At 43.9% G+C, this 144179-nt stretch overlaps 2 protein-coding genes, 1 long non-coding RNA gene and 1 other non-coding gene across 4 annotated transcripts; 1 reads left to right on the top strand and 3 right to left on the bottom strand.

Annotated features, from left to right (window-relative positions):
- Positions 1–38131: 38131 nt before the first annotated feature.
- TRNAA-CGC (transfer RNA alanine (anticodon CGC)) lies at positions 38132–38204 on the bottom strand. Its single transcript has one exon. It is a non-coding gene; the product is annotated as a tRNA-Ala (tRNA).
- Positions 38205–72312: 34108 nt separating this feature from the next.
- On the bottom strand, positions 72313–109811 carry EIF4E3 (eukaryotic translation initiation factor 4E family member 3). The gene is made up of 7 exons (XM_064496316.1): positions 109600–109811; positions 95680–95752; positions 86893–86987; positions 85300–85360; positions 82679–82745; positions 78706–78861; positions 72313–74339 (listed from the first exon to the last, which is right to left on the bottom strand). The coding sequence occupies exons 1-7, from the start codon at positions 109788–109790 to the stop codon at positions 74293–74295; spliced, it is 690 nt and encodes a 229-aa protein (XP_064352386.1). The 5' UTR covers positions 109791–109811; the 3' UTR covers positions 72313–74292.
- A 3097-nt stretch (positions 109812–112908) lies between these two features.
- On the bottom strand, positions 112909–135343 carry LOC135323339 (uncharacterized). Its single transcript, XR_010384801.1, has 3 exons — positions 135242–135343; positions 117773–117905; positions 112909–113048 (listed from the first exon to the last, which is right to left on the bottom strand). It is a non-coding gene; the product is annotated as an uncharacterized LOC135323339 (long non-coding RNA).
- A 149-nt stretch (positions 135344–135492) lies between these two features.
- Positions 135493–139510, top strand: GPR27 (G protein-coupled receptor 27). Its single transcript, XM_064496315.1, has one exon. The coding sequence runs from the start codon at positions 135794–135796 to the stop codon at positions 136925–136927; it is 1134 nt and encodes a 377-aa protein (XP_064352385.1). The 5' UTR covers positions 135493–135793; the 3' UTR covers positions 136928–139510.
- Positions 139511–144179: the final 4669 nt, after the last annotated feature.

The following is a 144179-nucleotide window of genomic DNA, read 5'->3' as shown; positions in this document are numbered from 1 at the left end:
GGCAGATATCCTTCCAGATCTTTCTCCAGCAGGTGTGTCCTTGTGTCTGCTATAGACAGAAAGCCTAGGATGGGTGGCCTACCCTGCTACTTAGTAGCTTTGGGACTTTGGGCAAAGTAGTCCGTGCCTCTGTTTCATCATCTGTAAAATGGGAATAATAATGTTTGCCTTGTGCGCTGTAACAATTAAGTGACATGAGGAACATAAGCTCATGGCCTAGCGTCTAACACATAGCAACTATTCAAATTAATTATACCCATATTATTATTATTATAACTTAGATTATTACAATTTAGAATATTGCTGTTATCACTGAAAATTATATTGTGAACATTTACCTTTATATTATTTTAAATTCTATTACAAAAACATAATTAAAACTTGGAGCTATTCATCTGTTATTCAAAACTGTGCCCAGGCTGGTAAATGGACAAAGTTGTAGCCTGATATGAAGGCAGAGATGTCAAAGCCACTGGTAGGAATTAAGAAAATGGAATGCCCTGGAGCTCAGTGACAAAACCAACAGAATTAGCATCCCTGACAATGGGTTCAGGCCCAAAAATATTAATATCAAAAAAACTCCAAAACTATACCCCCTACAGAAAACAGTATGGAAGTTCCTCAAAAAATTAAGAGTAGACCTACTATAAGGCCGAGGAACTTCACTTCTGGGTATACATCCAAAGGAAATGAAATCACTGTCTCCAAGAGATAGCTGCACCCCATATTCATTGCAGCATTATGCACAGTGGTCAAGACATGGAACAACCTAAGTGTCCATCGACAGATGAATGAGTAAAGAAAATATGGTGTATGTATAAATATATATACACACACATACATACATCATATATATGTATACACACATAGACACAAGCACACAATGGAATATTATTCAACCATAAAAAATGAAAGAAATCCTTCAATTAGTGACAATATGTATGAATCCTGAGAGTATTAAGCTAAGTGAACTAAGTCAAACAAAGAAAGGCAAATATTGTATGATTTCATTTATATGTGGGACTTAAAGAAACCAAACTCATAGAAACAGAGAACAGATTGGTGGGTTTCAAGGGTGGGGGAAATGGGTGGAAGTGGTCAAAGGGCACAAACTTCCAGTTATTCCAGATAAATAAGTTTCAGGGAGGGAGTGTTCAGCAGGGTGACTACAGTTAACAGTACTGTATTTATTGCATATTTGAAAGTAGCGAAGACAGTAGATTTTAAAAGTTTCAACACCCCCCCACACACACAAATGGTTACTATGTGAAGTGATAAATGTGTTAGCTAACCTTATTGTGGTAATTATTTTACAATATATACACATATAACATCACTACATTGTATACCTTAAATTGACACAATGTTAATTATGTCTCAATAAAGCTAGAAAAAATATAGACACACACACACAAAATCTATAGGTAAACTTGGGTGGAGTCCAGTGGTTCGTAACTGGGACAATTTTGCTTCCAAGGGATATCTGGCAATGTCTAGAGACATCTGTCACAATCTGGAAGGGCGGGGTTCCTGGCATCTGCTGGATAGAGGTCAGGGATGCTGCTGAACGTTGTCCTACAAGGCACAGGACAGCCCCTGTAACAAGTAAGTATCTGGCCATTTAAATGTCAGCAATGGTGAAGTTGAGAAATCCTGACTAGTCCTAACTGGCTTTGTAATCACAAACAAGTCACTGTCCTTAATAATGACGGTGACGGTGATGACATCTCACATTTATTGAGCACTGCTACCAACAGTGCTGGGTGCTTCACGTTGACTATTTTGGATTAACCTTCCCCACAGTCCTATGAGGTCACCTGTATGATCATCCACACTTCCCTGGCAAAGCAATAGGCCCACAAGGATTAAGAACTTTGCCCAAATCACACAGCTAACAGGTGATATGGCCCACATCATTTCATCCTGGAGCCTTTGTCCTAAACTCCAAAACTCTTCTGCCTTGCTCAGAAATTCCCCATGTCTCCAAGTGATGATAAAAATACATTATGATCTACTGATAGAGATTCTATCTTGTACGCCAACTCCATGAGTATTTTAGCAGAAGCGTGGGGTACCATGTTGAAAGGCTATGTGGCCGTGGATGACCCAACAGAAAGAGAGCCACAATCGATTATTAATGCCTGCTCTAGGCATGGGAGGGAAGAGTAGTGGTATGCATGTAACATGTTTGACATCTTTGGAATAGATGATCTTATATTAGATCTTTCCAAGAGCCAATCACCTATGTTCCTATGTTTTCTACCCCTCCCCTGCCATGAACAGCCTCAATTCTTGGCCAAGAGCCATTTGCAGAGTTGTGCACATCAAAGAGAATTAAGGACTAAGCAGCCTATTGCAAGGGCTTTATTGAATACACAGTTTTCCCTGGTTGCAGGGAAACTGCTGAAAACTCCCAGGTCCTAACCTACATAAGACAGAAAACATCAAAGTTCATGAACATCACGGCACACCTCCACCCAGAGTCAAAGCCAAGAACAAACAACTTTGGGGGTTGGACTGATTTCACAAAATAATCTGAGTGACTGAAGTAAAAAAACAGCAATGCCTACAAACTTTAGGGAGGCCAAATCATAATCTACTACATTTTTTAAAAATTATGCAATGTTAGCAAGCTGAGATCATTGAGGGGAAAGAAAGAAAGAAGAGGAATCACACAAACTTCACTAAACAAAGTCACATACCAACAAACGTCTAAACCACTGTAACCAAGATGAGGAACTGAAGCTCGTTTCTCGTTACAAAGATCTGAAGGATGGGGTGGGAAATAAACAAAAATTCAAGAGGAAAATCATTAATAAGATACTCTGAACTGTTTTCCCACAAGTAATTTAAAAAAAAGAAAAAGAAAGAAAGGAAAGACTCTGTTAAAAAAAGCCAATGGCCTGCATTCCTGTCCAAATAAAACCTCTTTGCAAGCAGTCAACCAAAAAACTGAAATTCCATTGTCATAACATTATGTCTGTGGGGTACCACTTCAGAATATCTTATTTTTTTTAAAAGAGTGGGATAATTAATTTAGGACTCTGTAATGAAGAGGAAAAGAAAAATAACAAAATAAAACCCACTCAAAAAGAAACTACAAGAAAACCTGGATCTCAATCCCTGTAGTGTATCGTTTCAAAGGCTTCCTGTTTACTAAAAACAGCAACATACAAGCACACACCACCCACATCAAGTTTTCCAGGAAGTTAGATATTTAAATAAAACAACATTTGGACTCCTTTAGTCAAAGGAATGTAATTTCTTCCTAAACTACCTCTATCACTGATGGATGAACTGGTGTAGTTTTTATTACAGGAGTGGAAAACTCCTGCTAAGGGATCACATTTCTAGCTGCCTGAGAGATTCCAAGACATATGGAGATAAAACAATACATAACACATCATTTCTTTCTCATGAAATAAGCGATTTTTTTTTAATCTGCTCGTCTTACAAGCAAAATAATCCATCTCTGTAACACAAAAGCAAATAAGTATTGAAAACTCTACTTAAATAAGATGGATTTTGCTAACGTTGAGCTTAAGGCAACCCAGCCAGAAATGACAACATGTACTGAGTTATTTACATTTGTGACATCTTAGCTGTGTCTACAAGGCACCAAAACGCTGTAATGAAAAGGACAAGTCAGTAATTGCTCCGATATTATGTCTAGTCACCAACAGCTGGAATTTCCTCAATCTTGGCTCTCTCGTGAAGCATTTTTAGAAAATTGCTAAGAGGGCTTTTCCCACACTTTCCTCTGTCGGCTCACACTCCCCTGGCTTTCACGAGCTCCTTGCTGCATTCAATGTAGGTCCCCACATAGCCGCACGTGGTGACTTACTTGTGTTGGGCCATTCTTGGCCTTACATGTGGACAGCTAATAGTATAACTGGATAGAGCCAAATTCCTATCTCTGGGAATGCTCTTAATCACAAGATATTTTTTTTTTTCCTGTTCAAAGACTATGACTCTGCTGTGATAATTCTAAGAATTGAGGAAGGAAAATCACCTGTATATCCATACCCCGCTTTCTTTTCCCTCGAAATACTCCTCCCACCTTCTTAACCTAGAAGAACGGCTTCACTTGTCAGTCAAGGCTGCTCTTCCATCAAGGCCCATGTCTTTAACAGCCAGGAGGCAGAGTGCGAGTCCTCCAAACACCCTTCCAACTCTCCCCAAGCCTTTTTCAATAATTCAGCCTTGTTTGGAGTCTCCACCCACAGGGAAGCCACATCTCCCCATCCTCCAAGCGTCCAAGGCCCAGGCAGTGACAGGACAACTTGGTTAGGACAGGCTATATCCACAGTCACACTGCCCTGGGATCTGATACTGGGTCAGCCAATGATGACTTGCATGACCTCAGGTAGGTTACTTCCCCTGTCCAAACTTCAGTCTCCACATCTGCAGAATGGGTACAACAAGAGTGTATTAGTCTGCTTGGGCTGATGCCACACACTGGGTGGCTTAAACAAAACACATTTATTGAAGCCGAAAGTCCAAGATCAAAGTGCCAGCAGGGTGGGTTTCCAGTAAGACTCTCTTCCTGACTTCTGATGGCTGCCTTCTCACTGTGTCCTTGTATGGTCTCTCCTCTGCTGGTGGGGAGAGGGGGATCTCTGGTTTCTCTTCCTCTTCTTATAAGGACACCAGCCCTACCAGATCAGGGCCCCACCCTTATGATCTCATTTAACCTAAATTACCTTTGAAAAAGGTCATATCTCCAAATACAGTCACACTGGGGGTTAGGACTACAGTACAGGAAGTTTAGGGGGACGCAACCTGGTCTACAACTAACAGTAGTCCCTCCTTCTAGAGTTATTTAAGGAATACGCTAGTTCAGATCCTCTGAGAAGATGGTAAGATGATAACAGATGCCAGGATGATACCAGAGACTAACTGGGGAAGTCACCTGTGAGGGAAACTGGGGAGCTGAGGGAGGCCAAACGAATGGTCAAACCAAATGCTATGGGGGCAAAAGGGAAAAAAGGGACCTTGAGTAGGGAAAGTCTTAGATTACGGTACAGTTCTCAGGGAGTTTCAGCGAGGTCCGTGAAGAGCCCTGGAGCCCAAATCACTTATGTCTCCCAGTGGACAGAACGTGGGACAGTTATTCAATCGTGCTTCCTGAGGTTGGGGACCTGAGAGAAGCTTCTTCATGGCCACCACCAGGCTTGAATTCAGTAATGCACAGGAAGCTCCTATGCCCATCTCAGAGTCAAAGCTCCATAAAATAGGAGTGGTGAAGATGCTGACGAAGACGAGGAAGATGACAATGATGGCATTACTGTTCCCATTTTACTGAGGTTCTTGGAATCTGACTCACAGTTTGCATCCATTCATGTTCTACCATCGTGCTCTGAAGCTTCAAAATCCTTACGGGTGAGCAGACCTAGAAGATCCTTGTTCTCCTGTACTCAACTGATCTTCTCTTCTAAACACTGGGCAATAATCTGAATGTTATCATCACCTAGAGAATAAAGGTAAACCTTGTGATCAACCCAGCTTACTGTCTGGAGAAATACGCCAGGCCACTGATGTAGGAAGGGGGAACTGAGGCAGAGCCTGGCAGGTTCCCTGAGCTGAGGGCGCAGAGGTGGAAGTCCAGGAAGCCAAAGGGAGTTAAGGTACCAGAGGGGAGAGCTACATAGAGAGGGTACTCTAGATAAGGATTACTCAACTGAGAGCTGATCTTACAGGCATATGAAGAAATTACCCAAAGCCTGGGGGCGGGGGTTGGGGGACACTCAAAAGGATTAGAAGGAACAATTCCTAAAGCTCATATCCTACTGAAAATAATGGGTGATTCACGACAGCCAGAGCGGAAAACCTCATAATTCACAAGGCATCAAGGGGAATATTCAGAAGAGTCTTTCCTCCAGAATGGAGACTACGTAGCCCTAACTAAGTGCAGATCAGGTCCCACCCAACAAAGCTTGAAAGCAAGACTCAAAGAGGATAAACTGTTTCCAAGCAAGTTAAGCTTGTCCCAGAACAAAGCACAAGAATGTTTGCAGGAATACAAAAATATCCAGCACCCAACAAGGTAAAATTCAAAATATCTGCCATCCTAGCACAAATGACCAGGTACATAAAGAAGCCGGACAACAGAACCCACGAGGAAGAGACAAACTGATCCAAATCCACCCAGAACGGACACTCATGGTGGAATCATCAGGCAAAGACATTAAAAGTTATTGTAACGGGGTCCCAAGGGAAATTAGAAAATGTTTTGAATTGAAGAAAAATAAAATACAACACATCAAAATGTGTAGGATACAGCGAAGGCAGTGCTTAGATGGAAATTTAGAGCATTAAATGTTTTTTGGAAAGAAAAACCTCAAATCAGTAATTTAAGCAAGTAAGAGCACATAATCCCAAATCAAGCAGAAGACATAGCTAGTAAATGCAATAATTAATAAATTTAAAACAAAAATAATAGAGAAAAAGTCAATGAAACAAAAAGCAGGAAAAAGATGAGTAAAATTGACAAACCGCTAGACAGACTGATGAAATAAAAATCAGAAAGAACACACAACTTATGAACATCAAGAATGGAAGAGAAGACATCACTACAAACCTCACAGACACCGAAATGATAATAAGGAATACTACAAACAATTCTACACACACACACATTAAAAAACTTAGACGTAATGGACCATTTTCTTAAAAGTAACAAACTATCAAACTTCACCCAAGAAGGTAGAAATAAGCTGAATAATCTTATTTATTTTCAGAAATCGAATTCATGGTGAAAAATCTCCACTGGAAAAGAAAAAAAAAAGAAAAAGAAAAACAAGCAAACAGACAAAATCTCTTCCAGTAGGATAATTTCTCTGACAAATTCTACCAAATATTTAAAGATGAAATGAAACCAGTTCTAAACAATCTTTTCCAAGAAACAGAAGAGTATCTTTTCCAAAAAAAAATTTCCCAACTCATTATAGGAAGCCATGATTATTCTAAGACCAAAACCAAAAATAGAGCAGTACGTATAAGAAAATTACAGATCAGTATCTCTCAGGAACATAGCTGCAAAATCCTCAACAAAATATTCACCAATCAAATCCAGCCATGTAAAAAAAAATTCCACATCACAACCCCAGAATACAAGCCTATTTAAGATTCAAAAAACAAATCAATATAATTAATCATATCAAAGGTCTAGAGAACAAACACATGATTATATAAATTGATGCAAAAACATTTGATAAAACTCAGCAGTTATTCATGATAAAAACAACAACAAACAAGTAATGGAAGGGGAACTTCATTAACCTGATAAAGGATATCATACTTAACGCTGACAATGTTCTCCCCCTAAGACTGGGAACAAGGCAAGGATGCTTTACCACTGCTGTTCAACATAATGCTAGAAATTCTAAATAGTGCAATAAAGCAAGAAGTAGAAATCAAAGACATCCAAGGTCAGAAAGGAAAAAATGAAAATGTGCCTATTCACAGGTGATATGACCATAGAAAATCCCAAGAAATCAACAAGACAACAAAAACCCTCTTAGAATAAGTAAGTTAGGTATGATCAGAGGATTCAAGGTCAATATACAAAAATCAACTGTACTTCTATAAACTAGTAATGAACAATTAGAATCCATATTTTTTTAATATCCTATTTTACAATCACTCGAAAAATACTTAGTTATAAATCTAGTATAACATGGAGAGGATATAGATGGTGTTAACCACACAATTCTGATCAAAAAAAAAAAAAATCACAGAAAATCTAAGTAAATGAAGAGCTGTACCATGGTCATGAAATGAAATACTAAATGTCGTCCAGATGTCAATTCTCAACAAACTGATCTATAAATATAATGCAATTCCAGTCAAAATCCCAGCAGGATTTTTTTCTAGATAGGTGATTATACAGAAAGGCAAAAGACTGAACTAGCAAAAGCAGTTTTGAAAAACAAAGTTAGAAGGCTCGGACTACCAATTTGAAGGCTTATTACAATACCGCAGCATTTGAGACAGTGTTGTATTGGCAGAGGGACAGACACAAGGATCAACAGACAAGAATATAATCCAGAAATAGACATTGCCAATTCATTTTTTTCCAATTCATTTTTGACAAAGTTGTGTACAAAGGCAATTCAGTGGAGAAAAGACAGTCTTTTCAACAACTGATGTTGGAACAAATATATGTATATACGTAGGGAAAAAAAAACCCCTCAACTTAAACCTTACACTTTACACAAAAATTAATTTTAAATGGATCATAAATCTCAATGTAAAATTATAAAACTTTTAGAGAAACACAGAGGAGAAAATCTTTGTGGCCTTGTGTAGAGTTCTTAGCTATGATACCAAAAGCCCAAGCCATATTGGAAAAATTGATAAACTTGTACTTGGTCAAAACTGAAAACTTTCGCTATGCAGAATACAAGAAGAGTCAAGTTACTTGCTGGGAGAAAATATCTGTAAATCATACATCCAGTGAAAGACTTGTATGCAAAATACATAAACAAACCTGAAAAATCAATAGAAGGAAAACAAATTTTAAATGTTAAAATCCAGTCTTAATATGGGCAAAAGTTTTGAACAGACACTTCATAAAGATGTCTGGATGGCAAAAATAAGAACCTGAAAAGATGGTCAATATCACTGGCAATTAGAGAAATGCAAATGAAAACCACAATGAGCTGTCACTACACACCTGTCAGAATGGGGAAAAAACAGTCAGTACCAACTGCTGGCAAGGATGTGGAGCAACTGGAACTCTCATTCATGGTGGGAATGCAAAATGGTAGGGCCAATATGGAAGACAGTTTAGCAGGTTTTTTTTTTTATAAATTTAAAGATACACTTACTCAAATGTCCCAGTGATCTCATTCCTATTTATTTAAGCTAGGTAAATGAAAACCTATGTTTGCATAAAGCCTGTACAAAAATGTTTATAACTTGACATCACTAAACTGTACACTTAGTGAAATTTTATTTTATTAAAAATGGTGAAATTTTATTTTATGTATATTTTATCTCAATTAAAAAAAAAATGAAAAAAACTCTACGCTTTCTGAGAGGAAAAAATCAGTGTTTATAACAGCTCTATTCACAATTGCCCCAAACTGGGAAGCAATCTAAATGTCCTTTAACAGTGAATGGATAAACTACCTGTGGTACATCCGTACCACAGAGTACAGCTCAGCAGTGAAAACAAAACCACTGACATACATAATTGGGATGAACCTTAGAGGCGTTATGCTGAGTGAAAGAAGCCAATCTCAAGAGGTCACATAATATACCATTTTTTTTATGTGACACTTCAGAAAAAAGCAAAATCAGAGGGAAGGTGAACAGATCATTAGTTGCCAGGGGTTAGGAATGGGGTGGGGGAGGTCTGACTACAAAGGAGGAACATAAGAGAGGGTTTTGGGGCGATGGAACTTGTTCCTGAGTGTGGTGGTGGCTACATGAATCTATACATGTGTTAAAACTCATAGAATGGTGTACCCCCTCAGAAGTCAAACTTCTGTTTAGGAATATAAAAATGAAAATTATAAAAAATAGAAATAAACCAAACCCACCATCTTCTTAGCAATAACCACCCCCACCATCAAAAGTAAAGAAAACCAAAAGACAACCCCTTCCTCCCTCCCTCCATTCTGTAATGATTAACACGACCCCTGCTGACAGCCAGCTTTGAGTCCTTGGCCTTTCCTACCATAAGGGCATCAAGTTGTGTTGATTTTAAAATCAGAAATGTCCTTTGAACTGGTTCTCTCTTGGCTAAACCTACCATGACTTCACCAGTGCTATGTGTTCAGAGTTGTGGTCTGGATTATTTTTGTAGCTTCCTAAATGGGTTCTCTGCTCCCAGTTTCAGTTCATCCTCTGAATTGTCACCAGATCTGTGCACGTCCATCTTTTACTTTAAAATATTATTAAAATATCCTTCAAGGATTCGCCATCATCTCTAAGATAAAGTCCAAAGCCTGCCCCCATTTCGCTCCTACAGTGATCTCTCACACCTCCTCTGGTTGGCCCTGCCCTTCCTCTCTTCCCTGCCTTGGTTCATGCTGCTCTCTCCTCTTAGCTTTCCTTTTTCACTGGAAAACATCCTTTTCAATCCCTAAAGCCTGGTTCAAATGTCAGCTTCTTTGATGCTCCCAGCCAGATTTTTTCCACTGCCCCCAGTCCCTCCCCAGAGCCCCTTGGCTCCTTTTCTGGTTTTCTGGGGGGCGAATCTCAGCATCTTATGGGGCTATTACGTTCCAGCCCATTTCCCCACGAAATGGTCAGCTGTTGGAGAACAGGAATGGGGTCTTGCCTATTTCCAGTGCCAAACGTTGTGCCTGGCACTGAGGTGTGCCGAAACTATACCTGCCGAAACGAAATTAGAATAACTGGTATCAGCTTAATAAAACGTCAGTTCAACTTCCCCTTTTCACACCACGGCCCTGGTGTGCTATAGAAGCAGCTTCAGTCATGAGTGTATTTTTTACCAGTTTGTTAAGAATCCTTATTGGGTGTTTACTCTGTGCAAAGCCCTGGTAGGCTGGTGGTGGTGGGGTGGTTAATATATGAGTTTACGGGAAAAGGATGGACAAGATACACTGAAGGAAGTTAATAATATTCAGGCAAGATTAATGCCCCTAGATCTTGACTCCTTTTAATATTTATTCTAATACCATTTTTCCTCTTTAATAGAATATGAGAGTCATTCAGATTTCAATAATTCAGAATATATTCCTGACTTGAATATGGGTTTAGTGCTCTAACCACATTTGGTGTCCTTCTGGAATAATTTCTTGCTTTCTGCTTTGGGCCTTCATTAGTTGTCCTTTTTTTTCTTTTTAATCAGTTCTTCTTCTCACCCACAATTTTTCTTCACCATATTATTATATTTGCCTTCTTTAAAAATATCTCTGGATTTCAAGTATCAGAGATACATTCCGTAAACCTGGAAAGACTTTGTTTGTAAGTCATTCAAGCTTTGGAAAAAATCATAAAAGGGAAGTGTTTATCCCTGAGAACCTAAATGAAAGAGCCAACCTATGTTCCCCACACCCATTGTCAGGTGTTTGGACAACATATCAGGACAAGGATCCGGTGACATTTTAAAAATATATGGAGATCAAATTGCCTGAATTTTTTTTTTTTTTATTTATAGGGCCAGTAGTAAACTATAGCTTTTAAGAAAGATACTGTGATCTCGGGCTCCATTAAAAAAAATGTATCATATGAACAGTAACCAAAGCTTTTGTGATTGTGCACATCCAACACTAAAATATTTTGAGCCTGCCCAGATGTGTGTATTTTTACTTATTTATAAATTGTATATGTATATATATATGTGAACTACTGTACTAATATACTCCTGTGTATATGTACAACTCTGCTGATTTGAGTATTACAAACTGTACATGAAAATGAATATTTTCAAAAATGAGATTAAATATGAAAAAGAGAAGTTCTAATATTCTCTTTCTGCACCCCAGTGGATTGTACCATTTGGCCCAGGGGGTACGCACACCACTGTGGAGACCATGCACACAGAGAATGGATCCTTTAGCCCATTTCTGGAAGGCTAGGCTGAGTTTTTTTAGGAGGGAAGCAGACAAATTAGAACAAGTTATGAAGAGAGTGACTATGGCAGACACAAATGGGAGGGGTGCCCAGCTGACAACTCCCCAGTGGCCACATCTCCACCACTCCTTTCTTCCTAACCTCCAGCCTGTGACCCAGGCTGGGCTCATCATCTTCCTTCAGGCTTCACTGGCCACAGGGATGAGTTCAAGGATGCATGTGGTTCTGGCTGAGCCAATCAACAGAAGTCCCCTACTGTTGCCTTCTGGCAGGAAAATGGAATCTTCATTCCTCCTGGATAAAAACTCTAGGGCTGTAAGTTTAGAGCTTCTGGCAAACATACTCCATATTCCATGGAGAATGCCCATCCACAGTAGTTAAAAAATCAGGGAAATATGCTTTTATCGTTGCTTGGTTATAGGTACCCATGAATCCCTACTTTTATTTAAAACTGGTATGAATTAGGTTTCTGTTGCTTTTAACTAAAAAAAAAAAGTTAATAAAAGTCAGTGAAAAGGATATTGAGGAATTAAAATCATTCATTCATTCTAAAAATATTTGTTGGCCTCTTATTATGTGTCACTTACCGTTCTAGCTGCCAGAAATAGAGCAGTGAGTCATTAAAAAAAAAAAAATCTCTGCACTAACGAAGCCAATATTGTGGTAGGAAACCCAGAGAATGAAGAAGACAAAGAAAAAAAATCTATATTATGATACAAAGTAATAAGGGGAACAGAATGTATTTGGCTGAGGTGCCCAAGGAAAGCCTCATTGACGTAAGCCATGAAAATACCTGGGGAAGAATGTTCTAGGCAGAGAGAACAGCAAGTACAAAGGCCCTGAGGCAGGTCTGCTATGTTACAGGTACAGCCAAGAAGCGAGGATGGCTGGAGCACCAGTGGGGAGAGGGAAGGGGGCAGGGGCAACATAGGGGTACAGAATTAAGGGGTAAAAACTATTAGGTATAAAATAAGCTACAAGAATATGCTGTACAACACAGGGAATATAGCCAATATTTTATAATACCTATAAATAGAGTAAAACCCTTAAAAATTGTGAATAACAATACTGTACACCCATAACTTACATAATAGTATTGTACAGCAACTATACTTCAATTTAAAAATTTTTTAAATAAATTATTTTAAAATAAAAATAGTAAAAACAAATAAATAAAGTAAAAATAAAATAAAAAATTAAAATTAAAATAAATGAAAGAGGGCAGTCGAGGTAAGAGGGTGCTAATGGCCAGATCACATAGTGTGTCGTGGGCCACTGGAAGCCTTCAGCTTTACTCTGAGTGAGAGGGAAGCTTCTGCAGGGTTTGGAGCAAATAAAGGACGTGGTCTAACAACGATCACAAATGCATTATATGAGGAATCTGGACAGAGCTGGGAGTGTCTAGCTTCGAATGCTCTCAGGAGAAGCTAACAGTGCTTCCGACGTCTGAAAAGGCTGTTTGTGCAGAGCCAATCCCTCACTCTGAAGAGAAACATCTGGACCAGTAACACAAGAATGGAAGCTACAAAGCGTCCGATTTCAGCTCACTTGTTACTCACTGACAGCTGCTCTGTCACAGGCACCCCCTGTCCCCACAATTCATTCACCCTGAAATCCATAGGTGATGGGGCTCTAGCATCAAATGAAGATAGAGCAACACGTAAAGGTTTTGCCTCTCTGGTGTCTCTTGAGGCAACCGCTGTCCCAAACAATTCACATTAGCCTTACAAGGAACCCCAAATATAGACCAGCTAGGGCTGTTTCTGCCCAATTTTCAAGCCAGTCTTAAAGGTGCCCGCCCTGTGAGTATAACCCCATTGAACTGACATGACCACTTCATGCAAGTGAGAGCCTGCCTGAGATGAGAGATTCGTCTTCTGCATTCAGCTTAAACTTCTCCAGTCTCCCAAAGGAGCCACATGTCCACTGAATATGCTTCTGCCTACTGAATATTCAACACGACCCACATATGGTCCTTGAACTCATGGAATGTGAGAGCAGGCAGGGACCTCTATATTTATCTCATGGGAGTGCAATATTCACTCCCCGACAACTGCCAGCTCTGATGGATTGGTGCTGACTGCCCAGAGGTCTCTGATGAAAAACTGATGGGATTTTCAAGGAAACCTGGCACATGAGCAGGTCATAGGAGCTGAGTGGCACAAGTACCCTGAAACGTCCTGCTGGATCTAACCCAGCCTTCCCCACCCCTCAACACTACAGATCAGAAAACCAAAGCTTTTACTATCTCCACTGGTCAACTATGGCTCCAGGTTTTGGCTCAAGTCATACTTAGGACCAACTTTAGGAACAAATGGCTACCAGTATGGTTTCACATATTTGAAAGGCTCCAACACCCTGGCCAAAGGGTCCGTAACTTCTGTCCAATCCCCAAATTTCACAACTACACACCCAATAAATTTCAACTTTCTCCTTTGAATTAAAATGTTAATATCCTTGGAGAGAGGCAACAGGAAATGATTTAAGTCTTGTCTCTCTTAGTATGAATGAAATTATTAGATACCTTCCAGTAAAAAATCTTTCTTTAATGGTGTCATTTAAATTTAGAGAAAGATCATTAAAAAAACAGTTACACCCAAGGTGGGTGGATGAGGATTAAGCACTAAGGACACTGAGCTATTAAAGTAAGAAGGGAGCATGAGGAAGAGGTTGGCTGGAGGCAATGCAAAGCCACACTCTACACTTCTGCCTAGGCCAGTCCTGTTCACATCATTTCAGTGTCAAATGGCTAAGTGATCTGCATCGTCTAATGGAAGCCATGCTAGATGCAAATTATCTTTCACTTGGCAATAATGAATGAGCTATTGTATTTTTAAGAAATTAAGCATAAATTACAGCCAGATTTTAATCAGTCTGCTTTTACTTTCCAAGTATGGAAACATTTCCAAGTTATGAATACACTTTCTCACCATCAATCAGCACCTTCCTTTATTTTTTTTTCCCATTGTGGTGGTGGCTAAAAATGCAGGTGTCCAGAGAAATCAAGCAGATGAGAGCAATGAGAAAATAGGGCTAGCCTAAAGATAAGATAAGGACAATAAACACTCTGCATCAGGGAAGCAATAGGGAAGGGTGAGGACTGTGGCATGCTGGATAGATCATGACTACTTCAACGGAGCAGCTGGCCAACCCCTTCCCATCATGGGGACTGAGGGCCTCAACACCAGGACTTCCACTTTCTCAACAGAGTCAGAAACGTCTAGCTTGTTGCATGTACCGTCCTGATCTTTAAATACTGACATTTAACTTTTTAAAAAGCTGAACGTTGTACAAGCTGATCATGGACACCTTTAGCCAAGTTTGGCTTAATGGCGACCACTTTGCTATCTCTGCTTTAAGGCAGGGGTTGACAAAGGATAACTGTCAGGCCAAACCCAGCCCTGTCCCTTCTTGTAAATAAAGTTTTATTGGAACATAACCACTCTCATTCATTTATGAATTCTTCTGCTGCTTTCAAGCTAGTAACAGCAGACTTGAGTATAGTGTGCTTGAGATCGTATGGCACACGAAGCCTAATGTATTTGCTATCTGGTCCTTTATGGAAATAAAGTTTGCTGATCCTTTGCTTTAGGGTCTTGATTGATACTCTCCCAGGAGTTCTGATATCTCCCAACAGATCAGCTGGCTACCTTTATTAAATGAATGAAGAAAGAAGGGCCTGAAACAACTTTCACTGGCCTGTTTGTACCACATACAAACCACAAAATCGATTGTTTTGCCATCACTCAACAAACCATGAAATAGCAGAATAGTGACTTCTGAGGAGACTCAGAGCATGTGAGGCACAAACACCTACGTTAGACTCCCACCTCTGCCACCACTAGCTGTGAGCCTTTAGGCTGAGTACTTGACTGTGATGAGTGGCTGTTACATCATCTATAAAATGGTAATATTGTTAAGTGAATAATGACACCTACCCTGCAGGTTTTATGTTAAGACTTGAAAGTAGTGTCTGTCAAGGATCTGGCACTTAATAGAAGCTCTGTAATGATGCAGCCAGTAGTCCTCATGGTGGTAATAGTAACAGTACCATAAAGGTTCTAAACTTTGTTGCCCAGTACGTTTTCTTTCTCTTACATTTTCTTTGATAAGACACGTGACTCTGGGACTCTTGATGTTTCAAAGGGAGGTTCAGGAGAAAATAGAAAAACCCCCTCTTTAAGACTCAGTTACTTATTACAGGGGCTGGGGAGTGAGTCTCTTCAATGTAAGTGCTCAGGAAATGGGCAGAGTGAGTGTTTACTAAATGTTGGCTGATTTGTTTTGATGAATGAGTGTATGGTTGAAAGGATAAAAAATAATATAGAGTTAGAAAAAAATCTGAAGTTGGAGTATACTTTTCCTTTGCACTGAACCACTTCAGAAATTGTCACCAAGTAGAATTAAATTGACAAATCCTAAATGTGAGACCATCTGCAAGAAGACTGATTTTCTTCAAAAGTCAACGCAACGAAATAAGGCTGTGGGGTGGGATTCAGTGGTGCATGTTCTGGATTAAAAACGACAAGGCAGACATAATGACCTAATGCAATGCAAGTTCTTAACTGGATTCTGGTTTGAACACATCAGCTTCAAAAAGCTTTTAAGAACATCTGAAAAATTTAAATATGGACTGGATATGAGATAATATGAGAATTAGTATTAATTGTATTAGCTTTGATAATAACACTGTGGTTTTATCATTTTTACGGATATGTAATGAAATATTTGGGGTTAAGGAGTGACAATGACTGTAAATTATTTTTCAACACTTTAACCAAAAACTTTAAAAAGGAACAAATAAGCAAAGAGAAAGAAAAGTACAAATGTGGGAAAAAGTTAACAACTGTTAAGCCTAGGTAATGCGTATACTAGTCTCTCTACATTTCTGAGGTTTGCAATTTTGTAATTTTACATGATGTAATGTTAAAAAAAATCAATAAAGAAATCTCTTTCCTGAGTTCTTATGACACTGGATTATTTTTATTATACTTGGAAATTCTGTTGAAGGTTAGGCTGCCCTTCATCTCTCAAGAGCAGTGAAGTCATCTTTTCTTAAAAAAAACTCTAGGCATTTTAGGAATAAATGAGCAAAAATAAATGTAGTATTGCCAAAAGATTGGTTTCAGTGTATTAGTTTGTTCCTGCTGCTGTAACAAATTCCACAAAGTTGGTGGCTTAAAACAATATGAACTTATTAATTTATAGTTCTGCAGGTGAGAGGTCTAACACAGCTTTTCCTGTGCTAAAATCACCATGTCAACCTCTGAAGGCTCAAGAGGGAACCCCTTTCTTTGCTTCCAGAGGCTACCTGCATTCCTTGGCTTGTGACCGTCTTCCTCCATCTTCAAAGCCAGCAACCTCAAATCTCTTTGACTTTTTTCTCTGTCATCACATCTCCCTCTCATCTCATCTAGGAAAGATTCTCTGCTCTTTAGGACCCGTGTGATTAGATTGGGTCCATAGGGATAGTCCCAGATAACTTCCCAACCTTAAGGTCCAGAGCCTTAATCAAATCTGCAAAGTCCTTTCCGTAGGGTGGCGTAATATACTGACAGGTTTCTGGATTAGGGTGCGGACACATTTGGGAAGGGGCTTCCTTCTTCCTATCACAAACACTATGAAAAAGAGTCATACATGATATCGTGAGTAGCATTATGTATCTATTAAAAATAACTGTAGCAGCAGCAGCTCTCATTCCTTGAGTATCTACAATACGCCAAGCACAGGCTAGGGGTTTTATATGCATTTCCCCATAATCCTAACACCACCACGAGGCTCATTAGAACCTGCAGATGAGGAAACTGCAGTACCGGGAGCTTGAATCCAGGCCAACCTGATACTAAAGGTCACCTTCAATACCTCCCAACTATTCTCCTGTCTCTGATGTCATAAGCACCTTCCTCTATCTCTTAACATACCCAGCACTTTAATTGATGTTGTTTGCCAACCGACTGGCCAAATTTCAGTTATCCATCTACTTCATCTCTTTTGTGTCTTTTTTTTTTTTCTCATCCCTTTTTAAAAGAAAAATTTCCACTTCCTATTAGATTTCTCCTGGAGAAAGTCCTCCCTACCAGTCTGGGACAAGTCATTTACTTAGGCAAACTGGTCAGGACAGATGTCACTTACAAAACATTTGACTTGGAAATTAGGTGGTTGTTGGACAAGACACCTTCAAAATTGGGGTTTTATCAGAAAATGCTGGTTAAGAACACTCTTAGAAAGAAATCCATTGATAAAGAGCCAGTGCTTCCTGGGATGAGCTGACTGGGCTTGTTGCCTTCGTGGTTTGTCAGGGAGGTGAGCAGAGACGCCTTGGCTGGTTAATTGTTTCAGGTAAATGCACAAGTTAGAATCACCACTCACTCATCCAGAACCACCTCAGCATCTCGGGGACCTGACGTTTCTGGCCAAACTCCCTCCTTCTCTCCTTCATCAGAGTAAAGTGAAGTTACATAACGGTACCTTTCCATGCAGAGACTGCACGTTACCCTAAGAACCATAAAACTAATTCTCACACGTGTGTCCTGATTTCAAAATGCTTTATAGCAACTCTATTCCTTCTAGAGTTCTTCACATTTTTACAGTTATTTTATTTAACAAGCTCTCCACAGAGAGCTTGATTTAGCATACACACTCCTCGTTAGAAAATTTTTTTCTTGAATAGTCACGAGACTGAAATTCCAAGGCGCCTCTGTTTGTCCATCAGGGAAAAATCTCTTTATGTAATCTGCCCAGAGTGCATGTAAACCTAAGTCGTGATATCACCTCCTCTTTTTACAGACGCAGTCCTCCTAAGATCCCAGCCTGGGAGATGGGTCACTGGCAGACCGAGACTCTGTACCGTCGATTAGTTCTCTCCCTCCTTCCTTTTCCAGCAACACACGGACTTTGTCAAACCAAACTCAAGATAAGTCATGCATGAACAGTTCATCATCTGGGGAAATGGGGAAAACCTCAATAAAATAAATAGCTTGGTAACTCGAACACCATCACTTCACATGTACAACATGTTCATCTCATAAACGCCGCAGCCCTCCGGTTGGCCAGTTGGCTCTGAACGATCACAAAGGCATCTCTAACTCCCAGAGGCTGATAAGCACCTCTTCATTTTTTCCTTCGCTTTATGAAGTAGGAATAGTATAAACACAAGATGGGAGTACTTAGCGCTTCTTTTAGCATCATCATTCTGGAGCTGAGAGGGCTGCCCAAGGCCTTCACACGTAGCCGCCTCTTTGGTCTCCAACTCAGCTCTTCTCAAGACATTTTTAGGGCCTCCTCCAGAGGCTCAGGCCCAAACAGATGTCCCTCTCGCCCCCACTTCAAACTGGTGTGGCATGAAGAAACACAAGAGCGAAGAAGGGAGAAAAAAAAAAAGCTTTGGTAACCATGTGTCACAGTATAGAAAGTGGATCATATACTAAGGGAAAGTCAAAAATGCAAAGCCAGAAAATATGTAGCTAGTTCATGAGCATCGTGAAAAACAGCTTCGAGCAGCTTCTCGGCTGAACCAAGTATGTGTGAACCGGAGAGGACTGGATTGACGGTTACCTGACACACCGGCTGGGGTTCTGACTGTGGAGGACACACGTGAACACCCAAAGGGCAAGGTGGCTCAACCCCAACAGTACTGATGTTTTAGTGGGTCATGCTTTGTTGTGGGGGCTGTAGGCAGCATGCCTGGCCTCTACCCCTGCGACACCCAGAGCACTGCATTTGTGGTGACCAAGAGAGGCATCCACGGCTGTCAAGGGCCCCCTGGGGGCAAAGTCACTCCCAGGTTCTCACCTGGATCACCTGGTGAGTTCGGACTTGAGGTATGAAGTGGGATTACAGACTGTCCCGATCTAATGATGGTTCTACTTAACGATTGTTGACCTCATGATCGTGCACAAGTGATAGGCAATTCAGTAGAAACTTTTGAATTTTGGTCTTTTTCCTGGGCTAGCAGTACTCTCTTAAGATCTGGGCAGCCGCAGATCCCGAGGGTAAATGACTGATAAACTTAAAATCAGTCTGTGCCCAAACAACCATTCTGTTTTTCACTTTTCATCTGGTACCCAATACGTTACATGATATTCAACACTTTATTACAAAATAGGCTTTGTGTTAGATGATTCTTCCCAACTCCAGGCTAGTGTAAGTGTTCCGAACATGTTTAAGGTACGCTACGCTAAGCTGCGATACTCGGTAGGCGAGGCGTATTAAGTGCATTTTCGTCTGTGATGGGTTTATTGGGCACATAACCTCACCAAAAGTTGACCAAGATCTGTATCCTGGATGCTCAAGTGATGATTCCTTTAGTTCCATCTGACAGGCTTCTTGGGATCCTCTGGGTGGGTTTGCTACATTTTAGCCATTCAAATCTCAGGGTACTGACACGCAGAGAATACCATGAAGAATTATCTAGCCCACAGACAACAGTTTTATAAATCAGGAAACTGAGGTCCAACACAGAGGGACTGTCTAACTGAAGTACTTGCTTTAATGGCAATTTTTTAAAAACTCCCCAGATGCCTCTATAAATAGCCAGGTGGGCTGGGGATTGAGTACAGAGAGATCCAGCCTCTGGAGAGCTGCTGGTGGTTCCTGAGCCTGGGTAGATGACTTCTAGACTACCGTCAGGAAGAACTGCTCACCAGGATGTCTGTGACCAAGAAGGGCCACCCCCTTTCCTTTATAGTCCTGTCTCTCAAAGATACCTTGCTTGAGTCAAGCAAAGAGCCCCCATCTTTCCCTCATTAGTGCCCCCATGAGAAGAAAACCTGGCTACCCCTGACAGGAGCAGACTGGTTGAAATACAGGATTTATTCACAAGTTGGGCAGATGTGAGTTCGCAGCAACTCTATTTGCCTGAGAACGACATTCTGCATGGAAAACTGGGCATGCAAATTTCACCCTGATTTGGCAACTGTGGGTCTAACACTAGAGAAATGAATACATCAACCACTTCCTTGGGCTCAGCTCCTAAACCCTGAGGGAAACCAGATCTCCTACTTCCTGCGATCTGCCTTCCACCTCCCCAGCCCTCAGACCCACATGCCCTCCTTCAGAGGACTCCTCTTAGCAACCACTGGTACCACTGTGCGCCCAGCCACCCGGGTACAGCAAGCAGCGCATAAGCGACCCGGGAGGATGCTTCTAATCCTTGAGCCTCAGAGCACTGACGCCATCACCATACACTCCCCAGGGTCCCACTTCTGCAGGGCTGCTCGGAGCCGTCGTAGTGGACATGCACTGTTTTTGTCGGACAAACCGACGCTCCCCCTCCTTCTGGTAACAACATCCTGGCTTTTTGCTTTTTTCCCCCTGAGGAATGGCTCCTCCTCACTCTTGGTCCTCAAAGTCCAGGAGGGACTGGCTCCTTCCCTAACCCGAGATGTGGGATTAGAACTCAGGGTTGGCTCCGCAGAGCCCTGGGACTCTCTGGCCTCAGAGATTGGTTCAGAGAGGCAGATGAGGCTGTCTGGGCCAAGAGGCTGGAATCCAGGAGGGCTGGGATTTTTGATGAAGGAGATTGACTCCTGTAACCAATGTTGCTCAGAGCACAGGGCTTGGGCTGGGCTGAGGGAGCCACCTAAGAAGCCTGCAGAGGAGGGAGAGAAACCACGAGGTAGAGAGAGAATGACCCACAGTCTGGCTTGAGCCTCCAGTCTTAAGCCACCAACCTTATTCTGGACTCTCGACTTACTGTAACCAGTTCATCTCTCTGTTTAAACCAATGTGGAGTAAGCCCCTGTCCCCAGCAACTCAAGTGGTCCCGGCAAGCGCAGGACACATGGGGCTCCTCTGATAATCAACCACCTGCAGTTCACCAAATTGACCACAGATTTCCAAACATCCTTTCCTTTGGGTTCCTAAAAAAGATGGCTAAAGATTTCCATAGCTTCTGGTCACCTACTAAAGCCCAACTTCCTTAGCCTGACATTTCCAGCTTGTTGTAACCTGGTATGAGTCACCTTAGCCAATCTCTCCCCAGTCCCTCCCTTCTGCTATCGCACTCTTGCCCACCCTCCTCAGAATCCCCCCCACCAGTCCCCACGGGGCCTTGTCCATTCTTTCTCTGTCCTAGGGTCTCACCAGTCTTTCAGTCTCCACTCAAATGTCACCCCTTCCATCAAGCCCTCTGTGATGCCACTAGCTCAGGGCCATGGCTCCCTTACCTGAGCTCCTGTGGCTTGTTGCCTGGCGCATCTCTCTGCACACACACAGTCTGGTGCACAGCAGGTGTTCAAGAATGTGCTATTACTACAATCACAGTCACGCATGACTTGGCTTTCTATGCCCAGCCCTTTGGTCCAGTTGCTAAACTTTCAGTCTCTCCAGGGCCCATGGCCCATTCACCCTTATTTCCCTGTAGCACTGAGAAGACATTGCTGAATGGGTAGGATCACGTATGGATAGTATGCTATTGTTTTGTTAAAAAGAAGGTCAGTTTGTACACTGCCAAGAGGGAAAGCATGAGATGGAGGCATAGAATTGGTTATAAGGAACCACTGTGCCTGCATCTGAGATGAAGTGGGAAGTTGGGGTAAAGTGGGGTGTAAACAAAGTGCAGAGGTCAGGATTCAGGCTTTGACAACAACTCAGTTTGGGTTTAGATCCTGGCTTTGCCGCTGCTGTGGGATTTGGGGCCAGTTTCTCAGCCTCCAGAATCTGTTTCCTCGTTGGTAAATTGGGATTTTTCGAACACAGCTCACGGGGTGCCCAGGAGGTGCAAATATTCCAGCACATGCGAAGCATTTCGCTCACGATGTGACAGGTAGCATGTGTTAGGGAAGCAGGAGCCAGAGGAAAATGTCTGAGACCTCACATCCTGTGCAGGGTGATTCCCGCTTACCCTCCCCACCTCATGGGTCCTCCTAGCCTGGAGGATTTATTACCAGCTGCTTATTTGTTTTTCATCTCTTCCTACGCCTGGAAATGTCAGTCCTTTGTCTCAGGTAAGTTACAGTGCTCCCTTGTTTCTCTCTGAAAATTAATATTTAACTTTTTTTTTCTCTCATTCTTTTACTTTCTTTACCCGATGATGCTCCCCCTAAGCGTGCTGTCCTAGGACATCCAACTCTCTCCTCTTCTTATTCTCCACTTGCCAATCTTGGTTATTTAGAAATGGTACCCAACTCTGCCGGAGATAGTTCAATGGGACAGCTGTGAGCATCCTTCTCTGGGGTCTGGTGCTGAGGTGGAAATCCCAGAATATTTCCGTCCTTCCTCCTCTTGCTGTTAGCCAGTCAACAATCACTTACTGAGTGCCTTCTAAGCACCAGGGGTTGTGCTGGGCATGGGGATAGATGGTGAACCAGACAGACACGTGTTTCTGTCCTGACCCTCATCCAGTCTGCCAGGCTCCTTTTCTATAAATGGAAGGGCAGACGAAGACTGGACCTTCCCCAGTGCTCTTCTTCCTCTGCCATCTCCTTCTTTATTAAAATTGCAACACAGAGAAGCAAAACAACAACGCTTCCTTTAAGAAGGAGCCTCATAATTACCCACCCCAGTCATGGGGAGGTGAATATGTTCACTGCTTTTTAATTATATTGGCCTTATTGTTTCAAAAGAAAATAAAAAACAGTCTCAACAGGGAGGCTGTGCAGAGCAGAGGAAGCCAAACATAACTTATGCACCTTATTAAAAACAATTAGGGATTGTCTGATGAAGCAGCTCCAGCTCCAGATGGCCAGCCTCCACATAACCATGGTTCAGATTTCTTCTCACCTTCCCCCAGCCTCTTCCCAAGCTCTGCATCATCAGTTTTCTTAAAATACAAGGATGGGATTGTAAGGGATGCTGTTCCCACGTTCACTCCTTTTCTCTTCTCGGTGGCAATCAAGTCGTTTCTGCACAAACGCTCACCGGCTCTGGGCTCCTCCTTTGTCCCCGACTGAGTCCCAGCTCTCAGGCTGTTGGGAGGGCAGCTGAGAGACACTACCGTCTCTTTAGACCTCTTCTACATCATGGTGGCTGTGCTCTGCACAGTAGGACTGCCAGCAGCATTGCTGGTCTCCACCCACAAGGTGCCAGTAATATCACAGCTGCCTCAGTTGTGATCATCCAAAATGCCTCCAGACTTGGCCAAAGGTGCTCAAAACTGACTCCAGGTGAGAACCACTGGTCCCTAGCATGTGTCCCACAGATTGGCAGCATCAGCATCACCCCAGAGCTTGTTAGAAATACAGAATCCAGGCCCCATCTCTGACCTACAGAATCCGAACCTGTATTTTAACAAGATCCTCATTCACACACACACACACACACACACAAATTTGACGGACTCAGTCCATCTCCATCAGAGGCTCTCCTCTCCTCTCCAACACATAGGAATCCCTGCCCCTTTGGTTAAAAACACAGATTATTGGCTCCTACCAAAACTGCTACGTCAACTCTCCAGGAGAATGGGCTGGGAATGGATATCTGAAAGTGATTCTTAAGATCAAGAAGGTTGAGGAAACTCTACAGTGTTTCTACAGAGGGACAACATTTAGCAGTTACTCTCTAGAACTGCCTGGGGAAAGAGTGTCTTGGCCCCAGAACTTGTTCTCTGGATATTCAACAAGTCCTCACTGAGCACTGGCTAAGGGACAAGTAGGTGTAAGAGACATGTTTCCTTCCCAGCATAGAGTTTACAGCCCAACAGTGAACTAATGGTACAGAAGCAGAGACTAGATGGCACTGTTTCAATTCCTGGATCCCACCTTGTCAGAACCCTTTGACTTCCTAGTCCCAGGAGCACATAAAGTCTGTCTCTGCTTAAGCCAATTTAAGTTTGATTTCTAATCATTTGTCTCTGAGACAGTTTCAACTAATAAACTATCCTCTAAAGTCACAAGACTAATTTTCCTTCCCATTACCATGCTTAACGAAGCAATCTTCTAATTCTAATATGGATTTTCATGAAGCTCTGTCCATAGGGAGATAATACAGAGCTCACTGAGCATGACAGTGGGATACTCTTTGTAGCTATGGCTAGCATTATAAATGAACTGTATTCAAGATTTATACATCAGTCTCTTGTGAGTTTGGTTCCTGTGAGTCAGTGTTCAGGATTTAACCCATCTGGGTCTACTTAGCAAAATGAATATTCCAACTAGTCCCTGGAATGTAGTAATGCCACGCCCAAACCCCACTGTTTTCTGGAACGACTTCCTTAAATAGCAAAAGTGGTTAAACCCAGCTGGGTTACAGATCTCCCTCCAATACACGCAATAGAAAGCTGGAGCTTTCACTTCCTTCTCTTACTTATACCTTCGTTTACTTACAACATTCTCATTTCTTTTTGTTCCTTTTCCTCCATCTTCTATCACCTATGAAACATCTATAATTATGCTCCTTTTTCACGGTTCCTTTCCACAAGCGCATGTTTCTTTGTAAGATTTTGCTTCAGGTTTCTCCCACTGGTTCCACGTGCTCACACAAAACGGTGCTTGGAGCTCCTTTATCTGCTGCACCACTGCATTTCTCTCTACATACAACTTGCTAAATACATTTCTTTTCGAAATTCTCTGTTTTCCCAATTTAACTGCTGCCATTAACACCCAAGGTCTGGACAACACCCTTACCTACGTGTTTATTCCTGAATCTATACATTCAGAGACCTGCCCGCTTCACTCCACCACTGCATTACATGGAACGACAGGAGTGGCACTCACATTCCCTGCCAGGTGGAATTTAAGTAGGTTCAAACTATTGGGAGGGCAAACACAATGATATAAAGAGCCTTTACCCAACAATCACCCGTCCAGTGATGCATTCCTAAAAGAGTAGGAAGATAAGTAGGCAAAGCTGTCCGGTCAGAGATGTTTGCAGTGTTGATAATGCTGGCAAATTATAAACAACCTCACGGTTCAATGATAGAGGATCACTTTTCAAAAAAAGTGTAGTCTAGTAAATATCTATGATAATGCACATTTCTATACAGTGTAATTGGCCAGTAAGTTCTGGTCCACCACCCGGCTGTCAAACACAGGTGAGGTGAAGTTCTTGCCTTGTGGGTGGGGTGGGGTTGGGGGAGAGGAGGTCAGATGGCAAGATGTCAAACAATCCTGTTTGGGGAGGGAGGGAGATGGGTGGTGGGTCCTCACATCATCAGAGCTCTTCTGGCTTAATCTTCCCAGAGGGGCTAATGAGATGGATGCCAGCAAACTGGAAGATTTTTGGAACTGCCATCACTGGAAGTCCTGGCAAGACACAGGACCAAGATTCATCCCCACTGTTATTTAAGCTCTAGCGACCAATCTCCATCTAAAGGTACCAAACAGGAAATGGGACTGGCGAGGAGTCGGGTCTTCCTGGTGGATCCTGAGAAGTCCCGTCCCACACACTGATGTGAACTTGGCTAAGTCCTTTAATTTCACTGTGGCCCCGTTTCCTCCTCTGTAAAGTGGGAGTGATAACAGTACTCACTTCATGGGGTTAAGTTACATAAAATACACTGAGGCATGCAACTGGCCTGTGGTTAGCATCTCTAAACATTTGCTATTATTATTATTGGTTCTAAAAGTTATCTAACAGCTTTTCTTTCCTTCTTCTTACTATACAATGTTGGGATTCCTAAGCGAACAGCTGCACGGTGTTACTATCTTTCTACACATTCACACATAGCAATCTTAATGATACACCACAATGAATAATTTGTCGTTATTTAATTCTCTGTACTGTGAGCCATGGGCTGCATCAAACCCAACTCAAATAGTGATTTTGCTCTTCAAATTTCGGCAGCAAATTCATTCATAAATTAAAAAAAAAAAAAGGCTTCTTGTTTTGTATGAATCAATTCACAAGATAAATATTTAAATAAAATGTGGCTTCAATTGTGCTCTCTGATGGTAATTGCTGGCTCACACTCTGTTTCTACATCAATGTGTTTTCTTTTATTTTTTCCCCCACACTGACTAATGAACAGAGCTGTCAAAAGCCCATTGCTCATGATCTAGCGAGCAACACATTAGCAGCTTCACATAAATATAAAAACCACATTCACTGCAGCGAGGGAAATTCACATGTAACATACAAAAACTACAAGCACTCAGTTGCTAAGAACAGATAAAGAATCCTGGGTGATAAGTGTACTTAGCTAAGTAATTGATGCTCTCTTAACATAAGAATCAGCCCTGCAACACCCCAGCTGTCAGTAAAAAAATATTAACGCAAAGAACAAAACCGTTCGCGCATAGAACACACTCTACTTGGCAGAGCCCACAAAAATCTGTCCCTGAGGTTACGGGCGCAAAAAAAGCATATTTATGTAATTTGGGGACATTTATAATCTCTACATAGTACAAAATCATATACTCTTGACTTTACACTCCATTCAAAGTGGGGGTGAATCCAGGATTTTTTACCTTGAAGACTCAAGATCCTTTTAAATGTCATTTCATTCATCTCCTTCACATCTCCGTGGACTGTTCTGTTCCAATTTTATAGTTTATTCACTCCATGAAAACAAATCGAGCCATTACCATGTGCCTGCCCCACTGCTGGGGAAGGTGGGTTCCAGGAAGAAAGCTTCCAGGCTGTGACAGTCATCAAAAGAACCAGAAACGAGAGGTCACCATCTCCCAAACCGCTGAGCTCGCTAGAAGCACTGTAAACTCGCAAACCGCAATTCTCTAAGATAAATATTTAAATAAAATGTGTTTTCAATTGCACTCTTTGATGATAATTACTGGCTCACCCTCTGTAATTGTATCAATGTGTTTTTATCTCCATGTCTCATGCTGATTAATGAACTGAAGATTCAGAAGATACAAAATTGTGAACCTTAGTGATAAAAGAGAAGATACAACCGTTCAAAGTCACTGATTCTCTGTATCTCTCCACTTGCTGAAACTTTCTCTCTCAACGCTTCAGCCGTGTGCAGGGGGAGATGAGAGGTAGAAGTTGCAAGGCGTCTCAAATAACACTCATGACACTGGCATGAAAAGGCTGGGGTTCGAAGCTAATGCCCCCTGTGTGGTGGGTCTCCCTGTAACTATCTGAAGTCCCTAACTGGATTCCTCTGAAAAGGAAACAGCCAAGCCTTATAACCTGTTCTGTCTAATCCACTCACACCGTGACCCCCACCACATCAATGGCACACTTGCTAGGGCTTGGAAAAAGAAAAAAATGCTGCAGAGCCCAGGAAAGAAGTTAGATGTGGGATCTCTTGATTTTTTTTTTTTTTCTCTGATCCCTCTTCTTATGTGGTAGGTTAGAATATCACACACAAATACTCACTTCCTACCCTGACAGTCTCCATGGATAGAGTGCAGACCTCTTGACTTTGGGTTTGGACATGCAACTTGCTTTGGCCAATGGGATGTTAACAGGTACAAAGTGACCAAAGGCTCAAAAGCCTTTGGGAGACTGGGCATGTTCTCTTGTGCTTTTGACACTGCCTGGGCTACCAGTCCAAGGACCTAGGAGGAGGAGAGGACCCACCCAGCCACTCCAGCCTCTGCCATCCAACCCCAAGCCATTCTGCGCACATGCGAGCTAAAGAGATGCCTTTCTTTAAATGCCACCAAAATATTGTTACTACTTGTCATTTGGCAACAGCTTGCGACATGACTTATCTCTGACCCTACCCACCCTGCATTCCCCGGCTCCTGCCTAGTAGGAAGACACACTCCTTCTAGTCTTCAAGGCCTTTAAACTTTGAAACACAACATAAAATATTTGTTTACTGACTGAAGAGAAACCTCAGAATATGAATTCTTGATTTCACACAGGATTTCATTCATCATTTCCCACCTCCGCTTGCAGCTCCCACATCAGCCTCCTTCACTCTCTCCTACATCCTGAATCACTTCTCCTCAGCCTCAGGCTGGTTCTTGCCCCTGCCCTCCAGGCCTCATCCTTCTTCCTACCCACTCCATAAATATCAATAAAATGCTAGAAAAGCAGAAAGGAAAAAACAGTGTGGCAAGGTCATAAAAGATACATGAAAAGATGACTTCAGGTCAAATAAAATGGTCGGTGACGGCCAATACTGCCACATGTGGCTCTGTCCACAAGGGCCACCACATCCAACCCCCTGGCTTTAGCGTGCCCACATCTGGCAACGAGTGCCAAACGCGCTGTGAAGCCACACCTCCGCCCTAAGCTCTGCACCCATATTTGCAGCTGCCCATTGGGTGTCTTCGCCTGGATATCCTGCAGGTGATGCCTGCTCACCTTCCCCAAGCCTCATTCGTTATCTGCCATTCAGACTTCCCCCTTCTGGGGGCCCTGTTTCCATGATAGGCACATATCGTAGATGCTGGTGGCATCAAGCTCCTATTTCCTTAGGCCTCACCCGGTGTGGTGCACTCTGCCGGCTTCCCGTGGCCCACGGGCTCCCCTTGGGGGCCGAAGCCCCCCTCTACTCCATGGGCCAGAAGTGCCAGAGAATTAACTCCCTCAACCAAAGGCCGTGCCCATCTAGGGATCACACCGCGCTGGGGCCTGGTTTCCACTCTGACTCCCACAGCGGAAGCCACAGTTACTACAACGCCCTTGATAACCGGCTGACTTCCCCAGCCTGCCTCACTTTCCACTGCCTTGCAGTCCCTCCTGGGATCACCTCCCAGCAAACTGCTCATACAGGAATCCTCACAGCAGGGCCTGCTTATGGGAGAAGCTAAACTGAGAAAAAAATGACTACCGATGCTAAACTAGAAATCAACTCCTCTTTTACACCCATGTCCAACTGATCCTGCCCCAGCAAACACACACAATACTACTCTATTCATTCATTCAAAAGCATTACCAAGAACCTGATATACCAGGTGTGAGGATGCAGCTGTGAACAGGACAGGAAGCGCCCAGCCTTCTAGAGCACAAGCTCTAATGGGGAAGAGAGACAAAAAGGGAGACAAACACATCAACAATATCACTGCCTGCAGAGATGAGCTACATGAAAGACATCAAACAGGATGGTCAGGTAGAGAAATTGAGAAAGGCCATTTTTGGGAAGGTGGGCAGGGAAGGAGGTGACACTGGAGCTGGAATCTGAGAGTAAGTCAAATACATGCAGATGTGGGGCTGAAGGAAGGGTAGGACAGGCAGAGGGAAAAGCACAGGGAGCGGGATGAGAGCTCGCACGTCCAAGGACAGGGAGGGAGGTCAGAGCAGGTGAAGGACACGGGACAGTGACAGCCGTACAAGATAAAGGGGGAGAGGTGGGTGAGGGCCGGACCATTGAAGGCCTTCTGTGTGATGATCAGGGGTTTGGATTTAATTCTCAGAACCACTGAAAGGATTTAAGAGCAGGTGTGACATGGTAGGTTTGTGTTTTTAAAAATTCACTCTGACTGCTGTGTGAGGATTATGACGGAACCTGCCAGCGTGGAAGCCTAGCTGTTCTTATAATCTGACCGTCTTGCACTCAGTGTTCATTCTGAGCCCCAGCATTGGTTGTCCGTAATTTTTAAGAGTCTCCAACTCTCCCCTTGAAGGTGTGCAAGCTGCAGGCAAACCCACCAGTTATGACCTGTGCCCTTGCGAGCTCCTGAGGTAATCCAGAGACAGAGAAGCAAGCTGTAATCATGACACTGAGCACTGATGGCAGAGGGTGCTACTGGGGCAGTGGGGAGATTCAGGACTCAACCTTCAGGGGGTCAGGGAGGACTCTCCAGGGGAAGAAATGGGTAGGCTGAGGCCTGAGTAGGGGAGTAGGGATTAGTCAGATACAAGAGTTGATGTGCAAAGGCCAAGGAGGAAGAGAGCATGGTGTGTCTGGGGAACTAAAAGACTGGATCTGGCCGAGGCGTGGAGGATAAGGACGGAGGTGGGGAGATGAGGTTAAAGTGGTTAATCAATGCTTAGTGAATAAATGAGTGAATGGATGAATGGGTGATAAGAAATCCAAGCCAAAAGGAAGAAAATCCTAATTTAACGTTTCTAGTCCTTCAATATCGCCATTCAAGAAGTAACACCATCGCGCAGATGACAACTTGACAAATGAGCTCAACTCAACTTAGGAAACATTTATTGAGGACTTACTCCATGCCAAACATGTGTTAATTAAGCATTCGCACCAGACCTGTAGATCTGGCTCTCAGCCTGGAGAAATTCACAAAGGCAAGTGACGTGCATGACCATCCGAGGCTGTGCTTTGACACTTAAATGACTATTAGAAAAAAAAGAAAAAAAAAAGAGGCCTAAATGAAGTAATGTGGATTAGGCACAGGGATCTGCTTTCTAAATACAGTCTAAGTTTCTCTTAAATAAATATACACTTCTTATACTCATGTATTTTAAAGATCTGGAGTACGGGCCTAAACTTCAGCTTTGGTCAACAGAAAGAGGGAGATCCTACACCCTGCAAGGCGTTTTCACTTTCCGTGGCAGACTGTCTTCATTCTCTGTAGCCTTGATGTCTGGCGCTTTTATACACTGCACCTTCACTGTCCACCGTGGTAGCCATGGGCTGTATGTGGTTATGGACACTGTGATACATGACTAGTCTGAACTGAGATGTATGTGCTTGTAAGTGTAAAATGCAAATACGATTTCAAAGGTGTGGTATAAAAAAGAACACAACATATCCTATTAATGTTTATATTGATCATATGCTGAAGTAATAATGTGCTGAGTATAATGGGTTAAATATCTAACCAAAATTAATTTCACTTGTTATTTTTTACTTTTTAAAATGTGGCTATTAGGAAATTTTAAGTCCCATAGATGGCTCATCATATTTGTGGCTCCTATTAGTCCTAGTAGTTACATTGTTATATATACAGCATACATATGTACATACAGTATATAGTATATGTTTTGTATGTATTGTTATTTTGTGTATAACTTACACAAGTTAAGTTATAATAATTTTGAAAAGGCAAATTTGTCCCAATGCAACTGATATATTGGGAAGTGATTTGAGTATAACACAAATCATGTGCCTACTCATGTCTGCAAGAAAACCTAGGTGAATCCAGAAAATTGCGCCCAGCTGAACTGGGTTGTGTGGAAACACACAAAATGCTCACATGCAGACAAACATCCACCAGCTACTTCAGTTTACCCTGTGGATTACGCACCACACGCACCCACATCTGGTGCTACAACTTCCCACCCGATTTCAGACAACCCTCCTTCCACCACTTACCACAACTCCCAAGCAGCCACTCACTGCTTGTCAATACCACTTCCTCAAGCAAACGCCAGGTCTTTCCCAAGGTGAATGCAATATACGGTACAGTATTTACATAATCTTAATCAGTTAATACATGTACAACTCGGCTGATTTTACTAGGTTCCTTTTTTTTTTAATTGTGTCACTGACAAAGTTTGTAGTGCTATGCCCCTCACCCCACTTTCTCCGTAAGTCCTGCAGTTTTTATTGCGAGATTTCATGTCTCTCAGTATTTTTCAGTAACGCCTACGGCTGTATTTCTATCGGACGGTGCTGTGCTGCAGAGCCTCGGTTCCCAAACCATCTCAGTCCTACTCTTCAGCCACCTGCTTCTCAGGATGCTGGGTCTTTCTTTAAAACAATCTTTTAAAAAAATGAAGCAATATGATTCTAAGGTACTACAGGGCCAAATGCCGCATAACCCATATGAACACGATTAATGATTACTTTGATTTAATAACACAACTGCTAACGTCGCTGGAAACATGAAAACAACCATTGTGCTTTTATGAACAGTGCTGTGAGAGTGAAATAAATAAATCTTGCTGCCTTGAGGAGAACGTTTGTGTGATGGATGAGGTGGACACTGTGACTAAGTCCCAGCGGCCACTAACACCGTGATGTCACTGGAAAAGTGCTGGTGACCGGGATTCCCGCTTCTCAGAGTTGGCGCTTCATTTTCTTCTTAAACCAGGCTTTACCCTGGAGCTGTCAGGATGGACCCTGGGGGCTTGATTGGAAAACCAGCGTAGAATATGGACTCACTTAAACATAGACACTTCCTTAAAAGCTTTTGGTTCGATGTGAATGTAAGTCATTTTGATTACTCAATTTCTATATTTATTAGGAATGATAAACCAAAGTACTTGAAAATAATTTCAGTGGTGATGAACTGTGGCGCTCGATCGATGGGGGACACGGCAGTCAATTACCCTCTCACTTTATTTTGGTCCTCGGCAATCAGTTGGGATCAATACTCTCAATCTCCATTGATAGCCGAGGGCAAATCACAAATAATTTTTTTAAGTGGGCTGTCACAGTGTGCGCAGGCAGGCCCAACAGGTCCTGGGCTGTCCCCTGCACTTCCACGTGGGCGACTGGGGTCGGGTACGCGCTGTGGCATTCCCAGCCCTGCAGGAGCAGATGCTAAAGGCCAGGTTCTGCCTGAGCGGACACTGAACGTCACAGTTTCGTCTCATCATCCCATCACAGCCCCCTCTGTCTTCCTCAAAACATAGCTGCCTGAAACAAGCTCAGGTCTGAAACTTGGTGAAATCAATTACTTGAGCAAAAAGAATTAACCTGGAAGGTAAATCATGCCAAACTCAACAAGGATAAAGAGGAGAAGAACAATAACCCAGGAAGGACACCCATACAATCTCAATGTGCTTTTGTAAAAAGTCGGCAGTGGGAGGGGAGCCCCTCCCGAAGGTACAGACTCTGGAGAAAGGTTGACTTAACTCAGCCCCACATGTCCAATTTGGGGAGGCAGAAAGAAAACCCCGGAACTGGAAGTGAGAGGCTCCCAGTCTGGCCATCCAGAAGCTGGGTGACCTAGGATAAAACTTGGTACCCCCCTTCACCACCAGAGAGGTGGTCCCAGTGCATGAAATGAACAGGTTGGATTAGGCTAATGGTTTCCAAACTGTGTTCCTTGGGGTACTCTGCACTTCAGGGAAGGAAAGCGTTGAGGAGCAGGCCAAGAGGCTCCTCACCCTTCGCTCTGATTATTTATTTTCTGTTTTGTGCATTTGGCTCTCTGTCAGATTTTGTTTGAAGGAGCAGCCTCATTAGTGTGTAAGAGTCTGAACACTGGAGCCAGCCTGCCTGGGTGTGTCTCCAAGCTTCCACTTTCTAGCTGAGTGACAGAACCTCTCTGGACGTCAGTTTCCACAAGTAAGATATGAACAGTACCTATGCTCACAGACTGGTCATGAAGCCTAAATACACTAATATTTGTAGCATGCTCAGAACATTGCTTTGCATGCGGCAGACTATTATATGGTTGAAGTCAATAAAGTTTTATGCTACATTTAAAACATCTTTAAAACTATGTCTCCAAACTAGGGGTCTCCAGATTTTTTTGACCAAACATCCTTATCAGAAAAGAAATTCTGAATGGGCAACCCCCATGTGTGTACACTTGTACACATACAGGTATTATTGTTCTAATGTATTTTGTTTTAAGGTATGCAAACAATTCTGAAATGGATATAAAGCAGGAATGTAAATAGGGAGTGAAGTTAGACCTGTTGTCTTGGTTCTCGGATGTCCTGAGCTCTGGGTGCTCAGCACCCAAAGCATGTCTCAGACCTCCAGTGAAAGCGGTCTGGTGAGCCCTGGTTGAACCTAAGTAGAAGGTCTTGCAAAATCATGGCAAAGGGACCCTTGTCGGTCTCCATTTTCATTCAGGATGTGATGCTCTGAGTGTTCTCAAGCATGAAGTGAGCGCCTACTGTGTGCCCTTGAGACACAAAAGAAAAACATGAGATGAGGTCTACGGTCCTAAACACCACTCAAACATGTGAGAAATTTAGATTAAAACCCTGGCCACAAGCCTCCCACTTAAGGATCCGTGACAGAGGGGCCATGCTGGCGAGCAAATGGCACCAGGGAAAGAGAGACTCTCGTGAAGACAGGAATGATCTTCTTTTACATTAACACTCTAAGACTCAGAATAAAAGCTCACACTTCCCCCCTGCCCTGCCTCCTACTATGGAAAATCCAGGCCAGGAATCCAGGTCTTCATGGCCTGTATCCAAGGGTATTTCCTACAAGATCATGATCAATTGTAGTTACAGAGTCACCAAATGGGCCATGGGATTCCCACATTTGGACTTTCTTGTCAGAGGCATGATCGCCAACCAACCCCATAGCCAGCTTGGGGTGCATAAACTGTCTAGACTTCATTAGAGATCAGAAAAGCCCTCCAAGAAGGTGGCTGCAGCCCCATTGGAGGGAAGAGAGAATCAAGCAATTATGAGAAACATCACATAGACATGGAACACTTCATTTCTGTCACAATGAATTTCTAAGCCACTCTCCTCTACAGATATTCTTAAGAGCTAATGTTTCAGGAAGTAGCCTCCAGAGCCGAGCATTTTTATGTTATTGTCGTAGAAATGTTCTGGGCTGTCTGCTCAGCTCACCACAACCCTATCTGCCCACTTCCTACACAGAGTGACAGCCGGCAGCCATGTAGATTCTACAGCAAAGCTTCTCAAAGCTCATCGTGCAAACCAATGATCTGGGGATCTTGCAAACATGGAGATTCAGTAGGTCTGAGGTGCCCCAAGAGTCCACATTTCAAATGTGGTGTTTGTACTGAGACCACTAATGATAGCAGTGCTGCTGATCTAGGGACCATACTTTGAGTGAGAGGTTGTATGTAACTCTAACCCCTGGCCATAGCTGATTGGGCGAGGCTCAACCAACCAGCTTCCCTCCCAGACATTTAGCCTTGGGATAAAGAGATTCTCTTTCTTCTGGGGTGATCTCTCAAAAGTGGGGCGATCTGAAAACTCAGAAGCTGTGGGACAGCCATTTTCTGCTATGCGGACTGGGAAAAGGGAAGGACCAGGAGGCACAGAAAAACTGAGCAAGTATGCAAGATGAGAGACACAGACGGGTCTGCCTGGGCCCTTTTAACTCCTAGGTCTAGATCCTACCTCTAGGATTTCCCTGACTTGGGCTCCAGAAGACACCCTTTCATCATTATAGTCACTTTCTTTTTCACTTAAGCTTGTTGTAACTTGCCTTCTGTGGTCAGCAACCAAAGAATCCTACTATACAGTATTATAGATTGTCAACAGTTACGAAGGGCCAGCTCTGGCAATTTTAATCTCAGACTTTAGCAAGAACACATAGGAGGCGCTTGTTAGACAATTGATGATTGAATAAATGAACATAATGCCCCAGGCATGGTGTTCTCCACAACTTCCCTGTGCCCAGATTTGGAGAAACCCTTTTACTTCCTGTCTCGCTGTCAAACCTAGAAATCCAATTGTGAATGCAGCTCACTGACTGTCAGTTTTTCTGTTTATGCCGCCTATTCCCTCTGCACTCTGATTTCATTCTTCATATCTGGCAAGAGAAAAAGGGACTCAGGGAAGGTGTATTTCCCCTTTAAATACCATGAAAGTTATGAATATATCTTTCCCAAACTGCCAAAATAATTGTTTCATTTACAGAACTGAAATTCTCTAGGGAGCGTCCCAGTGATGTTCTAAATTGCTAACATCAGATATGCAGAAAACAAATATGGAGCGATCCATATGCTCCCGATCCTGAATTTAGCATCTCAGCTCAACAAAAACTTGCATTTCAATCACTTTCAGTCAGTTCTGGGTTATGAGTATGTGCAGGGTTAGGGCTGGAACGAAGCCACTGGCCTGGAACCCTCTGCAGAGAAGGGCTCTGTCTGCAGCCTGAGGCTCCTGCACCACTTACCATTTAGAGAGTTCACTTTAAATTAACACTTACAGGCTGCAGATCCCCAGTCAAAGGGGAAACCTGAGAAGGCACTGGCTATGTGATTGCAGAAGGAGAAGTTGCCAAATTTCTCCCTCTTCTTTTTTATTACTGCTCAGGAAGTCCTGTTGCCTGGGGGGCTGGGGCATTGTCAGGCATTCCCCACTTCTCATTATGAAGTTATGAAAACAGCACGTGACACGGCATAGTGGATCAGGAGCCTGACGTGATACTAACGATGACGACGATGATGATGACGCCAGTGATGGTGGAAGCTACTAACATTTATAGAGCAAGTTTTACGTCCCCGGCACTACTCTCAGAACCTTACATATGTTAACTCATTTAATCTCTAAGGTAACCCTGTGAGGTGGGTATCATTATCATCCCTACTTTACAGATAAGGAAACCAAGGCTCTGAAAACTGGAGCAATACACTCATTAGGTGTAGGGGAGCAGCTGTTGCTTTTTCCTGCCGACAGCCATTCTCGCTCTTCTGCTCACAGGGCCTCAGTTTTCCTTTGGAGAACCACTCTTCCCTTTGGCACATTGTCTTTGAGGTGGGAAAAAGGTCCTATCTTAAACTCGAGGGCCGAAAGGTCCTGTCTAATCAGTCATTCTTGGACTGTGAACTACACAAGGGCAGGCACTGGTCTCTCCCATCTCAGATCCTAGCACAGGGCACAATTCAGATGTTTAACAAATAGTTCAAGGACAAATAAACGAGTATAGCATGCGGTGTGTAATGTACCAATGTGATGTATTCTACCACAGCTGTGTGGTTAGGTAGGTCCTGACTGGTCAAGCCTGGGTTGTGTGTTTACTCTAGACCAACCATTCTCTCCTGGGAAAGGGGATAGAATGATACCTGGATAGAAGCTTTCTGGAGCCGATCCATCAAGACCATGGTGTCTTAGTAGGGTTGCCATCTCTATCCTGGACCCGATCTTGTCCTTCCAGGCCCAGATATTCAGCTTTTCTTTCAGTTCTGAGATCCCCCAGCCCACAAATAAATTCCTTTTTTGCTTAACAGCACCAGAGTTGGTTTATCTTGCCCACCAAATCATCCTGCATTCTACCAGGCATGTTTGTAGCATTCATGATATGGCTAGTCCCAGAAATTTTCATTACAGGGACACAAAGCAGTGCTGAAAGCTTAGGACCTAAAGTTGTACACAGCCATAACCATGGAGCATCCATTTATTCCACAAACAACATTCACTGAATGTCTTTATGAGCCTGGACCTATAATAGGTCTTTCCCCAGATTTTTCAAGTCACAAAACACAGCAATCCCAAGGATCATACCCACTTTGCAGATGAGAACACCAAGGCTCAAGGAGGTTAAGCAACTTGCCCAAGAACATAAATACAGTGAATGGCATAGCAAGGACTGAAAATTGTGTCTTTTTGAGGCCAAAACAATTACTCTCACCATTGTATACCACAGTCCAATGGATTGAGGGCCTGGCTCACTGGCAGGGCTGAGAAATCCAGTTGCTAGAACTTGGGCGAAAGAAAATAGGAAAGCTGAATGGAGGCTGAGTTCCATGTGGGTTAAACTAGTTCAAGGCATGGGGACAATCACCAAGCTTCCATGTTCCAAGTCCCTCAGATCTCCTGCCATTGTGGTCTGACATGCACATGCAACCTCTTCTGTCCTAAGGACAGCCCTCTCACATTCTACACTCCATATTCACTATCAACTTAAACCCTCTACAGCTTTTTAAGACCAGCTGAAATGACTGAACTCAAAGAGCAATGCGTGACATCCCATAGTCAAATGTAACCTTTTTTCTTCTCTTGATCTAGTGAACAGCAGATGTTTTGCCCTCACACATGCATCTCACCTTCTTTTGCTTTCTGTTTGATAAGCCCCTCCTGGTGCTCGGTCCATGTGGCTGAGTGGGGTTGACCTTAATTTCTCCTTTTTTTAAAAAAAATTTTTATAGGTTTGTTTTTTTTGGTGGGGGGAGGTAATTAGGTTTATTTATTTATTTCTACTTTTTGAGGGAGGTACTGGGGATTGAACCCAGGACTTCATGCATGCGAGGCACACGCTCTACCACTGAGCTATACCCTCCCCCTACTCCTCTCTTCTTAGGTGCAAATGAGCATGTGATTCAAGCAAATGTCTTCCGTCCCCCTGGATACAATATCTGATGTAAGAATAGCCATCCAAGGCTCTCATCTGACTCAGTCCTGGGGTCTTTGCTGGACTCATGATCTGAAGAAGCCTTCCTCCCCGTGGGATTACCAGCTATAAGGAAGACAGACGCCTACAGCTGCCTGAGAATAAAGCCAACACCAGAGGAGACAGAGCTGCCAAGAAACAGAGAACAGAATGAAAACTCACTGTATCATTCAAGCACCCGAATGCAGCCATACCTGAAGTCTATGCCTTGGACTTTGTAGTTACATAGTAAGACAGAAGCTCCCCTTTGTTGGATCTCTGACTCTTCTAATCAGAAGAGCCTAGAGTAATACCATTGATTTAGCCACGTGTTTTGGAATTATATTTATCTGCCCCAATTGCTTCTATGTTCTCCCAAATCTTAATCAAGTTGCCTAAGATTTACAAATTTTTTAAATTTTACTTTTTTAAAACTTCATTCCCTAAAGGTCCTTTGCCTGAAGTTAAATGTTTTAACATAAGAAAGAGGAAAAACAACTCATTTCCAACTGGGAATTTATTAGCTAACTCAATGCTCTGTAAAAGCCCAACTAATGTACTAAGGATGATAATTAGGAAAAAAAAGACAGTTATGTGCCTTGCATATTATATAATATTTACTGAAAACCCACTAAGTTCCAGGCTACTGGGGATAAGGCAGTACACAAAATCAGAAAAAAAAAAAAAAAACCAATTCCTGTCCTCAGGGAACTTCTATCCTCGTGGAAAGGGAAAAGACTATAAACAACACACATAAATATTCAAAGCAGGGCAAAGTGAGAGAAAATAGTGTAGGAGGTGATGCTATTTTAGAAAGATGGCCAGGAAGCTCCCTGAGGAGGTGACATTTGAGCTGTGACATTTGAGCTGGGGAAGAGTACTGCAGGCAGAGGGAACAGCTAGTTAGAGATCCTGAGGCAGGGATGTGCTTGGCATGTTCCAGGAACACCAAGGGGCCAGCATGGCTGGAACAAAGTAAATGAGGGGAACAGTGACAGGAGATGAGTTCAGCAAGGTAGCCAGAGGCTAGCTCATCTGGGGCTTTCTGGGGTCAGAAAGACTCCAAGTTTGCTTGTGTGGTGATGGGAAAGCACTGCTGTGTGTGGGCAGAAGAATAGGATGATTGAACGTATATGTGAAAAGACTCACTCTAGTTAACCAAGGAGAATGAGCTAAAAAAAAGGCAAGGAGCAGAGAGACTGGTTAACAGGGTATTGTGGTCCAGGCAAAAGGTGATGTGGACAAAGCAGTCGAGGTGGAAGTGATGAGAAGTGGTTGGATTCCAGATGTATTTTGAAGGTAGAGCCACCTACCTGGTTTTAAGGATAGAGCTAATGTTGCATGTGAGAAAAAGAAAATCAATGGTGATGACCGCAAGTTTTGAACATGAGCTTACAGGTAGGTGTGAGGTGTCATTTACTGAGATAAGGCGGGTGGCAGGAGGTACGGGTTTGGGGAGTGGAAACTGAGTTGAGTTTTAGATGCATGCTTTTTAAAATTCTGGTAAAATACACCAACATAAAATTTACCATTTCAATCCTTTTAAAGTGTACAATTCAGTGGCATGAAGCACATTCACAAGGTTGTAACCATCACCACTATCCATTTCCCAAACTTTGCCGTCATTCCAAACACAGACTCTGTACCCATTCACCACAAGCGCACCATTTCCCCTCCCCCCGAAGCCCTGGTCATCTCTGTTCTACCTTCTGTCTCTAGTGGACGTGTGGCTGTAAGATGCCTACTGGACATCCCTGTGACAACACTGGAAGGCAGTAACACACTGATTCTGGGGAGGAAGGGAGAAATGAGAGCTAGAGACATAAATTTGGGAGTCATTAGCATATGGAATAGTCGGTACACGATTCTCATTTATTGAGCTGAATGTTTGACTTAGTTTCTCTCACCTCTGTGCAGCCCAGAAAATAAATATGGTGCCAGACAGAGTGCCTGGCATAAAGTAACCATTCAATAAATATTTGTTCACTTGAGCAAGTAAACTCTTTGCGCTCCAGTGTGTGGGCACAGAGATTCTTTGAACAAGAAATTCTAAAAGTACAAGCCTTTAAAATCAATACCTCTATTTCTTAAAGAAAAAAAAAAAAGAAGTCTGAACAAATTTTAAAACACACTAACACTTCTATTGCAGTTTTCAGAAATAACCTTTGATTTGTGATCACTTTGACTATGATTACGCCAGAAACCAATACCGCTTGGCACCACGCTGTTACGTAAACGGAACGGGAGTGACATGACAGCAAGGACCCATGAGCTTGAAAAGCGATGAGTTTCTGCCTAAAACCAGGTGTCTGAAGTGTGTTTCTGAATCTCCAACCTCTATTCACATCATCCTGGTGATGTCTGAAACTGTGATTGTGCAAAGTGATAAAAATGATGGCTACCAAGATGGGATTCAGAGGGCATTTTATCTTCAGCTGGCAAAAGTTTTCTACACAGAATACTGTTCAAAGCCAGGTCTTGATGATCTCAGTCACATGCAGGTATTTAAGAGGTCCCGATCTGAAGTGTGCAGCAACCTGGGGCATATCAACGTGTATACTGATACACTTGTGGTGTGGAAGATGCTGGAGTTTATTTTTGTGTAATAACATTGGAACCATCTTCTCTAGCCACGCAGCCCTCAGTGCAGGAATTCAGGGATATAAACGTGGTATGGGAAGACGTCAAAAGCCTCAGCTGTTTATTACATTCTCTTGACACTTGCTTCCATCACCTGTGTAATTAACCACGGGCTAGTCATCCACTAGTTCCATGGCTGCAGCCCTGAAGCTGGACTGAAATGGCATCTTTAGCAGAAGCTGAGGCTGTGGAACTCCAAGTAGAGCAGCACCAGATGGGCACGCGTTCACATACCCCAGTGTCTGCTTCGCTGGGAAGTGAAAACACATCGGTGTTTTCTCTCACTCACCATACCTTCTCAATTCACAGCAGTTGTGCTGGGGGACACTCAAGTATCTGAATATTGGCATTAATAATTTTTCAAGAAACCAGATAGTGTCTGGAGGGCATGTGAGAATTTCCAATTACTTGAGTTGGAATTTGAACTTCGAAAACTCGGATCCATCTGCCCACTTTGAAAAAAGATAACCTATTCAGTTTAAAAGGCTAGTTGTCCAACTCCAATTTTATAGGGAACGATTCATGTACCTCGTCCCCCAAATTTCAGCATTCCTTATGAGTTCAGAGAAGAAAGGAAACAGTATTTCTCCACATTCTCTCTTATAAAGTAGACTAAAATACTCAGGATGGAATCCACAAAGACACATTCTTAACCTGGTGCTATGTCAAGTCACTACCCTCTGCCAGATATAAATTTCCTTGGGGCACGTGGGCCTTTATCTGTCCTCCGTGATGATAGAAGAAAAGTATTTTCATTGTTATTGTATCATAAAGAGACTTAAGGACAAAATAAATGCTTGAATTCTTATGTCTGAGTGTTGACAAAATAAAAAGGAACTTGCATTTCTAGTGAGAGCCAATGAAAAAAACTAGCATGTCCCTGACAGTGCACCAATGCATTTTCTAATGGATTCTACTGCAAAACTGAGAGCCAGAAATCTTTTCCAATAGAATATGTTCACTCGCCTTAGGGTTTTTGAATGAACCATATATTTGTTGCAAAACTCTATTTCAGTAATGTGTCCCATTTTTAACTATTTTTAAGTTATCATAGCCCTGTTAGAAGCTGCTGTTGATCACTATTAGCAAAAAAATTCAACTTTGACTCTTCCTGCTGCCATGGCTCTGTGTATGTCATAATCTATGACTAATGTGCTGACTCTCAGCTAGGTTATTTTTATTTAGCCACATTTCACAGCTATTTAGCAGTTGCTCAAAAAATAATTAGTGCCCCCCCAAAAGGGCATTACATATATTCAGAGGTCACGAACTCCTCTTCCATTTTATCATTGGGAGTATGTTTAAGACATAACACATGGAAGGAAGTCCAAATGGAGATGGTAAAAAAATTTACATTGTGAGGCACTACCCAGGAATGAGTCCAGCTACACAGTAACTGCCCCTGAGCCTCTGGACAGCCAAACAAGACTTCAGCCAAGATAAGGAAGAGCATATTTCCTTCCAGAGGAATGAGACGGTTTCAAAAAGGAGCCCAGTTTATCAAATTTATGCTTTGCACAAATGGGGCTCATGGTCAATAAGACTGAAGATCAGGTAGGTTAGGGTTATGGACAGTCTTAACAGCTTGGTAATGAGAATCAACTTCATTTCAAGGAGCCATTGGACAACCAGCTGAACGATATGCTGTTGTTGGGTTTTAGGAACTGTAATCTCCAATTTCACAGGATAGGCTGGAGGGGTAAGAGCCTGAGGGTGGAGATAGTAATAATAGGGGTAAGGAAGGCACTGTCAGTGGGGATGAAAAGAGAAGCATGAAGGAGGTGGACCCTGGCTGGCCCCAGGGACTGCTGGATGAGACATGTGCTGGGTCACAGGTGACTGGTTTCAATTCACTGACAGCAAAATGGAGATAAGGAAGAGGATCTGGAGTTGATTAGAGAGGAATGTGTGTAGTGTGAGGTTCTATTGTGGAGAGGCTGAGTTTGAGTGGTCTGTGGAATATCCAACTGGAAGCTCGGGGCTTGCCTCTGAAGAGAGAAGCCACAGCGAAAAGTCTAGACTGTGGAATGGCCTGATGTAGGGAATGTCCATGCTCTGGGGAAAGAACCAAGTAACTGGAGAGTTGGGACAAAGAAAGCTAAAGCCAGAATCTGGCAGGAAAAAATGAATGTGGTGAGTGACAAGATGGGGAAAACAGGAGGAAGCTTGAGGCATGTAGTGACAAAAGGAGGAGGGAGTTTCCAAAGTTGCAAATGATGCAAGTTACTTCAAGAAAACACAGAAAAAGCCCATAGGATTTGATGATTAGGCACTCGGCTTATTTCTGTTGGGTCAGATTGAAAGTGAGGACTCTGCACAGCAAAGGAAATCATCAACAAAATGAAAAGACAACCTACCAAATAGAGACAATATATGCAAATCCCTTATCTGTTAAGGGGCTATTATCCAAAAATATAAAGAACTCATACAACTCAATAGCACAAAAAAAAAATCAATTTAAAAACAGGCAGAAGATCTAAGCAGACATTTTTCCAAAGAAAGAAATACATATGGCCAATGAGTTCATGAAACAATGCTCATATTATTAATCATCAGGGAAATGCAAATAAAACTATAATGAGATATCACCTCACACCTGTTAGAATGGTTATTATTGAAAATACAAGAAATAACAAGTGTTTTTGAGAATGTGGAGAAAAGGGAATCCTTGTGCACTGTTGGTGGGAATGTAAATTGGTGTAGCCACTATGGAAAACAGTATGGGGGTTCCTCCAAAAATTAAAAATTGAACTACCAAATGATCCAGCAGTTCCACTCCTGGGTATTTATCTAAAGAAAACAAAAACTTTAATTTGAAAAGGTACATGCACCCCCATGTTTATTGCAGTAATATTTACAATACCCAAGAGATGGAAACAGCCTAAGTGTCCGCTGATAGATGAAGGAATAAACAAGATGTGGTGTATATACAATGGAATATTACTCAGCCATAAAAATAAAATGAAAATCTTGCCATTTGCAGCAACATGGATGGACTTTAAGGGCATTATGTTAAGTGAAATAAGTCAGACAGAAAAAGACAAATACGATATGATCTTACTTACATCTGGAATTAGAAAAAGGAAAAAAAAAAAACCCCAAAAAGAAGCTCATAGGGAGAACAGACCAGCGAATGCCAGCAGCAAGGGACTGGGATTCGGAAAAATGTGTGAAGGGGGTTGAAAGGTACAAATTTCCACTTGTAAAACAAGTAAGTCATGGGGTATAATGTCCAGCATGGTGACTATAGTTATTAACACTGTATTTCATATTTGAAAGTTAAGAGAGTAAATCTTAAACTTATTACAAGAAAGTAATTTTTGTAACTGTGTATGCTGATGGATGTTAACTAGACTTACAGTGATCATTTCACAGTGTTTACAGATATTGAATCAGTGTGCTTGTGTGCACCTGAAACTAACATAATGTTACATGTCCATTACACTCAAGTTTTTAAAACAGTGAATGAGGAGAAGAAGGGACGATATGCAGAGGCATAATCTGTGTGGCTCTTGGAGAGACAGGCAAGCAGGAAAGAAGATTGGGGAGCAGGAGGGCATCCTAGGACTCAGGCCTTCAACAGCTAATTAGTGGAATAACAGGAATAATGCAAGGTCTAGGCAAAGGGGGGGTGTGATTTTATTATATTCCGTGCATAGTTTAAACATACGGCTATGGATGTCAAGGCTGAGTAGGGAGGCTATCAAAGCCAGAGTAAAAATGACAGCAACCACTAGAAGGCAGGGAGAAAACACCTAGGGGTGGGTGAGGAAGATAAAGTGTATGTGTGTGAGTGTATGTATGTATCATGTATGTAGGTATATACATATATGAGTTTTTCATGTTCTTTACTTTCCTTTTGATATATAGATGGTTTTGAGTGCTATTGAAAACGTCACAAGTAATATGTCTTCCACGGAATGTTTAAAAAATTGAATTAGTTCCTAATATTTAAAAATTGAGACTGTTTCATATAAATTCTTTTTCTGATCTATCTTGACAAAGGGCATGACCCAGGATACCCTCCCACTTCGCAGCAGATGTCAAGAGCTGCCTGGTTGTGGGCGCCTCCTTTAGATGCTGCAGGGCTCTCCTGTGCCCTGGTCCTCACCATTCCCTGCTGTCTGCCCCAACTCACTCCATTTATATTGTCCCTCTTGTCTCCTTAAACACATGAGTTTGCAGCCTCTTGGCTGGAGGTTCTAATTAGTGAGTAAGAAGTAAACAGTAGAAAGCAATGGATATGTAAGAAGTGATGATTGGAGGCAATTTCAGAGCCAAGTCTCCAACACTGACTTTTTTTTATATATATAATTTATATGTTTTGTATGTACCTTCTACATTGTATTTCTTCCAGAATATAAACACACATATACAATATAAATATCGATTCTTATTCCCTTATTCACAACTTGGAAATTCAAAGTTTTATTTATTTATTTTTTAATGAACTCAGTATTGGCAAGATCTGACCTGACAAGGGATCTTTATAGAGTTTCCTTATACCGTTAATGTGAACATTCACACATTCTACCACAGAAATATTAGTGTATCAGTTATAGGGTACATGATCTATGGTCCATGAACCATAGGACTTTATAAAACCCCCGAAGTCTATATTCTGGCACCAAAGGTTTCAGGTAAGGGATTGGGATCCTTAAATATCAACTTTCACACACCTGTGAACTAAGATACAATTTTGTCCATTTGAGGGAAAAATGTACCCTGTTGGGTAAAAAAGGAGGGGGGGTGTCAAAGTAACATGAAGACAGTGAGCAAGAGCTGGGAGGGGGACTTCCACGTCCTCAAGTAAGCAGGTAATCAGAGGAACATAACAGGCATGAGGTTTCCACCATGATGCTTGCCAACAGAAAGCAGAAGACACCAGTCTATGTGAAGCCAGTCATTTCTCTTTGCTCAGACAAACCTCCACTGAATGTTCTCCACACTCTGAAACACAGACATCTTGACACCACAGCGATTTTGCAAAGGGGAGGTGAGAAACTGCAATCGTTCTCGAGTCTACTTGCTGGAGTGAGGCTGGTCATTACTCCATTTCTGTTCCACAGACTCTCCAGTGTGTAGCTTACTTGCTGGAGAGACCAGCCAAGTCTGCCTTCCCCAAAATGGAAGCTTAACACACCCGAGAGAAAACCCACCGGTTTTCACATCAGCTAGAAGTCAGGCTCTGTGGGGCTCTTTCTCGACTACATCCCCCTGCGACGCATTTCTGATTGGTCTTTGATTAGTATTGTCGTCAGTTGCCTGATGTTCCCCCTGTTTTGTCTTCTAGGGTGATCAGAAAAAATATCATTAAGAAAAGGAGCCTCATGTTCCACATAAACCCAGGCTCCCCAGTGACCTCCTCTTAGCCAAGTGCAGTCCACTGTTTGCAGGGATGCTAAGCACTTCCGAAAACCATCTCGTGGTTCCAGCAGCAGCCGTACCTCTCCCCTGAGTGTAACGCATTGAACACGGCCTGGATACCTGCTTGCTAAGCAGAGAAGAGCGTGTACCTGGTTTCATGCCAAGCCAAAGAGAGTAACACTTGGTATCACAAAAGCCTAAGACCTCCAAGAAACTGTGATTAAAAAAAGAAGAAAAAAAAAAAAAAGGCTTTTCTATGAAGCCAGAGAACACACTGGTGAGATGGCTGTTTTCAACTGCACCTGAAGCTATGGAACCCCGACAAAGAAATCTGAACGCAATTTTCCACCCCTCTTTCCTCTTTAATCTCTAAGGGATTGCCACCAAACCAGGGCCTCTTTGGCAGAGGTAGCACTGACTGAGCCCTTCTCAAACAGAACGTGGCAAAAAAAAAAAAACCAAAAACCCCAACACTGCCTGCTGCATCAATATCCCAGAATACTTCTATTCTCTGATGCCCATCTGTAAAAGGCAATGCTTGCTTTGTTTAAAAAAAAAAAAAAAAAAAAAAAAACCTAAGGGAATAAATGCGCTGGCATCAACATTCAGACTCCACAGCCAGGCCCTGTGGGGTTGGCCACTTTACCAGGATTGTCTTCATCGCCCTCCCGGAGTGACAGGGAAGTCAGAAGAACGGAAAAACAGTTCAACAAGGTTTCATTCTGACCTTAGTCATTCTATTCCTGGGACAGAACCAAGGAGGGAAAACACCTCACTATTTTTCGTATTTGCGGTGTCCACCTGATATCTCTTTCTTTCCTATTATTTTGGGATTCTCTGCTCTCAGGTTATAGTGGGATTCATTCTCTCTGAAAACGTAAAAGGGCTCATCTGCACTGAATTCCTGGAGAGCGTCTCCCTGATTAAAACCCAACATGAATGTAACCTGCTTTTAGCACATTTCCTCATTAATGCATCTCTTTGGGAATAATGCCCGTCTGCTCACCTGCAAATCTGCACTCTGTTTTTAATCCTTTCAGTCCTTATACCATATAACTGACTCTCCCCATAATTTATGTTACAGTGCCATCTGATGGTGGTTTATGACCACCATTTACGGACGGAAAGACTCTGGGCTGCCTCTTCAGCGTTTTCAAAAAACATAATGGGGTTAAAAAAAATCATCCTTAATTAATCACACCAGGTAAAGGTGTCAAAACTGGAGTCTGTAAATAAGAAAGCTGCTTCGATGCGGTCTGCTAACGGTCACATGCTGGAGTATCTGAGCAGCCAAACAAACCTTAGAGACAACTGAGGAATTTTTTTGAAAGGCATTTATGTTCTCCTCCGCAACTACTACTACATAATACGGCATTTCAGAAGCACGTTCTCCGTGAAGGCCATGACATCGGGGAAGGGCATGAGAGGGAGAGGTTGGTGTAAGGAAGGGAACTGCAGCCCCGAGTTTTCAGCTCTGCCTCCTCACGGTGCCTTATTTCTTCCTCCTCATCTTTAAACAAAACAAAACAAAAAACAAAGAAACAAACAAAAAAACCCCATAGGTGTCTCTGGGCCCCATATCAGCAAGACACAAGGAAACCCAACCCCATTTTTAAGCCTGATCATTTGCAAATGTATTTCGGACCCCAGGCTTTAAGTTGAGCAGAAGATTCCTTGCAGAAGCCTCCCCCGGAAGTCCGCCTGCCAACTTTCTGGAGACTTTAAGACTGGTTTTCTCTCCTCTCTAGGTTTCCTTCCACCCACCAAGTTAACGAATGTTGCGAATGGGCCCGAACTGAATGCCTTCCTCAGAACTTGCCAGTTCTGTGGCTGCACTGCCAGTCACTCTCAGGAAGGCCCAAGGGAAAAGATGGTTTCAATTCCAGGTTGGTTTGGGGAGGGGGGGTGATGGGTAAATGAAATGAGCTCATGGGATGGGGATGGTAGGGGGTCTCGGGTGACAGCAAGGGTTTTAGTGAACTAATGCCCTGTCTTCTTTAATGACAAAGGGTCTAAGAGTAACAGAGCCATCCACTCCCAACTCCCACATTCAAGAATTCTCTGTTCACATCCCATCTCCCTCCCTGACTGCCTCATTTATTTTCTCATCACTCCTATAGGATCAAGAGGAAGAGTCTGAGCGGCTGGTGCAAGGCAGTTTTCCATCTCTGGATGCTCCTTCTCTCTCCATAAAGAAGGGACGGAACACACGGTGATTCATGATGAAGGAAGAAAAATTAATATGCATTTAGCCAGATACAAAATGAGAACTTTGGAACAAAGGCAATTTTTTTAAAAAGGCATTCAAATGTCAAATATGTCTCGGGTTATTCCTGGCCTGTCACAATTGAACTGCCTTCCTTTTTAACTGCTCCATCTTCAGTAATTGTAGGGATCACAATTTTAAATTAAACATCTCCAGTAAATCACGGTGGGTTTGGTTTGCTGGGTTTCTGCTTCCCTTCTCTCTCACCCCCTCCCCTTCTCCTCCCCCGCCCCTCCCACACCTCTGTTTTGCTTAGAAACTTACCTTTGCTGCCCCCTCTCCCCTCACCTGCTAGGGTGCTAGTCTTGCTTCCGTCCCTGCACTTGAACTTCAACTTCATCCCCAAGTCAGCAGGGACATGCCTGGTGCTCACATTTTCCCCATCTTTTGTTGAGTGTGTGTTTGTGCCTCTGTTATTGTCCCCACCCCCCGCCCCCTTTAATCAGAAGAACATGATCAGAGACTCCAACACATTGAGCTCAGAGTCTGAACTGACTGTACCCATTAGGAATTCTTAAAGTGCAGATCACTCTACAAAATGACTCTTTGCAGATGCAGAAGTGACATTATGGGTTGCCTCACCCCCACCCCACCTCCCAACATGTATGGTTTGTCATTGCTGTTCCAATTGAAATTTCTCAGTTTACCAGTCGAAAGAGAGGATTTTTCTAATATCCCTCCTGCAAACTCCATCTGGGATCCCCCAAACAAGCTGTGTTCTTCTGCCTCTTTCCCAGGCATGAATTATAAAATGTCTGCGACAGGAGCAGGGACCAGGTCAGGCCTTCTTGATCCTGAACCACGAGTCTGAATGCCTGCAAGCCCACGGGACAAGTGAACAGGGAAGACGAAATAAATACCTTCCTACCAGTGACTCCCCGCCTCCCCCCATCCAGCCTGCTGGATCTTGTGCAAATTACCTTGGGGAAGCCCAAGCCACAGTCCTCAAAAAATCAGAAGCGAGGAGCACCTACTACCATCACAATTATCCTACGATGTTCAAGCATCTCAGGCTATTATTACCCTTCCAAGCTTTCGGCCTGGTGTCTCATGTGAACAGAGAGCCAGATGGGAGTTTTGGGGGCTAAAATGGATACACCAATTATTTATAGATTCGGACTAAAAATCATGTGAACTGCCTTCTGTGGAGTTCCATCTTCCGAGAACAGACTTGAAATAGACCTAGTTGTGGAACGTCTCAGAATCCTTCAGAATAATCCTAAACATGAGAGGCAGGGGTGGGGATAAGCCTGAAGAACTGATAAAGAAGAACGTAGGTTTAGAGCTATCTTTTGGAAAACTCTAGAAGGAGATCCTGTGGTTCAACTTGATATCCTGTTGGTTTTAGTAGAATGGCCCCTAGCCATTTTTGCCCTCTTGGAAAAACCTTTAAAATTTGACTTGACTGCATGCATAGCTGGGTTTCACCAGCTTCAGAAGTAGAAGGAAATTGTTCCTAGCACCTACGCACGATAGGCGCTCAGTCAACATTTACTGAAAGGATCAAAGAAGACGAACAGACTTTCCTTTATTAATACCGACTATATGACTATGCATTATTTGAGGAAGTTTCCTTAAGTTCTCCATTATATTTTTTTTTAACTTTGACATGTATTTAAGCAATTTTTTTTTCCTTTTGAGGGGAGGGAGGTGAAAGGGCAGTATTTCCTGAAGGATTCCTTTGTGCCAGGTACCATACTCACTGAGCTTGACTTGTGTTGCTCTATTTCAACTTCACAATGACCAACAATCATTCTGCATCTTACGATGGAGGACTCACCCGGCTGAGGTTAGTCAGCTTGTCTGGGTCGCCCAGCCAGCTACTCCAGAGCCCAAGCCCTAACTGCTCCCAAACACGGCCTGTTCTGCTGTGATTCAGAACTGAGAAATGTTGCCTTCTGTTATTACTCATAAATCTAAAAATCATGATGGAGGAAATTTTTGGAGAATTGCTGAGGGCATTAAGATTTTTTTCGAGATGCTTCCATTTTCATAGCCAAAAAACCATTTAAGGGAATCAGCAAAAAGCTTTTGCTTTTGTTTATTTTTGTAAATTTCTCTTAATAAATAGTCCCCTGGAAGACAGGAACAGGCGTCTTATGTTTAGCTCTAAACTCTCTCTCCAGGCTCTCCTCTCAGAGGATTCCTTTGGTCCACATGCTAGCTAAAAAGCTTGAAATGAAAAGGAACTTTAGAAAGGCACTTATCTCTGATGTTATCAACACCTGAGTTACGGTACTAATCTAAAATAAGCTATCTGTACTGATTTAATTTTTATCGATATCCATTTAAACATACGTAGCATCACTAAACATCTGGGGAATTAACTCTGATTGCCATTTACTCTTTTACTTGGGAAAAGGTCCTCATTCATCAAAAATGGAAGATTCTGCCACTCTATCTAACTCGCTTGGAACCAAAACAAACTTTCACATTCTCCAGTGAGCTGTAACTCTCAGGGAAGAAGCACTCAGACACTTTCTCCCCTGAAAAGGGAACAGTGGTATGCGAGGCCACCTCTCCCCTACCCCTGGCGTATAGGTGTTAACTGGGCCATGAACAAGGATCTTGAGAAATGATCCAATTGTGGGCCCTCTTCTCCGTGTGGCTTGAATAATGTCAGCTGGAAAAAATATATTTCCTACAAATTACAAGAAAGCAAAAAAAAAAAAAAAAATTACAAGAAAGCATTCAGTGAGTTCTCAATACTTACTTTGTGTGGGGGACATTTCCAAGTCAATCACCTAAAATTAAAGAAACCCCGGGTTTTACGATGCTTGGAAAGTTGCAAATGTGGAAATCTCTCTTTCCCCTTGGTTTTAAATCCCCTTGTTCCACAATTAATTTTCCAACTGTCATAGCACGGAATGTTGTGGGATTGAGCGTGTGTGTGTGTGTGTGTGTGTGTGTGTGTGTGTGTGTGTGTGTTCTCTGGGTATTCTTTGTACTTCAACTGAACACCACCTTAGATCATCCTCGACAAGAGAGTAAAGGTTATCATTAGCATGTTGAATAATGGATGGCGTCCATTGTATTTTCTTGTTTAGGACAATAAATCATCCTGAAAACTTTTATTATGTTCTGTATAAGATGGAAGCACATGAGCACTTGTTACGTTTTCCTCTCCTGAGTCGGGTTGGCAGGGCGCCTCGGGCTGGAAAGAACAGCCAGGGGTTGCCAAGCAAGGGCTGGCTTGGTTCTGTGCCCATTCCTCCAGGGGAGGTAAACATCCTGCCCTGGAATACTTCCCCAACCTGTAGCTGGAAAACTCCCATGCACAGCGGTGCAGCTGGGAGACCTGGAAACCGTGAATCACAGCACCCACCAGGCCCTGCCGAGGAACGGAGAGGTCAAAGGTTGAAGCTGCATCCACCCACTGCAGCCCCCAATACAAGGACAGCCCTGGATTCAGTGGAGAGCTGGGCGGGAAACAAGTGTTGACAAAGGGCAAAGAAGACAAAGGTTTACTGAGAACCCACCAAGCACATGCCCGAGGCGGGAGCAGGCACGTCCACATGCACGGTCCCATGCCATATTGAGAAGGGGGTGCTCAGAGGGTCAGGCCTCAGGCACCAGAGTTAGACGCCCCTGAGCCACCACTCACAGACTGCATAGTCTTGGGCAATGTCCTTAATCCAAGTCTCAGTACTCTCATTGGCCAGGTGAGGACGGACCAGTTAGATACCGAAATCCTTCCATACCAGATGGTCAGGAGCAGTGCCTTGAGTCCCCAGAGCCCACACTTCCCCACTGTCCTGGCTGACCCAGGGAACCTCCCTATCCATTGTGGGCCACCAGGCAAACCACACGCAGAAATGTGGGCACAGCAGGGCCTCTAGGACATGCCCAGCAGTCAAGGCTTGCTCCCACTGATGGGTATCCGTGCCAGTGTTACACAGCTTTACAGGGCTGTCCGAGGGACAGAGGTGGCGTCTACAGAGCCTATCACATATTAAGCCACACGCAACTGGTCACGATGGTGATACCTACTATAAAGATGCGGAAAGCTAGGCTAAACAAGGTTAAATGACATCCTGGAAACCATGGAACCAGGATATGAGTCTAGGTGACTTGAACTCCCAATTCCATGTCTGTCAGCCATGATGTATCAATGGAAGAATGCTAAAAGCCCAGGTAATGACGGCACAAAAGAGCTTCCCTCCCAGAGCGGGCGATGGCTCCAGCTAGATTTCAAACATCCACACTCATTTACAGTGTCATCCTTGAGGATCTGTTAAAAGGCAAGCCTGAATCCGGTTTTAAGGACAAGGTTTTAATTATGTTATCAGACCCATTACATGGAAATTGCTTTTCTCCAGCCTGAATGGAACAGACCGGTCTCAGTCATGGAATGGAGCTGACATGATGCCCCTCTTAGGTTTGGGTGCTCTGAGTGAGTACTGGGTTGTACCTCTGTGGTCCCCTGTGCTCTTGAGGGTGGAGGAAGAAAATGCATAAAACTAAGTTTATATTGTCAATAAAATTATTTCCTTAAAAATTCTTATCAAGATAGAATATTGTCAGGATATATTAAAAACGACAATGGCTCACTTACTGGAAATGTGATTCTCATGTAAGTCTTCGCAGCATAGATCCTCTACCCTGCTCTCTAACATACAGTCTCCCGATTCCACATCCTGCTTTCCTATCAGCTATTATCACTTGAGTATGAAATAGTCATGGCAGGCGGAATGGGGCAGGAGGGTGCTTCTATGGGAGTAGAAGGTAAGGCAGTTAAGTTTTGTTAAGAGAAAGGAGAAGAGATAGGAACAGTACTTGGGGGGAGGCTGGAGTGGAGATTATTCCAGAAGTAACCCGAGACTTTTCTACTCAACATGTGGTTCATGGGTCAACAGCACTGACGTCACCTGGGAGCCCATCAGGACGCAGAAGCTGAGGTCCAGCTCTGGTTTACAGGTCAGAATCACTATTCTGATCAGATGCCCAGATAATTTGTATGTACACTGCTATTTGAAAAGCCCCGCTCTAGGTTGGGAGGGGGTCCACCCTCTCCTCACACTTGGTGGGCAGGAGTGGGTGGGGGGTGGCGTGGAGCAGCAAATGAAGTTGTTAGAGATGGGAAGGGACCCCAGTGTTTGCCTAAGAGGTTATCCTGCCTGAGGCAACTGGCAGGAAAAAACCTCTGTGCTGGGGTGATGTGCCGGCCCCGGCTGCGGGTGCACCCAGCATGGTGGCCATCTGTGTGTAAAAAAAAAAAAGAAACACTGTGCAGGAGTGTGGAGCTGTGCACAGGCTAAGCACGGCCAGGTGTTTAAGTGGGAAAGCCAGTCTCGAAGATCAAAGGCAAGTCGATTGTAAAAGAGAACATCTTGCCCACCAAACCGAGGCCCGCCGAATGGGAGAGGGCGACATCTGAATAGACCAGATGTTAGCAGCCAAGGGCCCCAGAGAGCGTAGAATAGACTCGCGTACACAGCTCTGTGGCATCAAAACCTCATTATCTGCCCGGCCAACTGCTAAACACAAACACAGGTTCTAGAAGCAGATGTGAAGAAGTCCTCGGAAGCCCCCAGCTGTCCCTGTGGTAAAGGGGCAGGAATTAATTAGAGGACAGACGCTGAAGCCCAAAAAACTAAGTTCTCTTTTGCGGATGAGAAGGGAGTGTAGTTTTCGGAAAAAGCTGTGTGAGCACTTTGTACCCACCAGTCTCTGGGGTCGGGAAAAGCGCTGTCTCCTGCAGGCCTGGGATGGACGGGCAGGTTATTTTTGTCCCAAAGACTGTCTGGTTCTGGCTCGGAAGCTCCCACCCCCTTGTGCCCGGACTTCAGATCAGGTACCAGGACCCTGTCCCTCCACTAGCAAGCCAGCGGCATCTCAGGGACGTGGGCATCTCAACAGCTTGTGAACTTCCTACAAGTACAAGCTGGTCTCCTCTTAATTGCCCCCATGGAGATTTTCATAAATACGTTTAAAGAGAGTAATTATTATTGTTATTTTACTTTCTTCTTCTAGATGGCAACTTTCCTTCAAGCAGCTCAAGGAACTATTCTGAAATTATCCAATTAATCTTTGCAAAATTCCTGAGAGGAAGCAGGGTGGCGGTTTCTCTCCACTGTGGAGGAGGGGGGCACATAGGGAGGTCGAAGGGCCCAGGGTATACCAGGGGATGGCACAGGAATGGAAACGGGGCTCCCAAACCCCATTCTCCTAGACAGTGCTCTCAAGTCCAGCATCGTCAAAGACATCACTGCCCAGGCCAGGGCCCTCAGCACGAAGTTTATATCCCGGTCCTGGTGCCACCCCTCAGTAAGACACCTGGAAGCGTCCTCGTGCAAGTGACAACTTCCCTGGGCCTCAGCTGCCCCGTTTGTTCTAGTGCCTCAACGACACACCGCAGCGAGATGCTGTGTAGGGAGGACCGCTCGGTGCTCAGGGCAGGGCTCTACACAGCCGCTGGCCCCCTCTTTCTGTCCTAAGGAGCACAGCGTGTGGAGTCTGTCCCCCAATGGGCTCTTCATCGTTTTATGCACTGCAGTGCAAACGGCTTCTTTTGGCATGAAATGGAGCAGAGGCTCCGAGATCGGACTTTGGAGATGGACAGCCTGGTTCAGATCTTGACTCCAATTCTTCGTAAGTCTTAGGACTTGGGCACTGAACCTCTGTTTTATCATCTATAAAATGGGGATGGTGACGAGTCCAGGAGATAGTGCAGAGATGTCTGGCATTACTGTGTGCTCAGTAAAGGTTACATGGAGAGAGGCGTTAGGAGGAGCCTGCCGTCCTGACTGCCTGGGTTTGAATCCTGCCTCACCACCTCTCACTAAGTGACCTGAGGCAGGCGAGTCACCTCACCTCACTGGATAAGGAAGATTTAACCAAGGTTAAACCTTGGTGAGGTTTAACCAAGTTCATCCATGTAATTTATAACAGATTCGGGCACAGAGCTTGATAAATGTTATGAATCCTATTATGATTATCACTTATCTTCTTGTTTCTATTTTATTTGGGGAGCTGTGAAGACTGGCCTCTACCCCAAGGAAAGAGATTCCTCCACAGTGGAGAGCCAGGTGGAGGGGCAAAGAGCTCAGGATTAGACCACTTTACCTCAGGAATGGGAGGAAGGGTCTCTGAGCTGGACAGCGCCCCTGTCTGGAATCAGAGGGGCCGCAGGCTGCCAGTCACTGGCTAAGTGACACTAAGCAAGTCCTTGCATCTCTCTCTCAACTCATCTGCAAAATAATGGTAAGATGCTAGCCACCTTGATTTGTTAGAAAGGTGCCTGGAGCTCACGTCCACCAAAGCCCTTTGTTCACTCTTACATGCCGCATATATTTCAATGGTTATGAATTCAGAAACACACACTTATACTTGAAAAGCACACACAGGTCTGAATTTTCACTTGGACGAGGGGAAACGAAACACTTTTCTCTGTGTGCTTTTATTTTTCATTCCTTCGAATGATAAAAAAGAATTTTGTCTTTAAAGCTCCTGTCTCAGGTAGAAGAATGAAGACATTTTAATTTCCGGCAGTGCCAGCGCCTTGGATTCGGGCTACCCCCTCCAGCTGCTCTCAAGCCAAACCAAACCAACAATGTGTCCACCCACCCGGGAGACTCAGAGTAACTCTGGGTTTGTCTGTGCCGAGTTTCCTGTGGGTACTTCAAAGCCTGGAGACTTTGCAGATGTCTTGCTGGTGATTTCCCTTTAGCAAACACATGGGAAATACTCCAGTAAGAGAGAGACCAGCTCCACGAGAGGAAATTTGGCGGCAGAAAGAGAGGGAGGACAGCTTGCAAGCCGAACTGATGAGCACGGTTGCCTACAATCATTTCTCAGACAAGCGTCTTCTGCAGCTACGTTGCAAACACGTATCTGTGGCGGGGGTCTAATCCCTCAGCTCACCTCCAGCAGGCACAGGAGGGATGCCTTTCCCGCCTGTGAGCAGTCAAAACCCAACCTGACCAGAAAGAAACACGTTCAACGCCTCACCATTGGCAAGACCCTCCCTGCAAGCCGCCACCCCCATGGGAAGATGAGAACAGTAGCCTCTTCCACTTGGAAAGGGGGAGGGGGCGGCCGGCAGAGGGCGGGGCCCACGCCCCTTGTGCGATTTCCGAATTTGTGTTCGTCTGACATTTTTTATTCTCCTTCCAAAGCAAATTTCCCCTAACATAGAGTCAGGGCCATTTTTTACTTGGAGCAGCCCTAAAGCTTTAACCCAGAAAGTAAATCTTTACTTTCAGGAAAGTTCTTTTGTGGATTAAAATCTGCTTCTGGAATCAAGCAGCAGATCACCCTTTCCAAATAAGACCTGATTACAAAGGAGCACAGCCTGTAAACCTGGACACGGAGTGTTAAGCGTCTGCTCCCAGGCTACTGGCCGGGCCCCGGGCTTTGTTCCAACGTGGGGGTGCCGTGGGGGTGGAAGTGCCCACTCCGCCCAGCACTGTCCCTGGGCATCTGTAGGGTGCTGTGCAAGGCACATGGTCTAGATCTGGAGGGAAGACTGAAGCTACAGGTCAGAGTGAAGCCCCCTCATTTACCATCTCTTTCACCTGCCGGCCCAGTGTTCTCCCCTGGTTGTTCTATACACCAACACCTGTGATGAGCCAGGCATGGTGGCCTCCTGAGTGCCCATCATGCTCCCTGTCCTCATCGAGTCTAGTGAGTGGGATAGGCAGGCAATCTCCACAGAGCAGCTGTGAGCTCTGGGGAGAGGGGCTGCGGTGGCGGGGGGTAGGGGGGGGTTGTGCTCTAAGGCGAACACAGAGGAGGGGGCGGGGAGAGTGCCTCCAGGGCACGTGGGGAGGTCACTCACCCCCTGCGAGGCACTGCAGGGGTGGGGAGAGACAATGGGAGTGGATCCAGGAAGGGCTGGAGACTGAGCTCCCTGTGGGCTAATCAAGGACTCAGGATTTTATCCACATGGCAACTGGGAGCCACCACTTCACCCAGCCCCAGCCCCAGCCCCCTGGCTTCTTAGCTTGTGCTGTTGGCTAAAATTTACTGAGCCTGACAACATACCCGTTGCTGCGGTGAAGCCCTGGCAGTTCCGTCATCCAGTGTTCATACCCGCCTCCCGCCCCGTCTGGGGAACCACTGCCATGATTTCACTCCTGCTTTAGGGATGGGTGTGGGACTTCAGCCTGGCCTGCTACCGCATGGCTATGTCCTGTCCACAGTAACTGACTCAGGAATGAGGAGAACGAGTTAGAGTCAATGGTACACAAGCTTGAGATTTACTGGAACTCCCGAGAGGGAAAGAAAGGAGCCCAGTCTGTCTTTTTGGACGTAAAACTGGGAGGATGTAGGTTTAGAACTGGAGAATGAAGACAACAGAAAAGTAAGAATTAAAGCATGCGTTCTCCTGGATCAAAGTCTGCCTGAAGCCATTGCTCCACAACTTTTCAATTATGTCATTCATAATTTTTTTTCCCTTAAGACAGTCTCAGGTGGCTTTTCTGTCACTTGCAGTGAAGTAGCCTTCATGCAATGGTGCTTATGGTGACCCTCTCTCATTGTACTGCTAAGGTTTTTAAGCTGCTGAAATTCATGTGGTGTTTTGCTTAATTCTTATACTAAAAGAAGTTTTTCCCCCTCTGAAAATTTCAAGCATGAAATAAAAAGAATTCAAAACACAAAGGCAGAACAGGGAAGTGTTATTTAAACAACTGCAAAATTATAGTTGTACAGGGAAAAGGGAACTGATGTGGAGTGAGGGGGAGTGAGGTACACATCCTGCTCTGAGGTCACTAGCTCTGTGACCTTGGGCAAGGGACCCTTCCTCTCTAAACTTCAGTACCCTCAACTATGACATAAGGGAGTGTCACTAGAGGCGACCCTGACTCAGGTCAGTGACTGCTTTGGAGGCTGCTCTTGAATCATCAAGAGCACCAGCACAGGTTTAGGAAGCCCAGTTGTATCCAAATGTAAATGGCAGTTTATCTTCCTTCTAAGAAAATATTCGTCTCTGGCAGGTGCAGCTGAGAAAGGTGCATCACTGCGCTTGTACTCAGAGAAGTGGACCATGTAACTGACAACCCCCAGAGGACCTAACTTGTACCAGATCTTGGAAATGGCAAATGGCAGCCCTGGGAGACAGTTTCCAGCCTGGCTTGAGTCCTACTGGACTCAGGAGACAACACCTCATCACCTAGCTGGCTGAGAGAGAGGACTTACCCGAGCTACCTGTCCACCACCGTGAACTCTCTAGAGCAAACCCTTACGAGTCTCCAAGGCACAGCTGGTCTTGGTTGTCTCTTAATGACTCCAGCCAGTGAACCGGGAGGAGGCCGGCAGGGATCTCAAGGAAACCACACTGGTTAGCTCATAAAGCTTGACACTGGCGGGTTACACATGGGTAGTGACTTTGAATGACTGGGTGCTTTATTTACGTATCCTGCTAAAAATTAACCTTAGAATTTCTACAGCTTTTAAAAATAGACACTCTTCACCTATTACGAAATTCATACAATGAAGAAAGTATCTCTAAGAACTGGAGATACGAAGTCAGTCACTATAATCAACTTCAAACACAAACTGCATTCAAAACCTGTGTTCTGTCCCAGGTAAACACATTTTGTCCTCCAACAGTTCAATCTAGGAATTAATCAGGTGTTTCTGTCTGTAGCGTGAGATTTAAAATTTTGTTTTGTGAAAAATAAAATATACAAATGGATATGTGGAATGGCTACAGAGATGTGTTAGAACAAGGGTATGTTGTAACCAGGACTCTCTGAGGCCTTTTCACAGGCAGGAATCATCTCGCCTCAGACAACACCAAGGCGCACACTCATATTCAGTCCTGGTGAAGTCCTTACATGATTTTGACCTTTGCCGTCGCATTTGAATGACATTCTAGGGCTGCCCTATCTGGGGGCTCCCCGTGGGCAAAGAGACATCATAAACCGTTTAAAAGAACAAAAAAAGGAGAAGACCAACCTAACTTGCATTTTTATACTCTTGGAATTTGACACCTTCTCCAACTCTAGCCAAACATCCAGTAGATACAACGAACAGTGCACAACTCTTGTCACGGTGACTATGATTCAGCCACATTAACACATGAAGCATAAGCCCCTCCTGAAGACAAGATGATACAACACGGACAAGAAAAAGAATTAGATATAAACCCACAAACCTCCACTGAAGTTTCTTCAGGGCCAACCATTTCTGCCCCTTGATGGGAAGAGAATGCACACTTGTCGATCAAGGTGAGTGATGACTTCATTACTAAGGGGGAGCATTTTCTAAACTCTTGAAAAGTCCGAGGGGGCTCTTGTGGGTTTTTCCTGCCTTCAAGCACCACCGCCAGGAGCAGACTTAAGAGAGTCCTACAGGTGTGGGGCCCACACAAATGAAGCGTAATGGCTATGTTTCCTTTAAAGACTTTCTTAAACACGGGGAGGAGACAGGTGTTATTAATAAATTACTTTTTAGTACCACCTGGGGTAAGGCAGGTGCTTCTCCACAAGGCTCACGGCATTTCTTTGGTCCCTCCTTTTTCCTATTCAGAGTTCCTTACTTCCCTCACATCTCCTCTGCCACTCACCCCTCACCCCAACCCTAGCCCTACACAGCCCAATTTTCTTGCTTATCTTCAGATATCCACAAACACTGTTATTTCCCACTAATCATTTAGGAATAAAAAAATGATTTCGAGGGGGAGGGGACAGCCTGCTATTATTATGATTGTTCTCATTTGATAAAATGAGCGTGTATTAACTTTAATCCTAAAAAATGTTTTTTCATAAAATTAAAAGGTTTCTGAACATGACTTTAAAATGTGATTTTGAAGCAACCAGCCAAGTATCTAAAAAAGGCAAAAACCAGGCCTACCTTGCCCAAAACACTACAGTACCATGAGGCATTAACATCAAGATCTACCCAAGAATGGTGCTTAACAATTTGTCATGGGTCTTCATGCACCATTTTCTCATTTACTCCTTCCACCCAAATGATGGGGGCATTCATTCTTTCTGTTACCCAGAGGAGCCAAAGGAAACTCAGAGGAGTCAGGCAGCTCATTTAAGGTCACAAAACAAGCTGGTGGGGGTGCAGGGAGGTAGGAACCAGTCTTCTCACTCAAAACACAGTGCACTTTCCGTTTTGTAAGTAAGTTCATTTCTGCCATTGATTTAGATTCCACATATAAGCAATATCATATAGAAACAAACTTGTGGTTACCAGGGGGAAAAGGTGGGGGGGAGGGATAAATTAAGAGTTTGGGATTTGCACATTCTAACTGCTGAACACAAAGTAGATAACCAACAAGGTCCTCCTGCATAGCACAGGGAACTATATTCCACATCTTGTAATAACTTATAACGAAAAAGAATATAAATATATAGATGTATAACTGAATCATTATGCTGTACACCAGAAACTAACACAACATTGTAAATCAACTATACTTCAGTAAACCAACCAACCAACCAACCAACCAACTTCAGTGCTCTTTCCAGCCGCAAAAAAATCCCCTCCCCACCCCCACCCCCGGAGTGGTGCATGGGTTTCTTAAGACAGGATCTCTCTGATGGGCTGGTGGCAATGTCGCTCCTCCGCTCAACCCACAGCAGAGTCTCTGTGTGAGAGAGTGTGACAAGGCCTGGGAACCCCAAGTTAGTGCCACCCTTACAAATGAACACACACACACACACACACACACACACACACACACACACACACACACACACACACACACACACACACACACACACACACACACACACACACACACACACGAATGAGCCTAGGGCCGCAGGGAGTTCAAAGAAATTCAAGTGTCTCCTAGATTCCAAGGAAGGAGGGCGCCACGCAGGCTGGGAAGTTCAGAACAGGCTTCCCGGGGAAGGGGGCCTTGGCTTACCCGGAGAGCACAGGAAAGGGGTGAGCCGGCCGGGCTGGGGTCGCGAAGGCTCGGAGGCCGCGGCGGGAGCCCATGTGTCCGCGCAGGACGCCCGCGCCAGTTCTCGGGGCGGCAGAACTCTCGCGATAGTCTGCTCAGGGCCGGCCTCCCCAGTACAGCTTTACGGTACGAGGGGGGCCTGGAAGGCTACGCGCGTTTTGAAACTCCCTGTCAGGATCAGAAAGATACTTGGTTGGGACGCTTCAAACCGAGTGTCACAATTTGGGCCCGTGTGACCCCACTTCGCTCCACTCGGGTTGACCAGCCATCAGTCACGGATGGCTCCCAGCGTGCAGATAGATGTGTGCGTTTTGCCTACTTTATTAAAGGGGATGGTGGAGAGCCTTCTGGAACTTCTTTCCAAAATTGGCAGTCTCAAGGTATGAACCCTTCATCTCGTGAAGGCGTTTTGGGAAAAGCGTAAAGCTCGACCAGGACAGTCAGGGGACCATGCTTCGTGCAACAGCAATTCTTCTAAATACAGAAGGGAGAGCCGTCACAAGAAGGATGCGAGCGGTGTCCTCGGATGCCCCACAGAACAGGCGGATGACAAAGATGCTAAGGGGGTTTTGCATTGAAATCCTGCGTTCCCCGATTTAGCAGAAGGCTTCCTTCGCTCGCTCCCAGGAGTGGGTCGCCGGAGCAGACCCACAGCAATTGCATTTTGAAACCCATTACTTCACCTGGTTGTAGGCCTGCCTTAACAGGTACATAAATCCCCCAGACTCAGGGACTTTCCTTTAAACCAGGTAGAAGTCAATTTCCTCATCCAAACCCAGGGCTATCTCTAACGATTGCCAGATATCACAGACCGATTTCTTTTCTTTCTTTTAACATCATCTTCACAGCAGAAACATAAAAGGGGAGATCTATAAACATTTCAGATTCGTAATATACTACTTCCTCTCGGTCCTTCTAAGTGGAAACTTTGCTCTTGAGTAAAGGTGGGCACCTACTAAGAAGTAATTTTCTCTGTCAGGAGGGCTCGCCATGCACTCGGTCGCAGCTGAAATGTGTTTTAATGTGTTTCTCCTTTACAAGCTGGGCTGGCTTTCAGCTCAGTCCCACAGCCGAGCAGGGAGGAAGATGGCTCTCAGATATCCTTTTGTTACTCTAATCAGAGCCAGAAGGGCCGTATTGACTTTCGGGCCTCAGGGAGTTGTAGTTCTTTTGTATCCATCTCATCCAAGAAATCAAGTTTGATTAATTTGTCATCAAGGAAAATGTGTGATCCGCTCAGAACCAGGCCTTTGAAGTGGGAGGATGAACTTGGGCTTGCAAAAGCTCAGGTCAGCGGCAGAATCAGCAGTGGTGCCGAATCCAGCGAGTTCCTCTCTGTAGAGCTGCCTGTTCTCATTTTAAAACACTTCAAAACAAAACAAAACAAAACAACAAACGTTTTCCACACAAGCGTTCGGGGTTGGATTGCTCCCTGTCCAGGGTCTCCTTTTGTTTACTTTAATTTTGAAAATAGAGTTATCAGGGCGACAAAGCAGGACCCAGGGAACATTTAGCCATGCCACAAAGCACGGGGGTGGGAGGATTTGACCTCCTGCCAATCTTAAAAGACCACTGAGAGTGGGAGAGGCGAGAGGGCTGAACTCGGTGTCAGCACGTGCTTCTGGAGTGAATAATCGGAGAGGTCTCCAGCTGGGTCACAGGACAGATGCTCATTTATGACGCTCTGGTCTTGTTAACCTGCACTTAGTGGAGTTCCCAAACTGCTGAAAATGCATAAGGTAGCAGCCCCCAGATATTATTTAATCCTAGACCTAGTGTCATATTTCTTGTTCAAATGCTATATATGCTGTATAAGGAATTGCAGGGCTTTCAAAAATGACAGAGTAAGCAATCTTTAGACATTCCACAGCGTAAGAATCCCCACATTTAACATGTTGGTGCACAGGCCGTTTTATGATGGTTACCCCTCAGGTAGAGAAACAAAGACACAGTGAATTACTGAGCAAAAGTCAAGGGCTCGCTTGGCTTTGAAAGATGTTTGAAAAGCACCAACAAATTATAAGCAGCCTTTATGGTTACTGAATTCATTGTCAAAACTATTATTAGAGAATTTTAAAACAATCCTGAGATTAGTGAAAACACTCAGCTTTAGAAATCTAAGGTTATTTTGACTTAAAAAAAAAAAAACACCCACCTCTGCTTACGATAACACTCAAGCATGCATTGGGTTTGCAGTATGTGTAGGCGTATGGAACTTAAAGATGTTTAAGATCTACTTCCTGTCTTTTTTTTACAGTCTAGTAGTTCAGAAGTTTTCATGATATTTACCAATCCCCAGAACTGTAAGCTCCATGAAGCAGGGATGTCTTATTTCTGTACCCCTAGTACCTAGCACCTCACAGTTGTTCAATGCATACTTGCTGAATGTGAGTCGATAGCCCATATAATCCTTATCTCAACTGTATTAACGCCTATCAACCTTCCCTTCAGGTGTCCAGGACTAAAAGAATATGCCTGTAATTCAGGGAATTTTTGGGAGCCTCCTGGTCTTCATCCAGCATCACATCTGCTACAATCCACAGTGGACAGTACGGGACTCAGGCTTCGACATGAGTTTGCTCAGCCTGGAAAACATTTCCATCAGCAGAACTTCTTTCTTATGTTCCTGAGTAATGATGACAATCACATCCTTAGAAAATAATTAAATGGCAGGTTCATTCAGCTTTTAAACTGGTTCACGGCAAATGGACTCAGAAGTCAGATGCACAGAGCTCCAGGGAAGCAGGCCGATGTCTTTTGCCCAGTATGGTGTGTGATGGGGTAGAAAGATGAGTAAACACACAGTCAGGAGATGAGGGGGTGTGACCAGCGTCGCCACCAACAACTTCCAGGACCTCGAACAAGCCCCTCCAGGGGAAAGTGCGAAAGTTTCACTGGATTGATTTTTCTCTTTACCAGGCGTACTTCATGGACACAGCCAACACTGAGAGGACCATTTACTCACTCTCTACATGGGCCAAGCACTGAGCCAGGTGCCTAAATATGCCATTTGCCTTAAAGGAGCTCCGCCTTCTTCCCTTCTAAAGACGAGGAGACTGGGGCTCAGAGAAGACGAGGGACTTGCTCAAGGCACAAACTAACAGGATTTCAACCCAATAACGAAAATTCCAAACTAAGCTCTCTGCATTATGGCAGTTCACTTCCCTTCTGACGGCTCACCCCCCAGGCTAAGCCAGGCATCCGTCAGGAGTTCAACCCAGAGAGAATCTCAGTCTCCCACCAAAACCTCCAAACCTCTCACCAGGGCACCTAATCCTCTGGTCAAGAAATCACATTCCACCTTCTCTGTTCTTCTCCTTTGCAATCTCTGGTAGCAGCATTTGCAAACACAAATAGTTAAAGGTCACCAGGAAGATGTAGAAGGGGAATTTTGCATGAACCATCTGTGCTGCGATAATCCAGAATTGGCCGTGAATATGTTGAAGGGCCTACATGACACCAGGAATTCTTTTTCACCTGCCATCCACACCAGTCGAATGTGTTATTCTTGTACACTCTTCGGAGAAGAGTGTGAGGCACGTGCATCTACAGATTGGGCACTCAATAAGGGAGGTGGAAAAATTTTTTAATTCCCAGTTAAAACCTTGAGCAAATAAGCAAGGGAGTGGTGTGTCCTAGTTTATCCACTGGTTTCAAGTCAGATCTGCTCGTGTGGAAAGGATGCAAAGAAGCAGATTAGAAAATGAGTATTTTTTTTCCACCTAAGGTAAGGAATGAAGGGAAGATCACTGGTTTTAACAGCCGGCGGATTTGGGGATCTGCCTACAACTTTGCCACTGACTCTTGGTGTGACTTTAAGCACATTCTTTATGCCCTAGGGGTCATTTCGTCATTTGTAAAGTGAAAAGGTTGAATGAGGCCAGCAATTTTTCCATCTTTTTCTTAAAGCTGTAGACCCTTTCCTCTAGAAACAAACTCTTACAGGGAATCTCAAAATTCTTGTACATTGAAATCCTCAAATTCCTAGCATGGGGAGAACAGGCTGGAGCCATTACCAGGGATATAACTCAGCTCTGAGATTAACTGCCAGTAATTAACACATTACCATCACCTCTCTGAACCTCAGTATCCACATACAGAAAATGGAGCCAACAGTAAGAGGAGCTACGTCCTAGGGTTTTGGAGAGAAGTAAATGAATTAATCCATGAGCTTGGAGGGCATGGAACTCCACATACAGTAGCTACTATTACTAATGATATTACGGCTACGACCAGAGCAGCGTAGCTCAGCAGAAGCACGTCAAACTCTGTCCAACTGCTGATTTGTGGGGCCGGCAACTGTTTACAGAGTGTCATTCTGCACCGCTTATTCAAAAGGCTTTTCCGAACTCAACTTCTCTAAGTAGAGGAGCTTGTCCATAAAAAGATAACAGTGATGTTTATCACTTGAGTGATAAAACCAGAAAGAAATGCAAGGAAGAGCTTACTGTAAGTCAGGGTAATGGTTCTGTTAATGGGGAGCATGGGGGCTGAGATTGGTAGGAGACCCATGAATGGGGCTCCCGAGGTAGTTGGCACAGTCCTCGTCCTCGACCTGGGTGCTGTTATAAGAATGTTCTTATAATAATTTGTTTTGGGTGGTTTTCTATATCTTTGTTTTATTTCACAATTAAAAAAAGTCTTAAAAGTGATGTTTCATAAAACAAAATCAATGAGTACATAAACTATGATTACTGGCTTCCAAAATGTTAACATTTTGCCACACAGTGCACATCAGTATGGATGTGTTATTGTTTCACTACACTTTTAAAAATATATTTTACAATAGGAGCTTTGCAGTATCTAAAACGATTTCTGTAGAACCAGCCACCTGGGGAACACTCTTTGAAAGCCACGGGACTTCTGTTAAAACTTTATTTATGATTCCATTATGTTGTTGTCGTTTTTTAAAAAGGCACATTCTAAAAATCAAAGTCTTGTCCTTCAGAACTTGACTATCTTCATGAAACACCAATTATTGTTGCCTCCAGTAAGAGTGAGTCACAAAACCCCAAACTTCCCTAAGACCTGAAAACTTCCCCTTGGTCTGTGCTTTCTCGAATTCTACATGTGCAAAAAAACAAATGATTTAAGTTTCCTGAGTGCAAGAGGAAATTGGGGAGTAAGAGCTTGTCCACATCTCTGAGGCTGGGAGGAGAACACACATTTAACCATACCATCTGTACAAATGGTACCAGCGTTCAGCATGCTTACAACTAGAAGGGCTTATGATTTATGCTTGCTAGTTAAATGTGCTTATGATTTAAACGTATTTTCTCTGGCAAGAAATAAGCTAGTCAGCACCATAGCGTAGCCAGATGATGGGAAATAGATACATATTTCAATGATACACATTTTAACTTGAGGAGCCTTATAAATGCTACTGTTTTCTTTTTATAACAAAAGAGTTATCTTCCTGGAGGACTCCAGAGATTTTTCTTTTAATACATTCATTAGTAAAAGCAGTTAAAAGTTCTTTAACAGCAGTTATTATGCGAAAACGATCACTGATGTTGGCCTCGAAAAAAACTACATTTAGGCAGCACCTAATGCTATAAAACAACCAAGAACACATTCCAAAAGTGCATTGATAACCACCAGATGATAAAGTACACACAGAATACGTGGAAGCAGTAATCAGACTCAAATACGAGGAGACATTAGGAAATCTTACAGCCTCCAGAGTGTTATGCCCCATCCAGTAAAGATTTCATTAAATTCACTGAGTTAAAATTAATTAGGTATCATATACATAATCTTGAATTGCTTGAAGAGGGAGAGATGGGAAAGTCTGCAGACGAAGGGAAGAAGTAAGAGTTTGTTGGTATCTTGTTTGTTTGTAAAGGGATACATTAGCTAGAAAGGAAAAGTCAATCTCCTTGGCTTGGATAAATAAGGGGCAACTGAATCTTACGGGCAAATTGGAGGACAAAAGAGAAACAAGCGTGAATGGCTTATTCTGAAATGAAATCATTCTTAGTGAGGGGTAAAGAGAATGAGTGAAAATAAGGAAAATGCGTTTTCTAAGACACCAGGATGGTTTGACATATCACCAAATATGTTCAACAGAGGAACAGAAGAAACAGAAATAGCTCCTTCCTGCCAGCGGACCACGGACAACCTACTAGGTGTCAGACACGGGGCAAGGAGCTTCACGCGCGTTCCAACAGGTGGACAGAAAGTTCAAGAGGTGCCAGAATAAACACGGTTTGATAATCACCACACATATCCCTGGACCCTCCTTAAGATGAAGCAATGCGGTTAATAAAATTGTATGAAATTCTAAAACTGAGGGAGTAGACCGACATTTCTGTACTACAGGACCCAATTACAGAGTGAGAATCAGTGGCAACAGATTAGGGAAGGTCTCAACATAAAGTCCTACAAATGAATAAACCCTTAAACAACCGCCTCCTGATGTTATAACTTAAAAAAAAAAAAAAAGGAAGGAACACAAATTCATAGCAATCTAGTCCCAAACTAGAAAACAGCAAGAACTTTTGCATGAAAAGTCTAAACATGTGCACCAAACACATAAATCATATTTTCAAGTAAGAAAAGGACAGTCTAGTCTTACCTTATTGCTGCAAAAGGCTGGAATGAAAATTACTGACTTAGAGAAGCAACTTTCACGTGTATCTGAACATCAAACACAACACACAATATAAAATAAAAAATAACTAGAACCGAAAAGTTTTCAGTCCGACCTTAAAAATGCTGAGCAAATCACTAGATGAAGCCAGATCAAAAGGAAGGCCATTACCCCAGCTTGTAGCCATATGTGAAAGGGCCCCAAATGCACAGGGCACAGATGGTATACGATGGGGAGGAGGGGGCACAGGCCGATCCAAAACGTAAGGCAAATAAACCTGCTGCAACTTACACAGGTAGGTTAGTTCGAAAGAATGAAGAAGTCTAAATGCAACTAAGATTTTAAATTGGGGACAAATGGTGCTGGATGTCCCAAGCTACAGTGTGCTTACTGGTTTAAGCTCTGAAAGCCTTTTGTGGCACCAGCTCAATGGAACTGAAATGTCAGTGAGGAGACATACAAAGGGATGGTGACATTATTAGCCGATTACTGACAAGACAGTTAAAGTTTTTTAAAACCCATACAATGGCTATAAGCCATATTACCTGATTAAGGTCTAAGAAATTTGCGTGGGGGGGATTTCATATCTGCTTACAAAATTAATAGCTCTATTTGAAAGTAGAAAACCTATAACTTTACTAAGATGCTCCAAGTCCTTTAATATTCCCCATTCATCATTAATGTAAAGTGCTAAAATTAAAACTGTCACCTCCTGAAACCTTCATTAAAAGTCACTACTTCGTATGTAAAAAAAAAAAAAAATTCTATACAAAAGTCAGATATGCCCATATTTACTTCATGCTGTCCCTCTAATGCAAAGTTGTCAGTTTAATAAATCTCAAAACAATTGTTCCAAAGTAAAAGTTTAAGAAAAATTCTCTGGCTTCAACATTAGAAGCTGATATTGTCATACAGAAATCACACACTTCATTAAATGAGCTGATCACGTTTTTTCAGGCAGCAACCAAATCCAGAACGTTTCAACAGAGATTTCTTCAACCTTATGATTTCGGAAGGACACAAGAGCATAGAATATCCAAAAGGCAATTTTATTGGATATTCTAATAAGGTACATTCAACACACACATATATGATGGGACTCTAAATTTTAGTAGCAATGATGAACAAAATAGTATCGACTGCACAATGACTTTTGCTTATCAGTCATCTGGTTTAGGGAATACTTACTTGATTTTTTGATACTTCTATGTATTAAGGAATCCTTCCAGTTTAGTAACAGCTTTGCTGAGCTACGTCTAGGAGTGACAATTAATTTTAGTGGAAATTCATTCCCAGGCTACTCAGATAGTCATTTGAACAGTTTTGCGTTATTTTACATCCAATTTTATAGGTCTATAACGTTCATTTAATCTTGTTCAATGAGGCTGAACCCCAGATGCCGTAAGACATTATAGAAAAGTAGTTACTGCACATATGGGGTAACTACTTTTTCTGAACATTAATTTCTTTTCTCTTAACAGGCTGAAATGGTATTTAGAAAAGAGAAAAGCCACCACTCTGTATTAAAGATTTTATATTATGCACTTCTGGAGATGGGCAAGCTATTACTGCTTGTGGTCCTGGCCATCAAGTTCTTACTTACGAGCATCATCTTCTCAAGTCTTAGAAATAACGGCTTTCTCCAGCCTTCAGAAGGTTGTGGGTATTACACATTCAAATCCGGTCACCTGAGAGAGCTTGGGGGGAGGTGGTGGGAGGGGCTCCTCGCTTGTCCTACCTGGGGATTGGAGATAATCAGGGGTTCTCAAAGTGGGGGGTCTGAGGAAAAACCACATCAAAGCCACTGGGGCACTTGCAGGGAGTAAAGAAGGCAGGTCTCTAGCCCTCCCACACCTACCAAATTGGAAACTCTAGGTTTGGGATGGAGAAATCTGCATATTAAGCAAGCACCTCGGTGATTCTCCTGCACTGGTGGATGATCTCGAAGGTCCCTTCCACTCTAAAACTCTCACGAGCCTGTGAGTTTTCTTTTAAAAGCAGTCATGTCAGCCAGATCTATAAAGCAAGAGTAACTTTGAGCCTGAATGGGTTCACCTAGATAAGATGTGTTCTTAGATTCTGACGCATATGTACAAGTAGATGGCAGAGACAGAACACTCTAATCAGATGTGTAAGGACTATTTGGGGCTTTTTCCCCTCACGGGAGATGTAGAGGGAGACCCCGCTCTAACCCAGGAGAATGGGTTCAAAGGGGTTTTTCACTGCACTCCCGTTCCCGTCTGTCCTCTTCGCTGTCTTGACTCCTCTCTGCTGCTACGCATTTACCATCCTGAGTCACCAAACTCTTAAATAACTTCCTATTGGTCTGCACATACTTTTAAGAAATAAAACTACCATCACTTCTTGGCCTTTTGGCTAAGATCAAGTGAAGAAATAAACTACTTACAGGCAGTCCTCTACTTTCATTTGTAATGAGTGAAATGTGACAGCAACATCGATACATGAAAGGTGAACAGGAGACTTAACATTTTTAAAAGGGAGTTTCATATTTAGAAAGCTAAAAAAAAAAAAAAGAAAAGAATCACACTCTAATTTTACATCTCCCTTTGGGCACAGTATTTGCCTAATTTGATGAAATATTTCTGGTATTTCCTATATGTTAGTTTATTTCATTCCTTCTTTTCATAAAGCACTTGGAGGCTCAATGAGCGCCTAAGACTTGACACTTTTTAAAGCACATCCAGAGTGTTCTCTCTTTGACACATTTTTATTAGGTAGGAGAACTAAACTCCTACTGGTGGTATCTCATCAAATTTTTATAAAACCGCAAGAGCAATATGCAGGAGAATCTTAAAGTAATTACACAAACATAACTGGATGAATTACACTGCTGAGTCAGAACCTTTGGCTGGAAGGCAGCGCCACCATGTGATGGCTCCACGTGCCGTCAGTTCTGTGTAAGTACAGAAGTTGGGGTCCTCTAAGAGTTGGGTACCTTATAGCAAAGACCCACTTCGTGTAATAATAAGGTGATTTTCAAACGCTAAACTGTGACACTGCTTCAGTCACTGAGGATGAGAGGGAGAAAATGGGAACTGTTTATAACAAGGACACCCAAGTATGTAGAGGTAGACCAGGGGCCAGATCGGATCAGACATTTCATGCTTGATTGGGGTGACCTATTCTGGGGTTAGAGTGACAGACTGTGAGTGTTCCCTGTTTAAGGGAGCCTGGGCTGGGCTGCAGCCTGCAGGCTTCAATGCCTGCCTCTGTCATGCTGCCTAGTCCCATGTCCTTTCACTAAAGACAGTCTCTCTGTTGGTGGAGTATACATTGTGTCTAGTGGACCCAATTACACGCAAAGTTTCTCTTAAGAACAAAGTCTTGTGACTGTGTGTATGACGCAGACATGAGCTAAATTCAAGAGAGTAGAGGAAGTTAGAGTTCAGTTAAAGTCACTTCAAGTTTACTAGAATTGTGTTTTCGTGTTTTTTCTCAGACCGCTGTATCATGAATTGAATACACACAGTCTATTCAATGGACATGTTCTCTGTAAAGTATGCCCTCACTGCAGAATGTGGAGAAGTGATGGGGGCAGAGGAGGAAATATTAAAATGGAATAAGTGAGCACTTCAGAAGGCACTTAGAAAACTGAAATACAGACAAGTTACTTTAAGTGGGTATTATCTGTCCTTATTTAAGGGGTATAACTTCCCTGATGTAAGCAAGCATGTGAGATCTGGCAGCCTGGAGACGAATGGGAGGAGAAAAAGCGTACTGAGTTCAGTCAGAGCCCTGGCTCTGCATCACAGACCTTGAGGAATGACAAAGCCCAGAAATGGAGCGCTCTGGCTTCCGGATGGCTCTCTGCAGAGTCCGGCTACACCTGCAAGGACTGGGCTGAAAGACACGTGCATTCCACTGCAAGGGCCCGCTCTCCCCAGCAGTGGCTGAGGCGGGGACGCTGCCCTAACACAGAAGTCACATGCCCCACAAAATATTTCCTTGTATCTCGAAAGAGTATTAGCTTCTTTAATCCAAAAAGGTAATGAGAGGCTTTTAAACTGATTAAATCAGCTTAGTTCATACACTGTCTTATGAACTAAATATTCAATTAAAACAATTTCCAAACCAAAATCTGACAAAATCCTCTCTTAGAGTCATTTGGGTGATAGGTCCTTAACTGAGGCAACTTAAATCCTTCTCACAGTTGGTATTTTCCACAGGGTCATAAAGAGTTGCACAAGGTCTCTGGGACAAAAATCTTACTTTGTGTGTTAAGCCATGTTTCATGATCATAAACAACAGAAACTAGAAAACATTACTGGGAGCCTAACATTCCTATTTCTTTCATTTTATTTTTTACTTCACAGGCTACATACATGCAAAAGTTGAACACGTCATCACAATCCTTTAAATAAAGTTCAAAAATAAAAATACTTCAAAATCCATTTACTTATGGAAATATATATGACAATCATAATGAAGATAAGTCAATTATATCCTTTTTTCTAATCTATCAGAAAAATACTTATATTATAAAAAAAGAATTTAAATTCATGTCCAGAATACTTTTTTAAAAATCCTTGATGAATAATTTAAAAACAAGCTGGGTGTTAGTACAATGTTTAAAGAGACACGTTCTAGGCTTTTGAAAAATGGATCTGATAGCCTTATATCTCATTATGAAATCACTGAAGAAACTCAAGTTTAGAAACAAAGCATTTTCAAAAAAAAAATAAAAAACTATGATCACTGTTATTATGGTTGATGTGGTTAGTAACACAAGTGAAGGGCACAACTTTCATAAACAGATATTGTTTGAAGTCCTTTAAAATATTTGAATGGAGAATTTTATATACAAACACAGGTTAGAGGCTGAAAGGAGCCCCACCTCTCTCTGCTGGTCAGTACTGCAAGAGGAATTAAAAATCCTGGGTACGATGAAGTTCTGAGCGCACCGCCCTTTTGTGAAGTGTGTAAGCATGCCCAAGCTCCCCTGACACCAGAAAAAAGCCAGCGGGAGGCAGTGTCTTCAACTGGCCCTGCCTTTTTCAGGTAAAAGCGGTAAGAGGCGTGGGCAGAATGGAGAGAGGGAAACTGGAACATTCGGAGCGTTCCAGAGGGTGGTCATTTCCTTCTACTAAAACCAGTATTTATTTGGTAACATAATACAACATAGCTCAACAATTCCAAAAATTAGTATGTACAGAATGCATTCAGAGTTCAACTTTGTGAACGTTCACATTCATCTTGAAATGAGATTTAACTTGGGTTCCTACACGGAAAAGGCAGGGGGGAAAGCTGGCCAGGCTGGAGGATGATCGAGAATTGGAAACGACATACAATGTGAGCAGGAAAAGGGGGTCATTTAACAAAACGTGTCTGCATTGATTTGGAAAGCCCTGAGTGGTACGCACATCCAAAATTCAGAAGCAGCTTAATTCAAACAATTAAAATATCACTTCCGCTTTAAATAGGAAATTATAAGGTTTCCTATTGAGACAAACACCTTGCTACTACTCTAAGTCTTCTTTTTGCAAAGGCCAAATTGAAATTCTGGTTAGAAAATATTTCCACGGAGGGTCCAAAGATCTAGGGTTTGATTTATATCCTCATACTCAACTGTGATTATAGTTTTCATGTTTGGCAACCCAACTATTATTTTCCTTTCATCTCTTAAAAAAAAAAACACTTCTTAAAAAGGAGAGAAAAAAAAAGATGTGTGTGCTGTCAGTACAAAATCAGATTAAGTGTGATTTTTCTTTTCCCTGGGACAGAAAAAACAATGCCCGTTGCAGAGTGTGTAGAAATGTGTCACAACAAATAATCAAAAGACAGGTTTCACCAAGCTAGTATTCCTCCGAGTACAGTGTGGTTTTCAAAAGCAGTATTGTCAAGATTATGCATATACTCGTTAACTAGGTACAGCAGAGCTACTTAAAGGGAAACCCATTTCTTGTGCCTCAATGAAAGAGGAGTATAGAAAACAATAATTAGACTGAATGAGGAATTTAAAAGGGCAAAAAAAAAAAAAAAAGGGAGCGAAAAGAACAGAGAATTCAGAAAGCCAAAAAAACCAAAAAAACAAAAAAAACCACCAAGTAATGTGACGGCAGAAACCCACACGACCCCCCCAACCCCACCTGCCACTTTGAGTCCTAATTGCTCAAACTGCAAGGACAGAAACCCACTCTAAATTGACCAGCATCGGGCTTCGGCAAGTCTTCTCTTCACTCTCCCTCCTGTTAAGACCGTTTCCAAAACCAATCAGCAAAGGACAAAGAATTCTTTACAGAGTGCAATTAGTGTTTTCCACGTCCACCTTCAAAAGCATGGTGCTCTTCATGGGCTAAAGGACAGAAAAAAAACAAAAAAGAAAAAAAGGAAAGAAAACTTTAAGCAAAGGATGGGGCAACCCTCCTCTAAGGCATCTCATTCAGTTTCCCCAAACGTTGGCAAGAACTCAAATACCTTTTTGTGCCAGTAACTGTTAGCTAAGGCGTGCATTTCCTGAGAAACGTAATAATGAAAATTAAAACAAGGAATAAACAAGCAATGGGCACGCTGCCTGTTTCTGCTTGCTGTGCCGGAGAGGATGAGTAATCCGGACAGGCTGTTGGGGGTGGGTGGGGGGGAGCCGGGCTGCGAGCAAATGCTGCCGCAGGGAAAACGTGCCCCACGGGGTGCATGGGGGGAGGGGCCTCGCAGACGGAGACAGGACCATTCACAGGCCTAGCTTTATAAAAATCAAAGAAACAAAAGGAAAACAAAAGGAAGAACAACACAAGGGTGGTAGCAGTTCTCTTATGTCCCCCGACCTGTAAACACCCTCTGTGGGAAGTGACATTTCATGAAACGGATGGGTCTTTTATTTTTCCCAATCATGATTTTTTTTTTCTTTCTTTTTTCCAGCCCTACTGCCTGGCTTGCAAAATGACTCATTACAACTAGGAACCCTAGAATAAAAAATGATGCTACCAAAAATATTTTCGAAAGACTTAAATTTTTATAAAGTGGAAGTGGGAACTGGGAGACCTGTGAAATGCATAATATTTCCTCCAAGGCAAAAGGCCAAGTTTGAAAATCCACTTCCAGGACTTGGTGAACCCTCATCACTGAGCAAGGGCAGATCCTCTTCTTCCAAGTGGGAAAGTCATTGTGACTTGGGTCTGATAAAGCCGAGGGCCACTCAGGATCCCCGTGCTCTGTCCTCCCCACCCCTCACTGGCAGTGAAGGACGTCCTAGGAAAGCACACATGGGCTGGACCATTTCACCGCCGAAGCCCCTCCCAAGTCTGTATTTTTAAGATGAACTAAATTCCTCAGACTAGTATGGGCGTGGTACGGGGTTGGGTGGGGGAACAAAACCATTTTCCATTCAGGGTCATCCTGGATGCTCACCCAAACTTGCTCTCCACCTAGATAAAACCCTGGGAGAAGCACAGTTTATGGCTCTCGAGGTTTCCTTGAGTTGACCAAAGGCCTAAGGGTGGCCAGTCATCCGAACTGACTGAATCGAACATTTCTCACATGCGGAGCTTTAACCAATATTTCACTTATTATATGTATGTTTAAAAAAAATCTTTTAAAGAAAGATTTTTAGAGCCAACATCAAAGAACATCGTGGCCAGCTCTGCAATAAAAAACACGGTGCGGCTGGGTCAAGCGGGGAGCCACAGACCTCTTGGTGACGCTGGGCTCGCGACTCTTAATCAGGAGATGGGAACTGGCCACAGAGTTTTATCACTTCTAAGGGTGAGGAGACAGTTTGGGGTGGTCACTGTTGAGACAGCACGATTCTGCTGGGTTATAGAGATACCACAGAACATTCAGAATTGGGAGAAACAAGAGAAAGTCCTGTTGGTCTTGGTCAGCCCTGGTTGAAGGGGAATACAGAAACGTTCAAAGCCAGGAGTCAGCAAACTTTTTTTCTGGGAAAGGGCATAGAATAAATATCTTAGGCTTTGTGGGCCACAGGGTCTCCTCCCAACTCTTAACTTTGCCCTTGCAACATTAAAGCCGCCCAGAGGATGTGCACCCAAATGGGCATCGCTGGGGGCCAACACACCTTATATATATGCATACACTGAAATTTGGATTTCATACAACGTACGTGTATTACAAAATGTAGTTTTTCTTGTGATTTTTTTTCTGTTTAAAAATGTGAAAGCATTCTTAGCTGCAGCCCCTACAAAAACAGGTGGGAAGGGGGCAGATTTGTCTTGACAGTGTAGTTTGCCAACCTCTGCTCGAAACAATTCTCACATCAAAGACATTTGTCATTCAGCTGCTCTGAAGAACCTAACAGAATTTGTGGGGGGGGGGTCCCCGTTCATTTAAGTTTCTCAGTCAAAAAACCAATCTGTATCCAACTCACAGAGAACTTAACAGCCGGATGCTCATAACCCCCCCAAAACCCCCCTCCCCGGCTGGAGGCCCTGCTCAAATTCGCCAGGGCTCCTTCTACAAGGGAAAACCTGCCGGGCCCCGCGGCTCCTGTACACCTGTGAATACTTACACCAGGATCTTACTAACGAGACAGAGGAATAGCGTGAGGTTGGTGATCTCTAACCTAGCTCTCCCAGAAATTGTATTCAGGCTGTGAATACAATTTCTGCCCAAACCTCATTTTCCCAAATCAATTCTGTAGCATATGGTGTATAACCCTACTGAGTAAAGGACTGCCTGCTTTAAGGAAAATAAAGAGAATTGCTTGTTTTTTCCAATTCCAATTTTTATTTGAATGATCTTTATTTAAGTGCTCATGTATGCCATTCAAACAAGGATTTCCACTGAGACCCCTGGCTAGTTCTGCCTTGCTCACAGAGGTCACAATGGCATCACACTTCAGGGTATCCATTCTGTGAGCTGCAACCTTCCCCTGTCTCACTTTGGTGCTTTTCTCCCCCCCTCCCCTATCCCGCCATCACAACAAGGCAATGACTCATCCCTGCTTGCTCTTACCTGATTATTGCCACACCGCCCTAGAAACTAGCCCCACTGCTCTGTGGCCTAATTATCTCTGTGGCTGCCACTCTCCTATTATGCTGAGGCTGCTGGTAACCAACGTGTTACCCAGAAATTTTAATCAGAGAATTTTGAAGCAGAAGGGACCTTGGAGATCATTTAAGACCAACCTCCTCAATATTTAGACAAGAAAGTGAAACTATGAGAAACTATCACTTGCTCGAGGTCACACTGTTGAAATGGGACCAAAATCCAGAGCGAGTGCCTGACTTAAAGAGATTCCAAATTGCTTTTGTCCTCTTTGGAGTCAAATGTGGAGCTGGGGCAAAGGCGATCAACAACGTGTGAGCCCCGTTTGTAAACGGCGGTGAAACACACTTCCTGTCGGAGAGCTTCTGCTGGAGTTAGTCTCGTACAGCAGAAAAAAGTAAAAGACCCTCAGCGACCTTTCAATTAATACCTGGGCTGAAAATACAATGAGGGTTCCCAAAGGAATCAAAATTGCATCTACGGACGTGCAATTTTCGCACTGCATGACCAGTAAGCGACCTCCTCCGCAGTGCCACCTTCCTGTCTCTTTTATTTAAACTTTCATTTAAAATTCAGAAGCTAAGCACCTCCTGCATATCTGTAGTAGCAGATCAGTCCCACTGCTTAAAATCTCAATCACTGGGCCTGGGGCTTTATGACTCCTTAGAGGGAGGCCTTAGTTTTCATATCATACTAAGACGATCGCATAACAAAGTTTGATTTTTTTTTCCTTCTCCTCTTTGGCAAGGGGTTTGGAAAGTGAAGCTATAATGGGGTGTTATTTCAGCAATTCTAAGATGCGCTCCTGACTCCCCACTGCACGTCTGGAGACCCCTGGACTCAAGAATGTGTCACAGTTTAATTAGGAGCGTTTTTATCTTTCTTTCTTAGAAATCCTAAAATAATACTTATCGTCAAGGGCATCTTAGATTCAATGAAATACCGCAGTTAAAAAAAATTTGGTTATTGACTCTTGGGATGGTTTGGGAAATAGGAAATCTATCACCTATGTGTAGGGCTGTCAGTCCTTTCCTGGAACTCATTGTGAAAACTGTAACCTGCAGTTTGATCTACCAAACGTTGATTTTATGGCACTAAGCTGCTTTCATTATGAAAAAGATGACTTTTTCACAAGAGCACACAAAAGCAATGAACATGAATCATGATGGAAACAATGGGTCCACACACCTATTCATACTGTTAACACTTCACCACTATGCGTGAGTTCTCTTCTGTGCCACAGTCATCCGTAATGAGGACGTATTAGCGTTTCAGTAGAACATTCAATCGTGCCTGTGCTCAGACCGAGTTCCTCCACAAATACAGATGTTATACGTTATAAACTCCTGTTTATGAAGGGATGATTGAAAATCTACCTGCCAGCTCATATAATAACATTTTTGTTATTGTTGCTTCAAATGGAAGGTAATCTTTTCTGAGAATGACAAATTTGAGATTGGGTTTAAATTTTCGCAATAACAAAAACAACATGCAGTCTCCCTTTCTGATCCGGGTGTTTAAGGTGACAATAAAAATATCATTTTAATTTCTGAGACTAAAACTTTTTTTCTTTTTTTTTTAGAAACTTCAAAGTGCTTTACTGAATTATTTACTGGATGAGAGAATTTCAAGTGATTCTCCCTTCACCTCATTTGCAACACAGTTTCTGTCTTTAAAAGTATGATAGAATAAGTAGTAACTGGAAATGAAGCACTTACGTTTATAAAATACTGCTTTAAAAGATATGTGGGGCAGGAGTTCATAGATCTTTTCTAAAACGGTGGCTTCACCCACTAACGCCGCATTTACATTCCAGACTTGGACGACGTCCTCTCGGTCCCGAACACTGACGCTAACTCCTATTACTTCGTCATCTGAGGGGAAAGCGAGGGGAAAAAAGAAATGAGTGACCATTTCAAAGCCGCCGGAGTAGGTTTCTAAGCACTTATCACTTTATCAGTCAGTTATGGAGAAGATGGTCAAAAGAACTTGGCCCAGAGAACTCGTCATAAATTCTATTTCTAAGGGGAATCGCAAGTAAGCAAAAGCAAAGAAGCGGGCAAAAGCTGCAGCGGTCACATTACATTTGTCTGGGGACTGAGATAAACACAGTGTCCCGGCCAAACAAGCTTTCCAGATAAGTAATTTACCCTTTTTAAGATGTTCCCAAAGCTTTTGACTATTTCTCATTTCTGTGTTGATGAGACTTTTTCTAAAACACATTGCATAATGCTCGGCCCTCTGAAAGCCAAGTGAACTCAAGTGAACTTTTCCTCGATGCTTAACTATCTTTGTTAAGAACATAGCAAGTACTTCGCCTGACTTCCTGACAGTCATTCAGAGATCTTGGGGTGGTTAGTGGTTCGTGCCCCAAAACTGACTTGGGCCCTGGCTGCGTGCTCCGAGTTGCTCATCCTGCTTTTTGTGGTTTGCCTGTCTGCTCCTTTCCTATTAATCCTTCCTGCTCCTCTAGTGCCTCTCCCTAGCCATCCCCCTTCCGGTTCAAACTGTGGGCTAGAGAACCAATGACCACCTGTCAGCACTGTGTACAAAGTAAGAGTAAGTATGTTCTAAGTGTGGCTCTGCTATTGCAGTGCTTCAGCGAATGGGCGGAAAGCATTTATCTGTTGATTAATGTAGGTCTTCAAAAAAAAAAAAAAACCCAAAAAACTAAACTAAATTCTAGATGTGCAGCTCCTCTGCAGATATTCGAGAATGGTGGCTGGGTAAGTAAGATTTTGCACTGTCCTAAGGAGCCACTTTGTGTATATTAATGTGCGGCAAAATGAGAGGAGTAAAGAGTTCCAGTTCCTGGCTTCCATGTTCGTGGCATAAGACTGAAACAGGGTCACCTCTCTGCACCCACACACTCGGCATCAATGAGCTAAAGGTGAAAAGTGAGTGTTACTGAAGTTTGGAAATTCTACTTTAGTTACTATGTTTTGCCAAATTTCCCTTATTTACTGTCAATCTGTACATCTCAATATTTACGCCATCAGTTCTTCCAATTGCCTGCTGGAGGGTAAGCGGGTCCAGCATTTAGATACAATTTAAATGAGGACATGTCCAACTTACTAACCTTACTAACTTCACCGTCAGTAAAATAATTCCTTTCTTTCTTCCATCCTCCCCTTCCCGCCTTCATTCCTTCTTTCCTTCTCTTCCTCCTTTCCTTTTTAAATAAATTCGATTCTGGTTAAATGTGTATGACTTGATCACTAAATAACTCCATGTGTAGAAACATTTGAAAGCAGGCAGAATTCAGTCTCCGGCATCAGAACTTAGGTCGGTGGCCACCTTTGAGGGAAGGGAGGGTGAGGCGGGATTCTCGGGGGCTGGTAATGTTCTGTTCCTTCATCTGGATGCCAATTATAGGGCTCTGTTCACTTTGGGAATATTTATCAAGCTATATACATTGGCATTTGCGTCCTTTGCTGTATACATGTCACATTTAAACAAAAATTTCCCCCAAAAATAAATAGTACCTGATCATGGCCATCCAGAGAAACTTATTTTTCCATCAAGAAATCTGTCTTATGTACAGCTTTCTGATTTTTTAATTGACCTTCAAAACATACTTTCTAGGGCTCAATGTTAAATTTCATGTGAACATAAAATCAAGTAAAGAGGGAAGCTTTGGGGTTTACCACTTTCAAGAAGAGTCGTCAAGACACTAGCATGGCCTTTTAGGGAAAGATGGGCATTTTCCAGTTTCCTGGTTTTGCCCATGTCTACATTCTTGGTCAGAGGGCACCGTAACTGATGGGTGCTGAAGATGCTAAACTGTCAATATTTCAGTTTGGCTTGGATTTTGGTACTCAAGGTGTAGCCTCCTAGCACAGCACGTGCAGAAACAGCATGGTAAAAAGGCTGCAGCTCGTGTTTAAAGGAAGATCCAACCACAAACACGTAACATTCATAAGGGGAAAGAACCAGCAAAAGCCTGATCGGTTTAGGGTACTGGCAGCAGACGAGGTGAGAGCTCGGAGGAGCCGCTGTTTAAAGATGGGGGAAGTGAGGACCAGAGAGGTTGGCTGAAATGGTGTAGGTGTGAGAGCTAGGTTAATGGAAGAGCTAACGGTTAATAGTTAATGGCGCTCTCATTCCGAAGTCAACCCCAGAACAATAGGTCTTCTTTACTCAACCCTGGCTGTTTATTACGACTTAGGCTATTTTCCCAGGTTCTGGTTCTGGAAGCAGGAATAATTCATACAGAAAACTTCCTCCCCCAGGGATTCCTGTGTTTATAATTATACCGAAGACGTATTTTTGACTACATATTGTAAAGTTGCTAACTACTCCCTATGAAAACGGAAGGAATCTATACTTTTAAGACAGTTTCATCGTAACCCGAGTTTTGTCTTAAGTGAATAAAAAGAGGTGTCAGAATTAAGAAAAACAGGTGGGAGGGTATAGCTTAATGGTAGAGTGCAGGCCTAGCATGCACAAGGGCCTCGGTTCAATTCCCAGCACCTCCACTAGAAAAATAAATAAATAAATAAAGCCCCCCCAAAAAAAATTAAAAAAAAAAAAAAGGAATTAAGAAAAACAAAAGTAGAACTACTAGAACTGTTAGTGAGATAATTCTGAAACCTGCCGTGGCACTGGCTAGGCCTACAGGGGTTCGCCAAGGTAGCGCCATCTAAGAAGTGCGAGAGCAAATCAATCAATACCAATTAGTTAAAAAAAAAAAAAAAAACTGTAACAGAAAGCTGAACAGAAAAAATGTTATTCTCAATGTTACCTCAGAAGCATCCAGAAGGAACTATCCCAACAGGAAACAGAACTTTAAACTAGAAATTCAGTTTTCCTCTTTGAGTGGCTTCATAACAGAAAAACAAAGCAAAATAAAACTGGGGTAGGGGATATTACAAGGTACAAACGATTAGGTGTAAAATATGCTCGGGGGATACAGTGAATACTGTGTGATGACTATGGATGTGGCACCGCCTTTGAAAACTGAATCGCTGTGCTGTGTACATGTAACTTACATGGTTTTGTGCATCAACTATACTTTAATTAAAAAAACAAAACCAAGCAAAATAAAAACGCACTCACAGGGCTCTCAGAAATTCACGCAGTATTTGAAAATGGTCTTCGAAGCAAAGTCCTGAAGGCTTTACCTTTTAGCCTCGTTGTGGGATCACAGGTAATAATGGTGATTCCCCCTCACCTCCCCTTTATCACAGTCTGACTAGAAGGGACAGGAAGAAGGGGCAAGGATGAGAGGGACAAAAGGGATGGTGCTACCTAACGACAAACTTCACTCGACCGCAAAGGCACTTGCCCCTTCTGGAAGAACTGAAACGGATAAAAGAAATCTACCCCAAATTGTGTTAAGAGCCCATTTATCTTTGGAATGAATATAATGTATGTCAATTATATTTCAATTAAAAAAAATTCTTTTCCTGCCCATTTATTTTAGACAGATAGTCATGGATACTATTAATATGAGCTATAAGTGGTAAAAATACAGAAGCACATACACGTGTGTATAACGTACACACATGTAAGTATACATATGCACATATACATATAACTCTAAATGCCACGATCCCATGAGAAAATCTAAGGAACTTCACAGGTACAAAATGAACAACTTCAAAATACATAAAAAGTCAAACCACAAAAGCATCAAGCACCAGCCAAGCGCGCGGCAGTCGGGGGTACCAGGGCTGTGGGCTTCATTACCTGCGGCCGCACAGTCTGTGAACTGCTCCCCGATAGTCGCTAACAACAACTCCTTCCAAACTGTGGACTGGTGTGGGAAAAGAATAACAAACAAACAAACAAAAAACAAAGAAAAAAACATTTATTTTTAAACAATTAACTTTAGGAGCTACACAAGTCACATTTTCTTTAACATCACATGCCCTTCCGTGCCCTTATCTGGAGCCCGCAGACCTCTTTAAATCACAGGTGTAAACACTCACATGGTGGCACCTACTGTGTTTTAACTTTACACAGATAGACAAAAGGGATCCCAAGTCACAAACCCCGTGTCCGCACAACTCGGTGTCCAAAGTCACAAAGTTCATTGGGACACCTCTAAAGGTCAGAAGAAAGGGGGGAAAATACATTCGAATGACTTTCAGCTTTCCAGTATCTTTACCTCTGGCTGATTCAGAATGCATCACCTGGTTGTAAGTGAAGGTGATTAGTAAAATCCTTCTCTTTAAAAGTCTTCCCTGTTTTTTTGTGCAGTTTATAAGGTACTTCCAAGGTTACCCAAGTGAAGAACATTTAAGGACATTTCTGGTTTATCTAACACCAGAGACTTGCAAGTTTCCATTCACTTGAAGGCATCCTGTTTCTGCTAAATGACTGAACTTGTGTGTGTGTGTATATGTGTGTGTGTGTGTCTCTATTTCCCTGAAGATCAGTGCATGTTCTGCTCCATCTCCTCCCAGGGAGAAACTCTGGCGTCTCATCTGCTGAGGTCATCCAATCAGCAGCCAGCATCCATGCACAGGTAACTGGAGGCCCACAAGTTCTTCCAGCTACTCCTCCTCAAAAACTTCTGGGTCCCATTTCTCTTCCTTATTGTGGTCCACAGGCTCTGAGCTTTGCCAGCACTGGGTTTGAATCCTGACAGCCAGCTGGGTCTCCGTGAGCCAGGTGGGATATCAGTCTCTGAGCATCAGTCTCCTTTGGTGAATAGGGACTAATAATAGGACTGACCTCCCAGGGTTGCTGTGACCATGAAATTAGTCCACAAATGCGCTGGAAGGGCTCAGCATTGTGACTGCAACAACAGGACTCGCGAGTTCGGATCCATTCCATTGCATGAATAGCTGTGGGCCAGCTCTGGACCAGGTGCCCAGTATACATTAACCAGATTATGAGTGTGTACTATCATGTTCTAATGAGCTGAAAGCAGCCTAGCTGAATGTTTAACCAAGACAACAGCAGTGAGCCATTGTGACCTTTACTCTCAAGGAGGGTTGTCTTTTCTCTCTCCTAGAGCCTCCATTCTGGTCCACTTGTCTCCCATCTAGATACTGCCCCTTCCGTTTTCTGTCTGTCACAACTGTTGTCTCTTGTGCTGTGAGTGGTGAAGATGATGCTGCGGGGGGGTGGGCGGGGATGGAACGTTCCCTCTCCCGTGTGAATTGAGACCGGGTGACAATTAACACTGGACTGAGCTGCCTGGGATGAGGACACTGCTACAGACACGAAAGCGTTACCATTTGTAACTCAATGTGGTCAAGAGAGCTGACGAGGAGGGTGAGGACAAAAGTGTCTTTCAGATACCCTTCACCCAATGTTGACATCATGATTGTTTCTACTTGAATTCAAGGTCTAGTGTGAGTAAATAGAGAACACAACAAGGAAAACGTGTTCTTACTGAAATTAAAAACCACTTTCTCTCTTTCTGGGGTGGGCAGGAAGAGCTCACCAACCTTGCCCCGTTCGTGAATTGCTCCCCTGACATTTCTTCAGTTACATATGTCAAATAATAGGAAACCCTGTAGCTACGCATCTTAATGAGAGTTTGCATCTTTAACAAACAAACGGGGTCATAGCTTCAGATTTGTGCTTCTAGAGAAAAGGGGCCAGGTCATGCCTATGGGTCTGTGGAGACGTTTCAATGCTTTGAGCTTATCCACATGAAAGAAACCACGAAAAAGGTGAGTAGCATCTGCCCTTTCATCCATTTTCAAAGATGCTTTGGGTTTCCCAAGGCTTAAGAATAGATGTGAAGGTTCCTTTTCAGCCAGTACAGTGAATCAGAGTCCACTCCTGGGAAACCCAGGTTTCTGGGGTTGGACCACAGCCCATGGGCACCACGCAGGCCGTCCCACCAACCCGGTTCTCATCAGCCCCAGAGGGAGACTGGGCACAGCCCTGTGGTGAAACCCCAAAGAACTGCGAGATGCAAGGCCTCCCACGCATGCCCACCCTGTGTGCCAGGGTCGTCCTCAGAAGTGCCCGTTCCTGCGGTGGGGAGAGGAGGAGCCTTTGCTGGGAAGGCTCCTGCCTCTCACTATGTAAACCAGCTTCCACATGCTAATTACGCCTGGGGCGGAAATGACGGCCACAATCAGCTTTTCTGCAAACTTTATGAGCACGCAGCCGTCCCGACTACATGATGCAGTCACACGATTACAACCATTTCCATAGAGAATCACAACATATTTTCAAGGTGACCGTGGAAGGCAGAAAACCACCATGGGCAGAACAGAACTTCGTACCCCTGGTCCTGCTCTGAGTCTAGCGGGCAGGCTGTCTAAAACGCACAAGCGGTTCATCACATGCAGCCAGCTGCAACCCCAAACTTAGCTTCCAGGAAAGGGTCAGAACAAACCTACCGTGCTGTCCTTGGGGACTTTCATCTTCCACACGCCACCCTTTGCATTGCTCTCCTCTTCCCTGGATCAAAGACCAACGTTCAGAGTTACTCTCATGGGTTAAGTAGTTCCACATACATCCAGTTTAACGATGAGGTGACGTTAAAAACAAACAAAAAAACCACCATGGAGCATTCTTCAATAAACTCTCCCCCATTTGCTTTAATGGAAGCAGACGCAGATGAAAGAAAAAGGAAGGGGGTGGAGATAGGAAGGGAAGAAAGTGGCATTTGTGGCCACAAGGGCAGGGAAGGAGATGGGACACCAAGTTCTCGTCCTCAAGGAGGTGGTGATGAGAGGTGCCCTAGACTATCTGGGGATGGACAGACGAACTCAAGTGCTTCATGTGTGTGAAGGCCTTTACATTCTGATGTCATGTTCATGACACCGTCTCATCTGATTCTCATGTCAACCTTGTGTCCTATCCTAATAGGACACCCGCTGTTCCCCTGTTTAGGAACTGCCCCCTCTTCTGGCAAAAGCACCCTGATTTCCCTTTAAGGAGCTACTTGTCCCCTACTCTCATGTCAGACCCTCTTCGATATGGTTGATTCCTTATCCGAGCTTTAAAGATGGGCTTATGACCCAGGTTTGCCTTTTGAGAACACTGCCTCCTTCAAGTCTTTGCGATTGGCCAGGGATGGAAAGCTGGCCCACAGGGGACCAATGAGAGGCCGCCCTGGCATTTCACTGGGGCTGGTGAATGCCGACATGGATAGACTTGGAGGGTGTTAAGACTGGAGCTTATGAAGTGGCAGAGCTGCCTGAAAACTAAACCAATGGAGAGGAAAGCAAAGCAAATCTGATGGACAGGGTCAGCTTCCTAATAACAACGGAGCATGGGAGAAATCAGCCCTCCCAGTAGCCTGCTCAGCTACAGGAGCCAAAAACTTCCATTTCTTGGCTCAGCTTCGGTTTCTGTCATTTGCTACTAAAGAGCTATTAGTAAGTAAACAGCTTAGAATAGTCGAGGGGCATGATACAAGGATTTACTACTAACTGAGACTCCAGCCTAGGCAAACTGGTTTATGGTCCACCACCCTCAACACTACACCAAACTATTAAAGAAAAAGACACCTTCCCCTCGACCCTGGGCCATGATCAGTATCCTACACTTTCCGTGTGGTCCACGTGAGATAATGTCTGAGGAGACAGGATCTGTGTTCAACCGGACAATAGGTGTGGGAACCAGATCTGTTCCTTCATCCAGCCTATTAGCTTTTTCACCCCGCTGTCCAGGTCATGACTGAACAAACGAAAGAACAAGTCCAAATGATGCCACACCCCATACAAAGACCTGCATCGCACTGTCCGTGAGCTAACGATGAGCCGTTTATGGGGAGACTGCAATGGGGCATTCAGTGCCGGGGTGCTGGGACAGCGGCTCATTGTCTCAGGGGCTTACTTCAAAATTAAGTCATAGCTAAAATGACTTTCCAACAACACTGGGAAAAAACCACTCTGGCATTCCCTTTTGGCATGAAGTAAGTCTTTTATTAAATTCACAACCATTTCCCTCCCACCTTCACCTCACATTACACGGGAGACACTTACCAAAGTGGTCGCCTCTCTCCTCTCATTAAATGGTAACTACATCTCAAAGGCAGGCTAGTCACAGGAGGGATATTATTGTACACACTCCAGAATATCTTTAAAAGAAAAACACTTTGTTTAATATACCAGTACTGACTTATTCAGCCACTAGATTATAAAATTAATGCATTAACGAAAACAAAATGAGATTCTCATTAGATTTTTCTCAGTAGTCTAATTTTCTGCTAGAACGTGTAACATAAAAGAATGTTCCTTTCTGGAGTCGGGCCAAGCTGTATGCTTCAGGAAGCTATGGTTATCAAGCGAACATTCCTATGCAGTGTGTCTCCACGTAAAACTGGGTAAGGATCCTGCTAATGATCTTCCTGGCAGGTAGACGGCACCTACTGAAGCCTGCAGAGCTGAATACATGTACTGAACCAGATTTCCTTACCACACAGACTCTGTCTTCTACCTAAGCCAAGGAGTCTGCTACACTTTGGATCAGAGGGTGGGGTAGAGAGAAGGCAGAGAGAGTTCAACCACCTTGTGTGTTCTGTCCTCCTCCCCCTCTTCCAGAAGGAGAAGGGAAGAGCTCAGTTGCCCAAGATACAGGGCATCATGGACCCCACGTTTGTGTCCTCCCCAAACTCACATATGAAACCTGAGCCCCCAGTGGGATGGTATTGGGAGGTGGGGTCTTTGGGAGATAATTAGGCCTTAAGAATGGAACCCAAGGTGGGATCTGTATCCCAATAAGGAAGGGATGGAGTCAGCCTCTCTCTCCACCCTGTGGGGCTACAACAAGAAGCTGCCTGCCTGTCTGTAAATCCAGGAAGAGGGCCTTTATCAGGACCTGCCCGTGCCAGCACCCTGGTCTCGGGACTTCCAGCCTCCAGAACTATGAGAAATCAATGTTTGTTGTTTAAGACCCCTGCTCTACGGTATCCTGTTATAGTAGCTGGAACTAAGACACAGAGTGGCTGGTAGACAGAAACATTACATAAAAATAAACAACAACAACAACAAAAACAAATGTAACAGCAGGAGTAACAGTAGCAGGAGAACTTTACAGGTTTATGTAATTCATCCTAATGACAGTATCACCGGGAGGTACAATTACTACCCCTGTTTTACAGATAAGGAAACTGAGGCACAGAGTAATCAATTGGCCCAAACATCCCTGTTTGGTATGACCATCAGGATTAGGACAAGGATTATGTTTCCGAAGAAGAAAACTCTCCCCAGTTTATACAGAATGGGCCCTAGAATCACTAACTCTATGCAGAGAATTACTACACAAATGAGAAATGTTCTGCATGGTGAGGTAAGTCAAGGGTGATCGTCTGGATCTCCTAGTGGATCTGAGACCAGAGCAAGAAATGAAACAATTAGAAAAGGGAATCCTAGGGCACCGTGAACAAAGAAGCATAGGTGGGACGAAATGTTACGTGTTAAACGATAACCCTTACAGAGTTGTCTGAGCCCACGTTGTGTAAAATGAAAGCCAAATGAATTGCAAGGGCAGGAACAATGAATGGGAAGATAAAACTGAAGGCAAAAACCACCTGACAACAGATTTTTTAAGAATATCTTGGGTCCCTTATACTAAAATGGTGCTCATGTAGGGAGTAGCTAAAAATGGATTTGCAGTAAGAGTAGATCCTGAAACAGACATCTGTCTTTGGAGAGATACCTACCTTACAAGTGGTCTGCTCTCAGTGCAAATAAGATTATTCCACTATTTCAGTTTTAGTCTGTGGTGTGAGTGTGGACACGTAGAGCTGGAATTTGAAGCTAGGCAGGTGGATTCCAAACCCTTGTGTTCTTAACCACTAAGCTGTTTCCTCTGAAGATACTACTACATGTTCTAGGCATAGCTTTCTTCAATCCTAGAAGCCATGGAACAGGCCGTGAGGCCACAGAATGAGGGACACCTGTTGAAGAGGTCCCACCAGCAAGCGCCCTTAATCACACTGACTCTGTCAGTAAATTGGCTCTAGCCTGGGACTTCTGCGAAGATGTGGCCATCACCTGGGCAGAATCCATAGACAAAATTATGCTAAAATAAAAATCCCTGCTTCCACCAAGAGGACTCTGGCGTTCGCAAATGTCAAGTCTCCTGAGAGGCATCCCAGAACAGAGGACCTGCCCTCACACCCCTGCCAAAGTTCCTGATTCCTAATTTTTCACCCAGTGTTTGAAGCATCTTGGGAAAAAAACCAGCAAAAATCTTCTCCCGTTTCAAAGGTAGGTAAGAAAAACACATTAAGGATCATACTACGGTGTATAGTTTTAGAAGCTTCTCTTGAAAACAAAAACAGACAGTTGATTTTGTGAGTCCTGGAAAGTCTGGTAGGAGGAGATGACAGCCCAAGAAGAGCTGGTGACAGCCTGCACTCTGATTTAATGGACTTTATTAAAGCCCATGCTTGCAGGTTTGTGAATGAATACAAAACGAGAGTGGAATATGTGGTGAGCTCATTGAAAAGAGAGAGCCCTGTAAAAGTCGGTGGCACTAAGTCGATCCGTTTCCTTGTTGTAAACCTCATACAATGTGCGGGATGCTTGTCAAGCATGAATGATGGTGAAACAGCTCAAGGAGGGGGCTATCACACAGCCCCTTAGAACTTCTTCCTCCCCTGGGGAAGGGAAAGGGCTGTTTCACTGGAAGAATGCTAGTTCCTGCTCATGGACTCTGTAACACACTTTTATTTTAGTTGATGAATCTCAATTTGACTATAAATAGAACCTTGCAAATAGATTTCAAAAGCCCTTAGACTTAAAATTAATTCTAAATGGTCTGCAAACAGGAGACTGCAGTAAAAGTAAGCACAATGTGTATTAATAATGATGAAGTGTTTTTTTCATAAGCCTTAATGATAACCCGAAGAGAGGGAGATACGTCGGGCAGCGTTCATTCAGTCCACAGATGTGGGCACTAGTGAGGGGCGGGCCACGGGGATGAGTCCTCGGTGTGGTTAAATTCACCAGACAACGGTGACCACTGGATAAATCCCCAGTCTACCTGTTCTGACTGAAGCGATTATGCTCCCCCTCAGTCTTTTGCCAAACAGATCATCAATCATGACCAGGAAAACTGGCAAATTTCCTCCTCAATTTTCTACTGAATGTTTTGAAGAAGGAAAAGAGAGAATATTCTTGAAAGTACTTGAGAAGAAAAAAAAAAATGCCATGTGGTGACAGACAACGCGGTGTAAAACGAAGAAAAACATCCAGCAAATATACCTTCAACCACCCCTCACCTCCCCCCCAACAACCTCAATCCAGGATTTCTTCCCAGGATCCTAGCACATGAATCACTGAAAGTATCTTTGAAATTTTAAACAAACATTTTTCTTCATCAGGTATTTGTAATTGGCTGGGAATTGCTCCTTACCAACTGAAATAACTGTATTTATGGGAAGGGCAGACAGAGCCCAGAAGAAAGAAGGCAACTAAAGAAATTAATGGATGTTTTTGATTCACAGCAGACACATCAGGATGAAGGCAAAAACCTCTGACTTCGAGAGCTGGGTACTTGAGAGAGAAATGGGGTTTTCTTTGAAATCCAGAAGGGCTTGACTTAAAGTGAGAACCAAAGGTTGGAGGATTGGGTGTAGACAAGACAGAAGGCTAGGATGTTAGGGCAATTCCCCACCACGCAGGAAGTCTATGAATGAAAAATAGAGACCGAGATGGGGAGCTAAGTGGGATTCACCCACTGAGAGAAGAGAAAAGTCTGGGGAAACAGAGCAGAACAGTGTATACTCAGCTCCCTGGGTACAGCCCACAGGTATACGTTTCTTGGTTGATGTTACTATTTTCAAGGGCACAGGGCCACTTTGATGAAAACCCAAAGACATAGTTGGACTCAGAAGCTTATACACCATTTTAGTAAAGGTTGGTGAATTGTGGAGAGTGACGAGACAAAGGAAAGGGGGTTTGGGGCCCTTGGAAGGTGACCAAGAAATATATGGTACATAATGGTTGTTTAATAGGTTATGCAGACTTCAGTGGTAAAAAACAAAGGGGGGGGATACTTTCATGTATGTAAACTTATGTCACCTTTAAAAGGGAAAATTTATGCCCTGATTTCAGGCAGATAGAAGGAGGGCAGAGAGCTTCTCCAGGGTCTGCTGTTTCTCAATTGCCTTTATTTATTTTTTTTTATTTTTAAAAATTGAGGTATAATCAGTTTACAATGTTGTGTCAATTTCTGGTGTACAGCACAACTGCCTTTAGTTCAAAATAATTCTTATGATAAAGTGGCATTTTGGGGGTGGCATATTCTGATCCCCTTTGCGAGACCAAGTTTTCCATCTGGAGTGACTAAATTACTTTCACTTTGCAAGATTAACTCTCCCCCATCCGTCAACCCCCACCTGCACAACTGGCTTGTGACTATAAATGCTGACCCTATCATACACACTTATGAATAAATGACGTGGTAGTAATTAAAGAATCCTGTTACTCTGATATTAAGTCTGCGCTAGACAGAACTACGGAGCAAACCTGGTGGCACAGCCTTCCTTCTCTCTTTCCAGTATGGGGTTTCTCTCTTTCTTCCCTCCACCAGTTCCCTGCACCCTAGTGGTCTGCTCCAGGCCGTTCTGTTGCTGGATGGCCCCTGCTGTGGGCTGTGCCCCTCCAGGGCAGTGAGGACTCTCAGTCAACCTTGCCATCACTCTCCACTATCAATACTGACCTACCAAACCTCTCCTCCCGAAAGGGACAGCCCTCCTCTCCCAGCGATTCGGAAAGCAACCTGCTGTCTGACCTTAATGACACTCACAACAACTCCACGACTTTCTGATAAGGGGTAACGCCTTGATTATCACTGGCCATACACAGGCACAGAAGGAACATTCTATTCATTTTAAGAGACTGTGTATATATGTATGTATGTGTGTGTATACATATACATACACATACACACACACACACACACACACACACACACACACACACACACACACACACACGAAGACCTTCCATTTGGGAAAAATGATGCTGGATATCCACTTACAGAAGAACTATGAAGTTACTGATTTTTGTAAATTTAAGTAAAAAGCTGGTCAATTTACGAGACATACTGGGTAGGACACAGAATAAGTGGGACACAGTGCGGCCAAATCCTGAAGGTGGTAACCAAGGGGGGGTTAGAATGTCATAAAGGAGCAAGTTTTCAGGGGTGGAATTTTGGTCTCATGGGAACAAGGGAGGCCTCCCTGCAAGTCGCATATGGCCGGTAGCTCTTCTTTCTCCCACAGGTAAACTCAGGCTTGTTCGGAAGCTGTGTTCTATGCTCTATTCTGCACTGCATCCATTCAGGACATAAAAACACAGGAGAAATGTGGAAAATGTGCAAATGTTTACAAAAGAGTAAAATGAATCAATAAACGTCTGGAAAACATATCTAGATGAAAAATGGAATTTTCCAAGAAAGGCAAGAAAGTAGGAAGGAAATCAAACTCCAAGCAGAGAGCATTATTGTTGGCTGTGATGAGAGTGTCCTCAGCAGGGGTCACCGGGCCCCTCCACTCCTCAGTCAGGGCGGAGTAGAGAGCCAGAGGACTGACCTAGAAGAGGAGGGAGCTCCGGGCCCAGAGACACGGCATGACTGGCTGTTTGCACTGGGTGTTTTGGGCCACTTACTCCCAGCCTCATCTCTCCAGGTAATGCGAGGATAACAATTCCTCCCCCACCCCATCGACATCTCTGATGTGCTGAGAGCCTCAAAGCACAAGACACACTATGTCCTCACAGAAAGCAATCACTAATAATGCAGGATACTCACACTTCACGTCAACATGCGAGGGAAAAAGACACGATGAGGGATGTAGGTTTTTAGTGCTGACAGAGTGAGAGTTCAAGAATCAACATATAACCACAGAATAAAAGGACAGTGGGGCAAAAGCATGTCCTCAAATGACTTCAAAATCAGCACCCAGGCTAGTTCTTACATACTGAGGACGATTCACAGGTATTAAGGACGCTCAGGCTGGACTCCCCCAAGTTACTGACAAGTTACACATGCTTTCACAAGTAGACGTGTTAGCAGCGGTATATTCCAGGGAATAACTGCTTGAAATAAATAATCTGGAAGTAGCAGCACAGAGTTTTTGGATTTAAACCACAGCTGAGGAGAGAACAAAATGATGTTCTAACAGAAGCAGGCAAACATGGCCGATGGATTTATTATGATCCTTGGGCACGTACTGTGTGCTTTTTACGTCCCTGTGCCGTTTCATTTTCACAACCTCAGGATACAATTGGTATTGTGATTATTCCTACCTTAGAGATGAGTAAACAGGTACAGAGAAGTTAAGCAACTTGCCCAGGCTACTGAGCGGCAGGTGTGAGATCCACACCCTGGCAGTGTGACTGCCCTCCGTCCCAGCCCACGCCATCCCTGGTAAACTGACGAAGTGGGAGGGCGGGATCCAACACTTTACTAACAGCTGCCAACAGCTGAGGGCTCACCAAGCACCCAGCACTTCTGAGAACTATGCACCCTCACTGAACCCTCACTCAGCCTTAGGGAGTGGAAATTTCTATTATCTCAGTATTACAGACGAGGAAACGGAGAGGGACAGGGACACCAGACATAGGACAGAACTTCCTGACCCCTTGGAGCAGTGTTTCATTATCACCTGCTACGTGGCAGCAGACCTTTCCCTAATCACTTTCTTGTGAGACTTTAATACCACGGCGAGGCTCTGTATCTGTGTATGTACTGTACGTGTATCTGTGCTTTACACGCAAACACAGTCAGGTTTTTCTTGCCCCCCTCACCCCCAAAAATCAGGTTTTGCTCCCACTGAGAACGTGTGGCTGCAGTTTAGGGCGTCCTTGTGTGAGCAGCCTGCTGTGACTCAGGAAAGTAGTTCATTTATTCATTCCTCATTCACTCATTCAATCCTTCAGTATTCATGGAGTGAAAGGAACCAGACACAATACAGCACTGTGTGAGTCCATTTATAAGAGGTTCCATAAAAGACAAAGCCAATATATGGTGACAGAAATGTGAAGAGTGGTTGCCTCTGGAAGAGAAAGGGAAGGTAAGGGGCACAAAGGAACTTTTCTGGCGTGATGGAAATTTTTTCTAATCTTGATCCGAAAGATGGTTACATGTTTGTGTATCTTTGTCAAAATGTATCAAACTATACACTTGAGAAATCTGCAATTACTGAATAAATGTTATCCCAATGAAGTTTTTAAGAATGTGCCAGCCTGGGTACCCTAAAGACCCTGTATCACTTGCTGTCAGATACCAAGTGTTGCTCTGTTGTCATCATGCAGGGTCAGGGACACAAACCACTCCCTCGGTCTGACTTTACCAACGTCTTCCTGGAATCCCAGGCACAGCTCTGATGACCCAATGTCATAAAAGAGAGGAAAACTTCTAATGAGTACCTTTAAAAATCAGTGGGATCCAAGACCTCCTGTATGAGGACAGGCTTTAGAAGCAAGTGCTCTGAGGTTTACACGGTGGCCGCTGGGAAGAGGTAACAAGGTCCGTAAAGGCCCTGGTTGGGGGAGGAGAAGTGAGGGGAGGCCTCTCCTGGACTCTGAGAGCATTTGTCCCTCTGGACCGAAGCCCACGTGTTGCCTTGTGACACAGCTTGTGCTTGGCACTGAGTGGTTATTTACAGCAGCACTGTTATTTTGCTTTCTACATGCTAATGTCTTTTTCTCAATGAGATCCGAAACGGCCTGTGGTCGGGACTGTGTTTTCACAGCCGGCTCGGAGCCCTCCGTGGCCACACATGGGACCTTCCAGTCGGGTTCCTGGGCTGTGTAACTGTGAATACTAAATTTTCTGAACCAGATACTGGGGGAAGTGTTTGAAAAAAGGATCTCTGTGTTACTTCTGTGCAAGTGAGAGGCTGCCTAAGAGAGACAATGTGGACACCAATCTACTGGAATTTCTAAGACATTAAAAGATTTAGGGGCAGAACACGTGAACGGTTTCAATCTGGCCCTTCTTCAAAATTCAGGACATACAGTCAAGGTAAGTAGGAAGCAGCCTTAACAGCCTTATTTTGTCTACAACTGTGTATTAAAACAGGGAGACACTTGATAGAATTTGCTTTTGAAGAAAACAGTAGTGTATCAACTAAATCAACTAGTTTTTTTTTTTTTAAAGAAATGTTCATCCTAGAAGTTGGACAGAGAAAGAACTAAGAGAACTAAGAGCTCACCTTTTCTGAGAACCTACGATGTATCAGGTATCGTGCTAAGCCTGGTATAAGCATTACCTTGCTCAGTCGTCACAAGCACCCGTGGAGGTAGATGCTACCATTACACCAATGTTACAGAAATTAAAGGGCTGATACCCCCCAACTTATGATGATGGAATGCGGACATGGAGTAGGAAACTGGTCTGAGCCCTTCCGCTTTCATGCTCATCCTGCCCTCCCTAAGTGACCTGTGATCTTCAATAGCCCTGCAGGTGGGTGCCGGTGCCTCTCACAGGTAGGAAACGGAGCTCAGAGAGGGAGAGGCTGAGCTGGTGTCTGAACGGGGACACTGACTGACAGCAGCAAAACCACAGCCTGCTACTTGTGAGGACCTGGGAAACATTCCGGTGGTAGGTAACATTCAATAGGTCACCGAGAAAAGTGCAGGCCACTTGGGGGTGTGCTCAGCTGGCCTCTGGGGTAGACGTGGCCGAGGGCGGCTCTGTCAAAGTGGAGTTGAGAGCCGATGCCCGGGCCAGAGTGCTGGGTGGGGGCCGCCAGCACAGCGGCGGTTCTCAGGTTGGACGATTAAAGGTCCAACACACAGCCTCTGTCTTCTTACCTGTACTGTCTGGACTGTGTAGATTTTCTTCAGATTGGATGCACACTCAGCTGCCGTGGCACCAGGGAGGGATCTGAGCAAACACCAGCAAAAGAGCAAAGAAACAAGCAAAACAAGGAGTCAGTGTTCATGAAACATTCCACAATGTAGCTCTGCAGGTCTTCATACAAATCCGGTCTGAAACCACGGAAGTGGACATTTCTGGGGATGCTAGTTAGAACTGAAAATGTGAAGTTCCTACTTGGTGAAGTCATGTGTTTACATCTCCTGAAAATAAGCATACGAATTCTGTGGAAATTTAATAGGAAAAATGAAAATATAAGAAAGGTATTGGAAACCTTAAAATCACATTAAAAAAAAACCACTAAAATAACCATGTAATCACCACGCCTTTTGCCTAGGACATTGGACAGGAAACTGCGCCTGTGGTACAGATGATAATGACAATGCAGGGTCCTGACCTGGCTGTATGTTTGAAAAACACGTTAGTTCCTCGGTGGTAAATATTCACGAACTCTTGAGAAACAGAGTGACCTTTCGCCAACTTTAAGAAAACATGGTTACTAAAAGTCACTCCTCCTTTCACCTGAATTTGCACGTGTTTCCGAAACACTTGCCTTTAGAAAACACTTTCAGTTCTTTCCTCCAGCTGATTAAATCAGCCCGACTGAGCTCTGCGGCCAGAATACATTAATCTTTAGTTTGCCATATGTTCCACTAGATGGCAACATACTACAGGCTTATTCGCCAGAAAAGCCACCCACCAGGACTGGCTTCACCCAGCACCACTTCCTGGGTTTGGGGGTACCATGACATGGTCTCATCGATCTGCAGAAGTGCCGACTCTCCATCCCCGCCACCGTGTATCTCTCTGTGTGGAATGAGCAGTTTGAGCTTAGGAAGGTCCAGATACGCCAGGCCCAGGATGAAAATTCACTGCTCAAATAATGCTTGACAACCCCACATCCGGTTGTTGGTCAGAAATATGAGGCTCGCCGTGAAAAGCGTGCACTGGCTCACAGGTGACCCACCAGGATTTGGAACCCATGAATGGAATGCTCTTTACCATTCACAGACCCTCAGAGACACAGTCCCAGGGCACCTGAAGACGCTGAACTCCCTGGACAGAGACGGTACGGACAGCACAGAGAGGGGTGCACGCAGGGCAAGGGCCGGGCCCAGGTGCGGGTGAGCCTGAGGCACGGGGGCAGCGCCCCACAGACCGCAGTCCTGGAACTACGGCCCAGTCAGTGCTCCCGGGCAGCCGAGCCCCCTCAACTAAAATGCACTTCTGCACGCAGCTCCCGAGCCCAAGGTCACTAAGGAAGCACAATCACGGACTGGTGTGCGGGCAAAGGAGGGGCCCAGCTGAGTGGGGGACGTCTGATAAGTAAATCCTCCCAGAACCATCAGCTTTACAACCCTTTTCTAATTGTTTATAAATGCCCCGGACAGTGTTTTTGATAAAAGCAAATCCACAATAACCACCATGATTGGACTTCAATGCCAGACCCGAAGCCTAAAATAACCACACTGAGGAGTGTGGTGAAGGGTGAGGGGCCCCGGCAGCACTCCCGACGCCGGGGCCGGGGCCGGGGCCAGGGCCAGGGCCACGCTGCCTCCGCTGGTCTGTCCGCACTGCCCGGGCTTGGGGCACTTTAGTAATGACCCACATGAATACTAATTTCGTATTTAATACAGGTTTTATGCTGTTTGGGGCTAAAATTACAAAAGGATGGGTGAAAAACATTTTTTAAAAAGAAAAACTTTTGAATAGTTTTTCACATGAATAACCTATTGCTTTTACATGAAAATCCACTGGCATTTATTCCAATACTGATTTTTCTTCCTTTAAAAAGTTTAGCCATGCTCTCCACCAAACATGCTCAGCACATTATCTCCCCGGCTGCCCAAAGCACATGGCAGAGGACATTCAGGGCTCCTTCCCTAACAGGGTGAGCTTCGGGGTTGGTGTGTGTCGGGGTTGGTGTGAGGGTCCAAAGGAAGGGAATGTCCTCTGCATTTTTTTTTTCATTTTTAAAACTGTGCATTTCAAATTTTTTACCAATTTTTAAAGTTACCTTTCAATTTACGATGGTTTAGAATGAGTATAATTTGGGTGTTCACCTCACACAGAGTGATGTCCATTTAAGCAAATACAACATGACAACACTATTCAACCTAGAGAAAAAAATGACGGGTGAACCTTTGCTTTACATGCCTCTTCTTAAGCACCTCCGCCTCCACGTGTGTCTTTTACTCATATTCCAGTGTGGGAGACAATTATACAAAGTCATATAGGTCTGTTCAGTTCCACTGTTCAAGTTTTTTGAAGAAATCCAATTTCCAGAGTCCAAGAAAGGGCTGGAGAATGAAGCACCGTGGTAGGGCTTCTCCGAATAGGGCAATAGCACCAGCAGCTAATGCGTGTGGACTGACCTCTTGCTCGTGTGCTAAGCACGTCCCCTTTGTTACAGCACCGAAGCCCTGTGAGCCCATGTATGCAGCTGTCACTACCACTCCGCACATTTTACAGGTGAGCAAGCTAGTGCTTACAGAGGTCTGGTAATGTGCCCCAGGCCACACAAGCCCGGTCTGGATACAGGTGCCCTGAGATTTCCTGCTCCTCATCCCTCGCTGCTAAACTGTCCAGTCAAGCTGTAGTCACACTTACATTTTTTAACGGGGTTTTGCTAAGTCCTATTTGTTAACACAAGATTGAGTCCCTATGACTTTCATAGAAGGGTCTTTCCAACAGAGCAGGGCAGAGACCGTCCTCACTAAAGACAACAGGATCACACTCAACAAAGGTTCTGTTCTGATTAACATCTCACGATGCTGACGTATTGGGGTTTGAAAGGAAATACGTCAAGTTCTATGGAAACTGGCTTTCCTGACTGCTTACTGAAGGAGGCTAGGTCATCTCATCTTCAGGGACTCTTCCAAGCTGCTAGACCGTTTTAGGAACACCCAGTTCTCAGGGTAACAAAATAACATGGACAAAGCTTCTGATGGTGGCGACCGGTTGGCCTGGTCAGCGCAAGGAAAGCCATTCCCCTGCGAGCCAAAGCTGGCAGGGACAGTTGCTAGAAAACACCAATAAGCCTCAAGCTCGTGCCTGAACCCCAGCCATCACTCACAAGCAAAACTGGGCCATTTCCACAGAATCAATTTGAAAATGGCAAACAAGCCAAGATTTATAAGTGCTCTGCCCTGTAGACAGGTCAGTCTGTACTGCACTTGCTGATTCAAAGTTGCCCTGGGAGCTGTCCCATCTACGGTCACTGTTTCTTTAAGCAGCAGCTCCTGGGGAAGCAGGCAGGCCACGCACTCTCTTCCCTGTTACTCTAACAGGGTGGGAACAACTGGAAGGGACGTGTTTATAATAGATTTCAACGGAAGAAACTTAAAAAAAAAACAAAACTATATACAGTCTATCCTCACATCTTACAAGAAAAAAATCTTCACTTCATTCATGTGACAAACCCAAACCTCCCAGCAGAACCCTAACCCAGCCCTCACTCTGCAGACCAAGGGTGCCCATCTGGGAGTGACATGGCCATCTGGCAATATCGGGGGACATTTTTGGTTATCACAACTGAGGGGGTGCTGCTGGAATCGAGTGGGCAGAAGCCAGGGCTGCTGTGGACTCCCCCCCCACCTTGGTGGACAGGAAAGCTCCCATCACCAAGAATTAGCAGGTCCAAAATGTCGGGTCAACACTGAGAAAACCATGCTATAGACATGTAACTGGAAGATTTAGTAGTTATTTAATCAACAGAGATTCACTGCACATCTCAGTGAGTTGATGGGGATACACGAGGGACCATTCTGTCCTCATGGGTGTGTGTTCTAGAGCTGGCACCCCGCCTCTCTGAATCCCCCAGACTCTTGAAGGCAAAGAAACAAGGTTTAGATCCTCTTTTGTTCCAATCTCTCTCTTTTTTTTTTTTAATTTTGGCTTTTCCCTGCTTCCATCTATTGTCACTCCCAGCCTATAAGGTCCTTGGCAGTGGCAACTGGGACTCTTCCTCCTGATACACAAAGAACCCTTCCGTGCATGGAGGTGGGGTGGCAGAGGAGCATCACTGAGTTAGAGACGACAACGGGACGAAGGAAGCCCGGGAGGAGGTAGGAGAGAAAGCTGAGAGGGGGATGTACAGCCAAAGTCCTGCAAAATCCTAGACCGAGAAATCAGGACCTGGTCTCACATTCTCTGAATTAGATGCCACCCTCCCACCCTATAAAGCTGAAGCTGCGAACACAGCAATGAAACAATAAAAGCCCCTGGGATGGAGCAGCTTGAGGAGTCTGAGTTGTTCCGCTAGGAGTTTCACCTCTGATTTAACGGTGTTCATGTGATAACAGCTTCCTTTTACAGAGAATGTATTCTACAAGAGGGGCTTGCACACAGGTCTCTAAGCCTCACCGCAATCCGGCCAGGTTGACGTCACTCTCCACATTTACAGATTAGGAAACTGAGGCTCAGGGAGCCTGTTTTTAAGCAGCAGATCTGGGTTATTCTCCTGGTCTGTCTGGCTCCGATGCCCACGATCTTCCTCTTGGATGAGGACACCTCGCAGGAACAACCAAGCAGTCGTTGTCACACAGGTGGCCAAAGAGAGCACATCTTACAGCAAGTCCCTGTCTCAGCCCTGCTTAGATTATCTTGTCCCTCCGTGGGCCCACCCACTGCTCCTGCCTGTCATTCTCTCCTCCGGCTCCATCCCCTAGTCACACTGCGGGGAGGGGGAAGCCAGAGATGCAGAGCAGGGTGAGATGCCACCAGAATACCTGGCGATAATGACACCCCAAAATGTGACACACAGAACGCAATTCTGGGAGAACACTTCTACAGGTCATCATTTTCCGAGGCTGGATATGAGAGGCGCAGCATTTACCAGACAAAAGCCACAGGTGGGCTGTAGTGGAAAGACAGGAAAGCAGAGGGGTCGAGAGGATGGTCTTTGAAATCGACAGATCTGAGTTCAAATTTTAGCTGCACCCCTACCAGCTGTGTGACACCAGCCACGTGCTTGACTCTTCCAACCCTCACTCTCCCTTCCTGAGAACGGGGTCTCTGCCCCTATCACTTTGCTACCTAGACTTCATGAGCTAATACACATGAAGCATTCACACAGCACGTGGCATCTAATGAGCAACTGTTGCTGTCGGTGGCGGCAGCAACAGCAGAACAGGAGCAGAGGAGAAGGCAATTAGAACTAAGAGACACCAGGCATGTTTCTAATCTGTGGGACAGAGAGTAAAAATCCCAAGCAGTCTGTGAGAGTTACACGCAGCTGAGAAACTCCTACATCCATCCTCAGAAGAGAAAGCCCCTCCAGTGCCGATCTCTCTGGGCTTAAGGCCATAGCTTCCGTGAGCTGCTTCCACTCACACTTGAATCCAGAAGCTGTGATGGCTAATGCAGAAGTGGGAAGGGATCCTTCCAGGTCCGCCAAGCAGATGATTAGCATAAGATGTCAGGGGAACTCTTAATGGTACTTAAGCCCCAAACTCCCAAATCCAGCTTCATATTACTCCTGTGTGTCTTCAGCTTAACAACGGAATAACAGGAAATGTGTCTTACATTGTAAAATTGGTTAAAATCCCTTTTCATTTGGGGAGTTAGGAGAAGGCAGGAAGTCTAATAAGTTGGACCAACTGTTTTACTTAAATGGCTTCCTGGCACATAACCACCACTTAACATGCAGAAATTTAATGTGCTATTTACAATTCATTGTTATGGACTCATTAACACAGGTCCCTGAGAAACTCCACAAGACAGAACTCTTTTAGCTCAATTTAAGTCTGAGATGCTTCAAAGCATTTTACCCTCTCTCTTATTTAAGAAACACTTATTGTGCCCCCAATAGTTGAAAAGACTACATATCATGTACTACATGCATCATGACTTAATCACCATGCAGTGAATAATGGTAGCAACCCCACTCTACAGATGAACAAACTAAGTCTGAGTTGGCTAGTGGCAGAGGTGATTCTTGAGCCAAGGGTCACCTGGCAACCTTGCCCCTTGTCACTAGCCTAAACCAGTCACTTCTGGCATGACCCATCCACACTCTGCCTGGTGTTGGGAACACAACTCTGACAAACACATTCTCAACTCTCCTGTATCTTGCAGTCCTTCACCCGGACCTTCCAGCAGTCCAAATGTGCCTTCTGCTTTAAATCCCACCCTTAAAGAGAGGGTGGCTGCAGGGTAAGCGCAGGAATAAGATTCACAGGGATGGATCCCTTTGTATAAGAACAGAAGGAAGTTATCTTAACCATTACCTGGCTAGCTCTTAGCAGGCCACAGAACCACGTACCAGCAGCCTGGATACCTGGAGATGCTCCTTACAGAGCAAAGAAGCTGGAAAGTTTTCCCCAAACCCTGCCTGCATCCACGCCACTTAAACTGTAGTCTGTCAACTGGCAGCGTCACCTGGGAGCTTCCTGGAGATGCAGCCGCCCCAGGCCCCACTTGACACCTGCTGCATCTCTGGTGATTTGTCTGTACGTGAAAGTCTGAGGCTTGCTGACTTACATCATCTAAAGCAAATCACCATAAGGAATGTTAACAACTTGGGGGATACAAGCTAATGAACTACAGACAGCATCATCAGAAAAATGTACAATCACTATTCTCACAGATGCATCCTTTCTTCCCCGAAAGAGATGATCAATTATATGTGAATGACAGTTCTATGAAGGCACTTAAATACGGGTTTTACGTGGGGCTCCCTTCTTTTCCTCTGCCAGTTCTGAAGCAGGGAGTCTGTGGCTTAATTATCTCCATGACACTGGCTCCCGCTTTCCTCATTTGAGAAATGAGGTGGTGAGCCCAGATGACCTCTCCAGTCCTATCCGGCTCCTGTGTTTTAGGAAATGAGATGTGGGAGAACTGTGTCCCATTCATTGTTCACATTCACAGGGAAAGTGTTCAGTGGGGTGAGAGACGCCGGTGCTTGGGGTTTCATGGTCCTTACTTCACTCCTGTTTCTGTTCTGTGTTAGCTGTGTGTCCTCGGGTAAGTCATGTCTCCTCAAGTTTCTCGTCTGCACATGTTCCTGGTATACCCTACTTCAGTAATGTGAGGACTCTGCGGACAAGTGTGTACGGCTCCCGGCCTACTGCCTAGCACGCCGAACTAGACAGTGGTGAGTATTAACAGGTTCAAGTGGGAAAAGACATTTAAAATTTTGTATCTGGTACAGGATAGCCAAGTCATGGATGCACACGCCCAGTGCACATGCACACGATAAAAGTCTGGTGGAAAAGAGTCTGATGACAATACGTCACCTTATATGAAAGGTCGTTTCATTTCAGCTAGGAGAGTAACCTAAATGGGCAAAACTTTAAAGCCAGGGGCCCATCTCCTAAAAGCCAGTCTTCTTGCTGAACTGGCTAACATGAGGCTCAGCTGTCAGAGAGGAAACCCGCCCAAGCCCAGGCACCTGACAAAGGGTGTCCCTTGCACAGCACGCACGCCGCTAAAGACGATTTCATTTTCATCACTTTTAGACACATCTGTGGTTTGCGGTTAGGCCGGCTTCCTGTTTGAGAGAGAGTCACCTGCAAAAATGGGCCAGGGCCTATTATTAATGCTTAATAATGCATCTACTGAAGCTATCTACATAATCTAAATGCTTTCTTTTCGCATGTTTATTTGACTTTGGTTTTTCTCTGCTCCCATCTATTGTCACTCCCAGCCTATTAGGTCCTTGGCACTGGCAACTGGGACTCTTCCTCCTGATACACAAAGAGCCCTTCCGTGCGTGGAGGTGGGGTGGCAGAGGAGCATCACTGAGTTAGAGACAACAATGGGACGAAGGAAGCCCAGGTTCTGAGCTGCCACCTGAACTGAACTGCCGGCTCACTGAAGCCTTGCCAGCTGTCTTGGGTTTGGAAATAAGGGAAGGGCATCTGTAATACCGACAGCGGGAAAACGGAGTTTTGAGCAGCGACTACCAGGAGAGGACTAGTAACTTTCCTGAGTGAGGATGTCGAGGGCCCTCAGGCCTCTCTGCAGGAAGCAACTACTGACCCACAGCTGGACAGGCTGTGAGCCCCTAGGTCAGGGCCTTTATCTGCCTGATCTACCCAGCAACACTTCGCCTCTTACAGAAACTAAAATCCAGGCCAGTAAGAGAGCCTGTGGGTGCAGAAAGGCAAGAATGGGGAAAAGGGATAGGAAAAGTCGAGGTGCCAGCCACTCTCTCCCTGTCACCTGCGGCCTTCCGTCCTCACCGAGTCCCAGGAGGCCACTCTGGGATGAATAAGGATGATTTGGGGAACTTCTCTGTCAAGCCTCGTCCCCCCACCCCATCAGATTTCTGATTATCGAGCCATCTCTGGAACGTATTTGAATGCATTCCACCCTGAAAGGCGGGTCCCCCTAGAACTCAGTACTTCTTGGACTCATCACTGACGCTGCTGAAGCAGTGTGTGACACACCCCTCCTGGGAGGTCCAGCCCCAAGCCATCACCTTTGCGATCTCAGCACCTACAACAGTGACTGGCAACTAACATGCTTGATTCATTGGATCAATAAACAGAGCAGTAACTCTCAAGTTTTGGCACCTAAGGCATTTGTTACAAACGCACATTCTACCCAGAGGTCTGACAGCGTTGTCTGGGGCAGGATCAGGAAGGAGGCTGAGTTTTAACGTTGGCTGGGTGGACCTGATGGGGAAGGGTTGCTGGGAGATCCAGTGAGGGCCCACCTCTATGATTAAAACCACCAGGACACAAGTACTGAGTACCTACTATACACACTGTAAAATGCACTTCTGGGGGTCAGATATGAGACAGTTGGAGTCTTGCGGTCAAAAGGGAGGCACAGAGGAGAAATAAACGGTCCTTAATACAAACACAGGCTATAAAAAATGCCATAGGAAGACAAAGGGGGCCGGCTTAATCCTGCCTGGGCCAAGGGCCATTTCAGGACAATCACAGAGTTGGCATGCCAAGAAGGCCTTGAAGGATGCATGGCAGCTTTTTAGGTAGACAAAGCGGGGAAGGGCATCTCAAGCAGAAGAAACATCACGAGACAAATCTCAGGGGCTGGAAAGCCCATGGTTTATCCAGGAAAACGGCCAGCAGTCCGCTGTTACCAGAGAGAATGGACAGACTGACTGGTACAATGGAGCTGGGGAGACAGAGGTGATGGGTCTTAAAAGAGGCGGGTTTCTCACTTAAAAAGAGCAATACAGAAGTTTGTACCATAATCTATATAAGTCTATGGTTTTCATTTTTTCTTTTTTAAGCCAAGGAAAACTTTTTTTCAAATTAATGTGGCCCATTTCTGAAAATAAATGACAAAACCAATCAGAGGTGCTCTGGTACAAGCGGAGGTGGAGACCCACAAGGCCACGTGTCTGGGGCACACAACCCACCACACCCTCAGGTGGTGGGACACACGGAGTCAAAACTCACTGCTGGGGTCGAGGAGGGGGCAGGGGAGTTTTGGAATGACAGGATCGGGTGTAGCTTAGAAGGTGAACCCTGCCAGCCCAAGCGGAGAACGCTTGGAGAAGGGACAAGCTTGGGAGCAGAGAGGCTAGTGTGTGACTGCGGCGACAGAGGACCAGCGCCTGCAGAGGGAGGGACACGGAGAGGAGGGGACGGCTAGACTTGGAGCAGGCCTTCCTAGGGCAAACCCACAACGTGCAGTGCAGGACTGGACGGGGAAGAGGACTTGAGAGAGAAGAGGATTCAAGCAACAACTGGAAATTCCAGCACTGAAAAACTCCTAAGATGGTGGTGTTGTTAACGGTAACATGGTAGGTAGTGTGTGTCCAGAGCAGGAGAGAGGTCAGGGCTGGGGCGGATTCACAAATGAGCCGCCAGGACAAGGGAAAGTCACTGTGGGTAGAATTCAACAGCCCCCCAAATGTTTAGTGTGGGCCGGCTTGTGCCAGGCTCTGATCTGGGAGCTGAGGACAGAGCCATGGGGAAAAGAACCCTGCGATGTGTACGTTCTAGAGCAGACAAATGGTGCTAGTCCTACAGAGAAAACAAAGCAGGGGCAGGGGGCACGGGGAGTGCATCCAGATGCGCATGTTACCTCGTATCAGTGGTCAGGGAAGAGCATCCCAGGCTGGAAGGACCCTCGGTGGCAAAGGCTCAGGCTGGGGACAATGGAGAAAGGGTCTGGGGGGCAGTGAGCGAGAAGGGACCGTGCAGGAGGGAGAGGGAGGGCGAGGCAGAACAAGAAAGGTGCACTAGGCGGGGGCAGGAAATGCCGCAGAGCCTCACTGGCTATTATAAGCCCTCTGGGTTCTGCCCTGAGTGACGTGGGCAGCAGAGAAGCGACAGCTTTGACTGAGGTACGTAAAGGGACCACTTGGGCTGCTGTGATGGGAATGAACTGTAGGGGTGAGAGAAGAAGCAGGGCGAGTGGTCAGAATGCTTTGCCTTCCTCCAGGTGACAGAGGTGTTGTGGCCCAGGGCCTGGGATGCAGATGGTGAGAATAAATTGGATTCTGGATATGTTTTGAGGGTAGAATCAACAGCGTTTGTTGACAATGGATGTAGAGGGGGAGGGAGGAGGATGGGGAAGAAGAGGGGGGAGGTAAGGAGGAAGAGGAGAAGGAGAGGCACAGATGACTCTAAGGTTTGGGGGTGCTGAGCAAATGGAAGGACAGAGCTGCTGTTAACTGCTCTCATGTGAGATGCCGCGGACGAGGGAGGCGAGACCGGGAGGGCAGTCGAGGAAGTGGTCTGGCGTGTGTATTAGACACAAACAGGGACACAGAGAGGAGGAGCTGGATGCCCAAGTGCCAAGCCTGGGAATCACTAGCATACAGCTGGAGCCGAAAGCCTTGTGACTAGATGAGATCACGGGTGCGGACGGCAACGAGGAGAGGCCTCAGCACTGAGTTCTGTGGGTAACACTCGGAGGAAGGGGATTACCATGAGATGAAAATCAAGCACATAGAGGCACACAGTCAAGAGTGGCCTCCAAGAATCACGACAGGACAGAGCTTTAAACATCCAGAAAAGGGAAGGAAAACTCTTCATCCAAAACCCCCAACCAAAATTAGTCCCCAGATGCCTAGATCCTTGGCCACACAGTCTTATTTATTTATTCATTTATTTACTTCCTTCCTAATTTATTTATTTTTTAATGGAGCTACCGGGGAATGAACCCAGGACCTCGTGCATGCTAAGCATACGCTCTACCTCTGAACTACACCCATTTCCCAGTCTAAAAAAAAAAAAAAAAATCAAATTAAGGTCTTACTGGACTATTGAAAGTGCAAAGAAAGAAGGTCTTTCTAATTTATCCATGGAGGAGTGAATTAGGATGCTGGCTTCCTAACACTGATTCAGACAAGCTGCTCTAGGGACTGCTGATGGGGGATGGGTGGTAATTTGGGAACAGCAAATAATGTTGGTAGTTGGCATTTACTAAACAGTATTCTATGCTAGGCACCATTGTTTGTGTTTTACATTCTCTGCTTTCACGTAATCCTCAGAACAGCCCTAGGAGATATATAGCCTAGGATTATCCTCATTTTGCAAACAATGCAAGTGAGGCTTAGAGGCACAAGATCACTTGTCCATCATCACACAATAGACTGAAAGGAAGCACAGGCCAGGAGGTGTGTGCCAAAGAAGACTTTTAAGTAGCAGACCTTTGGATGGTGTGGTTCTCAAAACTGATGTCATTCATCAGTGGCAGACATCAGTTATGCTGGGGTGAAGGCTGCCTTCGAGGGCTCTCCTTAGAACTTTACCACTCTCTCTAGAATCCTGTTTCTCTTGGGGGGAAAAGTTACAAGTGAAACTCCAGAACACAATGTGTTCATAATGCAGGGGGGAAAGGGGCACCCTATATCTCCAGAGAAGTGGAGAAAGTTCAGTAAAAGCTATGGCTGACTGATCAGGCAAAATAAATTCATATGTGCAGTGTTGGAACTAATTATTAATTCTAAATTTGTATAGCCATTTTTATTGAAGATTTGGACACTATGGCAATAACATTTCATTTAATTACTGACTTCCAGGGAACAAAAATGTGCAAATATGTGGTAGAAAAGCTATACTTTGTCTTCACTGAAGTTACTGTAGTCTTATCTTAAAAGATATCAGATATTCTTTAAAAGTTGTGTTAAACTAGAAAGATATATTGTACAACACAGGAAATATAGCTAATATTTTACAATAACTATAAATAGAGTAAAACCTTTAAAATTTATGAATCACTATATTGTACACCTTTAACTTACATAGTATTGTACATCAACTGTACTTCAAAAAAAGATGCCAGTCTTTAAAGGTTGTGTTGCTATGTAGTATCAACATCTTATGCCATTCTTAAAATGTTGTGCCTGCAAGTAGACTGTTTGACCTGTTCAAAGAGAAACTCTCTTGATACTGTTTCCAGCAGTCAGCAGTATCCAATGGAGACCAGAGGTCCAGTTTTAACAGCTTGAAAAGATACCAGGTAACAGCAATTATAACATACCTTTGAAAACAAAGACACCTGATTTCATTCTGCTAAAAGTTTGCCAAAACCACTCGTTATGACAGTAAAATGCCCTCTTAGCATCTCATAATGAAAGTGAAAATGTTTTGAAAAATGAGACTCACTATATTTCCCCCACCCCTAACTTCTCTGTGTCCCCAGAAAAGACAATGACTCCAACTTTCAGTTCTTATCAATGGGTGCTAATTCCAAGGGGAAGAAAGGAATGGGCTGGCCTTCCTAAGAAAAGATGAACACCACTTTTTAAAAACCTTGCAGGTATTTTATGCAAGGTTTTTAAAAACCAGATGTGGGTCTATTAAGTAAATTTCACAGAAAACTGTCACATCTATGCCTTCCTAACACTTAAATCATAGTAGATACAGTGTCATCAAAACTTCCATAAACTCTTGGGACAACCTTGAAGGCTCTTCCTTGGATACCAGCTTCATGACAGATACCAAGAGGGTGCTTTGCAATTCATCCATTTATTCATTTGTCAAAAATGTCTTGTGCTCCTACTACGTGCCAGGCACAGAGTTCCTGCCCCAAAAGGAAGGGAAAGTGTTGAGGGCTTAAGACGCTGAACATAACCAGATTTCCTACATAATACAATTCAGCAGCATTAAGCATTATGAAGAGAAACAGGGAGAGCAGAAGAGATGGGGGGGGGGGGGAGAGGTGCCAATTCGGATGCGGTAGTCCCGGAGGCATTTCTGAGAAGGTACCCGAGCTGTCCCCTGAGAAAGCTGTAATTGTCTACACTTTACTAACAAGGTGAAGGGCACTGCTCACCACTGAATCTTCAGTGCCTAGCAGGCGTGTGTCCACAGTAAGTGCTCAAGAAATACCTGCCCAGAGGACAAGAAAGAATTCACAGGGGCGTCCCAGGCAGCACCGGTGGGCACAGGGTGGAGGCGCCCGCTGTGCCACGGTAATACCGCCGCCGCACACTTCCCAGGGGCCGGTCAACTTTCGCGGGCGCTGTCACGGCGAAGGTCGTGTCCTGAGTTCCCGTGGGGGCAACCAGGACAGCATCACGCTCCCCACTTTACAGCGAGGACCTACCACCCCTCCAGGCCCAGCATCTCCCACCGCCCAACAAGGACGCCCGCCTGCCGGCATCTCTTCTTGGGAAGGGAATGCAGAGGGAAAGTGCTGCCGAAACTTTTGGGACTGCGTGCTTTTCTCTCGGCCCGGAGGCGAGGCCTCCCGACAGCCGCTCGGGCCGGCCCGAACCTGCGCTTGCGAGCCGGCTCTACGCGAGCCCGCGCGGCGGGGCCGGGGGCCGGGGCGGGCGCGGGGGCCTGGGCCGCCGGAGCGCACCCGGCGCAGTGCGGGGGGAGGCGGGCGCCGAGACAAAGCGGCGGCGCAGGCCCGGCGGGCGCACGGCGGCGGCGGCGGCCGGGCGGGGGTCGGACGCGGCGGGCCCCGCGCCCCCTCACCTGTCGAGCCAGAAGGTCCAGGGCGAGTGCAGCGGGACCCCGCCCGGCTCGGGCCGCAGTCCCGACAGCTGCTGCAGGCCGAGCGGCGGCGCGGCGGTGGCGGTGGTGGCGGCGGCGGCGGCGGCGGCGGCGCGGGGCCCCGGCGGCTCCCGGGCCCCGGCGGGGGGCGCGGCGGCCGGGGGCATCGCCATTTTCTCCGCCCCGCCTGCGCGGCCGGCGGACGGGCGGACCTCGGGGCGAGCGGCGGCTGAGTCACCCCGGCCCCCGCCCGCCCCGCCGCGGCCGCCCCGCCCCGCCCCGCGCGCGCCCCGCCCCGCCCCGGCCCGGCCCTACGCCCGCCCGCCCGCCGGGGAGCTGCGCCGCGAGGCCGCTGGGGCCCGGCCCGGGCCCGGCCCGGGACCGGCCGCCGAACAAAAGCACGGCCCGCGCGAGTCGGGGCTCGGTTCCGCACAGGCACCGACCCCGCGACCTGGGAGCGACGGGCGCGCGGGAGGGAGGGAGGGAGGACAGAGCAGCGGCGGGGAGGATTCCAGGCTACGGGGGTGGGGGGGAACAGAGGAAGGGTCAACCTGTAGGTTCTGCCGCCAGAAGGAAGGTGGGCCACATGGATGGGTGGGCTACAGGCAGAGGGAGGGAGGGAGGGTCCAGTGGATGGAGTCTCAGACCCACAAGGTGGGAGGGAAGGGGAGGTGGACAGACATACCGGCAGTCTGAAGGAAGGGTGGGAAAGCTGGCAGATGGCTGGAGGAGGGATGGAGGGATGGAAGGGCAGATGGAAGCACAGTTGGCTGTGTCAGATAGATGCCAGGGGAACCGCTGGTCAAATGAATAGAGACTGGAATGCCCAAGAAGGCAGAAAGAATGGGTCACACAGACAAACCAGGACCATTGACTGGACTGGGGCATGAAGTGGTTACGGGTCAGCTTTGCACGTTTCCTAACTCAGCTGATTTGAAGGGACCATCATGTGATGTGCCCAGATTGTGACCAGCTTTAAATGATGGTTCCCAAAGTCATCCCAAGTTCCCCACACTTGCCCCAAAGTACCCACAAGGGAGGAGGAGGAAACCTGGCAGTCTTGAACACAGCCCTCCACTTCTACACCTCTGAATACAGAGGAAGTCCCTATGGCCATAAGATTCTTGAGCCCAAAGAGGGATCCTCCCAGCACAGCCCCTTGCCAGGTGTCCATCATTCCCTCTTTCAAAAGAAAGGAGAGGCAGGAGGGTATGTGAGCCCATGTGTCATAACTGGGCATAGACACCCTCTTTAAGCTTGAATGTCTGGATAGTCCGTCTCTGGCCTTTACCAGCTGTAGATGTACAGTTCCATCCCCTCAAAGATTTTCTACCAGACCTAGCACACACTCTGCTCTTAGCTTAAGCATTCTCCAGGATGGACTAGAACAGAAGCTGCAAGACCAGATGGGTTCAGGGGCTTCACAGGCATGGTAAACACCTATTATGAATCCTAGGGTAGGTGCCTTCCCTAAAACGTATTCAAGTTCAGATAAAATGACAACCAACAATGAAAACAAGACCGCTGCCTTGGTACCCCTGTTTCAAACATAATTTTTATACAACATTTGATGCTGGAAGTAGTAACATATTTAAAAGTCCTTCCATCTCTGATACATGGGGCTCTTTTGGTTAGATGCATTTTTGTTTAATTTCTCTGTTTCTTTTTCTTTTTTTCAAGAAAATGCATATATAGCATTGTTTAGGGTACTCTGAGCACTTTATAGTTATTAACTCATTTAATCCTCACAAAATCTAGTGAGGAAGATCATTAGCACATTTAATGAATAAAAAATGAAGAAGTTAAATTAACCCCAAGGTCATATAGCTAGTAAGTGATAAAGCCAGGAATTGAACACAGGTATTCAGACTTCAGAGTCTATGCTTCCAATTGCTGGTCTTGACTGCCTCTCTAACTGAAAAACGAACAGGTCCCCAAAGTTAAAAATAAGAAAATGAATAGTAAGTCTCCCTCCCTTCCAAGGCTGCTATCAGTCTTCTTGCCCAGAGGAAACCACTGTTAACAGTTTACTTCCGGAAAAATGTAAGCATGCATGTAAAAGCATATATCTAGATATATAAATTGTACACCTACCAATATCTTTATAAAGAAATAGAAGCATTTTATATCATTGCTGCACCTCCTTATCTTAATTAACATTACATATTTCAAGATTTTTTTTCATATCAAAACATAAAAATCTACTTCATTTTTAGGACTGCAAAGTAATCCATTCTAAAGAAGTAATATAATTTAATTCACTAACCCTCAAGATTTACTTGGTTTGCAGTCATTTTCTTTGGTAAATAATGCTACCATAAGCATTTTTATACTTAATATCATTCCTCATTGCACAAGTTTATTTCACAACAAGTTTAGAGAAGTAGAATTTTTGCCTGTGTCTAAAATTTTGATACACATTGCTAACTTACTGTGCAAAATGGTTACAGACATTTACACATAACTGATTTATTAAAAAAAATGGCTGATTCTTAAATTTTATATTTACTTAGGGACATCTTTAATCTTTATAAAATTCTAAGGCATTGGTAGAAAGGGAGTTTTTGCTTTCTCCTGATTAGAACTACTCAAACTGTCAAGATTAGCTTCTCCCTTACGTCTTGTAACAATACTCTCAGCAAGAATGGGTTATTTTAAAAGTTTTATCTGCAGTTTCTAAAAGAGAGTGTGCCCCTCATGATAAATTACTTTCAGAATTTAGAACTAGGAACAGTCTGACAATTTTTCTTTATGGAATAACAGTTACGTACCTCTCTCTCTTTTTGCTTTGGCTTCCAGGATGCTCAAAATTAATTTGATGTTCAGTTACAACATCAATATTCGCCAATGAAAAAGCATCACTATTTTATATTGATATATTCCTATTTTTATTTTAATGATCCAATTGCATACATGCATCCTATATTGTGAAAAGTCTATTTTGGAAGGAGGCGATATACAAAAATATAAAATTTAAATGACCTTAAGATTAATAAAAGAGATCAGGCAACATGACTAAGTTAAGAAGCAAGATGCGAACAAGGGCCATTACTTTCATTCCCTTCCTATTTGAAATGTGTAAGAGATTTAATTATTATTGCTCTTCAGAACCATCTTTAGAAGATAACAAATTAGGAAAATTCCCCTCATCTTTCCCAGTCTGCAAATGGACAGCAAGAATTAGAATTTCAGGGTAGAAAGGGAACTTGGAGATTATCTAACTAAGCACACCCATCATTTTACAAATGAGGAAACTGAGGCCCAGAGAGGTGAGGTGACTTACCCGAGGCCACAGATCTAGGAAATGACAGAGGCAGGACTAGAACGTGGGCAGCTTGAGATCCAGGCCAACGTGCTCTCCCACTGTATAACACGCAACTCAGACGACTTGGGGTGGCAGGAGAGAGGAAAAGAAGGTGACCCCACAGCCCCTAGCAACGAAAACAACAAAAAAGACTTGAGGCACTCATAAATAATTAAGCAATTAGCTGCAGCAGCTATTCCCCTCCCTTCCAGCATCCAGTCACCAAGGCAACTTGGGCAGGGTGCCTGCTGGTTGCCTAGTAACAGTGTGGTCTGCTCCCCTGACATGCTCCCTAGGCATCAAAGGATTTGAGAGCCGGGAAGCGCCTTAGACAGGGATCACTATTTCAACACCTTCATTTTCTAAATGGGCAAATGGAGGCCCAGAGAAGCCAGGTAACCTGCCCAAGGTCACACAGCTACTCAGAGGCACAACCAGGCTCCATTTCCAGTTGTTTTCCATTGCACTGTGGCTCTCTCAAGGACACTGCAGATGGAGGAGAAGAGATGTCTCCACAGTTTCTAGAAGAATAAGAAAGTAAGATGGAGAGAGCAAGCAAGAAAGAGACAGAGACCTTAAGCTCTCATATGCAATTAGCAGGAGCTGGTAATCCCATCAGCCCAACTTTCATCATCACCATGGCAACATGGGTGAGGTGGGTACTGGTTGCCTAGTAACAAGTGGTCCTCTCTCTTCCACTCACATCCGGCTCCCTGGGAGTCACAGGAACAGGAAAAATGTTGGAGCTGGAAGGGAAGGCAGGGATCCTAACTCAGCCTCTTCCTTTGACCAATGTGGGACCTGAGGTCTGGGGATGCTGTACAAGGTGATACAGCCAGAGAGCTAGCTAGTGACAGGAACTCACTGTTGGTCACTGTTGGTCAACCAGCCTTTCCTGAATTCCCTCAATAAACTGCCTCTGTCACGGCACTGTGGGAAGGGAAACTTCATTCAATAGAGTCACTGCATGGTAGTGGAATAGCCAGTGATCTCCAGGGGGTGCGAATGGTGACAACACTGTAGTGAGGCCTGGCACACAGATGTACACAAGAAGCACTCCGCACAGGACTAAACACAGGGTCTCTAAAGTCAGAAAACCTGAGTCAAAAGCCAGCTCTCCTCAAACCCGGGTCCTTATCTCTCTGTGCCTCTGTCTCCACATCGGAGAAATGGGCGTCCTGACAGCCCCTAGGTCCCAAGTCCCAAATTGTCACTAGAATTAAATGAGGAAACGCGCATGTCAAGTGCCTGGTATAGTAAAGATGTAGTAAGTGCGAAGTATTCATTTATTCGACTTTCAATAAACACCTGTCGCATGTCGACTATGCAAATGCCACTGTTCTAGACTCTTGAGATTCATTAACAAGCAATACAGACAAAAGAAATCCTTATCTCAGGAAGCATACTTTCCAGTGGAATGAATATATTATTATATATGTGCATGTGTGTGTACATATATACACATATATACACACATTTAAGTGTTTGTTGAATGGGTGGAGGAACTCATTGGCAATATGTTGTGTTTATGTTACTGGGCTCCTTCTCTAAGGCTGAGAAGTTTCCTGTTTACAGAGTGTGATGCTGTAAATATGCAGGCCTGTCTTGTAGGTGGAGACTCCCCTTTTCCTTTCTTTTAAAAGCTCTGAAGAAAAAGGAAGGCAGTGGCCACTAGATGGCAGACCTCAGTCTCCCCAGATACAGGGCACCAGGAGCCACAGGCCAGGGGCTAAGGCCCTAACGCATGCTTCCAACAAAGGCAAGTGGTTAGTCTGAAGGAGAGGCTAGGAGGGGTGGGGGCGACTGGAAAGGCCTCTGGGACCCTGTTGGGAGGGGATGGTGTCAGGGGAGGCTGAAGTATGGTGGAAGAGAGATTGCTTTAGAAAGATTGAATCCTGCCTTAACCAAGACCCTGCCCTAGGGAAGCTGTGTGACCTGGAGAAGTTTTATTCACCTTGCTGAGCTCCAGATGCTTCATGTGGAGTACAGAGATAGTAACAAGAGCTCCCTCTGGGGATGCTCTGAGGCACACATGACAAAACACGTCTAAGGCACCTTGTGAGCTGCACATCGAAAAAGCTCAAGCGGTGTTACTGATCTAGGATCTAAGAGACCCCTGAAGGTTTGGGTCAGGGTTGCAAATGGAGGGGAGAGCGGTGAGGGAAAGAGTACTTGTCCAAGCTTTGCAATCAGGAGACTGAGGTCCTCCCAGTCACTGGGCCTGGAAATTGTGGCATCGAGTTTCGGTGGCCCCACCCTCCACTTCCCTATCCACCTGTCAGCCCCAGCCAGTCCTTGTTCTGTTCTTCCTGCCCCTTGGACGGGTCCTCCTTCTTTGTTCCCAGTGGTGGCACCCACTCCCAGTCCTCACCTCCTGAGGTCCAGCCAAGCACACCAGGCTCCCCGCTTCTAGCACCTGCCCCTCCAAAGCCCTCCAGGACAGCAGTCTGAGCAACTGTCCCCAAACACCCATTTGGGCATGCCTAAAGCGCTCCCCTGGCTTCCTACAGCTCTCAGGAGACAGCTCAGACTCTTCCTGGTGGCCACCAGGGCTCAGCAGCTCCTGGACCCTTCCTGCTTTTCCGACCACATGTCTGTGCACTCTCACTTCCTCAGAGCTTCTCTGCAGCCTCGAGGCATCTGTCCATGCTGGTTCCTCTCCTAAACCTCCAGTCCCTCTGCTCCTCATGGATGGCCCCTTCTCCCACTCAGGCCTCCTGGGCAGTATCATTCTTGCCCTCCCGCTTCAGGGCAGGTCCTCTCCGTCCCTGATTACTTCCTTCCCAGCACGCGTCATGGCCTCACTGATCTACTGCCGCCCACACAGAATATCCAGTCCCAGAGGGCCAGGCCCCTCTTCTTCACCGCTGTCCCCCTGGTGCCCAGCCCAGGGCCAGCCACAGGGATGTTACACTACCAAGATCTGTTAAGTAAATGAAGTGGGTATACAACAGCTACTGATTGAAGGGAACAGTCTGTGAATTCACCTCCCAGTTTCTAGACTTTCCCCCTGTCAGTGCATCCTTTGTGTGGATGACATATCAGCCTTCCTGAAAAGCACTCTTCCCTGTTAGTTCTTTGCTCAAAAGCCCAAGCAAATGGTGCAATGGCTGTCTGTCTCTCATGGGCTGAGGTCTGAGACCTCCAGTCTAGCATTTGAGATCCTCCCAGTCCAATCCACCTTTCCAAATGCATGTGCAAGTATAGCTCTCAAAAGATTTGGCTATAATTATGCATATGTATCTACATTTACATCCACTTGGAAATACAGAAATATGTAGGAAATGTGTTTGGAAATACACATACTTGGACATGCCCTCTTCCCCTTGGTGAACCCTCAGCTCTGCCTTACATGAGCTCCCGGGGCAGGCTGATGACCCCCCCACCCCATTCCCCTTCTCCAGTTCCCAGTGCAGCATCCAGCATATGGGAGATTCAACCTTACTGAATCGATGATCCATCTCCTCCCCACTTGGTAAACACACTGTTTGCACTCATATCCCGGCACTTTTGCCTGAGATCTTTCCTCTCTTCCTTGCTCATCCAAACCCTCTAACCATCCTTCAGGGGCCAGAGCAAGTTCCACTGCAGGAGATCAGTCACCAGACACACTCCAGAAAGGGGCAGGAGATCCAGGGTCCCGGAGCCGTGGCTAAGCAAGTGCCCAAACTACTTTCCTAAGGAAACTTCTGGCAGCGGGAACACTGGAAAGTAACCACGCTTTTCCTTGGTTAGGAAAAAAAAAGTCCCAGTGACTTGAGAAACACTGGTTCTGTGGCCAGCCTAAGAATTCAGATTAAGGACTTTTGTTCTGGCCACACAGTATTTCACTGATTGGAGGAACAATGATACATAAAAGCAACTCCTACTGTTGGGCATTTAGTTTGTTACCAAGATTCATGCCCACTGTGTGCCCCCTTGCAGTTAAAACACTACAAATCACTGGCTTCTTATCAGAGACTAGTTATTAATCCCCCTGCCCCGCAAGCCTGATTAATCAGTCAGAGAGGTGAGGATGGCTCAGATCAGAAACCGGACCTGCAGAGGAAGACCAGCAAGTCTCTGCTTGGTCTTCGGAAGTTTTTAAGGGAGAGGAAAAGAGGGACAGGGGAGAGACAATGGGATCTGACGAAGATCCCAGAGTGTGTCTCTGAGTCCACACTTAACAGCTGTGTCATCTGGGGCCAATCAGTCAACCTCTTTGCAGCTCCTTCCTTCTCACCTGGAACATGAGTGCCCCCCAGGACCTGCTTCGCAGTGCTGCGCGAGCTGAGGCTCTGCACAAGCCATACCGAGCTGGGTGCTGCCTCCTTCTGGCCGTTCCTGGTGGGGAGAGCCCCGCAGCTTCTCTGCTGTTTGAACATGGGTGTTCTCCTTTGCACTCTGGAGACTGAGAGAAGAGTGTGTAGAGCAACCAACCATCCTGGTTTGCCTGAGACTGTCGGAGACTGGAAGCCGAAAGTCCTGGAAAACCCCTCCTTGGTCCTGGGCAAACTGGGACAGCTGGTCATGCCAGGAGCTCGGCCACAGAGCACGCCTGCTGCACGTGATTTTCTGCACCCGCCGTGGAGGACGCTGAGGACTGCTGGTCTAGTGGACTAAGTCAGCAGCATGCTCGTCCCTTCTTCGAAGAGGCTAACTGCTTTACGGGGAAGGTTTTGTCTGAGCTTTCAGTTACAGGCCAGATAGCACTACGAGGAGTATTCTGCAAGCCAGTACTCTGAGGACGGGCACTGGGCTCTCTAAAGCTTTATGCTTAAGCTCCAATAATCACATCGTATTATGACCTGAGAAATCCTGACATTGAAAAGATCAACTTACGCTACAGAACATTAGGAGGTGATGACTCACGTTACAAAGTGATGACTGGTGCCTTATTTTCTAGATGAGCCGAAGTTCCTTGAGGGCGGGAAGCTCAAGTGCGCCGTCACAGAACAGACTGCCCATGTAGTGGATACTCCGCAAATACTGGGGTAAGGAATCCCTATATGATCAAAATATTCATTAAAGTGTTTACCGAAATACTTTATAAGTCATTTACTTAAGAGCTGAGTAGTCTAAAATCTGAGACGCTACTATCAGTTGATGGGCAATTAGAAAAGGAAAATAAAGCCATTATTGAAATGAAACCACATTATTTGTTTTCTTAAAAAAACTGCAACTGCATAAAAGTTCTAGAACTATAACTACCACACAAAGTGTTACATTAGGAATCATGAAGATGCTTTCAAACAGCATTTTAGGCCACAAAACCTCGCAGTTAACGAATCTCTTACCATCAGTAGAAATGGCATATTCCCAATATAGAAAGACACTATCATTTTTTTTTACTTCTTTCCTATTGATTTTCATTTGTTACATATTATGTACATAATGTTAAATTGCAGGCTATGAGAGTTCTTTAAATATTTCTTAGTTTTTATGGTAAGATGGTGTCTTTCTCGGGGAAGTGAAGAATACAGTACAAAGTCTGATACAAAATGTGGTCTCTAACGGAAGTTATGATGAAGTTGGTACCCCACGGGTCACCCTGCATGTGTGTTTTGTGTAATAAATATTTACTACCATTGACAATGATCTTGGAGATAATTAAGAATCATTTTTGCCCTTTCAAAACCTTCCAGATCCCTCAGAATTAAACTCTGAATTATCCTAACTTTGAGCTGTTTCTCTATCATTCCTAAAATGCCCAAGGGTCATGTTTTTTGGTCTTATAGACTAAAATGTTTTATACTGTATGAAACATGATCTTGTCAATAATAGAGTACTATCTTTTTCATATTTTGCAAAAGCACAGTTAATGATGCAAATAATTTCCTATCTTTCATTCTGAGGGAAAACCATTAATAAAACCATACTCCTCGCAAGAATCAAAATTCGGCAGTAAGAGGACACAAACCACCCATAAAGGCAAGACATAAATTAGCAGTGAGGAAACAAGCCTAATGATTATAATGCCCAGATGGAAATGAATAACTGAATCATTCTCTGTCAAATCAAATAGCATCTTAATAAGTTGTTGCATCATCTCTGTTGATTTAATTTAACTGGAAGATATGAGAAAATGATTACGACCTGCAAAAATATCTTCCTTTCCCATGCTCATTAGCATTTGGCCTGTGAATCCTCTCCTTTTATTCTGAAGGTAAAGTTGCCTCCCAAATGGTCCCTGGGCTTCTTTCTCTCAAAAGCAGCAGCCCACGTTAAAAAGAGAAATAGCCCCAAACTGGAATGAAATGACTAGAATTTAAAAAAAACTGGAACCCCAGCATTTGGTCAAATCTTTTATCAAAGAAAGAACTCAAACACTTCTTTTACCAGGCGAGCCGGTAAGAAGAAGTTGTCATGGAAACAGGATGTATTCAAATTATACTAGGAATGACGTTCTTCATCCAACTAGGTGCTCATCTCCTCTAAATGGGGAGAAATTATTGTAGCTGAAATCTGTTCTATTTCTTTCAAACCTGCATTAAAAACAATCACTTCCTTTATTTTCTACAGAAATACACAGACACGGAGCTTCACTCTTCTAAAAGGGGGGATTAAAATTACTTGCAAAAGAACTGGTGCGTAAATAAAAGGCATAAGATGAAAATGAATCCCGTGATGTAAACCTACTGACGCACAGTGAAGGGGCGAAGAATGGAAATCAGATAATGTAATACCACCTTCACTTATAATGGGACGTATTTTTCTTCGGTAGCATTAGTAACTGTTTTTTACAGAACGATCTAGGCCAGAACAGTCCCCTAGAAGGTGAGGGGACTCGTGAGCAGGTGTACTGTCACCACTGCTGATTACAGCACAGGCCCTTGTTAATTCACACACATCCAAGACAGACACAGAAGAAAGGCAATGCTGGGATGAGAAGACTTCTCCCACTACTAAGTAAGGCAAATATTAAGAAACACATGCTAGAGGCTAATTCTGTGGGGAGAGACTTAAAGCATGGAAGGCCCATGAATTCACAGTGTTATCTAAGAGGTGGCCTGAAATTCTTTTTGGATCAAAGTAATCCCATGAAAACATCTTTTAATTTTTTTCAGGTGATGATAATTTCTCTACCTCCCTCCAAAAACATGAGAAAAAAGATTTTCCATGTTTTGCAGCCTAGAATGCTGAAGTCTCAACAAAGCCCTTGTCCAAAGACTTAAGACAATGATAATTCAAAATGCAACAATTCCAAAATATACAAAGAATTCTTAAAATGCAACAATAAGAAAATGAAAGACCTGATTTAAAAATGGGCAAGGACCTGAACAGACATCCCGTCAAAGAAAATGTACAAATGGCAAATTAACCTACGAAAAGATGCTCAACGTCACGTCATTAGGGAACTGCAAATTAAAACAACAAGATATCACTGCACACTGATTAGAATGGCCAATATCTAAAATACTGACAACACCAAACGCTGATGAAGATGTGGAGTGATGGGAACTCTCACTCCTGATGGGAATGGTAAAGCCATGTTGGAAGACAGTGGCAATTTCTTACAAAACTAAACATACTCTTACCATATAATCCAGCAAACATACTACTTGCTATTTAGCCGAAGTAGGTGAAAACACGTTCACACAAAAATCTGCACATAAATGTTTATAGGAACTTTATTCATAATTGCCAAAACTTGGAAGCACCCAAGATGTCCTTCAGTAGGTGAATGGATAAACAAACTGTGGTACATCCACTAACTGGAATATCATTCATGGATAAAAAGAAATGAATTATCAACCCATGAAAAGACATGAGGAAGCTTAAGTGCATATTATAAGTGAAAGAAATCAATGTGAAAAGACTGCATATCATACGATTCCAACTGTATGATTCTCCGGAAAAGACAAAACTATGGAGACAGTTAAAGGATCAGTGTTTACCAGAAGTTAGCAGGGAGGGAGGGATGAACAGACCAAGAAAAGAGGATTTCTAGAGCAGTGAAACTATTCCATATGAGACTGCAATGGTGGATATATATTATTATACACATGTCAAAACCCATAGAATGTACAACATCAAGAGTGAACCCTAATGTAAACCATGGACTTTGGGCGATAATGATGTGTCAACGTAGGTTCACTGACTGTAACAAACGCACCACTCTGGTGTGGGATTTTGATAGTAGGGGAGGCAGTGCATATATAGGGTAGTGGGGAGAAGTGAAATCTCTATACCTTCTGCTCAATTTTGCTGTGAACCTAAAACTGCACTAAAAAATAAAGACTATTTAAAAAAAAAAAAAACAGCAACAGCGCTAATAGCTACCATTTCATGAATGCTTACCTATGTGCCACATTCACTTATCTTTTCTATCCCACATATCAGACAGAATTATCATCCCCATTTTATACACTGGAGGCTCAAAATGGTTAAATAACCTTCTTACGGTCACATAGCAAGAGGTACAAAGTTCAAACCCAAGTCAGCCTGGTTCCAAGTCTGTGCTCCTAACATCAGCAAATTATCCTCTCAAGGACAAGTTTCACCTCTCTGAAGACAGCTCTGTCATTTGAAAAGTGAGGAAGGCTTTTGACTCAAGGAAGTATTCGAATCATGCTCCAAAATGCTAAAATCAGAACACCATGGGAAAAGTGTACAAAGCATATGTACACCTAGTAAATAAATAAGGGGCTAGGAAACATCAGAGTGCAACTACAAATTAACAGCCATTTAGCGTTTGCCGTAAGTTTAGTTGAACCATCTGCTTTTGGAGAGGGATTTTTAAGAGATACAACTGTAGATCCAAGAATCTCAATGAACTCCAAACACAAAAAACATAAAGAAAATCACACCAAGGCACAGCATGATCAAATGGCTCAATACCAGGAAAAAGATATGTTATGAACAGAGAAAAATAAGAATTAGAAAAGATTTTTCACAGGAAATAATACAAGCAAGAAGACAATGGAGCAATCTCTATAAAGCACTGAAAGAAAAAAAAAAAGGGTCAACCTAGAATTCTATATCCAGTGATACATCTTTTCAGAGACAATGGAAAAGAAATGTACTTCCTGAAAGATCGAGTAGACATGCTTTTCTCAATTTTTCTCACAATTACATGACAAACCCTGAACGCTATATATGAAATAAACATAAGGTGGCAATAAGGTGGCACACCAGCTAGTGACCTTGGGAACCAAGGAATGACATGGTGGTAAGCTCCCTGGCTTTTCTTTTTGCCACATGTATCCCACATTTGGTGCTAGAAAAGCTGGCAACCTGAAAATGCCAATGGGCACAGACAAGAAAAACCCCAATGAAAGCCTTTCTCCCACCAAAAGGACAAGACAAGGAGCAGCCTAGCAAGACAAAAACTTTTTAGACAATAACTACTCTACAGCAGCCAAACACCACGGGAAAGACTGTGACCCCACCTCCACCCACGCCAGCAGGGCCAAGAGGGGCGCTTTGGCTTCTACCTTCACCAGGTAGAGTGGATTAAACAAAAAGCAAATAGTGACAAGAGCAAACCCCCCTGATCCCACAACATGCTATCTACAAACAATTCACTTCAAATACAACATGGTTAAACTGAAAGGAAAAGGATGGGGAACGATAAATCATGTAAACATTAATCTAAAAATATAAGAGTGGCTATATTAATATCAGATAAAATAGACTTCAGAGCAAAGTTTACTAGAGACAAAGGACATTACATAATGATGAAAGGATCAACCCACCAGGAAGACATAATGATTCCAAATACGTGTGCACCAAACAACAGAGCCTCAAAATATACAAAGCAAACTCTGAAAGAGTAGAGAAGAGATAGGCAATCCACAATTACAGCTGCAAACTTCAACACTCCACTCTGAGTAATTGATAGAACTATGAGACAGAAAATCAGCAAGGGATGGAAGAAATGAATGGCAAAATCAGTCAGCAATATCTAACTGAGATACATAGCACTTTAGCAGAATACACATTTTTTTTAATGCACTGGAATGTTTACTAATATAGGTTACATCCTGGACATAAAACAAATCTTAATAAATTTAAAAAAATAACAGAAAGGCAACAGGAAAATTTCCAAACACTTGAAAATTGAACAGTACACATATAATAATCTGTGGGTTATTACATGTTAAGAGGGGTCTCAAAGAAAATTTAAATATGCATACAACTGAATGAAAATGAAAATACAACACATTAAAATATGTCAGATGCAACCAATGCACTGCTGAGAGGGAAAATTTATAGCACTAAATGCTTACATTAGGAAGGAAGACAGGTCTCAAATCAGTAATATAAATTCCTACATTAATGAACTAAAAAGAGAAGAGCAAAGTAAACTGAAAGCAAGAGAAGGAAGTGGAAAAAGCAAAGATAAGAGTAGAAGTCAATGAAATAGAAAACAAAAAAAAATACTGAAAATTAATAAAATAAAAAATAGGAGAAATAAAGATGCTTTCAACATGTAAAAGCTAATGTTGTCACTATCAGACTCATGCTACAAGAAATGTCACATAAAGTTCTTCAGTAAGAAGGAAAATTATACCAGAAGGGAATTTAGATCTACAGAAAGGAGTGAAGGGTACTGGAAATGGTAATCACATGGGTCAATATATGAGGATATTATTTTATGTTATAATTTAAGTATGATATATTTAAGTAAAAACAATGTAGTGTGAGGTTAATAACATAAGTAAAAGAAAAATGTGACAAGCATAACACAAAGGTTGGGAGGAAGAAATGAAAAGTATGCTATTATAAGTTTTTATACTATATATGAAGAAGCATAGTATCCCTTGGAGGTAGATGGCAGTAAGTTAAAGATTATGCTATATACCCTGAATAAAGCACTGAAATAATACAGCAAACAATTACAGCAAATAATCAAATCAAAGAGATAAGAAATTCTAAGAAACATTTAATCCAAAAGAAGGCACAAAAACTGGGGGAGGGCACAAAGGGCAGATAGGACAAATAGCGAGATGATAAGACTTAAATCTTATCCTATCAGTATTCACATTAAATGTGGAAGGTATAAATACTCTCATTGAAAGTTAGGGATTGTCAGACTGGATAAAAGAACGATACCCAATAAAAATGCTCCCAACAAGAAATATGCTTTAAATATGAAGACAGAAACAGGTTAAAAGTAAAATGATAGAAAGTCTATTTTTCTTTCTGAAAGTAATGTACAAAACCTTTCAATTTAACAAATATTTACTTAGCACCTCCTATGAACCAGGAATATACGAGAAAACACTCTTACAAGAACAAAAGAATTTTAAGAATTCATTCAAAAACACACACAAGCAGACACCCTGAAACGCCAGGCATAGGCTGTATGCAAAATTACACGTTACTTTGATGTTTAGCTTGATTTTATGAGCATATTTTACTATAAAATAATTTTTTAAGTAAAGAACTAAGAGTAGATAAAAGATAAACTAAGATTCTAATCAAAAGAAAACTGGAGTAGTTACATTATTATCATACCAATTAAACTTCAGAGAAAGGATATTACCAGGAATGACAAAGGTCAATTAATAACATAAAGGAGTAACTTCACCAGGAGGACACAGCAATTCTCAACATGTTACTCCTGATAACAACAGATCGCCAAAATACATGAAGAAAAACTTAGAAGTGCAACGAGAAATATACAAATCCGTAATTACAGTCTGAGATTTCAACACTCCTCTCTCAGTAATTGACAGAACAAGTAGACAGAAAATCGATAAGAGTATAAAATATTCCGACAACATTATCGACTGACTTGACCTGATTGACATTTATAGAACATTCTATTTAACAAGCACATAATACACATTCTTTTCAAGCAAACATGGAGCGTTTAAGCAAGACAGCCCATATTCTGGGCCATAAAACAACTCTCAATAAATTTAACAGAATTCAAGTCATACAAGTATGTTCTCTGGTACAATGGAATTAAATTAAAAATTAGTAACAGCAATATCTCTGGGAACCTCCATGTATTTATAAGGACACACTTCTATATAACCCATGGGTCAAAAAGCAATCAAAAAGGAAATTAGAAAGTATTTTGAAATGAATAAATATGAAAACACACACATCAAATTTGTGGGAGTCTGCTTAAATAGTACCAAGGGAAAATTTTATACAAGATTGCTCGAATAATGGTCTGAAATCAATGAACTCAGCCTCATGTTAAGAAACTGGAAAGAGCAAATTGGACTCAAGTAGAAGAAAGGAAATAATACATCAGAGCAGAAACTAATGAAGTAGAAAATTTTAAAAAAATACAGAAAATCAACGAAATAAAAATATAATTCTTTGAGATTAAAAAAAAATTATTAATCTCAAGCCAGACTGTCCAGGAAAAAACTAAGAGGAAACAAATTACCCAGAATCAGGGATGAGATGAATGATATCTACACAGATTTTATAGATAGCAAGGAACTTCTAAAGATAACACAGGATTGATTAATAAGTTTATGAGAATGAATTAATAACATTGATGAGATGGAAAAGTTCCTTGAAAGACACAAACCACCAAAGTTTACTCAAGAAGCAGATAATAACCTGAGCAGCCATATATCTATAAAAGAAATGGGTTATATAGTTAAATACCTTCCCACAAAGAAATCTCAAGGCTTAAATGGCTTCACTGGTGAATTCTACCAAACACTTAAGGAAAGAATAATAGCAATTACACAAATTCTTCTACACAACTACACAAAAATACTGAAAAAGAGAGAATATTTTTTAACTCATTCTATTAGGCCAGCCTCACTATAAAACAAAACCAGCACAAGAAAACTAGAGATCAACAACTTCCATGAATATAGATGCAAAAATCCCAAAGAAAATTTTAGCACGTAGAATATAAGAATATATAAAAAAAAGGATGATTCATCATGACCAACTGGGGTTTCTCTCAGGAATGCAGGTTGGTTTAACATCTGAAAGTCAATTAATATAATTTATCATTTAACAAACTAAAATAGCAAATCATCTCAATAGAGACAGAAAAAGCATTTGCCAAAATCCAACATTCATTCCTGATTAAAAAAAAAAAAACTCTCAGCAAAGTAGGGATAGAAGGGAATTTCTTCATCTACAGGCATCTCCAAAAACCTACAGCTAATAATATCCTTAATGAAACATTGAGTGCTTCCCGTTTAACATGAAGGGAGAGACTAACGAGGTCCACTCTCATCACTTTTATTTAACATTCTACTGAGGTTCTAGCCAGTGCTATAAAGCAAGAAAAAGAAACAACAAGCATCCAGATTGGTAGAGAGAAAGTAAAACTGTCCTTAATCACAGACAGTACAATCATCTATGTAAAAAACCTGACAGAACTTACCCCCAAAAGCTACTAGAACTAATAAATGAGTTTGGCAGAATCTCAGGATACAAGATCAATACAAATATCAATTATCTGTTTATACACTGGCATTGAACAATTATAAATGGAAATTTTAAAAAATGTCATTCATAATAATATAAAAATATGAAATACTTATGGGTAAATCTGATGAAATGTACAAGAACTGTACGCTAATAACTACAAAAGACTGATGAAAGAAATTAAAGATCTAAGTAAATGGAGAGATATACCTTGTTCATATGTAGGAAAATGGAGTATTGTTAAGATTTCACTTCTCCCCAAATTGATCTATACACAATTCCAATTAAAAATCATAATAGGCTTTTTTGTAGAATCTGACAAGCTGATTCTAAGATCTATATGTAAATCCTAATGATTGAGAACACTCAAAACATTCTGAAAAAGAAGAACAAATGTGGAGAAGTAACATTCCCGGATTTTAAAAGCTTATTAAAACGCCACAATAATGAATGCAGTGTGGTATGGGTGTCAAGACAGATACAGATAAACTGACCAGAACAGAGTTCAGAAATAGACACACATATATATGAACAACTGATTGTTGACAAAAAATGCAAAGGCAATTAAATGAACAATAACACTTTTTCAACAAAGTGTTGGAACAGCTGGATATTTATATGCAAAAAAAAAAAGAAGTTCAATCTATACCTCCCATACCTCATATCATTTTCAAGAATTAGCTTAATACAGAGCTTAAAACTAAACAGAAAACTTAAAAATATGTAACTTCTACAAGAAAACATAGAAGAAAATCATTGTGACCCTAGTTTAGGAAAGGACTTCTCAGATAATGACACCAAAATCAGATTCATAAAATAATCCAAATTGACAAACTGGACTTGGTGAAAATTAAAATCTTGTGCTTGTCAAAGTACACTATTAAAAGAATAAAAATACAAGCCACAGACCAAGAGAAAATATTTGTGAATCATATATCTGAAAAAAGAACTTGACTCTAGAATATATTTTTATAGATTACAAAATTCAGTAATAAAAAATAAATGATGCAATAAAAAAGGGCAAAAGTTGAACAGATTTATCAGCATTGAAGATATATGGGGGGGCAGATAAGCACATGAGAAGATGCTCAACATCATTAGTCATTATTTGCAACCTAGGGGAATTCTATTCCCAGCCAAACTATCAATCAAGTATGAAAGTAAAGGCAGTGTATTTTCAAATACGTAAAATCTTACTGACACATACACAGCACCTAAAAAGAAATGAAAGAACAAAGAAAGAGAAAGAAATAACATGGAAGAGAAAGATGTGGACTGCAGGAAACAAGACATCTGATTTAGGAAGGGCTGGCACGATGTTGAAGGGAAGTGCCAGGGCAACAGCTATGCAGATTCTTCAACAAACTAAAAAGGATGAAGGTCCTGAAGAGATGTCTCCAAGGACAAAAATGTAACAACCAGGTTGGATGATGATTTTGGCTGTACTGAGTGAAACTGTAGGCACATATCACTTTAAAAGGGGGGAAAGAAATCCCACAATCATTAGCTCTAAGGAAAACAAGAGTTACACAATTTACAAAATGCACGTATAATATAGGATTCAGCTGTGAATTCTCCTGCGCAGTGCAGAACTTTACAATCCCACACCTCACTGATGCCAAGCAGACTCGAAACGACTTTTATTCATTAAACGAGTTCCACTCCTGTTAGAAAGTGGTGGAAGGGTGGCAGCAGGGGGCTTCTGAGAAATGTAGCTACTTAATCAAAATGTCTGCAACACTGGAATCAGACCTTCTTAAAGTCATATGGAAATCTAAGGAGAAATGTGCCAAAGACATGCCTTTTACATGACTTGTTTCACCATCAAAATCTGTCTGCCATGCCTCTAAGGTAAGACCACATTTTATTTTTGCAGATACTGTCCCAAACAAGGGTAATAATTCAGGCCAGCTAAAGATTTTCTATCTAAATCAAAGCCCAGCGCAAAGCTTGGGGGCGGCGAGAAGAGGAAGAAGTCATACCTGTGTGGATGCTTACCTGTATAGAGGGTAGGTATTTAAAAGAGTTAAACTTTCATTTTTCAGTATGAGAAAGTTATTGGAAAACTGGTAAAACAGAAAGTGAAGTAATAGTAGGTACATCCCTAAAGGTGTGTCTTGTAGGCTTCAGCTCCGTAGCTCAGAGCATTTTATAAAGATGTATCTCCAAAATCTGTATCTTAGAAATTACAGCCTCTGTAATTCTCTAGAATGGAAAATAACAATAATCAACACACTGTTTGACTTTTGAGGAAACAGAAGAGGAAGGAGGGGGGGAGAGGCTTACAGAAGCAGCATCTTCCATACGTACTATTTATACCATGATTCCACACACAGGAAAAGAACATTAAAGGAACCGGTTTGATCCTATCATCCTTGGCACTCCGGTAGCACCCTTGTCCTGCTGGTTACATTCAATCCTTCAAAAGCAAAATTTAGGATCACAGCATAACTTAACCACTAGAGGGAGTTTAAACAGCTATTAAATACAGTGGAAAAGAGGGGCCACCAAAAAAAAAAAGGCTTTTTTCTCACTAGAAGACATGGCTGTACCTCTTTGAACAGAACAGATTAGAGAAAAATAAAAAATGAGATTTTTAAGTGGTGACAAGGGTAGAATTTTGTTTCTTCTAAATGTTGGAAGTGCTCATTTTCAAGCGATTAAAATACTACCCACAGCATAACCGTTTTTCTCATTTCTCTACCAGGCAATACAACCTCCTCCTTGGTATTTATCACGGATAGGTTTCCCCTCAATTATATGTTAGTCAACACAGCCCTATATGTGTATCTATACCACACTATTAGGAATTCAGGCTTTCAAGCCAGACAGACCAGATTTTAACCTTGCTTTGCCACCTTGTGATATGTGACCACAGACTATGTAATTAGCTGCTCTAATTAACATGAGGCTCAAAGTGCCTCATCTATAAAATGGGCGTACAGGATTTTGTAGAAGTAAATTAGTTAATGTATGCAAAACACCTTGGTACACTACCAGATCCAAAAAAAAAAAAAAAAAAAAACGTTTTCCAATGGGTATATAGCTTCTGCATTATAAAGCTGCTGACAATAAGAATTTCTTTATCTCTCCTCCCAAGTTCATCTCAGCATCAAAGCATGTAAATGCTGAAGCAAACCAAAGATGCAACCGTTGTACATGTGACCAGGAGGCAAGACATACTGATTTCTGTGGCCAACCCCAGGGAAGGGCCCAAGAATGCACACCTGAGAGGCCCACATTCACTCAAAAAGCAAGAATGAGGAGTCCATGTCACTTGCCAGGCCCCTAGCCACCTTTCAATAAGGATACTTCCATGGCTACAGAGATGACTTGACTTTACTATGAATTGTTTTCTTTTTGCAGTTATGTATCATCTTAGAACATTCAGAGTTGTGCAACTGTCACTGCTACCTAATTTAGACTATTTTCATCACCACCAAAACAGGCACCCCAATGCCCACTGGCAGCCACTCTCCCACTCTCTCTACCCCAGGTCCCTGGCTACTAATCTCCTTTCTGTCTCCATGGATGTGCCTACTCTGGCCGCATTATATAAATGGACAACTGGATTGCTTCTCCTCCTTGGCTGTTTCGAAAAGTGCTGCTATGAACATGTGTGTACAAATTTTGCATGGATATGGTTCCATTTTTCTTGGGTGTGTATACCTAGGAGTGGAAATGCTGCATTATTAGTAACATAATTGAACTTCTTGAGGATCTGCCAAAATATTTTCCAAAACAGCTACACCATTTTAATATTTATACACCAGCACTGGATGAGGGTTCCAATTTCTCCACGCCATCGTCAAAACTTGTTACCGTCCATCTTTTTGACAACAGACATCCCACTAGGTGTGAAGTGGTTTTACCACTATGGTTTCTGATTTGCGTTTTTGTAACGACTGACGATGTTAAGCATCCTTTCATATATTTACTGGCCATTTGCGTATCTTTTTGGAAAAATGCCTATTCAAATCCTTTGCTCATTTTAAAATTGGGTTGTTTGACTTTTTTTTTGTTGTTGACTTATAGGCACTCTTTATTTATTCTGGGTACAATTCACTCATCAGATATATAATTTAAAAGTATCTTCTCCCATTCTGTAGACTGTCTTTTCACTTTCTTAAAAGTGTTCTTTGAAGCACAAACTTTTAAAATTTAATAAAATGCAATTTATCTATTTTTTCCTTTGTTCCTTGTCCTTTTGGTGCCACATCTAAGAAAACTGCCTCATCTAAAGCCATCAAAATTTATTCCTATGTTTTCTCCTAAAAGTTTTATAGTTTTAGTTCTTACATTTATGTCTATGATCCATTTTGAGTTAACTTTTGTACACAGGGGTCCAACTTCACTCTTTTGCATGTGGAGAGACTTAATAGTTAAGGGTTTTCACTAAACCATATTGTGCTCTAAGAAGGCTGACAATACATCATGTATACACACTTAAATGACATAGTCATTCATTCAACAAAAATATGCAGCAAGAACCATATTCTGAGATAGGACCTATAATTTTTCTTCCTCTGTTTTGCCCTTTCCTTTCCAACACTGAAGCAGAGAGCGGGCTCCAGCCTTCCTTGCCAAGGAGAGATTTAGGGAAGGTAGCTTCTGGGCTTTTGTTTTCCCAAATACCTAAATTCTGGGACCACAGATTCCCAGGGGAGCTGACCAATTACATCGTCCAGAAGACCAAGAAAGAACTGGTCCACCCCTAGGCCAGAGCAGACAGGGATTCCACAGAGAAGGCAGAAGGGAGGAGAGAAGAGGGTTCTGAGAGACAGGGGAGCTGCACCCGGCTTCCCAGACATACTGCTGAGAGGCATGGCTGTGGGTGCATGTAAAGGACATGCATTCTCAGCCCGGATGCTCACACCCAAGTCTGGCATGAGGCAGCTAAGAATCCCCATCACAACGGCTTATAAGGACAGAAACAACACGGTAACAACTGGCCCACATCAGACGGGACACCCCCATACCCGTGCACACACTATTCCGAACGACCGTGTGCTGTGCAGTCTGGGCAATGGCCTGGAACTGCGGCACATCCTGAGGAAGCAAGAGTCTATGATGAAACCCAAGAGGCACCAAGGTTACACCTTCTTCTCCACCAGTGAGGCAAAATGGCAACTCAGCCAGAAAGGAAGTTTCTAGAAAGCAGTTATATTTCCGGCCCCTTTGATTTTATGGACTGACATTCACACCTGCCACAGAATTACTGAGAACCCGTTACATACAGGGTGTCCTCCTAGGCCAGGCTGAAGTGGAGAATATAAAAGTCAGTCGGGCCACGTGAGCCAGGGCATTTACAGTCAGATAAGAGCAAACACGAGTGACTCTAGTTGTTCTTTATGACACACTGCCTGTGTGCACACCTTGTGTTACACTCTTTGCAAATGGATCGAATTTAATGGAATCTTCCTCACAAAAGGACTGTGAGGCTTAGAGGTTCAGAGAAGGCAAAGGCTTGGCTAAGAATACGTGCTAGTAATTGGTGCAAACTCCAGTCCATTTTCATTCCTGAAGCTCAGACCCCCTCCCACGGAGAGGCCAGTGTGAGCGCTCTCCTTTGATGACTCAACATGCATGGGACATAGACTTTGGCTCATGATTTCTAAGAGGTGGGATGAGACTAAGTCAAACCAACCTTCTCTAGCTTGATGTGCAATGCACCCACTGGCAGATGGCTAGCCGGAAGCCTGAGGCTGGCTGCACGGGAGACATCAGCCAAATGGGCTCCCGTGATCATGGGAACCGTGGCCTTGACTGAACCTCTCAAGGTCTGTCAATCAGTCTTCCAAATAGCAGATTTCCATTCTCATTCACATCATCTATGTGTGCAGCAAAGAAGTTACATAGCTAATTTTGGGGAGAAATTTCCAACTTTTCTATTTACGTGCAAAAGGAAGAATTTGGTTATAAACAAAAGGGAAATTTTTCTTGTAGGGGAAAATCCCACAGAGCTGCTTTGCTTTGAGATACTGGCACTCAACTCGGTGCCTCAGAACCTATTTTAAATTCTTGTGTGGAGCTTCCTAGAAACAATAAAAGGAAAATAAAGTTGATTCTGGCAATGAAATGTTCATAGTTTTTCCTTAAATATTAATCTTCTGAACAAAATGGTGACAGTGAGTGAAGCAGGCCTATCAATGCTGTGAGAGGCATGATTTATGTATTTCGTATTGCTGCTTCTGTTGTGTGATTCTGGGCAGATGACTAAACCAAATCTCAAATCCCAAAGAGAAGTATATTGAGCTGTAGAGAGAAGTTTAAAAAAAAAAAACAAAAAACACAGAGAAAGCTAAGTTATAAGGAACTAATATCTCTTCTTTGGGGTCTTTATCTGAAGAATCAATCTCTCTTCATTCAAGATTATACAGCCATTTAACTTTCATTTTCTCATATACAAACTGAACTTCAGAGGTGAGGACCCTGGGAAATTATCTGGTCCAATTTCTCATTCTGAAAATGGGAACATTTGAGATTCCAAGAGGTAAAGTGACTTGTGTGAAGTCATCTGTTCATTAGAACAAATAATATTAAGATTTCAACCAAGTGAGAAGGGCATTGACCTAGGAGTGAGATGACCTGGAGTCCACTGCCCACTCAGCCACGTATGAGTTTATAAAATGAAAGTGTTGGATTACATGGTTTTAAAAATCTCTCCCCTCTTTGAAAGGGCTATCCTTCTGTGAACGTGAGCTTTCATTTCTTTTTAGAAACTTAACAGCTTTCTTTGCAGTTACTATGAAGAGGCAACACGTATAAGTGATTATGTGCGTGGGCTCCAGAATCAGACGTTCTCCCTTGCGAGCCCACCTTTCACACCTACTTATGGCAAAGGCCTGAACAAATTACTTGACCGCACCGCCTCATCTGCAAAATGGAGATGGTAACCGCACCCACCACATGTGGCTCTCAGAGTGATTAAACGAGGTAACACGTCAAGTATTCTGCACAGGGCATGGAACACAGCAAGTGCTCAGTATACGCAGGCTGCCTGCCATTCATGTTATCATAAAGGAACTACAGCTGGTGTCTTTGTGTGCGTTAAAAGATGGCATCCCTTCCTCTGGGCAGATGCAGCCCAAATGCTAAAGTCCACATCAAGGCAGGATCTCATTCTCCATGGCTACGTGCTTGGCTCTAAAAAATTAAGGAAAGAAACCATTTCCCAATATCCTTTGCTGACAGTGGTAGCCAATGACGTGTGTTTGTAACAATGTCAGCCTTCTAGAAAACTCTTCAGAGGTGGCCTACTTAGAGGGCAGCAACACTGCTTTTTTGTTTTTCTTCTTTTTGCCTGGAATGCAGAAAGAATGGCTGGGGTGTCAGCAGCCTCCTGATCACGAGAGGAGGGCTAAATGACTTTCAGAGACTCAGTCCTTCAACCAATAATTCAATGCCAAAACCACTGATCCCCAGACTGCTTGTTTCATGGAGAAAATAAGCTGATGTCCATCTTTTTAGCTACTGTTATCAAAACCCAATTCCTAATCCAAAAAACCCTCCAAAATCTACTTCTCTTTTCTGTCAACAAATATATGTAGACCTGCCTGGTCAGTCAATTGTCCCTGGCCACGTAGCAGTCCTAAGTCAGGCCCTCGTTGGCCCTTACTTAGAGTTTAACAAAATGTAAAAACTGCCCCGAAGGTTCTTGCTACTGCAAGTGTGGTCTGCAGACCAGAGGAACTAGTGTCACCGAGGAACTTTTTAGAAAGGCAGCGTCTTCAGCCTCTTCCAAACTACTGAATCAGGACTCCAGTGATTTCTGTGCATAGTGTAGACTAAGGCTCTGGACTAGACTTCCGGACTCTGTCATTCTTCTTAAACACTACTGCCAAAATACTTTTCCTGAAACACATTAGTAGTTTTTTTAATCATGTCACTTTCCTCCAAAACCTTCAAGGGCTCCTTACTGCCTACAGACTAAAATCCAGACTCCTTAGCCTGACAAGGCTTTCTGTGATCTTGAGTTCTCCTGGAAATGTCCATCAAAGTGCCTGCGATGCACATATTAGTCAGACAATAAACAATATTCTATATAAGTCTAAGCAAAACAGTGAGTGTACCTGAGAAAGAATATATTCCTTAATTCTGGCTTTTCCATGCCAGGCATTGGGGATATGGTGGGACAAAAAACCAGATATGGTCCCTTGCCTTCATGGAGCTTAGAGATAGTTGAAAGGACAGGATCTTAAACAGAAATAAAGTAAAATAAATACATTCACTGATAGATTTTAACTGCTAAGAAGGAAACGAATGGACAGTGATACAGAGTAAGCTAGACTGATCAGAATAATGGCCCAGAGGGTGTGGAGCCTGCAGAGGGGCTGGTCCAGGCACAGGGAACAGCCCGTTCAAAGCCCAGAGAGAATCTGGTGTGCCTCAGGATCAGAACAGGGGCTGCCCTTTCAGGCTGACTCAGAAAACTGACAGCCTGGGAGGAAGGTGGCATAGGATTCACCTTCCAAAGTACCAAAGAGATAATGCTGAATTTCTTTTCCCTAACAGATGTCTTCACTGGGACCACGAATGAAGCAGAGAGCAGGGTATGCTTCAGAGTCGCTGTGCGTCCAGCCCTGGAAATCCCACCGAGCGAAATTGGAATCTCAGCTCTACCACTTATCGGCTCTCAACTCCCTTGACCTCCAAGCCTCTGGTCCCTCAGATATAAAGTGGGTTTAAGATAGGACCAACTTTGTCGTTACTGTGAACACTGAGAGAGATTATGCTGGTAAAGCTCCCCAGAACACTGCCACCCACATCGGCGCTGACCTGAATACTGGAGGTTACAAGATTGTGATGATGATGACGACTGTTATTATTAGCTTCTGGGCAGAGACTCGTCTCAGATTCTCCTGTCCCCCCCACCCTCCGAGGCCTCCCGACCTGCCATCCCAGGCCACCTCCTCCCGCGCACGGCCACCATGATGACCCCAGGGCGGGCGCCAGGCGCCGCCGCCGGACCCCTGTTACCTGGGGCCAAACGCGACCTGTCGCCACCACGCGTCCTGGGCCCTGCCTCCCTCCCGGCCGCCTGCTGGCCCCGCAGCTGCGGCGGCGGCGCCCCCAGCCCAGCCCGACCCGGGCGGCGCGGGATGCCTCGGCGGGGCTGGCGGCGGCGGCCACGCGGCGCGCTCCGGCGGAGGGGAGGGGGCTCCGCGGCGGCGGCGGCGGCGGCGGGGGGCAGAGCCCAGAGGCGCGGCGGCGGCAGCGGCGGCGGCGGCAGCGGAGGAAGAGGAGACGGAGGAGGATGCACCGGGCTGCGGGCGGCCCGGCCCGCAGTGCCTGAGGCGCAGGGAGTGGCCGTCGCCTCCTGCGAGCACCATTCCTGAGATGGCGGCGCGGCGGCTGCTCGGGGAGCCGAGGAGGGGTCAGCCGGGCGCAGGCTGAGCCCCGCCGGGCCGGGGGCTCGCCGGAGACCCGCGCGCTCGGGGGAGCTGTGGCCCGCTGGCCGGCAGGCCTGCGGAGCGGTGAGGCCGGGGCGGCCCCGAAGCGGAGCGTGACGCCGGGCCTGGGGAGGCCGCGATGGCGAACGCCAGCGAGCCGGGCGGCGGCGGCGGCGGCGGCGAGGCGGCAGCCCTGGGACTCAAGCTGGCCACGCTCAGCCTGCTGCTGTGCGTGAGCCTGGCGGGCAACGTGCTGTTCGCGCTGCTCATCGTGCGGGAGCGCAGCCTGCACCGCGCCCCGTACTACCTGCTGCTCGACCTGTGCCTGGCCGACGGGCTGCGCGCGCTCGCCTGCCTCCCGGCCGTCATGCTGGCGGCGCGGCGGGCCGCGGCCGCCGCGGGGGCGCCGCCGGGCGCGCTGGGCTGCAAGCTGCTCGCCTTCCTGGCCGCGCTCTTCTGCTTCCACGCCGCCTTCCTGCTGCTCGGCGTGGGCGTCACCCGCTACCTGGCCATCGCGCACCACCGCTTCTACGCCGAGCGCCTGGCCGGCTGGCCGTGCGCCGCCATGCTGGTGTGCGCCGCCTGGGCGCTGGCGCTGGCCGCGGCCTTCCCGCCCGTGCTGGACGGCGGCGGCGGCGACGACGAGGACGCGCCGTGCGCCCTGGAGCAGCGGCCCGACGGCGCCCCCGGCGCGCTCGGCTTCCTGCTGCTGCTGGCCGTGGTGGTGGGCGCCACGCACCTCGTCTACCTCCGCCTGCTCTTCTTCATCCACGACCGCCGCAAGATGCGGCCCGCGCGCCTCGTGCCCGCCGTCAGCCACGACTGGACCTTCCACGGCCCCGGCGCCACCGGCCAGGCGGCCGCCAATTGGACGGCTGGCTTCGGCCGCGGGCCCACGCCGCCCGCGCTCGTGGGCATCCGGCCGGCAGGGGCGGGCCGCGGCGCGCGCCGCCTCCTCGTGCTCGAGGAGTTCAAGACGGAGAAGAGGCTGTGCAAGATGTTCTACGCCGTCACCCTGCTCTTCCTGCTCCTCTGGGGGCCCTACGTCGTGGCCAGCTACCTGCGGGTCCTGGTGCGGCCCGGCGCCGTCCCCCAGGCCTACCTGACGGCCTCCGTGTGGCTGACCTTCGCGCAGGCCGGCATCAATCCCGTCGTGTGCTTCCTCTTCAACAGGGAGCTCAGGGACTGCTTCCGGGCCCAGTTCCCCTGCTGCCAGAGCCCCCAGGCCACCCAGTCCACCCTGCCCTGCGACCTGAAAGGCATCGGTTTATAAGGGGCTCTTCCCCCGCCATGCGCACTTCAACCCGGCCTTTTCCTTTGGCTTGGACGGTGACGTCGTTCCTCCCCCTTCTGCCCCTTTTTTCATTTTCTAAGCTGCCTTCAAAACGACTCTCAAAGTGGATAAACACTTGGATTGTACAGACTTCTTCGTGGGGAGAGGGTTTCGAAGTTCCAGCCCCACCCCAGCTCCGCGTGTTCATCCTCTTTAATGTATTTTCATCTTAACAGTAGGCCCTGCAGTCTTTGTGCTGGTACTGATGTCTTACTCCATGTGTTACTCCTATGGGTTTTTTTTTGTTTGTTTGTTTTTTGTTTTTTTTTTAAATGAAGGCTAAACTAATTTTCTTCATGCAACCTTTCCTAAAGACCATGGCCAGTTTTCTACAGAAGCTATTTTTGACAACCTCAAGTGGCATTCATTACATTTTGCGGTGAAGTAGAGGAACCCGGGGGGACTTCACAAGTTCGATTTCTTGAGGGTCTTCTGTTGGAAGCAGGAGAAAGAGGGAAAGTTGTCTCACGTTCCCTCTGAAATGCGGGCCGTGCGGTCAGTGGGACTGCTCTCGTTCTTTGAAGGTATTGAGAACTCTGTTCAGTATTGATACTGAGTTTAAAGAGCAGAAATGGGAGTGAGCAGCAAGGCAGCCATTTTTGATCAGGGACAAGTAAGATTTGTTCCCCACCTTGCTTTATGCCACTAGAAAATGCCCTTTGTACTTTACCAATCTTGAGTGGGAACATTTCTGTAAAACTGCAACTTTTCAAAAGAGTAAAGAGTGTTTTGGTTAGTAATGGTGCGGAGAAAATACAGTATTGCATGTTTTCGTGAGTACTGATTGTGGTTCAGGGACTGGGAGGGCTCTGAGACGAGCAAATCAAAAGTGTTTGGGTATTTTTTGCCAATAAAAATTAAAATAATTTTTTGGAAACAGTTTGTGCTTCAAGGAGCCCAGTTTTATTGTCTTACAAAACTCATTTCCACTTTGAAAATTGTTCTTTTGTTCAAGGTATAGATGGACTATAATGATACTTGACTTCTTTGAGACAAAACATTTCCTTAAAATGTTTGTTAGGTCGAGCTGTGCTGTTCTGCTGGTGGTTGTTTTAAATTAATAATGAGAACTGTAATTTAAAATAATTATTTCTTTGTTAGACACATTGTCATTAAATTCAAAGACTAAATTCTGCAAGTACTGTATAAATTTTTTTTTTGCTTCTAATGCTACATTTTTTATTAACGTAGCTTCCGTTTTGAGGATTTATATCTGTATTTCTCTTTGCATTATATAAATATACCAGTATTTTCATTCTGGAGTGGGTTTTTGTTGCCGTGGTTTGAGGCTATGACAGGTAGTAATATATGTGTAAGCAAGGTAGTCATGTTCTGTTATCCTTTCAGTGCATGCTGTTTAGTTGACCATCAGAATTTCTAAGACATTTGAGGCTTGTTAATCTAAAGTGCAAGATAAAAATCTGCAAATCTTTTTAAAGGGAAAAAGTGGTAGATATATATACTGCTTTAAAACTGTTTTTTTATGAACATAAAACATGAGTGTGAGCAAAGTAATCATTTTGATAAAATAATCATTAAAAATGGGTGCAATAAATATACTGAAATTTGAGTTGGGCATAATATAAAGTATTTAATGTTCAGTCCAAGATGGGTAAGTCATAATAAGAGGGGGTGGCTAAATTATCTCAGGTGAAATGGCCAGCATCATTTTATTTTGTCTGTAAAAGTCATTCAGTGTATGCAGACAGTCTCAAATTTGGAAAATATGAGTAACTCTTAGCCTGTTTCTCCCCAGGTTGTAAGACCAGGTAGACATCCATTATCCAAGGGCCATTTATCAGAAATCTCAGCTAATCTAAAGACAAAGAGGCCCAGGAAGTAAATCTCTCTTCCTCTAACCTCTCATCCACCCAAGTGATCCAAGTGCAAAAAACAGAAGTCACTGAGCCCGTATGATCTTCAGAATTCTGAGCACCTGCCATGACACAGGAACCAAGGCATCAGGGCTAACTCCTGTGCAACCTCAGCCTTAGGCAGTAGGTCAAGGGCACAGAGATAGCCTCTGGGCTCTATGTGGCCTTGAGTTCACAGATGCTTTTCCATAGGAGAATCCATAAGCCAGGGATTCTCGAATGTTAACATTCATAACAACAATCACCTTAAGTACTTGCAGGGTCCAGAGGTTCTTATTAGAAGGAGTTGGGGCGGGACCCAGGAAAGAGCATCTTCAACAAGATGCCCCAGAAGTTGGACGCACACTCCAGGCCTTTGCTCAAACCCGATTTACTCAGACACCACGTGTACACACTTGGTGATCTGGGTTTGTCTTGCTTTGTTCTGATTGGATGGGAGGTTTCTAATGAGAATTCAGGCGATGAGTAATGAGAAATGACAGGCAACTGTAAAGGAAAAAGAAAAGAACCAAGAGAGGCAGGGAAACAAGCTGTCCGGGGGAATTCTGTGTAGGAGCAAAATCCCCTCACACCTCAATAGTTTTTTGCCCAATGAATGTATTAACCTGTACTTTGTTAACTATATTAATAAAAAAAATCAAGAAAAAGTTAGCTGTGTTGCAGAGTACTCTAGTTGTTGTACCAGGACAGGTACAATGTATTTGGGGAAGACTTCCATTAAAATTGCTCATTTTGTTTATTTGGGAAACTATTTTAGCACAATTTCTCCTCCTCCTCCCCAAGTGAGATAAATGAATTGTGTCTATACCTGAAGCAACAGAAAATAGATTGCTTGTCTATAAATCTTTGTCTGCATGTCTTAGCATGGGATTACTGGGTCTCAAATGAACATTTTTAAGTCTTTTGATACTGTATGTCAAATTGCTTTGCAGAAAGACTTATATCTGCTTGCTTTTCCACCTGGCCATGCTTTTTTTTTTTTTTTTTTTAAATGAAGTAAGTGGGGAAGCAAATAACAAATCAATAACCACAACGATAAATAATAATCTCCATATCCACTGTTCAGCCTTGCCAAGTCTTGTCAGTCTTGCCATATTGGTCTCTACCTTTCTTTCCTTTTCTCATCTTTTCTTTCCTTCTCCTTTCTTCCCCATTTCCTTTCCTTTCTTTCCATTTTCCCTCTCTTCTTTCTTCCCTTCCTAATTTCCCACCCTCCCTTTCCTTCCCTTTTCCTTCCTTCCTTTCTTTCTCTCTCTTTTTAAAAGAAAGAAAACAGGACACAGTGATTTCTGCCAAGTCTCTGGTTTCACCATCAGCCATCTGTGTTCTCAAATGCCCTGCCCCAAAGGACAGGGTCCTGGGGCTGAGTCAGGATGGATCACGGGGGCGGTGAGACTGGCTCTACCCTTCACTGTCTTTCCAAGGCCCGTAGGCTCAAGTGCAAATTTCTGGTCTGTCACAGAAGCCTTTCGTGGTCCAGCCCCTCCACCAGCCTGGCTTCATCCTCCCCTAGGATTTCCATCTCCCCCTGCTCTGATTACCTTTGTATAAGCTCTCCCAGGAAAGCCCATCCCCCTTCTCTGCCTGGGAATCCCTCACCAATTCCTCTAGAGCAGAGGCAATATTCACAATATTTAATAACTGGGGTGGAATGGGCATAACTAACCTGTACAGCCCTATGCCTTGGTTTTGGTTGGACTAAGATCCCAGACTTCTGGAACCCTTCTTGGCCCAGTCACCCCCTCCTCTGGTGCATTGTGTTTATCTTCATGAATCCTAGTGCCTGCCTGGGCTCCTGGCTCCCTCACGGGTCTCACCTCCTCCCACTTACTTCTCTGGTCTTGTACTCCAGCCACTCCAAGTCACTGGCAGGGCCCTGAACAGATCATACTGGGTCACACCAACATGCTTTTGCATGTATTGTTCCTTGTGTCCAAAGTCCCTCACTCCCTCTTTCCCCAACTCAACTACGGGTAAGCTTGCAGACATATGGGGTGAACTCTTAGACATAAAGGGTAAACTAGCCTCTACACAGACGGGGCGACTGTCCTAGTGCAGGTCCTGCAATATTTTCAAGTCTCCAAACACAGTCATTAGAGCTGATTACTATGGTGAGCTGAGTAGCAGGCTTACTGTCTTACTGGCATTTCAGGTTGTCTGTGAATGGAGGTGCCTGGGGTTATAAAACTCAGCAGACCCAAAATACTGTTCTCCATTCACGTGGTAGACTTGTCACTCTGTGGGACCCTCCAAGACCACTGAACTTCAGGATCTGCCTCTGTGGTGGGCAAAAAAACATAATGGGAAACTCTCTCCACCCATCCACATTCTAAACCCGTATCAGTATCCTTGCACTATTTATTAGCTGTTTCTGGAGTAAAGAGAATTAAAAGCAAACTTGACCTGAGTCCAGGGGGTTCTTTATGCTTTTTCTCCAACTTGGACAAGACTTTTGGGGTCTAACCAAGCCCATGAACAGAGCCCACTTACCCTCCCTTTTCCTTCTTTTTGAGATATTTTTGATGAGGATGTGATACTTGGAGCCACAGCAGCCATTTTGCAACCATGAGAAGAGATACTGTCAACACTGCGAAAATAGCAGGTTAGAAAGATAAAAAGAGTAAACATCTATTTTAACACTGTTGAGCAGCTTACCCAATCAACCTCATATCTCTAGACTTTAGATTTCTGGTCTTGAAATAAAAACTGCTATTGCTTCAGGCACTAATATTCAAAAAGCCTGTTATTTGAAGTAACAATTAACTGCAGCAATACTTAAAATGACTCCATCCTCTCCATTCCCTTGATAGCTACGCCTGATACCCTGGAACTGCATATACACAAATTCTTAAAAATTAGACTTACTTAATTCACTTTTCCCAACTATCAGGTCATTTCAGCCTGCTGTTAAGTGTTAGATCAGCCTGGCTCTGGGAAAAATAATAGATTTGACTTGATTTCTTAGATTGAAATAAATCTGAAAGATTAAAAAATACTTATTACAAGGCCTGTTCTATTTAATTGCAGTTTATTAACCCTGTTATCATGATCAGTGCATTTTTAAGCTTTTGAGATAGTAAAATTTAGTTAAAGGAATCTGGAAACCCACCTGAATGAATCCATCTAATTCAAAGGTACTGTAACTGAGTAAGAGGCCACTTTCTCAGTTTCTTCTGCATAGCACAGGGAACTATGTTCAATAGCTTATAATAACCTTTAATGAAAAAGAATATGAAAATGGATATATGTATGTATATGCATGACTGGGATATTGTGCTGTGCACCAGAAATTAACACATTGCAACTGACTGTACTTCAATTAAAAGAGAAGAAAAAAAAAAACAACAGCCAGTTTCTGTGTTGGGCAGTGCAGGGAACACAGGGATAAGGGAGGTCCAGCTCCCTTGCTAATGAGTTTGCAAGCTAATTGGAAAAACCTGGCAAACGTGCCCCAAACCAAAAATCAAGGCAGAATATGATATATGCCTGAAGGGAGATCTAGATAAAGAGCTCAAGATGAGGAAAGCACACATTATAGTCCATTTCCTCGAAAGGGATCTAGGCAGCCTATCTCCAGTTGCCCAACAGAGGGAACAGGAAAAACCAGCAGACGGAACAAGATCTGTCCAGGTTCCTATCTTCCCCCTCCTGGATTCTTACATTTTCCTTCTGACTACCCATTCTCCTTACTCTGGGCTCAATTTTCAAAATTAAGTTTTCTCAGGGAAATAAAACCACCCAATTCTCTCTTCAAAGTTTTCGGCTCCAGTTCCATGCAAATGCTCAATTGCCAGTAAGGGATGTGGTCATATTAACAGAAAAAGTTCATTATATGAGATCTTTTTGCAGCAAGAGCCAGCAAATTAAATTAGCAATGTCAGAAATGGATAGAAATCAAACAGGTAGCTCTCAAGAAGACTGCTTCCCTCTCCTCCCAAAGGAAGGGGGAGTAGCAGGCTTCCACTCCAGAAAAGGCTGCTTTGTGCTTTTGCTCCAGGGGAAAGGAGAAGTCTTAGTAGGTAATCATCCCACCCTGTATCCCGGTTGCAGGCATTTAAGATAAACGGCTTGAAATTTATATCTGAAAGCCTGAAGACTCGAAGCCGCTCCAAATTACATAGAGAAAACACACGCAAATGTTTTAAGTTGCAGTGTCAAGGCATAAATGCAATTCTCTTATTTCTCAGTAACATTAGAGACAGGTTAATTAAAGCTACTACCACCTGGCTTCTAGGAGGAATAATTTAGTCATTTATAAACTAAGTTGTAAGTGGATGGAGAACATGTAAACTGGTAGGAAAATGTATATCTAAAAATAGCACCTGATACATTTATATTACCTAAATTATGCCAGTCTGTGTAGCTTTCTAGGATGGAAATCTGATTTTCTGCCAGGATGGGATATTTAAGAAGTACACACGGTTTTTTGGTTAGAACCTGTGATGGAACTTGGAAGGTGCAATAAATGGTTTCATTTTCTTGAAGATACACAGATGGGCTGTAATTTTGAAAGGCTTTGAAAAATTATTAAAGTTTCAATGCCGACTTAATACATGCTTTATTAAAATATTCTCCAGAGATCGTGAAATTTAAAATGCATGAGGAGATGAAATTTTTCCTTGTCTTTTTTTAACATATCTTTTCCTCACATAGTTCCTAGTACTGACCAATTTGCATCGCAATATATTTAGTAGAAGAGAAAAAAGGGGGGAATAGGAAAGAAACCCTGTCACAGGTATTCATCTGGGAGAGTGATATACTAAATAGTATAAATGTACAGTGTGTCATTCTTTTAACCCACAGTCACGATCAGTTTAATTTGCATATCCATCTTGAGGAATTATGGGAGACCCAGAGCTATTTCTAGAATTTCATTTGCATAACTGTTCTAATCTTTTATGAGTAGGGTGACATGTGGTCTGACAAAAGATTTTATTTTAATTGGTAAGTTACTTTGTAAGTTTTCTAAAGATATTAGAATTAAACACCTTTAGATATATATTTAATTCCTGCCTCTATTGAAAGGAACACAATTATACAAAAGCATGATTAGCTTTCTGCTAATGGCATGTTACTTTTCTTTTTGCTAGTAGGAAAAACAGCTTTGTTCACTGAAAGTTTGTCATTCAAAGTTTTTTCTTTTGTTTTTCTAGCACCGTGTGGTGCAATTAAAATTCACTTAAACATCATAAGAAAACGTATGGTGGTTATGAGCCTTAGTGACTTCCCGTCTCCAGAATTTCTTAATTCGTGGGTTTGAGTTTGGAATAGTGGCAGCAAGAAATTTACACATTTTCTTAGCCTCTGGATTATTATTG

This window comes from Camelus dromedarius, chromosome 17, assembly GCF_036321535.1.
Source record: "Camelus dromedarius isolate mCamDro1 chromosome 17, mCamDro1.pat, whole genome shotgun sequence".
Taxonomy (NCBI): domain Eukaryota; kingdom Metazoa; phylum Chordata; class Mammalia; order Artiodactyla; family Camelidae; genus Camelus; species Camelus dromedarius.
The sequence above is the reverse complement of the archived record's forward strand: the minus strand, read 5'-3'. Positions and strand labels throughout refer to the sequence as shown.

Coding starts and splice junctions, on each gene's coding strand:
- EIF4E3 (XM_064496316.1), bottom strand. CDS start 109,790: ATGGCGATGCCCCCGGCCGCCGCGCCCCCCGCCGGGGCCCGGGAGCCG. Junction 86,988..95,679: donor ACACAGTCCAGACAGTACAG/GTAAGAAGACAG, acceptor TTTCTTTTAAAG/ATATTCTGGAGTGTGTACAA. Junction 85,361..86,892: donor GGAGAGAGGCGACCACTTTG/GTAAGTGTCTCC, acceptor TCTTTGATCCAG/GGAAGAGGAGAGCAATGCAA.
- GPR27 (XM_064496315.1), top strand. CDS start 135,794: ATGGCGAACGCCAGCGAGCCGGGCGGCGGCGGCGGCGGCGGCGAGGCG.